We start from the raw sequence: 144179 nt of genomic DNA on the forward strand, positions 1-144179 counted from the left end.
TTGTCATTTGTTTCTAGGTATTTTTTGATTTCCTCTTTGATTTCTTCATTGATCTCTTGGTTAGTAAGCATTGTATTGTTTAGCTTCCATGTGTTTGTATTTTTTTACAGGTTTCTTTCCTGTTATTGATATCTAGTCTCATACCATTGTGGTCAGAAAAGATACTTGATACAATTTCAATTTTCTTAAATTTACCAAGGCTTGATTGGTGACCCAGGATATGATCTATCCTGGAGAATGTTCCATGAGCACTTGAGAAGAAAGTGTATTCTATTGTTTTTGGATGGAATGTCCTATAAATATCTATTAAGTCCATCTTGTTTAATGTGTCATTTAAAGCTTGTGTTTCTTTATTTATTTTCATTTTGGATGATATGTCCTTTTGTGAAAATGAGGTGTTAAAGTCCCCTGCTATGATTGTATTACTGTTGATTTCCCCTTTATGGCTGTTGGCATTTGTCTTATGTATTGAGGTGCTCCTATGTTGGGTGCATAAATATTTACAATTGTTATATCTTCTTCTTGGATTGATTCTTTGATCATTATTTAGTGTCCTTCTTTGTCCTTTGTAACAGTCTTTATTTTAAAGTCTATTTTGTCTGATATGAGAATTACTACTCCAGCTTTTTTTTGATTTCCATTTGCATGGAATATCTTGTTCCATCCCCTCACTTTCAGTCTGTATGTTTCCCTAGGTCTGACCTGGTTCTCTTGTAGACAGCATATATATGGGTCTTGTTTTTGTATCCATTCAGCCAGTCTATGTCTTTTGGTGGGAACATTTAATCCATTTACGTTTAAGGTAATTATCAATATGTATGTTCCTATTACCATTATCTTAATTGTTTTCGGTTTGTTGTTGTAGGTGTTTTCCTTCTCTTATATTTGTAGTATTGAATTTAATATTTAAATCTATGACCCATTTGGAGTTAATTTTTGTGAAAATGACAACTTGTGTATCTATGTTTAGACATTTATTGCATATGGATATCCAATTTTTCCAGCACCGTTTGTTGAAAAGACCATCCTTTCTATATTGTATTGTCTTTGGTCCTTTGTTAAAGATCAGTTGACTATATTTGCATGTGTCTGTTTCTGGCTTTGTTTTGTTTCACTGATCTATTTGTGTTTTCTTTTGCCAGTGTCATGTTGTCTTGATATAGTGAGTCTTGAAGTTAGGTACCATATGTCTTCCAGTTTTAGTCTTCTTAGTATTGTGCTAACTACTTCACCTTTCCATATAAAAACCTTAAGATTAGATTGCTGATAGCCACAAAATAACTTGCTGGGAATTTGTGTGAGGATAGTATTGAATCTATAGATCAAGTTAGGAATAAATGACATCTGAACACTGTTGAGTCTTCCTGTATGAACGTCAAATATCTCTTCATTTACTTAGCTCTTCTTTGATTTCTTTTATCAGAGTTTTGTAGTTTTCCTAAGGTAGAACTTATAATATTTTGTTAGATTTTTACTTGATTTTCCTGATGGTAATATAAATGGTATTATGTTTTTAATTTAAAATTTCAGTTGTTTATTGCTGCTATGTAGGAATCAATTGGCTTTTTTTAAACTTTGTATCCTGAAACCTTGCTATTGTCACTTATATGTTCCAGGAGATTTTGGTATAGATAGTCATACCATCTGTGAGCTAAATCCATTTTTTCCCCTTCCGTTTCAATATGTATACCCTTTCTTATTGCACTAGATAAGACTTTCAGTTGCTGTCTCTTGTTTCCTATTTTAGGGAGAAAACATTCAGTTTCTTTCCATTAAGTATAATGTTAGCTGTACATTTTTGTGAATGTTCTTATCAAGTTGAGGAAGGCCCCCTCTATTCCTAATTTGCTGAGAATTTTTTTATCATGAATGGATTTTATTAAATATGTTTTCTTCTTTAGCCTGTTAATGTGGTGGATTATGTTAGTTGATTTTCAAATGTTGAACCAGGCGTGAATACCTGTATAAATCCTTTTTGGTCATGGTGCATAGGTCTTTTTATACATTATTGGACTCAGTTTATTAATATTTTATTGAGGATTTTTGTCAGTAGGCAAATATCTTTGATTCCCTTTCCTATGTGAATGATGTTTTGGCTGAATATTTGATTTTTGAGTGGTAGTCTTTGCCCCTTTGGAGAGTAGGGGTAAGAGATGGCAGGTTGTCAGGCCCCTTTGAAACCACTCAGTTCCCAGTTCTCCTTAACTACAAAGTCTAGAGTTCTTCTGAAATTTGAGGTAGGAAGGATGGGAAAGAAACAGTCCATTTTTACAGGGGTAAATTTCCCCAGCCAAGCTTTCACCATTAGTGCAGAGCTTTGATATTTTTCTTAAGAGCCTCTACTTTTGGTCCTCAGGCTGTGGTCAAAAACAATGCACAAGAGAGTTGAGTAAGGACTTCTCTCTCTCTCATTCTCTCTCCCTCTCTTAGGAGAGCCTAAAGCCTGAATCCTTATTCATACCCTCTAGTCTCCCTCTGCCTGCTAAATCTAACAGCTGCAAAACACAAAACTAAGGAAAATTAATTGGCAATTAGCTTCCAGTGAAAGGGAAAGAGAGCAAGACTCATGGTTAGAGCAATAACTTCCCAGAATCCCTGTGTCACATTGAAATCTATGTAGCTCGTCTTTTTCCACTTCCCATCGTATAATACATTTCATTTCATGCCTTTTAAATGAAATGGTAAAATGCATCAGATGAGCCGTCAATTTTGGTGTCAGCTATACACAAACTTTACACTTACAAAAGTATTTTACATATGGTAGGGGATTCAATTTAAGCCTGAACTTTACTGACATGGACGCTACAGACAGAACTGAAGCAATTTCACGCAGCTTAGTTAGCAGCAGAGGCCTTGGCAGAAGTGCGTGGAAGTGAGCTGTCATTGAAGTGGACAAGTGGAAAAGGAGGAAAATGACAGAGTCATTGTGATGACAGACAGGACGAGTTCAGTATTACAGGTGAGACCACTCTCAATATCTCCAAAATAATTCAAGGATTTTTACACGGAACTGGAGATCTTATGGGGATGGTGATTCAATAGCAAAGCCAGGGAAATCCAGTCATTACTCTTAATATGACCCCTTTTAAACACCCAAGTGTGGCTTAGGCAACTCAGGTCACACAGTAGAAGAATGTAGAGAGGAATTCACTTAACAATTGTATTTAACCAGAAAGTAGGTCTGCTGTATCTTTTGACATAGGTCTTTTGTCTTTGTTCTAGTATCTTTTCTGTGTGTGATTTAAAGAGGAAAATTAATTAACACATTTTAATAAACATCTCATTATTTTCTTGAAGAAAGGACTTTATAAATTTCGCAGGATCACTTGATCAAGGGAAAAGAATCTTTAGATGGTCAACAACTGCCCATGTTCATTTATAAGGAGGCACAAGCTTTTTCTCTGTTACTGCTACTGTCTTCCTGACATATCCAGCAGACCTTGACAAGTACAGCACATAAGGCTTATCTCTGTAGTGATAGGAGTAGTGCTCTGCTCCTGACTAAGAAACCTTTATAAGCAAGGCTTCAGTTCCACAAAAAAGAGCTGAGACAATCTTACAGCTTGTTCAAAACGTAACTCAGTGTCCTTGCTTTATTTCACTTGGTTTCTGGAAGCAGCCCTGAACCACTTGTTGCTCCAAGACATCTCTTCAATTCATCCATCAGTATGGGGTACCATTCTTTTATGGAACACCAGATTGCTTAGGGACCAAGATAGAAGAATTTGAAATCTGGGTCTTTCGTGCTTGGAAAGGAGTTTTTGTGCTTTTCCTACCCATAAACTCTCAACTTATATTCATTTAGAGTGTTTTAGTTTCTTATATACAAAAAATGGATTTTCCACAGTTGATGAGGAAAGTGAAGAGGAGTGTGAATTTTTGCTGAGCTTAGAGCTAACCTGCTTGAGTGACTAGGAGCATCTTAGAAACACACACTGTCAGTTTAAGAATGTGATGTAATCTTCAGGGGAATAGAGTATTATTTGGTCCAGGAAAGATGGGATTTGTTTCGTTCGATTTGGTAGATGGTATTATATCTGACAGACAGTAGAGTTGGGAAAAATATAGTTTCTTCTCTTCTCTTTTGACTTGCATAAAGAAAGGATTAAAATAACAATAAAATAATAAATTTTAAATAATATCCTTTTCTTCAGTTATGTAGAAATAGAACTGAGAATGTGAGCTTCATTTGACATTTGACAACTGAGTTGGAAAATCATTATAACTTTACTAAGATTGATGCAAAGCAGTGTTTCTCAATGTGTTCCGATCAGCATCACCTGGGAAATTGTTAGAAATGCAAATTCTCAGGCTTCACCCCAGATCTACTCAATCAGAAACTCTGGGGTAGATGCCCAACATTCTGTGTTTTAATAAGTCCTCCAGATGATTATGGTGCATCACTTACTCCCTCAGCCCCTTGAAGTCTTTGTTCAAATGTCATTTCTCAGTGAGGCTTCCACGTCCACTTTATTATATATTGGAACAGCCCAGCCCCTGCCCTTGGCATTCCCTATTTTTCTTACCTTGTTCTGCCCTTGTTTAAATCCATGCACCTAATCACCTTCTAATATAATATCTAATTTATCTATTATGTTTATTGTTTGTGATCTGTCTTCCCTCATCAGAAGGCAAGCCCCCCGAAAGCAGGGGTTTTGTCTGTTTCATTCACTGTTTTGTTCCAAACACTTAGAATAGTGCATGGCATGTAAATAGGTGCTCGATAAACATTTATTGAATGGGTTATTTTGTGAAGTCAGAATTCATAACAAATCCATGTCTCTCCCAAAGCTCTGAAACATTTCACACCAGGAGAGCTGGGATTCCATAGTGACAAGCTCCCCAAGCGTTTCCTCCTGCGCTCTTCTCCTCCCATCTCCCCATACGCCCCCTGACACATCCCCACAGCGTCCTATACCTGAGTCATGCTCAGTTGGGTATGCATGTGTCCACACACACACACACACACACACACACACACACACACACTCCTCCACCATATGCTATAGCACCAGCACCCCGACCCCTAAATGGTCACTGGAGACCATAACCCTTTCAGGAAAAAAGGTAGATGGTTCACCCCATCCCACAACCCCCTTTAAATTAGTTCTAGTCTCCATTTCTGGTTCTTAATGCCTTTGCTGCTGATTTATTGCTAGGAGCCTGGAAGAAGGTGTTATCGTTCTATTTCACACATGATATGCTAATGAAATGTGTATTTTAAGGATCAGTTTTAGAGATAACGCTGTATCTAATTAATTACTGTTTTAGAGGTAGACCCTAAGTGCTAAAATACTCTGCTTTTCTGGAAGGGTAGATTGGAGTCAAATCTTTTGTGTTGAAAGGGGAAATGTATTCATTTTGTTAATGGAGAACATACATAGTGAATCAAGGTGTAATATTGTAACAGTGGAGATTAGGTTAAACATAGGAGATGTTTTATGCCAGTGTCACATTCTCAGTGAAGCCTAATCCGACCACTGTAGGTGAGGTAGCAAGTGCTTTCTTCCCTGTTCTGTCCATTCTTCCTCCCCCTTATCATCTCTGCTTTTTTTCTCTTCCAGAACAAGTAATATAACATTACTTCTGTTATATTATACTTTCCTCATTTATTATTTTTGATATTTATTGTCTCTTCTCCCTCCCCACCAAAGAATGTAAGCTTCTCAAGGGATGGTATATTTTTTACTCTCTTGATCAATGCATTGATATTAGTGATAATGAGATAAGGATAACTAAAACTGTGCCTGACACATAGTAGGTACCCAATAAATACTTGTGAATGAATAGAATATACAGTGTTCATATTCTTGCCACTATAAGAGTGAAGAGTTGTGGGAATATAACCAAATGGAGAAGATAATTCACTTAAGGTTGATGTGGAGAAGCACTTATGCTGTTTGCCCAAGTTATGGGGTTTCCTTATCATACTAATGATTTTTTTTTTTTTTTGGCTGCACCTCACGGCAAGCTCAATCTTAGTTCCCCGACCAGGGATTGAACCCGTGCCCCCTGCAGTGGAAGCGCAGAGTCTTAACCACTGGACCACCAGGGAAGTCCCACTAATGATGTTATAATGAACCACATTACAGGCAAGTAATGTAATTGTAATTAAGAGTGGAGAAACAAGTGTTCCAGCGGGCTCATACACTGGAGGATAGTTAAAGGGGGAGGTTTGGGAGGATCTTTTTTTTTTTTTTTTTTTTTTGCGGTACGCGGGCCTCTCACTGTTGTGGCCTCTCCCATTGCGGAGCACAGGCTCCGGACGCACAGACTCAGAGGCCGTGGCTCACGGACCCAGCCGCTCCGCGGCATGTGGGATCTTCCCGGACTGGGGCACGAACCCGTGTCCCCTGCATTGACAGGCGGACTCTCAACCACTACACCACCAGGGAAGCCCCATTTTCTTCTTCTTAAATTCCCATCACCTCTACGTGTACCTGAAAGTTACACTCCTGTCCCATCAGTAACCCTGATAAGGAACACATTTTTTTCCCAAGTTATCATTTCTTTTGCTAAAGAGAGTGCTAATTGTTGAAAGGACACGTTTAACTTCAGTCATCACATTTGCAGCCTGAGACTAGCTTATGTTCAGGAGAAGTTGCTTCAGTAACTAAAGATAACACTGTTAAAGATAGACAGTGTTTAACACTTAAAATTCACCGTGGTAGATTCTGAAAAAATTAAATGAACAGCGAGCCACCATTTTTTGAAACTGTTTTATGTTTTATCCCTGGGCTTTTCCTGATCATAGCCCAGAAACAAGAAACATAACCATTTTCCCTAAGCTGTGGCTGTTCATCTCAGCTGTCATTGTCCCCCACTCTGGTAAACAAGAATGCACATGAAAGGAGCCATGTTGGCTTCTGTTCTTTGTGAGACTCTAGACACAACTTAGCATCTGGCAGATGGAAAAAAAAATAGTGGGTGTGTGCTTTACTAATTATAGATTTCTAAAACAATAGCTATATCAGGAAAACACGTGTTAAAAAAAAGAACAGCAAAGCATTGCTATCCACAAGTTCCTTCAGAGAACCATTCTCACGTTTTAGCTGTTATACTTGAGAGCTTGCTAAAAAAAATCATTTTTAGCAGAAGAAAAGAAAACTGCATCCATAAACATGTCTGTGTGTGTGCCCATGGGAATGAGTGAGGTGAGGGGGAAGAGGGAGGAGACAGGGAGAAGGAGGCAGGCAGAGAAGTAGAGGAGAGAGACTTTGATGGATGTCCTTTCCAGGAAGTTTGGTTTAAACTTGTTTTCCTGAAAGCAGAAGCCCACCTAGGGGCAGCAAAGGTTTAGGACTCACAGATCTTGAGTGACAATTTCAAAGTCAGAAGGGGACACTCCAGTTTTCTTTGCTGAAAGAGTAGAAGTGGGAAGCTTGCGCATGGGTTCGACTGTTCGCTTTGGATATCTATTTGCTTTGGATATCTATGTCTCCTAGAACTTAGGAAATGCCTGGATGAGGAATATATACGGAGATGAAAGAGATGTCCAGAATTTTATAGCACTTTTGTAAAATATAAGGGGTTTTCTGTTTCCATATAACATTGAACTTGATCCATATCAATAAGTTGTCTGAATCGTCAAGGAATTAGGGTGTATTTGTACTTGAGGATATAAACAGGAAAATCCATTTCACAGTTGCATATTTTTCTGGTCGAAGCTAACTCAGTGTTAAGTAAAGTAAATTAACAGTGTAAAATATAGCTATTTTCCAGAAATTTATATTTTAAAATGCGATGTCATTAATGTTATTTATTATTTTAATTCTTCTGTGGTATAATTTTAGGGCTTGATACGTTTCATTAAACTATAACAGCGACCATCAGTGGGCAGTAGACATTGTATCTAGTGAATGGCTCTGGCAAATTTAACCTTTGGGGGTAAGGGAAAGGAGGTCATTAACAAAATATGTAACAATTACTGTTATAGACAAAGGCCTCTGAGCACAGGATGTGGGAGTGGTCTGCTCTAGGGGGCAAACAACAGTGATGTGACTTATCTGTAGAATTTAAAAACAATTATCAAATTAAGTGAAAGTCAGTCTCCTATTTATTATCACCAAAACACTTGGACAACTCTAAATGTCAGTTAATTTAACAGGCCAATTTTCCTAAATAATAGAATCAGTCAAGTGGTGCATGAGGACTGCACTCATAATCAATATACCCAATTGCTTTCCTAAAACACTTTGAATGTTAAACTGCATCAACCTCCCCTTTGCCCCACCATACTTTTTTTCTACTAAGCCAGGTAGAAGAAAATCTGATCAGTTCATAAATTAATTTCTTTCAGATAACTCTGTTCTAGAAATTTTTCTACCGCTGTAAAGCCTTGTAGCAGCACTTGTGAATGGAAATCAAGGTTCAGATTTTCACTCTCAGAAAGAAAAGTCACTCATACATCTTTGATTTTATTAGATCCTTGTCAGATGTGGTCTTGAATCAAAAGCAGGCATTATAAAGAAAATACAATATTCTGCAATTCTTCTCCAGAATTAGGTTGGGTAGTTAGAGATTGTACTGGTCAACCACCAATGAGAAAAAGGAAGTATGTGTATCTTGCACATAAGGGTAAGTATGACCTTATCAAATGTTAAGGACATTTGGGGATATTTAGCATCCTTAGAATTATGATGGTCAGAGATTTTTCCAGTAGACATTTTTCACAGCCCTGACTGTAAGAATAGTGATAGATATCTAGGAGATATCTAAGTGGAGAGTTTTGAGGACACGCAAGTGTGTGTGTATGTGTGTGAACGCACGCATGTGTATAGAGATACACAATTGATTAAGCATGAAATAATGAGAATATATGAGAAGCAAGTTCCATGGAGTATAATAAACTCTGAGTTAGCTTCAGGTCTGTGCTAATAACCTGGGAGCCCAGGCCCAAGGAATAGGATGTGAAAGAAGGGCCCCAGTATTCAGAACAGGGAATGTAGGGTGAAATCCATTCAGAACGCCAGGACCTGGTGGAGTTCCACCTTGATAAAAGGAAGACAGGATTCCTGCTAGTGTGGAAGGGGGCCAGGACTCAGACCACTGTCACAATGGTCTCTTCCAGCATAAAAAAAACAGTTCAGAGATCAAATACATATGGACATTTTTTTACCGTTTTGTTAACTAAATATCTTTTCGATTTCCCATAAATTTCTTTTCCATGCTTTTGAAACATTGGGTCTTATTGCCTTTCCCCTCAGAATAGAAATGTAATTCCTAATTTCTAATGATCATAAAGGCCACAGGTGGGAACTCCAACTTTCTACCAATAAACACAGATTTGGCTCAGTCTGCACTCATTTTTAGAAATTTGTTTCTTCCTGTTAGAATAAAATATATCTAGGAATCTCCTAAAATAATCTTCCCAGTTTTGCTCTAGATCTCATCTCCTCCCTCCTCAGGGAGATTAATGTACTGATCATTTCCTCTTTCCTGTGTCTTCAATTTCTCCCTACCTCCTTCTTTCCAAAAGAATTTAAACAGCCTGAAGTCTCTTACATCATAGAAACACAACATAGCTAACTCTGCTTTCCTTACCGCCAAATACTCTTAGCCTGCTGTAATATAGCTTTTGTGTCCACTAAGTTACTAAAATTGTTTTCACCAAGATCACCAAATACATCTTCATTGTTATTTCTAGTGGATACTTTTCAACTCTTTCTAAACCGAACCACTGTCGTTCATTCTCTCCTTTAAATACTCCTTGTTCCGTCTTCTAGGTTATACATTGTCCTGGTTTTTCACAGATTTTTCTCATAGCCACTAAACATCTGCTTTGCAGGGTCTTCTATCAGGAATTCCAGCCCCTCCTCCTTTCTTTGCCTTCTTACCTGCACTCCTCCCTTTATCCTCAACACACCTACTCTTCTGAAAATCAGTTTTGTTCTTACATACTCCAAGAAGTTTTTCCTGAATTTTGAAATATGCATTCTGTCCAAGTTTATATGTTTTCATAGCACATTTTCCTGAAGTAGTGCTCACCACTGTAGTGTTGTAATCACCTATATACACACCTGTGTTCCTCATGTTTTTGCTTATCAAATTATGGCTCACAAACCCTCAGCATCAGCATCGCCTGAGAACTCCTTAGAAATGCAGAATCTTAGGTCCCACCGCAGACCTACTAAATCAGAATCTGTGGTTTAATGACATCCCAGGGTGATTCGTATCCACATTAAAATTGGGAATCTTGGTGTGGTCATATTAGGCACTTGATAAATATTTGTTCAATGAAATGGAAAAATCCCTGTCTACCCAAGAAATCTGTACAGAAGAAAGCAAATGGGGGGACTTCCCTGGCCATCCAGTGGTTAAGACTTCGCCTTCCAATGCAGGGAGTGCAGGTTTGATCCCTGGTCGCGCAACTAAGATCCCGCATGCCTCGGGGCCATAAAACCAAAACATAAAACAGAAACAATATTGTAACAAATTCAATAAAGACTTTAAAAATGCTCCACATCAAAAAAAAAATCTTTAAAAAAAAAGAGAAAGTAAATGGGATGGATTGCCTTAAGGCTAGAATGATGTATTTAAGATGCAGCTTAAAGGTACCGCTGAATTGAGAAGGCTCTTTTGCTCAGGTGTAGAAGACAATTGCACACAGCTGCTCTGTTTCTATTTAATGAAAAGATGCGGGGGTGGGGGTGTGTGAGTGAGTGTGTGCGGGAGAGAAAGACAGAAAGAGACAAAAAGAAACAGAAAGAAGAGAGAAAGTAAATACAGTTTAGCTAGAGAGCTTTGGAAATCTCCATCGGTTAAACTTCCATTGATCGCAGAGCCCCATGGTGCAGCTCGTAAGTGATTGGGTAACTCCTGTCTCAAGTGAAGCTCACGGAAGAAGCAGAATTCAGAAGCTCCTCCTAAGGCAACACCAGGTCTGCTGATTTTTTTTATTCCATTTAAAAATCATAAGAACAGAGGTTTTGTATTTGGTAAACGTTTGCTGCTACCTACTCTTTTAACTTGCAACATGTTCCACAGCCTAATGATAATTCAAAGGGGTCAAACTAGGCCCCGAGGGGAAAATTCAGCCTGTAACCCATTATTGAATAGCCAAAAAGCTAAGAATGGTTTTCACATTTTAAAAGGTTTTTAAGAAAACAAAGAATGTGTAACAGAGACCATAAGTGGCTCTCAAATCCTAAAATATTTACTCTCTCCGTCTTTACAGAAAATATGTACTTGTCCTAACTCAAAAATTTACACCAACGTCCATAACAGCGTCAGAAGAACCATTTTAGGGCAAAATCGTGCAATGTGGAAACTGTTCAGTAACAGGAAAAGATTTTAAGTCACCACATGCCATCGCTCTGGTGTGAACGTGTACATACACACACACACACACACACACACTCTCTCTCTCTCTCTCTCTCTCTCTCTCTCTCTAATTTATTATCTACCAGAAACTCCTGGATGTGCTTTTTGGCATGATCATTATCACAGAAAATAAGGAAAATAGAACTTTCCTTAACAATTCCTTGCTTCTGTTTAATGGGTAGTAAAATCTATTTGGTTTGAAAAATAGATTTCACTTAAAGTTTTAGAAAGAAATCATTGTTATGCCAGAATAAAATAACTTTTCAATAAATAAGTGCAGTCATTTCACAATCTTGCCATTTTTTTGGTGTAGGTTAGTTTAAAACAATGTGTTCTGGCTTCACTTCATCTGGAACAAAGTGGTAGCTGTGCTTAGGAAAATACTTTATTCCTACCAAGAGAGTAGATTCCTATTACGATCTGATAATCTGATGTAAACATAGTGGCAGTTTGAGCAAAAGATCCCAAGATTTGACTTTGAGTACATTCAAATTATAGGGTGGAAAGGCCTCTTTATAGCCCTGTTTGGGGTATGTAAAGAACTTTGTTTTAAAAGTTCTCAATAGTTTGATCATGGGGTACGTGCGCATATGTGTGTAATTTTTGACACATGACCTATTTGATTAATGAAGTGAAAAATACTTTTCTCAAAAGGTTAGTTATTTTATGCTATTTTTATCTTTCTGTTTAGTCTGGAAACTGTGGCCTTATATACATGTAAAATTATCTCTCATCGCATTTGGTAGGTAATTTTTTGGAAGCACCTATCGGTATTCATAATTTCTTTGGCCTTCACAAACTAGATAATTCAACATTAAGTAACAGTGATGTTCAGGGGACTTTCTGGAATAAATCCCTTGTATATGATCATATGCAAATTATGGAGGGAGGGAATACTCATGAACAATTGAAATTATCCCCTAATTTAAATTTCCCAGATATTTTGTCTTTATTTCAACTTCAATGCTGTGTGCTTATGCATGAAAAAATAACTGTATAAAGTACATGTATCTGTGAATTATTTGAAAAGAGTTTTAATTGCTGGGGTTTCTATGATTAGACTGCAATTGAGTTTATCCCCCTTCTGGTTTATACAACAACATATAATGTGACACAGAGGTGCTTTTTAAAATTTAAGGAATCATTAATGATATTAAAAGTTTGATCTTGCCTGTAGGATAGAATAGTCTTGTAAAAAAAAAATTTTTTTTAAATTAGCCTGTGTAACATTCCAGGCTAATTTATTCTATATTAGGTAGCATCCCCAAAGTTAAGATTGCTAAGTACTTTTACCATATCCATTTTAGAGAGGAGCATTGACTTCACATCAGGTATTAATGATTTTTACATAACATACAAAATGGTCAACTACATTTCTTATTTTTTGTATGTTATCAACACTTAAGTTGTAATGACTTAAATTATACAGTATCTGTTGTATGACTAAAATATGCACAATACTGTGCAAAACCTGAAAGGTAAAGAAAATGAGCGGGTCATGTCTTCAAGGTAAATTTCATGAGGCCAGGATAATGTCATATTCGTCTTTATTGAGTCAAATCATAATACACAGTCTATACATAGAGAATACTCATTTGATATTGTACATGTTGAATATGAGTGAATTTGTAATGAGTATAATGGGGAGTGGATCTAAGAAAAATGCACAGTTAACCATAATACAATAGAAGCATGAGACTGTAAGTACCTTAGAAAGGTTCAAAATGACGTGAGGGTTTCAAGGAGACAGTAATCATATCAGGTTACAATTGGAGAGAAGAAATCTAGGACGGCTGCATGTCAAAGGAATTTTTGAGATGGCACTGGAGTATAGAATAGTGAGAAATGGGTTAAGGAGCTGTCCAGACAGAGAGAACTCACATGAAAAAGGCACAGATGTGGGAACACATGGCAAGTGTTAGGGGACTGGTAACTGCTTTGGATGGGTTGTAATGTGAGGTACAGATAGGGAGGGCATGGGGAGATTGGGATTTAACATGCTGCTCTAGAATAAGAGAAAAAGGAGAAATTTATATCATCTATCCTTCTGTAGGATTGCCAAAAGTCTCTGCAACCAAGTATTTAAACAAATCTCCTCAAACAAGTTGACAGTGAAAATTATGTAGCAGCTTTAGGTAAATTGTTCCAGTTTTTAAAAGGCAAGGTTATCAGGTGCTTTAAGTTAAGCCCAAATTTGCTTCAGAGGTAGAAGACATAACTTTGATAATCCTTTTAGCAAACACATTGTAAAATTCTCTCTTGTATAAGTTTTACCTTTTGTGAATGGAATAAGCTTAGATATTCTTACATGCTCTTAAAGTTAAAATTATTTTACTAATTGTTTGCTTTCTTCTTAAACCATCAAAATACTGGGCAATAAATTTGGTTCTAAGAAATCACGTATTTAGTATACATTTAAATCTTGGTTCGTCATATTTATTTATTCTTTGTTTTTCATATATCATTTGAAAAATTATTTCCTGACCGTACTTTTATAGGGAGTATTGGAGAATATTTCTTGAACACTTGCATTTCCAATATATGGCAATGCTGTCTTATGGCCATTTGAAATTGTAACACAATCATAATGAAAGGAAGCAGATGTTCATTGCCGAGGAGGAACTCTATGTGATGCTACTTCCAAAATATACATCTTCCATATCAAAAAGATATTTTTCATTTCTGCCTTTCTCTATGTGCATTGGAATTTCCTATGTATATTATTCACTGCAGGAAATATAATGTGAGAGGGAATATCATAATAAGATTTAAGTGTCATACCAACGGAATAGTTTTGGGAAATTAACTCAGGAGATTTGAACAGCTGCTGATTTCCTCTTTTTATTATTTCTAGGAAGTGAAATTTATAAACTAGATTTTCCCAAGATGGTTTACAGGTAGCTATTATACTAGGAAAAAATAATAAGGTGCAGGAATCCAGGGAGAAGAAAATACTTGTGTCTAAAAAATATGTTTAAAAATTACTTCGAGTGAAATATTGCCTTCACATCTTAATGAACTTTATTAAGAGATATTTTGATATAACGTAACTTTATTAAGAGACATTATTTTTCTAAAACTCACTTGAATAGGAATAGTTTCCTAGAAAGTCCATGGCATTTATCTGGAGTCAGTGTCTGGTCTTTTTGATTCTCATTTAATGAGGCAAGGTTGAGGATCTTCTCAGGACCGTCTCCTGGAGGCTTGCATGTGGATTTCTGTGCATCATAATACTTGGGCAAAAAGCTACAATAATGTAGTAATCCTAAAAACATTGATTGTAAGTCAAGATTCAAAATTTTCTCATATTTGATTCTCCAATCAAAGGTCAGTTGGTCTGACCTTAGCCTAGCAGAGATAATAATTAAATAATGATAATACCTTAGATTTAGACTAATATTTACAGGTAACATAATTTACATTAATAGTGTAAGAACAAAAAGTAACAAGTCACAGAAAATAAAAATAATTCCTTGATATTACAGATAACAATATTATAGGTAACAATTCTTTTATTTGAATTTGTGAATTAAGAAGAGAGTGATTAAGTCCCTTAATCTCAGTGAGACTCAGTTTTTTCACCTATAAAACAGACTCTAGTAACCATTCTCTCTTGCTTGAGTTTACACAGCTAATGAGTATGAGAGCTAGGACTCTAACCCAGGACTCTTGAATCCCAAATGATAACAGTTTCTCTTTAGTAAAATGTCAGTTATCCTAGGAAATGACCTTATATGATCTATTCAAAGACTGTTGACTCCAAACCTTCACTTTTCTTTTATTTTCTCATATATTTGAGCTAATTGCATGACAGAAAACATTTGAAAACTAAAACATTCAGTTAGGAATTCAGATGTTTTTGTCTCTGTGATATTCACCACATGGTAGATGTAGAAACGCAGAATCAAGAAAGTTCTGAACTAACAATTTCGAGAATATATGATCCAATATCCTCCTTCTACTGAAGACAACACTGGATTGATGGCTCTCTTTACAAAACACAGCAGGGCTCTCCATGAACCCAATAAAAAATAGAAATGATATTATAGTAATGATATTTTTGGAGGAAATGGTTTTGCTCTTTTGGATTTTTCATTTAAATAGTCCTTTTTATATTTGGAGACCATTTGTGCAAACCAGAAGGCATGTAATTCCAGGGAGTTAACAATCTTGAAGGAAATTACCATTTGAATTCTTTGGCTTATTTTTATTACCAGATCGGTTTAAGAAATTTAATAGACATGACAATGCTGATGTTATGGCCCAACAGGAAACAAGAATATGCTATAGAAACCAGACAGTAAAAAAATAATTGACCTTATTCTTTGTAATGTATGAGTTCTCCACGATCTGCTGGGACTAAAGCACCATTGCCTTAGCTCATGGGCTATGCCACAGCCTGAGTCACTGCTCACAAAGAACTAAGAAATGTTGTGAAATGAGATCAACAGAGCCTGGACTCCAGGCCACTGAAAGGATGTGGGGGGTTTCATTTTGTCATATTAAAGTTTTTCCCTTTAATTTACTATATTTCATTGAATCTAAGATGCTACAATGATGCATATTACAGTTTAATGGTGTTAGCTGAAACCTAGATTGCATTCTCTCAACTTAAATCTGTATTATTCTGAGCTGAGTGAATTCTCTCCGTAATAATAAAATAAAAATAATCTAGGACAGCAAAATTATTTTTCCAGTTTCTGTCAGTTTATCAATCCTCAAAATATAATTGAGCACCTGTTGCTGCTTGGGAAAATGACAACCTGGAGCCTGCCCTCAGAGAGCTTACAGTTATATGTGCATTTGTAATACAAAGTGATAAGAGCAATAAATAGTCAAATAGAGAAGAAATTACAGCACTTGTAAGAGCATAGGTAGGGCATGTGGGCCAATAGCAGGGCTTAGGGGATCAGTAAAGGGATAGTTTCAATAATCAATTTTTTATGACATTTAAACTTGTATAACTAGCAACACTTCTGTTTCTCTCTTCTTTGAATACATTTGTTAAAGTTTATAACATTCTCAATATACAATAATTATTAATAATTGCTAATGATAACGATGCAACATATACTCTTGCTATTATATAATGAATGGTTTCCTGCCTCTTTAGTTGGCATCAGCAGTCAAGAATCCTCTCTTTAAGAATAATATTTACTAGTATTTCAGGTTGAATAATATGAAATTGTTGTTTCTATAGGTTAAAAACAGCTGAATATTGACAATTTTATGTGACTCAACCTATTCATCTTGCTAAATGGAAGAAATTTCCAATGTGACTCTTTCATGCTATCATTTTTTGCCTCCTTTTTTGTTGTTGTTGCCTAGATCTTACGAGAAGTTAAAAATCAATAATTTTCAGTTTTAATGAATCTATCCCTCTTACCAAATATCAGAATTTATATACAAATTTTTTTTTACATGTGATTGGGAACCAGAGGAAAGAGATTTTGAACTGAAGTAGTAGAATTCTTTTCTTAACTTAATCGCCTCAAAGACAATTCCTAAATTCCCAAGATGACATAAGATACTACCAGATTCCATAAATGAACAGTAATCTTGCCCAAGTTAAGTAATTGTTCTTGGACAAGAAAAACAGTTGACTTGTTTGACATACAGTCAAAAGGAAGGTTCATACCCTCTTCCGAAAGTGGCCAGCTCCCATCTTAACACTAAGCTCTTTATTGCCATCTTCTTTTATTGAGTTCCACTTGGTACTGAGACATGCATCAGTAAGAAGCACCTCTACATACTCAGCTAGAATGTTCAGAAACTTTCTTTAAGAGATGGGATAATGGAAGTACTATACATATGGATCATTAGCGATTTGACTCTTAGAATCACTTCTACTCCAGTTTCTACTGTAAATTGCACAATCAATAATCAAGCAGTCTTCTGCTGGAAAGAAATGAAACAAATGATTATTTAAAAATTAAAAAAAAGTTTGAATCTTTGAGAGTTGTTTTGCCTTTTGAGAGTGGTTTAGAAAACCACTAGGTCTTCTGAAGCTAAAGTAGAACGATGAGTATTTTCTAAAAAGTGAAGAAAATAGAAATTTACAAAATATATATATTTTATTTCTATCAATTTAGCAAAAATTAAAAATGTCATTATAGTCTATGAATTTCCGTGTGTGATAAGATTTCTTTCATTTCTCCCTGGTGGGAATGTAAATTGCTACCATATTTTACAAAGGGCCATAAGATAATTAGGTATAACATCATGTAAAAAGTCAAGGTATAAAATTATATAGAAAGCCTCAATTATGAAAAAATAGGAAAATAAAAAATTTCAAGAAGGAAATACATCAAAATATAAATAGTGATTATTCTTGGGAAGTAGCATAATGGGTTATTGACTGGGAAAATAAAAAACCTCACAATGTGAGAGCTGTGAATTTCAGCTTTATTTGGGGACTTACCGAGGACTAGACTATAGTCCAGGAGACAGCCTCTCAGATAGCTTCTGAGGAACTGCTCCAAAGAGGCAGGTGAGGAGCCAGTATGTACATGAATTTCTTTTCTTTTTTGGTCTGGGAAATACATGTAGTCAAACACACATCTTGGTAAAAGGATACTGTTAGTCATGAGGATCAGATATCTCAGTTAATGATTTCAGTGTTTATCTAAGTATGGGAAGATGCAAGAATCTGGGGCCATTGAAATTCTTCCTTAGATAGGCATTTTAACTATGTAGGGGCTCATATATCCAAAACACAGAATGCTTTATCCTGAACTCCTTTCAGGGTGTACTTGTACATCAGCTATTTCAGTGGCTAATGACTTGATTCTTGTAGAACTGAATGGTGGGCAACCTTCTTTTGTTTACAGGGTGTAGATGAGGAAAAATAATTTTCCCTCTATCCCTCTACGTTCTTGTCTGAGACCTCCTGTAATAAAATGATAGATTAACATGGGAAAAACAAACAGAAGTTTAATAACATGTATACCTCCTGTATATAAAGGAGACACCCAGGAAAACTGAGTAACTCCCTGAAGTGGCCCAAACTACCACCTTAAATACCATCTTCAGGCAAAAGTAAAAGAAAGATGTTGGGGGTAGGGAGAGGCCAGTTATGGGAAATTACCAGAAAAAGCAAAGTGAAAAAGAGTATGATTATTATAACAGATTTAAGTGTCTTCTCCACTAATAAGAGTTTCTAGATATTATTCATCCTCCTCCTCCTGGTACAGAGAGGGAGACACCCTTACAAATGGGGATTTCCCTTATAACTATAAATTTCTCTGTAAAAGGGTAAGCTCCTACTACATTTTCAGAGCTTCTCCTATTCTGCTATTTCTTAAAAATAACAAGCTAAAGATAATCCTTATGCCAAAGAGGCATATTTTGGGGTAGTAAATTCTGCTCCCCATTCATGGATAAGCTTATACTGTTTCATATTTTCTTTGAATATATATTTAAAATAGGTTTTTTACATTTTCCAAGTGCTAAGCATGCATAAGTTTTATATTTAAAAAAATGTCCAAACGTTTTATTTTTTAAAAATGAAGTAATGGTGATTCCAATAAATGATACTTTTAGCAATAATGACATGAAGGACAGAGACTACAACATAATACTAAATATTCCCTAGAGCTAAATATTGGCTCAGGTATGCTAAATTTTAAATAATTTTAAATAAATTCATATTTATGGCTAAATTAAAAAAGTTCAATTTAATTTTTAGAATTCTCAAACAGAACAGGTGTAAAGTTCAGGGAATTGCACTATCCAGTTATTATCTCACTGTGGAAAATCTCCCTTTTCCTTTCCTCTCTCTTCCTGCTCTTTCCTTACCTTACATATTTGATGAGCACTGACTATGTGGGTGGCACTGTGTTAGGTGCAGAGGATATAAAAAGATTAAACAGCTCCTGTCTTTAAGGAGTTTTCAATTAAGGGTATAAACATTCTTGAAAATTTAACTTCATTTGAAGAAAGTAAACTCAAAGAGATTTAAAAGGAGAAAAGTCTTTGTGACAGCACACATTCAAGTTTAATTATTAAGAATCCCAGAAGCAAGATATACAACTGTATTCTTTGTCTAATGTGCTTAAGAGTGACTTTACAATCTATTAGCTCAACTACGAGAGCTGTCAAGTTGCTGGAATGAAACAGGTAGCCTTGTTTCTTCCTGAATTATAGAGACAGCAAGTGGGAGTGGAAGACCACAGGGGACAGATCTTTGAAACTGTCTCTGATGTCACATTAACAACCACTTTCCTTTTCCTTCTGAAGTGAAAATAAAGCTAAAGGGGTAAAAAAGGGGGAAATAATAGAAACATTTTTATAGTTGCTCTATATAGCACAAGTCAATAATTTCAGGAAGATATTTGAAGAATTTCTTTGTCTTGTGGTTATTTATCTTTTCCAAGTCAAAAGAGTTTAGCAACATGACAACATAATGAACAGTTCAAAAACACTCATAGGTGACCATTTTGCAATCAAAACATACTTTATAAATCCCTATTATTATTCCCCCTTGCTCTTTTTTTTTTTTTTTTAATTTTCTGTCTTATTCCGTTTAAAGGATTTCCTTACTCAACAACACGTCCTTTCAGTAGCTCATGTCTATAAAATCAACTGCCAATGCTAATTGCAGAGGCATTGTACATAGACATTGAGGGGAGACCTCAGGGATAACATCTCTATCTTAAGTTTTGTAGAACCTAAGACTGCTTTTATCTTTTAATTCTCTCTGCAGCAGCTGCATTTATCTTTCAGGAACAGATTTGAAATGTGAGGAAAATGCTAACAAATTTGCCAGTATGTAACCTTTCCTTTCCAATATCATTAAGGATTAGGATGAGTGACTCATTTCTTTATATTATCCATGTGCAATTGTGGTCATTACTGACCCCTTAATTATAGCTATTAGATGCCATAAAATTTCAAAACACTTTGCAACCTTCCTATTATTTGCAAACCAAGTCTTTTATTTCAGGGGTGCCAATATTACTGCTCCAATGTTCAAGCATATTTCCTTAATAGTTAAATTTTGTATCCTTCTACTCATGGAGGAAGATAATATTAATGAGGAATATCTCAAATGATCTCCCCACTGCCATGATCCCCACAAAATATTCATTTTTAATGAATAATAAATGTAAAGAAATGGACATTTTAAAAATAAATGCCTAGAAGTCAAAGTCTGCTTTAGTTACAGACAAAATCATTGATATGCCTGATTGAAAATTACCATTTTTTAATTCATTTGGATAAGGGTTATGTTGTCAAACTCAAATTCATGTGCCCAATGCACAGTGAGGCCAAACAAACTGAAACATTGGAGTGTGGAGCAGACAAAGGTTTATTGCAAGGGTCAAGCAAGTAGTATGGGTGGCTCATGCTCAAAAGACCCTGATAAATTTCAGGGAAGGGTTTTTAAAGGCTAGGTGAGGGAGAGAGTCACAGGGTGTGTGATCATCTGGTGCACAATGCTCTGGTTGGTTGATGGCGAGGTAACAGGGTGGTGTCACAAGGGTTAACATCAATGCTTAGGCTCCAGCCAGTCTGAAGGCTATGTGTTCATGGTCATCATGCGGTTAATTGCTACCATTTGGTGGGAGTTTTAGTATCTGCAAAACAACTCAGGAATGTGTATCAGACACTGTTATATATGTCCTTCAGGGAGGAACTAAAGATTCTGTGACTCTGCTATATGGCTGATCTATTGTTTAAATTGTTACCAGTTCTCCTGGCTCAACTGCTATTTTTTGTTACTACATTTCTTCTGTCATTAATTCTTGAGCCAGCTTTTTTGACTCAGGTGAGGCCTCGGAGACTAAAGTCTTTCTACAGTCATGAGGCAGGCAGAGGACATGGGGAGGTAGGGTCTGTCATGGGAAGACCCCATAGGGTCCTGCTCAGTTACAGTAATAATAATAATAATAATGGCAGCTAACATTCAATTTGTACTTACTATGTGACAGCCATTGTGCTGCCTTACTTGGAATATTTCATTCATTCACACAATAATTGTAATATCTACATTTTATAGATGAGGTTAAACACAGGTGGAAACTGACATAACTAGGATTCGAACCATTGTCTTCTAGAACCTGCTGCTCCCTCCTCCATACTCACATTAATCACTATAATATAATTTGTTCTTTGTTTACCTTTCTATCCAGTGCCTCTGAAGAAGAATGTAAACTAATTTATTTGGGATGCTTAGAGCTATATTTTGCATGATAATGATTTTCTTTCCATCCTTCAAATTGCCACTTTATTTTCTATCCATAAGGTCTATGCATTTTTATGTAATTGTTTTTTTTTTCTGAGAACATGGTTGCTTATCTCTGTATTCCCTGTTCATAGCACAGTTAGCTCCTGGCAAACAGAAGACACTTAGTAAATATTTACTGAATGAGTAGATCTGCATATAATTTTTATTTAAAAAATTGATCAATCTATGCATGTAATTTTGCTAAAACTTATTATCCAATAATGGTTTCAGAACACCAATAAGGAACATCATCCTAAGTCAATAAGTCCACTTTTGATGCACTAAGTAACTCTGACTAATTTTTTAAGAAATAGCACTACTAGGTCAAAGGGTTTAAACATTTTCAAGTTTTGGTAGATATTGGCAAAATTCCAAAAAGCTACACCAATTTACATTCTCATCAAAGAAGTAGAGGTAGAAAAAAAGCATGATTAGATAAAACATGACTTGATTTACTGCTACAATAGATTACTACAATATTCTGAGCAAGCCACCTGAACTATGTGTAAGAGTTTCTTGATAAGATCCTGGATGGAGATTTCATTGCCTCTTGTAATTACAATTCAAAAGTAGTCACAAGATGTATAAAAAGCACTCAAAATTCAAAAATAAGAAAAGAAACCACCCAATTCAAAAGTAGACAAAATATTTGAATAGACTTTTTACCACAGAAGATATGAGGATGGTAAACAAGCACATGAAAAGATGCTCAACATAATATGTCATTAGGGAAACAAAAATTAAAATTACAGTGAGATACCAGTACACATGTTAGAATAGTTAAAACAAGACAAAACAAAACAACAAAAAGTTGACATTAGCCATTCCTGGTGAGGATGTGAAACAGTTGGAATGATTGTTCATTGTTGATGCAAAATGGTACAACTACTTTGGAAAACAATTGAGCAGTTTATTATAAAGTTAAATGTATTTGTGCCATATGATTCAGCAGTCTCACTACAAGGTATTTACCCAAGAGACACAAAAGTTTATGTGTACATCAAAACCTATAGTGCATGTTTATAGCAGCTTTATTTATAAGTGCCCAAAACAGAGACAATCAGTATCCTTCACCATGTGAGTGGATGAACCAACTATGGTATATCCATACAATGAATCATTAATCAAATGGAATAAACTATTGATACAAACCAATAACATAGATAAATGTCAAATGAATCATGCTAAGTGAAAGAAGTCAGACACAAAAGGCTATTGTATAATTCATTCTCTTTCTTCTCTCTCTCCCTGTATAAAGATATGAGATAAAGTTATTTTTAAGTCAGGATAAGAAAATTTTTGAATATAAAATTCTCTCTGCCCATTTGGGCCACTATCTCTCTTTAGTGTGCATTGAGCATCTCCATTATACATTAACTAGACCTCCTTAGAAGACACAGGAATGCCTGCTCAACTGAAAAGAGCAGTTCTCCTGGTGCCAGCGAGGTAACTCCTTAAGAGATAACATTCCTTTCTAAATCCTGTAAGGGGTCACGATGACCCACTACTCGCCTTGTATGTGCAGACCTGGACTATGTAAACTGTCAATCTGTTACTTTGATGTGTGACCCTTTGTTTTGAAAACGCGTATAACTGTGCTTTGACCTCTAACCAGTGGAACAATCCTCAGGGCTTTCTGAAAGACTGTCTGCCAGGTTATAACCCTCAGGTTGGCTCGAATAAAATTCCCTACTTCTTTCTTAGACTGACTATTAATTAATTTTTCATCGGCAGTATAAACATTCTGGAAAAGGCAAAACTATAAGCACAGAAAAGAAATCAGTAGGTAGCAGGTTCTAGGGATTGGGAGTGTGTGAGATGTTGACCACAAAGGGGCAACATGGGAAAATTTTCTTTGACTGATAGAATTGTTCTGTTTCTCGATTGTGGTGGTTGTTCTAAGACTTTATGCATTCATTAAAACTCATAGACTTCTATACCAAAAAAGAGCAAATTTATTGTACGTAAATTAAAAGACATAAAAATTCAAATGAATAAAAAACAGAGGAATTACAGAAGCTCACTTTGACACCTGCAAGGCATTGAGAAGGCACTGTGTAGCCTGGTGTGTGCAGGTGTCTGTGTGTGTGAGTGTGTGTATTTTTTGTTGTTGTTGTTGTTATTATTATTATCACTACCATTGCCTTGTAGTACCCAGATTTAGTTAGGTAACAAGAGATGATTAGGCTTGTTTTCTTCTCTATCGTTTCCAATTTGGACCCAGAGAGAAAATTATTGCTAGATTTGCATTTTGTTGCTGTGAGAGTTTGTCTTGATTTACCTCTCTCATTTTATAAAGAGATGCTCATTTAGATTGATCAAGGGGGCTGATATAAAATCATCCAACTTACTTTGGAATCAGAATCTGAAACAGATCTAACTTATTTGTTTATATTCCTATTTAATCAATTTCCCCGTTTTAGCAAGGTTATATACTAATATAACTCCTCATGTATTAATGTTGCTCATAGCTTCAGTCGTTGGAAATCTTGGGTATTTTGTATTGCTGTCATATACTTTTGGAGGTTAAAATTGTCCTTCAGTTAAGTAAAGACAAGATTACCTAACTGCAGCATTAATAAAATTGCAACTAGAAATTCATTTAAGTTCCTCTGAAGAAAATACACTTTTAAATTAAGGTCATATAATTACCATTTTACTCGCCTTAAATTAAACTAGATCAATCCATGTACAAAAAACATTAGAAGTAAAACCATGAATCACTCTTTACTTTAGATGTTTCTTACTTAGATTTTGATTTTTGATTTGACTTTATATTTTGAAGTGTTATAATATTACACATTTAGATTGTGGAGTTTTGTCAAAGTTGGCTGAAAGGTATACCAAAATCAGATTTTTTAGAAGGTGAATGTCTGCTCATCATATAAAAGGATTAGAATCCTGTTTTTGTGTTCAAATTGAGAAAACATTCTTGAGATATAGACTCAGTTCAGGTGTTATCACAGCTGGACAATCTACTTCCCTGGGCATTTATTAAAAGTAAAATACTGTGGAGAGGGCAAACCTCCATAAAGGAGTAGAAAAATGGGAAGAAGCTTAGTCAGTGTCATTAATGTTTATGATAATACTAAGGTGACAGTGAAGGAAGAGAGGTGAGAATAGCATCACCCAAAGTGATATTTTTTCCCCTTAGAAAATGTTTTCCCTGTAGAAACTTTTTAGTAATTATTATTCCATTGCAATTTTGCTTTTTGCCTTTATTTCCAATTAAAAAGATAAAATGTAATCATATAGCTTTTTAAAAAAATGAACAATCTGAACAAGTTTTAAGCTATGGCATTGAGTCAGTTACTAAATCTAAAGTATTATTGAAAAATAAAGGGATTTATCCCTCAAATTATACTTATTGCAATTATAGTTATTCCAAGAGCAGAGGTTATTTTACTTAATATTAGTGAGTTTTAACTTTATTAGACAAAGTAGCTTTAGCTATGCTGAGGGGAAAAAAAAAATCAAACTCTTACCCAGTGGCTTTAAATAACAAAGGTGTACCTCCTGCTAAGGCTATAGCAAGTTGCAGTTTGAGCTGCTGTCCTGCACAGCTCCTTTCCAGGTAGGGGCTAAGAGGCCCAGACCCTTCCATCTTGCAACTTTGTTATCTTGAAGTCTATTCCAACAGCATGGAAGGAGAACACAGAGCACAGAAAAGGCGCACCTGATCTTTACTTCCTCAGGCTACAAGTGATGCAACCCAGCTGCTCACATTCTGTCAGAATTGTCCATATTATGGTCTCTAGATGCAGGGTGGCTGGGAAGTGAAGCTTAGCTGTGCTTGTGAGAATATGAAATAATTGGATGAATAAATAGCATTTTCTCTGCCACATATTAAAAAAAATGTTCATGGCATTTTCTAGTTTCTATTAACATAAACAGATCCATTTACTTTGAAAAATGAAGTAAATAAAGTGGCTTGATTTTTTTGGATGCCCAACCACCATTTTCTAAGAATAGTTTCAGAGCTAAAATTTGGTCAAAGAATTTCAGACACCTTTGTTTTAGATCCAGTACCTTTTTACCACGGATAATTTAGGAGCTGAGTCATGCACTTGATTCGGAAGGAAGAAATGAGTTCTGATTAACAGTATCTCTGAGGTAGTTAATTATTAACATATATATCATATATATCTATATATCTATATTATATCTGAAAAGAAAATAAATCCTGAAAAACAATGTGCTTATATGAAAGAGATGTGAATGTTGGATTTCTGTGAAGCCATAGGATATCTTTATTTGTATTAAATCTATTTATTATTTTGTTTATTTATCCTCTAATTCATTCATGAACTCAGTAGAAAGTTATTGAGTCTCTAAACATAGGCCAGACACCCTGCAGAGCATAAGGATAAAGATGAAAATAAACATGTTCCCTCCCTTTAAAGAGGTTCTAATCTAGTTGGGGAGAGTTATTTCTCACTACTTAAAAACAAAAACAAAACATAAACTATAGAGTCAAGCAAGCACTTTGAAATAGAAAGAATTTGTTCTGCAGGGGAGGAAAATTTGCCACCCTAAAATATATCTCTTTAGCATATTAATCGTTTTTAGCTGGTTACATTCTGAGAAGTGGCACTCTGAAAGGCTCTGAACACCAAGTAGGAGTTGCCCCTTTGTAAGAAACATTTACATTTGTAAGGGAAATTCCCATTTGTAACGGTGTCTCCCTCTCTGTCCTGGAAGAGGAAGATGACCAAGTCTGTTAAAAGTCTTATCAATGGAGAAGGCAAGACTTAAATCTGCATCACAGTCACCCAGTTGCCAATACGGGTAACCTCCCAAAGCTGACTCTCCCCACCCTAGCATCCTCTTTAGGTGAGGAAACTATTTAAGGTAAGGACTTTGGCCATTTTTGTGATTTACTCAGTTTTCCTGGATTTCTTAGGTATATATGTTATTAAACTTTGTTTGGTTTTCTCCTGTTAATCTGTCCTATGTCAAGTTAATTCTTAGACCAGCCAGAAGAACCTAGAAGAGTAGAGGAAAACTTTTTCCTCCCTGACAGTTCAAAGTGCCACTGGGGACAGAGATGAGGGTGCTACTAACTCTGCTTGGGAAAGAAATCAGATTATATTCTTACTGAGGGATGGGCCTATGTTTAAGATTGTTGTATATTTTCTATAAAAGTTTTGGAAAGCTGTCACTGAATTTGTTTAGAACTGAGTAGGATGATAAGTGTCCTCACAGTATATTTGAATGAATAGTTCACCAACTTCAAAGACCATTTTGGGAATAAACAGATTTTTCTTTCTGGCTTTGGATATATGCTCCTAAATTGTAATTAGGCATACATGACTAGGTAAATACAGATTTATATAATCTAATTGGGGTATTATTTATTTTCAAAAAATATTTTATTTAAAAAATCTTTGAGATTAAACATGGATATATTTCCATTAAGAATAGAGCAATATGGCAGCAATTATGTAAAATCTCATATTTTTCAAAGTCAGTATTCCTTCAGAGAATATGAATCATGAACATGAACATGCTGTTCTTTTGAATTTAATAGCATCACATAAGTTTTCTACAAAAAGTTTGACATTAAAAATCATGTTAGTAACGGTACTTATGATGCCGAAAACTCAGCCTCTGTGCACTGGTGCTGAATTGAATATTGAAGACAGAGTTTTGGGTGAAGTAGAAAAGAATAGCTTTATTGTTTTGCCAGGCAAAGGGGGACACAGCAGGCTCCTGCCTCAAAAATTGTGTGTTCCAATGAGGGAGGAGTTTTATGGCAATGGTTCAAGGGTGGGGTTGCTGATAAGATTAGGGTGTGTGTAGGACCTGCACTCCTTTAATCCGGCCTCAGGTGGTCTTCTCTGGAATGAAGAATGCTGACATCATCCATTTGTTGGGGGTTTTAGTTCGGCAAAGAGCTCAAAGATATTGTTATGTGTATCCCTTGAGGTGGAACCAGGATGCTGTCCCAAGCCTGCACTATTGTTTTTTTGGCTACTCCTCCCTTGTCTCTGCATCCCCTCCCTTCCTTGTAGCAACTGTTCAAATCTGCCCTTTGGGACTTAGGGAAGGTCATAGAGGCTGGAGCCTTTTCCCTAAAGATGAGGAACGGGGGACACAGAAAGGCTTCCATGCCCAGGAGCCCCAAAGGGTCCTACTCGGTTTCACTTACAAAGGATAAAAAGTTACGTTAAATTATATTGTCATTAGTTGAAAAACACTATTTCTGCATTTTTGCCCTTGCAGTTGTCTTCTCGTATACTCTCTTTCTGCCCCCCTAAATTGTATATGTGTTCTTTCTCAGAATTAAAAGTTTTCTTAATATCATTATATTTTATAGATATTATCAAAATTCTTGCAGTCAGGATAGGCATATTTAGGTCAGGTTATGGGGCAAATGGCATAGGACATATTGAGAAAACAGTGGTTCTGGGAAATGACAGACCTAAAGGGTATGACATGTTGTTGGCTTAAACAATAGTCTAGAGTGACGAATGCCTATTAATATGTGTTCTGAGGGCATATGAAAGTGAGGTGACAGAATATGTTATAGTTTGAATTGGACAGGGCAGGTAAGATACAGAGGTCCAGGAGTAATAGAAGTTAGCATTATAGCATTAAGCTGAATGAGAATAAAAGACATTACATGGTGAGAATAGTTATATTTTGTTCATTTACTTGTGTGTGTGTGTGTGTGTGTGTGTGTATACGTGCACGTATGTGAATGTGTTGAGTGGGTGTGAATTTATTTCCTGACTTTATCAAAAAAGGATTCAAATCAATTATAAAACACACATGCTAAGACCTCTGCTTCTGGTCAAGATGGATTAACAGGGACAGAGTAGGATGCCTGAAACAAATGCAAGACAGGATAAAATGATGTAACCAAAAGCTGGTTCTTTGAGAAGACTAATAATATTGATAAACATCTAACTAGATTAACCAAGAAAAAGGAGAGAAAACACAAATTAGGAATAAAGAGAGATGACATCACTACAGATTCAGTAGATATATTTAGGGAATATTATAAATAACTCTATGCCAATGTATTTGACTACTGAGAGAAAATAGATTCCTTGAATAACATAAACTATTAAAGGCTCACTCAAGAAAAACTAGATAATCTTAAAAGCCTTATATCTATTAAAGAATTGAATTTGCATTTCTTAACACAAAGAAAACACCAGGAAATTTTACCAGACATTGGGAGAAATAATATTAATTCTACATAAACTCCCCTAGAAAACTGAAGAGGACTGAATACTACCCAATTCATTTGATGACACCAACATTTAAAAAAAACAAAAAAGAATAAAACAACTACACAATATCCTTTAAGAATATAGATGAAAAATGAATCCTTAATAAAATGTTAGCAAACCAAATCCAATAATACATAAGTTGAATATATCATAAACAAGTGGATTTTATCTGAGAAGGAAAGGTTGTTTGCACATTTGATAACTAACCAACGTTCAGAAAAAAAATACACGATCATCCCAATAGACACACAGAAATGCAATTGACAAAATCCAAACTCCATTGCTAATAAAACTGCCAGCAAACTGGGAATTGAAAGAAACTTACTTAAACTTGATAAAGACATCTACAAAACTCCTGTTGCTATAGTCATTTTCACAATATTGATTCTTCTAATCCAAGAACATGGTATATCTCTCCATCTGTTTGTGTCATTTTTTATTTCTTTCATCAGTGTCTTATGGTTTTCTGAGTACAGGTCTTTTACCTCCTTAGGTCTTTTACCTCCTTATTCCTAGGTATTTTATTCTTTTTTTGCAATGGTAAATGGCATTGTTACCTTACTTTCTCTTTCTGATCTTCCCTTGTTAGTGTATAGGAATGCAAGAGACTTCTGTGCATTAATTTTGTATCCTGCAACTTTACCAAATTCATAGATTAGCTCTAGTAGTTTTCTGTGGCATCTTTAGGATTTTCTATGTATAGTGTCATGTCATCTGCTAACACTGACAGTTTTACTTCTTCTTTTCCAATTTGGATTCCTTTTATTTCTTTTTCTTCTCTGATTGCTGTGGTTAGGACTTCCAAGACTATGTTGAATAAGAGGGACAAGAGTGGACATCCTTTCTTGTTCCTGATCTTACTGGAAATGCTTTCAGTTTTACACCATTGAGAATGATGTTTGCTGTGGGTTTGTCATATATGGCCTTTATTATGTTGAAGTAGGTTCTCTCTGTGCCTACTTTCTGGAGAATTTTTATCATAAATTGGTGTTGAATTTTGTCAAAAGCTTTTTCTGCATCTATTGTGATGATCATATGGTTTTTATCCTTCAATTTGTTAATATGATGTATCACATTGATTGATTTGCATATAGTGAAGAATCCTTGCATCCCTGGGATGTCCCACTTGATCGTGGTGTATGATCATTTTAATGTGTTGTTGGATTCTGTTTGCTAGTATTTTATTGAGGATTTTTGCATCTATGTTTATCAGTGATATTGGCCTGTAATTTTCTTTTTCTGTGATATCTTTGTCTGGTTTTGATATCAGGGTGATGGTGGCCTTGTAGAATGAACTTGGGAGTGTTCCTTCTGCAATTTTTTGGAAGAGTTTGAGGAGGATGGGTGTTAGTATTTCTCTAACTGTTTGATAGAATTTGCCGGTGAAGCCATCCAATCCTGGACTTTTGCTTGTTGGAAGATTTTTAATTGCAGTTTCAACTTTATTACTTGTGATTGGTCTGTTCATATTTTCTGTTTCTTCCTGGTTCAGTCTGGGAGGCTTGTACCTTTCTAAGAATTTCTCCATTTCTTCTAGGTTGTCCATTTTATTGGCATATAGTTGCCTGTAGTAGTCTCTTATGGTCCTCTGTATTTCTGCGGTGTCAGTTGTAATTTCTCCTTTTTCATTTCTAATTTTATTGATTTGAATCCTCTCCTTTTTTTTTCTTGGTGAGTCTGGCTAAAGGTTTATTAATTTTATTTATCTTCTCAAAGAACCAGCTTTTAGTTTTATTGATTATTGCTATTGTTTTTTTCATTTCTATTTCATTTATTTCTGCTCTGATTTTTATGATTTCTTTCCTTCTAGTAACTTTGGGTTTTGTTTGTTCTTCTTTCTCTAGTTGCTTTAGGTGTAAAGTTAGGTTGTTTATTTGAGATTTTTCTTGTTTCTTGAGGTAGGATTGAATTGGTATAAACTTCCCTCATAGGACTGCTTTTGCTGCATCCCATAGGTTTTGGGTCATTGTGTTTTTGTTGTCATATATTTGTTTGTATTTTTTGTTTTCCTCTTTGATTTCTTCAGTGATCTCTTGCTTATTTAGTAGCATATTGTTTAGCCTCCCTGTGTATGTGTTTTTTATACAGTTTCTTTTCCTGTTATTTATTTCTAATCTCATAGTGTTGTGGTCAGAACAGATGCTTGATACTATTTCAGTTTTTTAAAATTTACCAGGGCTTGATTGGTGACCCAAGATGTGATCTATCCTGGAGAATGTTCCATGTGCACTTGAGAAGAAAGTGTATTCTGCTGTTTTCAGGTGGAATGTCCTATAAATATCAATTAAGTCTGTCTGGTCTAGTGTCATTTAAAACTTGTGTTTCCTTATTTTTCCTTTATTTTCTGTCTGGATGACCTGTCCATTGGTGTAAGTGGGGTGTTAATGTTCCCCACTCTTATTGTGTTACTGTCGATTTCTCCTTTTATGGCTGTTAGCATTTGCCTTATGGATTGAGGTGCTCCTATTTTGGGTGCATAAATATTTACAATTGTTATGTTTTCTTATTGGATTGATCCCTTGATCCTTATGTAATGTCCTTCCTTGTCTCTTGTAACAGTCTTGCCATCCCTATCAAATACCAATGGCGTTTTTCACAGAATTAGGACAAAAAAAATTTACAATTTATATGGAAACACAAAAGACCCTGAATAGCCAAAGAAATCTTGAGAAAGAAAAACAGAGCTGGAGGAATCAGGCTCCCAGACTTCAGACTATACTACAAAGCTACAGTAATCAAGACAATATGGTCCTGGCACAAAACCAGAAATATAGATTAATGGAACAGGATAGAAAGACAATAGATTATCCCACATACCTATGGTTACCTAATCTATGACAAAGGAGGCAAAAATATACAGGGAGAAAAGACAGCCTCTTCAGTAAGTGTTGCTGGGAAAAATGGACAGTTACATGTAAAACAATGAAATTAGAACACTTCCTATCACCATATACTAAAATAAACTCAAAATGGAATAAAGACCTAAATGTAAGCCTAGACACTATAAAAATCTTAGAGGAAAACATAGGCAGAACAATCTTTGACATAAATCACAGTAAGATCTTTTTTTGACCCACCTCCTAGAGTAATGAAAATAAAAACAAAAATAAATGGTACCTAATTAAACTTAAAAGCTTTTTCATAGCAAAGGAAAACATAAACAAGATGAAAAGACAACCCCCAGAATGGGAGAAAATATTTGCAAATGAAGGAACTGACAAGAGATTAATCTCTAAAAATATACAAACAGCTCATGCAGATCAATATCCAAAAAACAAACAGCCCAATCAAAAAATGGGCAGAAGACCTAAATAGACATTTCTCCAAAGAAGATATACAGATTGCCAACAAACACATGAAAGGATGTTCAACATCACTAATCTAATATTAGAGCAAGGCAACTCAAAACTACAATGAGGTATCACCTCACACCAGTCAGAATAGCCATCATCAAAAAATCTACAAACAATAAATGCTGAAGAGAGTGTGGAGAAAAGGGAACCTCTGGCACTGTTGGTGGGAATGTAAATTGATACAGCCACTTTGTTGAAAAGTATGGAGATTCCTTAAAAAATTGAAAATAGAATTACCTTATGACCCAGCAATCCCTGTACTGGGCATATACCCTGAGAAAACCATAATTCAAAAGACACATGCACCCCAATGTTCATTGCAGCACTATTTACAATAGCCAGAACATGGAAGCAACCTAAATGTCCACCAACAGAGGAATGGATAAAGAAGATGTGGTTCATATATACAATGGAATATTACTCAGCCATTAAAAGGAATGAAATTGGGTCATTTGTAGAGATGTGGATGGACCTAGAGTCTGTCATACAGAATGAATTAAGTCAGAAAGAGAAAAACAAATATTGTATATTAATGCATATATGTGGAATCTAGAAAAATTGGTACAGATGAACCTATTTGCAGGGCAGGAATAGATACACTGATGTAGAGGACAGACAAGTGGACACGGCGGGGGGTGTGTGTGTGAAGGGGGATGTGGGATGAACTGAGAGATTAGCATTGACATATATACACTATATGTTTAAAACAGATAGCTAGTGGGTACCTGCTGTATAGGGCAGGGAGCTCAGCTCAGTGCTCTGTGGTGACCTAGATGAGTGGGATAGGGTGTTGGTTGGGAGTTCCAAGATGGAGGGGATATATGTATACATATAGCTGATTCATCTTTTTGTACAGCAGAAACTAACAGAACATTGTAAAGCAACTATACCCCAATTAAAATAAAAAATCCCACTGCTAACATAATACATCATGATGAAAGAAGGAATGCTTTTCCCCTATGATCAGGAGAGAATGCATTCCCCTATGACAAAAATCAAGGATGTCTTTCACTATGTCTATTCAGCTTTATATTAAAGCTAGTAAATAAGTTTATCAGGCATGTAGAAACAAGATCAATACATAAGAATAATTGTATTTTGAAATTACTAGCAATAAATATTCACACATTGAAATGAAAAACTATGCCACTTATAGGATCAAAGTTATTAAATACTTAGAGGTAAATCTGACAATATGTAAGATATATACATTAAAATTATAAAATGTTACAGAAAGAAATTAAAGAAAGCCTAAATAAATGGAGAGATATACCATACTCATGGTCTGAAAGATCAATACTGTGATCAGCAAATTTACAATCAAAATCCTAGCAGGATATTTGTTTTGGTAAAAATTACTAAGTTGACTTTAAAATTCATATAGAAATGCTACGGAATGGTTATCACAAAATTGGGTTTGCCTCTTTGTGGGGTCGAGCCAAAAGACACAGCCAAATGAAAGATCAAGAGAAGGAAGGAATTATTACTTGCAGCAAGTAAGGAGAGCACCAGGGATCTTTCCCAAAGCAACATCTCTCTGAACAGCAAAGTTGGGGAAGTTTTAAGCTAAGGGTACATGTATATTCACGAAGGGACTCATATTCAGTGTCTAAGCTTTAGTTGATTGAAGTCAGGAGGGTCAGAAAAGGTCAACATCCTCCTCCCTTAATTTCCAGTTGATCTGGTGGTTGAGCACTTCATGCTAATCTTTAACATTGAAATAGAACTGGGAGTCTTTACAACTGATATATTATCTTTACTATTGTTACTGTTGTTGCCTGATAACAGTCCTTTGTTCCTACATTCTTTTGTTCCCTTAATGTTATTAATTGCTGGGACCTGTTCAAGGACAAGCATTGTGACCAGGCTTAGATCACAAAATGTCTTAGGCCAAAAATATCTTCTCTTATGTCAAGAAAGCTATGCTTGGTTCTCTTTCTCTGAGGACCCTCTACCCTATCTGTGTACAGAACTACATGTAGCCCCCAAATTTAAAGATGCTTAACAAGGAAAAAAAAATGAATGGCTAATACTACCTGATATTGAGGTTTATTATAAAGCTACAATAATCAAGACAGAGTGGTATTGGCATCAAGCTAAACAAATAAAGCAACGGAATAGGAGGAGTCCAGAAATAGACTCATACATATGAAAAACATATTTGACAAAAACACAAAGGCAATTAACTGGAGAAAGGGTCATTGCTTTCAAGAAATAGACTGGGATAATAGGATACCTATATGTCAAAAACAAAACAAAGCAAAGAACATGAACTCTGATCTTTAGCTTGCATTGTATAAAATATTAGCACAAAATGGATTATAGACCTAAATATAAAACGTAAAACCATAAGACTTCTAAGAAAATAAGTCAGTTTGGCTAGAGGATTTGGATTTTTTTTTTTTTTCATTCTGCAACTCCATGTGTTCTTCTGAAGTGCCTGCATGTAGTGAAAACACACTCCTTTTCGCTAGAGAAGGTAATAACAAAGAACCTAAAAACACTGGAGACAAACTTGTTCTAAATTATAGTCTTGATTAGGACACTCTATATTTACATTCAAATGTAATCTCTAAGGGGGAGCATTCATTTTGATAGTGCCTAAGATAGAACCTTCCAAAAAATTGGCAATTAATGGGTACATTTCTTGGATAAGGTGAAAAATTCTATAAACGGTGTCAAAGAAAAATTGTACTGGACAGAGTTAAGCAGGAAAGAAAGACATTATTCGAGGCTATTGCAACAAGGTAGAGAGATTAAACCGAATTCTGGGGAACAAAAGGCCAGAGGATTTTTAAGCCCTGGGGCAAGCTGATGGAAAAGTACTGGAAGACTTCAGAGGAGGTTGGTCAATGTGTTAGGCCATCTGTGTTTGCTAATTGTGGAAGATAGGCTTCTATCCTCCCACAAAGACTGGGAGATAGTGTCCCTATCTTTCTTGATGATTACATTTCAAAGGAATGGCTCCCAGGTCCCTGAGAAAGACATTCTTGAATTGTAAAATGGACAAAAGGCTAGGAGAAAATTTATATCTCAAAGGGACAGAGAAATAATTTATGATTGAAAGCTTTCTAAAGTACTTGATCTAAGAAAAGGGAGGTCAGACGTTTATAGTCTTAAAAAAAAAACCTGTTTACAATTTAGTCAAACTGAGGGGAACTTTAAAGGCCTCAGGCCATCTTGGTCAACAGATTACTGGGAATATCACTCAGAAGTCTAGCCTACTTAACCTTTGCTGTTTTTGACAATTGTAGATTTAACTACTCAAAAGAGGATGAAACTGATTAACATAAATCCATCATCGTGATGGAAAGCAATAACTTAGAGGACGGGTATATGGTATCTTTTTATATTAAAATACATGCAATTTTACTTATTTTAAGGACCTGAAATACTGCAGCATAATACAATGTAATAGTTCTACTTGAGGCTCATTACTGTGATTTATGATGATTTGGGTTTTGTAATAATGATTCTTTTTTCTGACAGCTAAATGGATTCTAATTTTTTATCCTTTTAATATATCTGACTTTATTCAACACAGTTGGCTTTACTATGAATATATTCAAAAATTATAAAATATTTTATTTTGTGGATTTTTTAATGTATAAAATTAGAAATTATGTGTTAATCTCAAAAATTTATGCCACATTTTGCTAAATTATGTTGAAATAATATATTCTTAAATATATTTAAGAGTAACTTAAAGTTTTGTTCATTCTTCTAACATAGGGTAGAAGAATAAAAAGTACATACTGCATGTTACTTTCTTTTTTTAATTAATTTTTATTGGAGTATAGGTGCTTTACAATGTTGTGTTAGTTTCTACTGTACAGCAAAATGAATCAGCTATGCATAAACATGTATCCCCTCTTTTTTGGGTTTCCTTCCCATTTAGGTCACCACAGTGCATTAAGTAGAGTTCCCTGTGCTATACATTATGTTCTCATTAGTTGTCTAACAGTACTAATAGTGTATATGTGTTAATCCCAATCTCCCAGTTCCTCCCACCCCCCTCCCCTTTCTCCCTTGGTATCCATACATTTGTTCTCTCCATCTGTGTCTCTTTTTCTGCTTTGAAAATAAGATCATCTATACCACTTTTCTAGATTCCACATATATGCGTTAATATACAATATTTGTTTTTCTCTTTCTGACTTATTTCACTCTATATGACACTCTCTAGGTACATCCATGTCTCTAAAAATGACCCAGTTTCGTTCCTTTCAGTGACTGAGTAAAGTGCATGTTACTTTCAAGAAAAACATTCATTTTTTGAAATATTTGCATTAATTAGGTATTGACTGAAAAAAAATGCACAGCCTAAAAGTTGAGAATTATGTTTTATTTGGCAGACATACTGAGGACTTAAGCTGGGGAGATAGGCTCTCAGATAGCCCTGAGGGACTATTCTGAAGAGGTAAGGGAGGAGCAAGAATATACAGAAGTTTTTGCCAAAAAACAAACAAACAAAAAAAAACCAGGTAGTTAGAACATGAAAAGATTACTATTAATTAAAGAAACACCAGAAGTCTTGTGTTCATGAATTTAGTGCTTTTCTATGTATGGGAAGATGCAAGAGAGTCTGAGCTCATTGAAATCCTTCCTTTGATAGGCACCTTAATTATCTAGGTCCAGTATTCTGCTTTCTGCAACCTGAATCCCCTCAGGGTGTCGGCCCTGCTGCAGTGGCCAGTGGCTCGATGGCTGCAAAGTCTATTGTTTTTGATATCACAGGCAACATTCTTTGTCCACAGAGGTGAATTTAAGAATTAAGTGATATCATCAATTATAGGAAATGCTGATTATGTACAACTTTTGTATTATATACAACTTTGTTGTAACTATGGAGGTTACAGTACTTGTGGTAAAAGTGATTTAGAAGGAAACAGAGTGACCCAAGGCAGTCAAACCCAGGCGATCACCTGAATAAGTGAGAATTATTCCCAAACCCTGTAAAAGACTGGAGAAAAATTTACTAAAGAGGTTGGTGATGGGATAAACATTTATCATTTCCTGAGCTGAAATTTCTGCAAGAGTTCATAGGATCAGTTTGGAATCCTCCACAAGGAAAAAGAAGCTACTATAATGAATTTAAGGATCAAGGCGTAACACAATTATTACTTCTTTCATATTCACTTTGCCACAAATTGAAGACAGAAACACAGAGCCTGTGAGCAGCGAGGTCCAGGAACAGTTTCAGCCTCCCCACTGCCATTGCTCAGAGCCAGCAGGACTCCTCTCCATCCACCACCATCCACTTCTGGCACAAGCTTCCAATCACGGATGAAAACATGCTGGTGCAGAGGCCAAACTGAGCAAGCAAGCTGAGTGATATGTTGACATGGCAGCCTGCATGAAGTCTGTAACTGAGCAAGAAGCCAAATTAATCTTCTCTCAGTAGCTTATGAAAATGTTCTGGAGCCCATAGATCATCTTGGAGGTTGTCTCAAGTACTGAGAAAATGATGGAAGGTTCCAATGGCTTGAGAATACAGAGAGAAAATTGAAAGTGATCTCTGAGGTATCTGAAAATGATTTACTCTTTTGGAAAAAATTCTTCATCCCCAGTGTTTCACAAACCCAGAGCAAAGTCTTCTACTTGAAAATGAAAGGAGACTACTACTGTTACTTGGTCAGTTTACTGCTGGTGATGACAAGAAAGGATTATGGGTCAGTCACAGCAAGCCTACCAAGAAGCTTTCCAAGTCAGAAACAGAAAATGCAACCAAAAACATCCTATCGTATTGGGTCTGGGCTGTAAGTTCTCTGTGTTCTATTGTGCGATTCTAAACTTTCTGGAAAAAGCCTGCTGTCTTGGAAAGAGACCTCTTTTCCCCTCCAGTTTTATTTAAATATAATTCACATATAACACTATATGTGTTAAGGTGTACAACATAAAGCTTTAAAAAATGTATATGTTGTAAAATGATTATCATAGTAAGTTGAGCTAACATCCATCACCTCACATAATTATATTTTTTTTTCCTTGTGATGAGAACTTTTAAGATTTACTGTCTTAGCAACTTTTAAATATACAGTACTGTTAACTATAGTCATCGTGTTGTACATTATACCCCAGAACTTATTTATCTTACAACTGGAAGTTTATACCATTTGACCATCTTCACCCAATTATGCCCCCGCCCCCAGCAACCACAATTCTGACTCTGTTTCTATGAGTTTATTTTAGGTTTCACATATAAGTGAGGTCATATGATATTTTTCTTTCTCAGTCTGACTTATTTCAGTTAGCATAATGCTCTCAAGGTCCATGCATGTTTTTGCAAATGGTAGAATATCCTTCTTTTTAATGGCTAAATAGTATTCCATTGTATGTGTATAGCACATTTTCTTTACATATTCATCTGTCAATAGACTTAAGATTATTAAGTCAGCTTTTGATGAAGCCATTGCTGAACTTGATATGTTAAGTAAAGAATCACACAAAGACAGCGTGCTAACAGTGCAGTGACTGAGAGGCAGCTTGACATTGTGAACGTTGGATGCCCAAGTGCACAAGGCTGAAGCAGGAGAAGGAGGGGAAAATTAACCAGCCTCCCAACTTTTGTCTATCTCATTCTGAAATTTACACATTTGTTATCCATACTTTCCCACAAATAGATTTTTTTTATGACAAGTATATGTTAATTTTATTTGAATTTCTATTTTTTCCCATAAGATTTTTATGATTAATGATAGGGGAATAGAATCAGTTAACATTTAGAAATTTACCTGCTTTTTCCCTTTTCTTTCTGTCTTTTTCTTTTTTTAAAATTTTACATTCAGACTTGCTTTGTTTTTTCATTTATTCAGCTCTTGTTTTAACAAGATATTTTATCTTGCTGAAATAAATTTTGTTGTTTCTTCATATAGGTTTTGAACTTTTGTTACCTTTTCCTAGCTATTTTATCATTTGGCTATTGCCAATTAGATTTTTTTTAATTGAGATATAATTGACATATGACACTAGTTTCAAGGTGTAAAACATAGTGATTTGATATGTATATATATTGTAAGATAATTACCACAGTGTCTAGTTGACATTCATCACCACATATAATTTTTTTTTCCTGTGATGAATAAGTTTTAAGGTCTACTCTCTCAGTAACTTTGAAATATACAATACAGGCATATCTCAGAGATATTGTGGGTTCAGTTCCAGACCACAGCAGTAAAGTGAACATTACAATAAAGTGGGCCACATAAATTTTTTGGTTTCCCAAGGCATATAAAAGTTATGTTTATATGATACTGTAGTCTATTAAGTGTGCAATAACATTAGGTCTAAAAAAATAATGTACATACCTTAATTAAAACATACTTTATTGCTGAAAATGCTAACCATTATCTGACAATGCAGGATTGCAACAAACCTGCATTTTTGTAAAAAATGTAATATCTGTGAAGTGCAATAAATTCAAGTGCAATAGAACAAGGTATGCTTATACCATATTATTAACTATAGTTGCCATGCTATATATTATACCCCATGACTTATTTATTTTATAACTGGAAGTTTGTACCTTTTGGTGCCCTTCATCCATTTCACCTGTCCCCCACCCCCTGTTTCCCCTTTGGAAACCACCAACCTGTTCTCTGTATTTATGCATTCATTTTTGTTGTTGTTTTTTGTTTTTTAGATTCTACATATAAGTGAGATTGTATGGTATATCTTTCTCTGACTTATTTCACTTAGCATAATGCCCTCAGGTTCCATTCAGGTTGTTGCAAATGGCAAGATTTCCTTCTTTTTTATAGCTAAATAATATTCCATTGTATATATACATACCATATTTTCTTTGTCCATTCATCCATTGATGGACACTTAGTTTGTTTCCATGTCTTGACTATTGTAAATAATGCTGCAGTGAACGTGGGGGAGCAGATAACTTTTCAAGTTAGTGTTTTGTTTCCTTTGGATAAATATCCAGAAGTGGAATTTCTAGATCATATGGTAGTTCTATTTCTAATTTTTTGAGGGAACGCCATACTGTTTTCCCTAATAGCTGCACCAATTTACATTCCCACTAACAGAGCACAGGGATTCCCTTTTCTTTATATCCTCATGAACACTTGTTATTTCTTACCTTTTTGATAATAACCATTTTTTTGTGTGTATGTGTATGTTGGCTGCTTTATTTAAGGGCCGGTGACTGACAGCTATCCCCAACCCAGCCCCTCCCTCCTCTACAAAAGTGGCCAAACCTGAAAACAGGCTGCTCTGCCAGGGGGCCTGTGGGGCTGTGGCTTGAATCCCAGGCCACAGGCCTTGGAAGGCAGGGAAGGAGGATGGGCAGTCAGTCCAGTTCAAATGGACAAATGCTGGTGAGGTGGGGGAAGATGCTAGAGAGTCCTGAGGCAGCCTCTGCTGGGCTTGCCCTCACCTAGGATGTCAGGACACTGGTCCCTGGAGGAGCCAAGACCCCAAAGCCAGGGGGCCAGGTGCCAGAGGAGGGAGCAAGTCAAAGGCTTTTGGAGCCAAGGGAGGCAGTTCAGGACCCTGGAGCCCAGCAACCCTTCAACACTACCCCATGCTCACGAGGACACTGCCAGAGTCACACCTGCAGCCACACCCACACTCACACCCACACCCACATCCATGCCAATTCCACATACACACAGGGCTGCAAAGGCCCTGGACCCACACCCTGGACCCTGGAATGTCTCTGGATTGGTACCCAGCAGGTGAGGCTGCCAAGGGGGTGGGTCCTCTGTGTTGCTAGTGATTGGCTGCCTCGCAGGCCTCTATCCAATCGCTGTACACGTCCACTGGTGTGTACAGATAAGTGATGGGCGTCTGGAATTATTCTAGGCACATGGTACAAGAGATGACTCCAGTGTTGTGGGCCTGGTCCATTTTCATGTCACAAGACTTCTCGTGGTTGCAGAAGGGGCAGGTGAACTGGGCATCTAGGGAGACTGTCATCTTCTTCTTGGGGGGTGGCTTCTGTTTTGACTTTCTGCGCACCACGTCTGCAGGAGGGCAAACCTGCACTTGCCGACCCTCGTTGCAACAGCCTTGTTCACCCGGGAGACAGTGACTTCCAGCTGCCAGCAGAAGCCGATAACAACCATTTTGACAGGTGTGAGGTGATACCTCATTTTGGTTTTAATTTGCATTTCCCTAATGATTAGTGATGTCGATCACAATTTCATGTATCTGTTGGCCATCTGTATGTCTTCTTTCGAAAATGTCTATTCAGATTCCCTGCCCATTTCTTAATCAGATTATTTGTCTTTTTTGCTATTGAGTTGTATGAATTCTTTATATATTTTGGATATTAACCCTTTATTGGATATGTGATTTGCAAATATTTTTTTCCATTCCATTGTTTGCCTTTTCATTTTGTTGGTGTTTTCCTTTGCTATGCAGATGCCTTTTAGTTTGATGTAGTACCACTTGTTTATTCCTGCTTTTGGTATCAAATCAAAAAAATTGTCACCAAGACCTCTGTCAAGGAGCTTAAAGCCTGTTTTCTTATAGGAGTTTTATGATTCCAGATCTTATATTCAATTCTTTAATCCATTTTGAGTTGATTCTTATGTATGGCCTAAAATAGTGGTCCAGTTTCATTCTTTTGCATGTGGCTGTCCAGTTTTCCAAACACCATTTATTGAAGAGACTGTCCTTTCCGTATTACCTATTTTTGGTTCCCTTGCCATAAATTAATTGACTGTATATGTGTTGGTTTATTTCTGGGCTTTCTACTCTGTTCCATGGATTTATGTGTCTGTTTTTATGCCAGTACCATACTGTTTTGAGTAATATAGCTTTGTCATGTAGTTTGAAATTGCAGCACATAATGCCTTTAGCTTTGTTCTTTCTCAAGGTTGCTTTGGCTATTTGGGGTCTTTTGTGGTTCCATAAAAATTTTCAGATTGTTTCTTCTATTTTTGTGAAAAATGCCATTGGAATTTTCATAAAGATTGCATTGAATCTGTAAATTGCTTTGTGTAGTATGGGCATTTTAACAATATTAATTCCTATAGTCCATGAGCATTGAATAGCTTTCCATTTTTTTGTGTTGTCCTCAATTTCTTTCATCAATGCCTTATAGTTTTTCAAGTATAAGTCTTTTACCTCCTTGGTTAAATTTACTTCTAGGAATTTTATTCTTTTTGATGCAATTGTAAATGGGATTGTTTTCTTAATTTCTCTTTCTGATAACTTGTTATTAGTGTAGAGAAATGCAACTGATCTTGTATATTGATTTTGCATCCTGCAACTTTACTGAATTTATTTATTAGTTCTCAAGAGTTTTTTGGTGGAGTCTTTTGGGTTTTCTATATATAGTATCATGTCATCTGCAAATAGTTACAGTTTTTTTTTTTTTTAAAGAAGATGTTGGGAGTAGGAGTTTATTAATTAATTTATTTTTGCTGTGTTGGGTTTTCGTTTCTGTGTGAGGGCTTTCTCTAGTTGTGGCAAGCGGGGGTCACTCTTCATCGCGGTGCATGGGCCTCTCACTATCGCAGCCTCTCTTGTTGTGGAGCACAGGCGCCAGACGCGCAGGCTCAGTAGTTGTGGCTCATGGGCCTGGTTGCTCCGCGGCATGTGGGATCCTCCCAGACCAGGGCTCAAACCCATGTCCCCTGCATTAGCAGGCAGATTCTCAACCACTGCGCCACCAGGGAAGCCCCAAATAGTTACAGTTTTACTTCTTCCTTTCTAATTTGGATGTCTTATACTTCTTTTTCTTGTTTGAATGTTGTGTCTAGGGCTTCCAATACTGTGTTGAATAAGAATAGTGAGAGTGGGCATCTTTGTCTTGTTCCTAATCTTAGAGGAAAAGCTTTGATGTTAGCTGTGGGCTTGTCATATATGGCTTTTATTATGTTGAAGTATGTTCCTTCTATAACCACTTTGTTGAGAGTTATTTTCATCTTGAGGTGATCAATATGGAGATGTGAAATTTTTATACATAGTACTTTTGCTATGTTGTGGCTTTGCAAGGACTTGTGTTAAAACTGCTTCTATGTCTAAGGAAAGAAAACTGCCTGCCTATTGGTTTGTCCTGGTGCAGGATAGGAGATAAAATCGGTTCCTATCAAAGATTTGGTTGTTGTGGGTATTTTAAGATTTGGAGAAATTATAGGACTATAGTAAAAATAGATTCCCAATGGATATTATTACCAAACATGTTTGTTTTGCCTGATGCACAGCAAGCCAAAAGGCTGAGACACTGAGGTTTGTAGCAAAGAGAGAGTTAATTGGTAAGGCATCCAAGTGAGGAGATGGGAGAGCAAGCCTCAAATCTGCCTCCCCTAAGGTAAGGGGGTTGTTGTATTTGTGTATAAAGAATAAAGCAGGGTGGTCTGAGTCACGGGGAGTGTGGGGAGCTTGGGGAAATGTGATTGGAAAAAAGTGCAATAATCATTGTTCTGCACAGGCGTAACTCAGCTACAGGCCTCTGCACATTCAAAAGGTCACTGAGTGGACACTCCTGCACATCTAGCTGGAGGGTCAGTGGGCCTATTCAGTCTTAACCAGCTCAGCTGGAACTTGACACAGCTGACTCTCAGCTCAGCTTGTGCTAGACATAGGTGACTGCACATTCCTGGAAAATAACTTGGGCAAACATCTTATTGTTTGGGCTATGTGCAGCTTGGAGGACATATAAGTCTTAAAATGACCTTAATTGGTAAGGGCAGATGAAATGGATTTAACCCAAGATATCATTACATTTTGAACCATGTGTATCTGTGGAGTACAAAATCTCGTCATGCATACCTTTGACTACAGCTGCAGAAGTGTTCCTTTAGACAAAGTTGTGATCCAGTTTTGTCTGGAGAAGGGCAGAAATTATTCATATTCCATTGTTTGTAAAGTTACCTGTTGTTTTCTTTCATTAGTTTGGTAACACTCATTTTATTTGCATTTAAATATTTTAAGCAACCTAAGCACAAATGTACAAGTAAAGATGTGTTAAAATGAATTTCTTGATATCCATTATTTCATGGATATCAAGCAGAAAAGTAGAACAAAAGCCCCCAAAAAGCAAAAAATGATTTTTGCTTTTGTGATTTCTTTGAAACTTATCTAACATGCATGTTCTGTAAAAACAGTGAACAGTGGAATAACTTGATATGGTGGCTAGATTTATTTAATATTTTATGAAATCTTTATGAACAATCCAAGTATAATTGTTCAGAACATGTGTATTAAGTTGATGTAAGTGGAATGAAAGTTTTATGAATGAAAAAAAACTAGAAACATGAACTCTCAATTTTTCTTTTATTCCTCAGTTTAATATTAAGGAAGTACATTTTATGTTTTTTTGTGTCAACATTTATCTTAGAAGATGCTTTCATCGTTTTTCTCATGCTTTCACGTTGTTCTTTTGAAACATGACTGATTTTAATATATACTTTCCACCACTCCTTGCATTTGTTGTATTTATCGATTTACAATGCTTTATAAATTTTAGTTATTTGTTCTAACAAAAATAACTTTAGTATTGCTCATATAGGATCCAAAAATTGTCTTATTCGTTGGTGAGGAAATGAACATGTGAATATCCTAGAATATCTTTTTTGTTTGTTTGTTTTTTTGCGATACGCGGGCCTCTCACTGCCGTGGCCTCTCCCGTTGCGGAGCACAGGCTCCGGACGCGCAGGCTCAGCGGCCATGTCTCACGGGCCCAGCCGCTCTGCGGCATGTGGGATCTTCCCGGACCGGGGCACGAACCTGTGTCCCCTGCATCGGTAGGCGGACTCTCAATCCCTGCGTCACCAGGGAAGCCCTAGGCATAAGTTTTTTAATTGCACTTTGCTTAATTGTGCTTCACAGATACTGCATTTTTGACAAATTGAAAGTTTGTGTCAATTCTGCATTGTCAGACAATAGCATTTTTTAGCAATAAAGTATTTTAAAATTAAGGTATGTACACTGCTTTTTAGACAAATTACTATTGCACACTTACTAGACTACAGTATAGTGTAAACATAGGTTTTATATGCACTGGGAAACCAAAAAATTCATGTGACTTGCTTTATTCCAATATTAGCTTTATTGTGGTGGTCTGGAACTGAATTTGCAATGTCTCTGAAGTATGCCTGTATTTACTGACTGATTAACAACCTTAGCTTTTTATTTTATGAGATGTTGGGAGAAAATCTCCGAGTTGTATTTGAAGAATTTGATCTACTTTAAGAGAAAATTCATACCTTACAGTACATTTTAGTTGGTAGGTAAGATATAAATAAATATCAGAGGGTTTTAATAAATTAAAGGACAGCTTTTACTATAGATTAATATTTGACCTTATAGTAGAAATAATTTTATAATGAAATACATATATATCTGTGAGAGGCTGAATATACAAATGGAATATGGCCAGGCCATAACTAAAACATAGAACTCTGATCCACATCCTTACTAGCAACCAGGCAGGGAAGCCAAACCACAACCTCTGTAGCAATCAGCCCCCAAAGGCAAAACTTGATCAATAACTGCCAACTTCCCTAATTTTTGCCCTGCTTCTAACTTCAGACCAACCAGAGGAAATGAAACATGCTTCCCTAGCCAATCACATAGGGTGCCCTTCTTCTAAGTTAGCCTGTCTCCAGATTCCTCATGCTGACAGCTTCCATTCAGGGTATACCTGAAGCCTTTTCTTTTTTCCACTTTAAAGCTTTACACTTCCGTTACTGCCTTTAAATCCCTATGAAATGCAAGTGATGGTAATGGACTCTAGTTCTGAATAAAAAGCCTTTGCTTGTTCACATACAGGTGGTCTTCACTTATTTACACAACTGGAAATGTAAATGTATGGAATACTGAGAATTATAAAATCCAAACTATATCATCTAAGATTTTAAAATAACAATTTCAGGGTATAAATTACTTCGAGTTAAATAATCTCATGATGGTAAAAATTTGCTGATTCTCAGCTAGAAATTGAGAAGCAGTCAATTCTAATTTACACACTAGCTTTCCAACAATTTCTTGATTTTGAAATATGGATTTTCACATCCACACTTATAAAATTAACTGAGATCATCTGAAAGTTATTTTAATACATAATTTATAGTGGTCCTTTGATTCATTAACCCAGAATAATACCTGGTGATTTAAAGTTTTATCCAGAAAAGAATTTTGACTTTCAGTTAGTTGGTAAGGAATATCCAATATTTAGATAAGAAATTCAATTTTCTTTTCATAGAAGCCAAGATGATTAGAGTCAGAGAGCCAGAGGCACTATGCTGTTTCATTTCAACGTATACCTAAACCAATTCTGTTTTTAAGTATATATTTTACTTCAAGAAATTTCATCTGCCTTGAGATCCATAAACTCACACCACTGCATTCATATTTATTGCTTTTAAAGTAATTATTGTGCTAACTAATACATTAAATTTGTTCTGTTAAATATAAGAAGACTTAACTTTATAAAAATCTCCCTGGAGTTTTCTCCTGGACTATTATTTAGTTATGTTCAAACACAAATTATAATAGCCAATAACATAAGAATGTTTCTGGAGGGCTTTTAAAGAAGAAAGAAAAATGAAAAAACACCTGGTAATGTGTATTTCAGTCAGGAAATCCAAGGATTCACTAGTGGTTTTCAACCTTTCCTAGCCTTTGTAATAGTGATAAATACAAACACATATAGTGTTTATTATGTGCCAATTATTGTTCTAAGCACATTATAAGTATGAACTCACTAATCCTTATACCAATTCTAGGAGGTTAGTGTAATAGTTCCTTAACACTTCCTTTAGATTTATAATTTTTGTGACCTAAATCAATGGCACTTATATTTTAGATATGAATGTAATTTAAAATTAAAAAGAATGGGAAAGAGTCACAGAGTGTTTTCACCAAGTAAAGTTATAAGAACTACCCACCACCATCAACACAACTACTATCTACTGTCATCACTTTTTCATTGAAAACAAATATTTAACATCAAAACAGTGAGCCTAGGGTGCTTCCCTGGTGGTGCAGCCTGCACTTCGCTTCCGGAGCCTGTGGTCTGCAACGGGAGAGGCCACAACAGTGAGAGGCCCGCGTACCGCAAAAAACACAAAACAAAACAAAAAACACAGTGAGCCTAAACTCAGAGTAAAGAGCACTCTTACTGAAAAAAAAAATGCTTTATAGAAAGCTCATTTTATTCCTCATTTTTGTCAGATGTTTACATGGATCAATAAAAGCTTTATTGACAACCAAAGACAATCTGTGGTTTTACTTGAAAAATATATTAGAAATTTTAAAGGGTCTGACTAGTTGAAGCCAAAAACAGTCAATCCTTTGTGAATGATACTAAAAACATTCAAATTTCCCAAGTTTTGTGTGAATAAATTATAAATTAATTGGCTGGTTGAATTCTTTTTACTTTATTTATTTATTTTTTTTGGTCTAATGACTGAGCAGTGTGAACAGTAATAGAAAAAAATAAAACCACACAAAGAAATGAATGCTCATCCATGCTCATTTGTCTGTAAAATTGTGAAATAAATGTGTTTTGCATATTGAGCAGTCAGTTTATTTTCCTCATGCCTGCCATTAAGTTATATGGTTTCTTGATCTGTGAGTTAGCACTTGGTTTTCCAGGGTCCTCTACTTTGACTTTAATGTCACTACATCCTTGGGAATAGTAAGCATCACATTTGAAGCTCCAGGGATTTGGTGCCTGTCTGTAGAGCATACAAAGCATAACTCAATGGTTTTTTTTTCAAGGGTTTAGCTTTCAAGCTGTGTTAATTTGTTATTTGGTTGCCACACTGATTTTTTTTCTTTTATTAATTATATCTTCGGCTCTTTGGTTGGTCTATAATAAGGATATATTGATTATTCTTGTGGATGAGTAATTGAAGTATAATAGTTCCAAATTCTATATCCAGAAATCAGGAAATAGCTAATAACTTGAATCAGTGTCAAACTGTACATTATTGGTTGAAGAGAGTTGGATGATAATTCAACTCTGCAAAGGGATAAATGATCACTTGAGAATAACATTAGTACTGGATTAATGTCTTATTGATTTCTGAGAAAGAATGGAAATGTGGTCATGTTTTCTGCTTTTAAAGAGGATATTTCTTTTGGAGAGGTTATTTTTATCACATTAACACCTTAATCAAAATAATCAGAAAGTGACATGATTATGTGGCTATCAACTAGCAAACTGTTACTCAAAAATAACTGAAACAATATTGTGAGTGTGACTATGGAAATACCAATTAGGACAAGTGGATTTGGTTGGTGATTCATATATAGAGTTCATAGAGGAAAACATCCTAGTAAAAATAGTTTTATACCACATAGCAATATGTTTGATCTCAGATATTTCATTTTATTTGAAAAATTAGTTTAAAATAATTTGTAATAAAACATACTGTAATGGGCTGAATTGTGCCCCCCCCAACAAAAAAAAATATGTCCTAACCCTAATGCCCAGTACCTGTGACTGTGAATTAATTTGGAGAAAGGATCTTCACAGATACAATTAAGTTAAGGGTCCCAAGATGAGAGCATCCTGAATAACCCAGGTGGACCCTAAGTCCAATGAAACATGTCTTTCTTAGAGACACAGGGGATAAAGCCATGTGAAAATGGAGGCAGAGATTGGAATGATGTGTCCACAAACCAAGAAATGCCAAGGAATCCTGCAGCAACCAGAAGCTAGGAGAAAATCATGGACAGATTCTCCCCCAGAACTTCAAGAGTCAGCCAATCCTACCAGCACTGATTTTGGGCTTCTGGCCTCTAGAACTGTGAGAGGATATTTTTTGTTTTTTTAAGCCATCAAAATTGCTGTAATTGGTTGCAGCAGCTCTAATAAACCAATACATACACTTATGCAGAGACTAAAATGTCAGAAAATTGAAAAACTAAAATAGGAAAGTAGTTATATCATATTGATTCAACAAGAGCTAAGTAGAGAATTAACTCTGAGTCATCCCAACTTTTATCTCATATCTATATTAACAAGCTTAAATAAAATTAATCGAATTTGCAACAACTCATGATTTCATGTTACATTCCAAAATCATTAAAGATAGAGGAGTAATACAAATGAATACAGTGAAGTCCAAATTTATAAGCAGAAACTGATTAAAAATGAAAATTAATTTGGAATCCAACCATTTAAAATATCTAGGGAAAATACTTCCTGAAACAAATATTTAGGGGGAAAGTCATTTGGGAAACCTTTAAATGCTTAAGCAGAACATGAAAAATATTAACCAAATGTGATATTAATTGCTGTGAGGTTAAATAGCTAACAGCAGAACAGCAATCTTTATGCACAAAGTCTTTCTAGTTTTCAGTCAATTATTGTTTGTATAATTAGTAAGCAATTTCATCATCTATGTTATAGTTATTTAAAATCAAGTCAAAAATAATTCCATTATAGTTTGGGGAGATGTTCTTATGCCTTAAGTTAGGCTGACTCATAAAAAAATGCTCCAAAATTTATCTATTTAGACTTAACCAAATACGTTTTTAAAAGAACAACTAACTGACATAATTTAGATCATAATCCTCTTAAAAATATTTTAGAAAAGGGTTACGTTGTATTTAAAAAAACTCTATCCAAATTATATAGAATCTGGATGGTTACTGTCATTGCCAGGTATTATCAAAATAATTGTATTCATATAAATGCCCAAATTTTAAATCCTTCATAAGCTTCACAAAACATAGAGTTCTCACTAAACAAACAAAATATGGCATCAAGCCAAGGGAATGAAGAGAATTGAAATCTCACTTTGGATAAATGTGTAGTTAATTACTGTTGACTGATTAATTCAACCCTTTTATTTCTATTCTAAGCTTTTCTTATTTGATATTAGAATATATAACAAATGGAGTTTCAAGAATATATTTTGAAAGACACTGTGTCAAAGTAAAGGTTATCTCCCTATGAGATTTTTAATTAATTAAAGTTCAATAGAAGTTTAATATGAAAAAAAGTTACTGTAATATGTTTGGTAATGCTACAATTTGTTCTGATGTGCTACTGAGTAAAATAAGTTTGTAAGGCGATATGAAAATATGTTTTAATAACTGAAGTTTTCTTCATCACCTTGTATTAAGCATATTCTGTAAAAGTTTTTAAGTTTTATAAATTTTTATTGCAGATGAAAGTAGGTATTTAGAAAGGGTATTGGAGAGATATATTTTAATGGTTTATCAGTTTTAGATTTGATTCGTTGTCCTACAACCTACAATACTGAATAAGCTAATCAATGTAATCACATACTAAATGAAGCAGATTAGGTACTCAATAAATGCTATTTATTATTTATTTTTTAAAATTTATTTTATTGAAGTATAGTTGATTTACAACGTATTAGTTTCTGCTATACAGCAAAGTGATTCAGTTTTATGTATGTATGTGTATATATATATATATATATATATATATATATATATTCTCTTCTACATTCGTTTTCATTACAGTTTATTACAGGATATTGAATATAGTTCCCCATGCTATACAGTAGGACCTTGTTGTTTATCCATTCTATATATAATAGCTTGCATCTGCTAATCCCAAAATCCCAATCCATCCCTTCCCCACTCCCCCTCCCCTTTGGCAACTGCAAGTCTGTCTTCTATGTTTGTGTATCTGTTTCTGTTTCATAGATAAGTTCACTTGTGTCATATTTTAGATTTCACATATAAGTGATATCATATGGTATTTGTCTTTCTCTTTTTGATTTACTTCACTTAGTGTGATAATCTCTAGGTCCATCCATGTTGCTGCAAATGACATTATTTCATTCTTTTTCAATGGCTTAGTAGTATTCCATTGTATATATGTAGCACATCTTCTTTACCCGTTAATCTGTCAATGGACATTTAGGTTTTTTCCATGTCTTGGCTATTGAGCATAGTGCTGCCATGAGCATAAGGGTGCATGTATCTTTTTGAATTATAGTTTTGTATGATTATGTGCCCAGGAGTTGGATTGCAGGATCATATGGAACTCCATTTTTAATTTTTGTGAAGAACCTCCATACTGTTCTCCATAGTGGCTGACCAATTTACATTCCCACCAACAGTGTAGGAAGGTTCCCTTTTCTCCACACCCTCTGCAGCGTTTATTATTTATAGACCTTTTAATGATGGTCATTCTGACTGGTGTGAAGTGATACCTTATTGAAGTAGTTTTGATTTGAATAAATGCTATTTCATTTTTTCTTTATTCAGCTTTCCTAGATGTTCTAAGTTTTTTGGAGTTGTACCCATTCTCTCCTTTTAATGTCTGAAAAAAATTGAAGATATTAGTGGATTTTAATAAACCTATTGATTATTAAAAATATATATCATATCTTTTTAACTTTATTTATTAAGTAGAAAATTGGCATGGATTAGAGTTCATGTGTTCCCTTAAGTAGTAGGATAAATAGCTGGGTATTTCTGATATTTTCCTGACTGATGTCAACATCAGGGTGGAGACATTTATAAAAATCTTTGCCTTAACATTCCTGACCTCTTGAACTCCATTAACCTTCACCTTCATGCAGTTTCAACAACTCAGTCCCATGAACACACACTGAATTTTGTTATCTTTTAGAATTGCTATTTTTCAAAATTTTTAGAAACATAGTGTTTTTTTGCCTACCACTTTCACTACTGTTGCCCCACTTAATGGAATCTTTGACCTCATGGAGACTCCTAAGTCCTTAATCACCTGACTACTTATTTATAATTATTTTTACTAATTTTGGGCCTTTCCTGCCTTCACTTTCTTCTCATATTAAAGCATATCATATGCTCAGTATGAGCCAACGCTGTTTTTATTACCATCAGTAGAAAAACAGTTAAGTTTTAAGGCAAAAACATTAATAACTACAGGAAAGGCAAGGTTTAGCTGGTGCTCTTGGAGCACTGGAAATGGATGGTTTATTCAATAAATGGTTCTAAAACAATTGGCTAACCAGGTGGGAAAACAAACTAAAATATTAATTTAAGTTATATTTTATTTTTTACATGGAAAAACAAATTTATAACTCTAAAAGGAATTACAGAAACATTTTAAAAAATAAAATCAGGGTAGAGAAGAATTTCTTAAAGGACAAAAAGGGAAATATTTCACAACCTTAAATTTTTTTATTTATATATATCTGTACCACAAGAAATATTATAAACTCAGTTCAAAGCAAGCTGTAGATTAAACATTTGTAATGCATACAAGTGATAAAAAGTTGATAACTAGAGTATGAAAGTAATTTCTACAAATCAATAAGAGAAAACAAAAAGAATGGAAAATGGGCTAAAGAACATTGTATCAGTCAGGGTTCAATAGGAGTCATATGGTACATTCAAAAGGGGCTTTGACGAGAGTTCAATACAAAGACTGTTTACAAAGGTAAGGGCATGATTTTGTAAACCAACTAGGAATAGACTAATTCTGTAGGGCCAGCAGAAGAAGAAAGAAAAATGAAGCGGGAAAGAGAGAAGTTATCAGAACACAAAAAGAATAAGAGGGTCACCTGACAGGAGCTGTAGCCCTTGGCAAAGGAACACAACCAACCCACGGCAGTCTGCAGGGGAAATGCCAATGGGACAAATATCCAATATCACTCCCTTCCTAATCTCTGAGATTTTTGCTAATGGCTCCGATGGGCAAAGCCACCTGGAAGCCAGAGGGCATGGAAGCCAGCACCTAACTTGCACAATTAAATCTCCAATTAAGGATGTCAAATCTAAGTTTCCAACAGCCTAAATTTTTGCCCAGATGGGTGATAAGAGGGATTCTGTTACAAATAGGTTTTAAATCAAAGGGACTGATTTGGGTGTATGTCGTTAATAGGGTGTCAGGTTGTTTGCCAATTAAAATATCCATGGTTGAGGATATTAGAGTTCCAGAATTTGCCTATAGGCAGGCCCTCCAATTGGACCAGTTACTATGGGCGCTTTGCTCCAGTACTTAGTTTGTTTGGTGATGGGCAAGCCAGCAAGATCTCTGAGTGTTAGAGATTATATTAACCAAACTGAATGAAATGGAGAGAGAGAGAGAAGAGAGAGAATTTACCATAAGCTAGTTAGGTTGAGAAATGAAAGGCTATAGAGTGGTTTAAAAGAAAGACATTTTTTCTCATTGACATAGGACACATTTAAGATGTAATAGAGAATGTGTATCCCATAGGTAAGCCTTATGAATTTGGTTCATGACACAGATATTGGCTATTCTGAAAAGCCTTACATTATACTCTATGTTTATAAGCCACATCCAGTCTTGCTGCAAATAATGGTGTCAAGCAACAGATAAATTAGTGAAACTCTTGGATGCACTGCTGATACCGTGTTGCCATAGTATCACCATGATATGTGATCTAAGTTATTTTTTCCTACTCATCTACCATGGGATCTATCATATGCATTACACACAGTGTTTTGATGTCTGAGAATGTTTCTGAACTTATGGGACTTTGAATGACCTGAACCACTATCAACCCCTGTGATGAAGACTGAGTCTTGTGTGGAAGCACCCAGTTTCAGTAGGGAACAATAATAAAGTAGTACCTCATTGGCCAGGTAGTAGTAACTGCCATTGTTTAAAGAAAGCTGCATTATAGTGGAGGTAACCCTACGGCTTCTTAGTTACCTGATTGATATGCATGCCTGTGAACAGTGCACTTAAAACACTTGGAAGACACTTTAGCATCTTAGTGCAAAATCGTTCCATAAAATATTTTTTAAATTAAATCTTAACATGATACTCTATAGAGATTATTCCTGTGGCTGATTAATTATATAATCTGGGGGACAGAGGAGCACTTTCTTTGAATAGTGGTAAGCATGTAAAAATATTAGCTGTGCCTTAGACTTTTCTTTAATTGCTTAGAGTACTATCAGTTTGTGTGACACAGAGGGAAACAAAGCTAGAGATTTGCTTTAAAACAAACAACAAAAACAAATCTTATTCCTCCATGTAAAAAGCATAATATGAGCCAGAATTAGCATAAAACTTGCCAACTGCCCTAAGAAGAGAACTTCTCCAGACTATAGTAAAATCAGATTAGAGTAAGTCATTCCATCTGCAGGACTTGCTAAAGATATCAGTGGAGATTTCATCTGTTTTGAGAGAGAAAGGGTAGGCTTCTTTCACAGCGTTTCTTATGAGAACCTTATGAGTGTTCTTCAGCCTCTGTTTAAAGTTGGAGGTACAATAAAAGAAGAAAAATGAATAATTATGCTACTTAGTGATATGCTAGTTAGTGTTGACACTAGTTAGTGACGATACTAGGGGGTAATGTTATCTATTAGTAACCCCAATCTCCTCCATGCTATTACAGATATAGAGTACTTCAATTATTGGACTTGTTACAGAATCTTAAGATTGGAAAGGGCCTTAAATGATCATCTAATCACACCAACAAGTTGGTGTTTGAATAATTTCTCTAAAATTCCTGATGGGCACAGCCCAACCTTTGCTAGAATACCTACTATGAAAGGGCGTTTATCTATTACCTTCCAAAATTGCCCACTCTTATCTATGAATAGGTTTGATTTTAGATGCTCTCTCTTGTGCGTATGTCTCCTTATGACTTCTATTTAGTGTTCTTGGTTTGATCTGTATGAACCATAATAAAAAATGTCAACTCTATCTTCCACAGGAAAGCCTGTCTATATTTAAGGTATCATGTTTTTTGAGATTTCTTTTCATCTTGGGCTGAATCTTCTGTACCACATAAGAAGTGAAGCTTATGGGTAGGGCGTGCCTTTAAAAAGTTGTTTATCAGGTAGTATTTGTCTTTAATAACACCTTTCTAGAGCATTTACACTGGTACATCTTCTTCATCCCAATAAGTGCCATGTTCCACTTGAGGTACAGCCTTATTGCCACTTCTCATCAACATCTCCATCCATCCCAGCATTCACTGAGCAGTGAGATGTTAACATCCTTTTGATACTAGTTCTCCTATCATCAATTATTATTATTTATTTTATAGCTGTGCTCGTGTTTCTATTTTATATTGAAAGGTCTTAAGAGTGGGGAAAAGCTGTATTTTTATCTGTATCATCCTCAATAATCATCTTCATCTTTGCAATAGCTAACATTTATTACCTGCTTACTGTGACAGACCATTTTCTAAGTCTTTACATGTATTAACATTTCAAAATAACCTCATGAAGTAGGTACTAGTGTTACCCACATTTTACATATGAGAAAACTGAGGAATAAGAAGGTCAAGCAATTTTCTCAAGATTACATGCATCATAAGTGTTGGAACCATTATTCGAACCTGTGTGGTCTGGCTTCAGTGTTCAGCATCATAACCACTCTGTTACACTGTCTTCTACAATCTAAAACCTTCATTGGCTCTCAACAGACTTTCCTTGGATGAGTTCATCTATGCCCCAGTGTTTAACTATCACTTAGGTACCGGATCTATTATCTTTTGTGCTTCAGATCTTTATTTTGAACTGTAAAGTGTGCGATTCTATACGGAAGCACTATGTCCAATTTGATCTATCCTAAAATGTGTTCATTATTTTGCATTCAAAACCCTGCCTTCTCTTGTGTCCCCTCCTTTCATTAAATGGAATCATCATATATCAGTTTGCCCAAGCTAGAGATCTAGGCTTCCTCATAGATTCCTCCTATTCTCATGCTCTACCACTTCCAATTAATCTCAGAGTCCTGTAAATTCTAGTTCTTCAATATCTGTCTGATCAGCCCTCTCCTCTCAATTTTTACTGTGATTACTTTTGTTCACAATTTTTCACTTGGAGTATTGTAACTTTAGCCTCAGAAAAGTCCTTTACTCAAATGTTGCTCCCTTCTAGTGGATTTACCACAGCACAGCCAGGGAATTTCATAACATAAAACTGATACTGTCATGTATCTGTTTAAGATGCTTAAATGCCTCCACCTCCCCCTTTCAGAATAAAAGACAGATTCTAGCAAGTCAAAGATACCCTTCATAATCTGGCTTTGTTCACCTTTCCAGTCTTACACGTTGTCATATATTCTTAAGCAACCTGCTATACACTGTTTTCTCTGCCTAGGATGACCTGACCCTCATGGCCTGTCCTGGACAAGTTCCTGTCTATTTTCTGAAGATTAGTTCAAATGTCACCCTCCCTTGGAATTGTTCCCTACAGACATCTCCACTCCAATATCTGATTAATTTCCCTCGTCGCTCTGTTAGGTACATCTATGCTTTTTCTATGTGATTTCAGCAGCATAGTAATGGTTGATTTTTACATTTTCATTCCGTTTACCTCATAGCCTGTGAGTTCCTTGAGGGCAAGTATTACATTTGCTGTTGTTGTGGTCCTAGTATTTAGTGCCTGGGAAATAGCAGACCTACAACAAAACTTAGCTGGATGAAGGTCAATAATGCCTCCCAGTCTATTAACAGAAATGAGAGGGCCTACGTCCAGGATGGGAAAAGGTTCATCCGTGTGCTAGTTCTCACTGTTTGAGGAGCTGCCTGGAGCATAGTGCTGACATGGATTCTAAGGCGACGTTTAGGCTCAGTGGAAGTGTATTAGAATTTATTACTGGTATTTATTATGGGGGATAGGGAGAAGTGGCATTTGCCTATCTTGATACCAATCTAACAATATTTTTCATTAGGATTTGCCTTCAGATAGGAAATAACTCAAAGCCTATGAAGACATTAATACTCCCTGGAGTTAATTTTTAAAAATAATGACATCTTTGGGACTTGTTCCAAGGGCTGGAAACTTGCCTTTGTCCTTCAAATTATACCAATTCTTCCAAAACTAGGAAGCAGCATAGTATGGTATTTAATTCCCAGGGTTGGGACTTAACTTGAAGCTTGAAGCTCTATTTTAAGCTCATTAGCTTGAAGCTCTATTTTACTACTTATTACTTGCTTGACCTTGAGCAAGTAGCTTAAACCTTTCTGGCCTCAGTTTCCTCATCTAGAAAATGGGAGTAATAGTGCTAATATCTACTGTTATTATAATTCTACCAAACTCTACCAGAATAGTTCTAAACAAGTGTGTTCTATGTAGAGACTTAAACCAAATACAGAGCATTACAGTTTAAATCTAATTACATGTGCCATTGGTAAGTATACTCAAGTTATATAGTGTAGGACTTCACCAGTGCCTTTATGTAATGCAGAGTGTAATTGATTCACAGTAGAGCTAAGTAATTCTAAGCAAGTCAGTTTATACTCTGAAATAGGCAAATAATGGTAAGTATCACTATTGAGTTCCTTCTGAATGCTGGGCATTATTTAGGTCCTTTATACATCTGCCGAAATATGTGTAAAAGTCTTAGAAGAGTGTTTGACACATTAATAAATGTGCTACTAATAGTATTATTTATAATCTTCACAAAAACTAAACAGAGAAGGTGAATTTATTTGATGTTGAGATATATGTTAAACTATTCACTATAGTTAGCAAAGGTAGAGTCAATCCTTGTATTTACTGAGCAATTCATATGTGACAGATACTGATTCTAACTTTAATAATCTCTAGATAATATCTTACCCCATGTAACCATTATGGGACCATGTGATAGTTCCAAACATTGGTGAATGACCACAGTAATAGTGCTCGGGTTAAGTTGAATATAATGACATGTTACTAAGAAGAGTTAATAATGCAAATGCTTTTCCAAGGAGGAACTTGGGGATACAAACTTATTGTGGAAATCTCATCCTGTGGCCACTATCCTAATACTGGGTTATATAATATTATACTATTACTAATTTCTCACAAAGATCAGGATTTTAAGGGAGTGTGAAATTATTAGAAGGAATGTATTTCTTACCAAAGTAGATAAGATGATAATTTCTTGATTTTACCTGGAGAGGGGAAAAAGACAGCTTTAGGAAATCTGAACCTATCCTTTAAAGCCAAATTTCTACATAACTGAAAGTTACCCTTGAAAGGGTTTGGCCTTAAGAAAAGCTGAACATTTGATCATGCAGACACCAAGCCCGTGATGCCTCACAACGCAAGTGTTTGAACCAGGCTTCTCAAAACAATAATGAAGTGTGTTTAACAGCTCTTTCATTTCATTTTGGAGTTGTTAAAAGAATATTAAAGTCAAATCATGGAAATGAGATTCATCTGTATAAGTACATTTAAGTCGGGATTACATAGAGATGAGTTTTCTAAAAGTATCTCCACTTCTAAGCGTTTGAAGGTGGTTCTTAGTCACTTACCCGGATCAGGCTTTTGTCCTTTATTTTTAATAACAAAAATCACACCCAGCAGTGTGACAGCTAAGGCAGCCCTGGAAATTAAGCATTTTGCTGAGGAGAAGGAAAACCTTGTAAGTACCTTGGTTAAGGTTTTTTTTAAGCTTATTTTTTTTGTAGCTTTTCGTGGTTTTAGGACTACTGGGCCATGCAGCTGAATGCGCTGCAGTGGCTAATTTAAAGTTCTAAGGGAGTTTAAAGCAGCATGCATTTTTCATCACAGATAGGTTAAAAGGTTTTTAAAGTATTCTACTTACTCATAGGCAGCTGGAATCCAGTAGGATTGCATATCTGCTACGACTTCAGCAAATATCATTCTCAATTTGGCCCTTAAAGGACAGCACTAGAAATTCTTTACACTTTTCCTACCTAGAAATAGACGGCAAATTTTGCGGCAACTTTAGCTGTGAACTCTTCATTTCAGGGCTCTGCATCTTTATTTTAATATGTATTGCTGTTCTTTATTTGTGTGCCCAAGAAATACTAAATTCATGGTGGCTGTGAATGATACGGATCATTGTAGCTCCCTCTAAACTGGGACTACTTAAGCATGTAAGAACTCGTGACCACAAATTACGTTAGTGTAGTTTTCACTACTTTCAGTTCTCCATATAGGCCGCAATAGATTGATTTCTACAAAAAAAAAAAAAAAAGTACTTTTGGTGGTCTCGCTGCCATATATGAATATGCATCCTATAAGTATATTGTCTAGGCAGTGCACTGTATTGATATCAATACTGCCTCCTTATTCAAAATGAGAATGGTTTAACAAATGTAGGCATGTGTAAGAGGGAAAAAAAGATGTCACAACAGAGGGGTCCTTCATATAGCAGAGACGTTGTTATCCCCTGATGTCTTATATAAATCCTGCAGCCTCAGACCTCCTGTAGATATATAATGACATGTTATCAAAACCACACCATTGAGTTAAAATGGTCGATGTCAAACTAATTCTGCCTCACCAGGTATTTCTTCCCATTTATAATACCCTTTTTAAAATAAAAAAGGGTCCAACAATTCAGATGTGTATATAATAGGGATGATATACAATTGTACTTCAAGCTGACTGCAAGCAACCTGTCAAAAAAACAAAACTAAATTCTGAGTAATAAAATCCATCATATGATTGATATCTTGCATTAAGTGTAAGTTGAAGAAAGCAATTTTGTTTATGGAGAAAGTCTTGGCTTGGCACGTTTTTCATGTCACATAAAGATGGAAATCTTACCTTATGGTTGTAGATTACAGTTATATTTCAGCTTCTGTCATTGTAAAAGGACACACATCTCTTTTAAAATAAGAACCATTTTCTTCTGATAAAAATGAGCTCATTTTAATATAGTTCTTTCTTCCAGTACATATCATGTTCTCCTTTGCTTTCATTCCCATGTTAACTCTTTTATGATATTGATTTTACTGTGGTTTAGTAAACGAATGCATCGTCTAAGAATTTTCAGAGTTTCCAATTGCTATGTGTTTGTGGGCACTTCATGGCAGAAACAATGAGTTACAGATAAAGAATTTACCTAATATTTAAGAATACTGCGAGTTGAAGAAAACTGGGTCAATGTGTTCTCATTTTTCTGTGTAGAAGAGAAATGAGTGGTAATATTAAAAATTTTGTATAATTTTGGAAATTTATCAATTCTGATTTCTTTGTATTTAATACTTTAAAATAAAGCTTTCTAAAAATGCACGGTATTTTATAGTTTACAAAATGCTAACACATATATCATTGATCTTCATCTGTCCTTTGAAATAAGAATTAATATTGTTATGATTTTTGTTTTCTTGTTTTATATACCAGAAAACTAAGGCTCTATGAGGTTAAATAATCTGCTCAAAGCTGACCCTCTAGAATTTAGCAAACTCTAGTATTTTGATGTAGTAGAATTCTAAATGATTTAAGCTCACTTGACTTCTGACTAAAATATGGGTACACCAACTCTAGCATTGGTGTTAACCTACTTTGGCTAAATTAGAGCTAATCAAAAAAGTTTTAAATCAAAAGTTTTGTTTTTGTCTTTTTGTTTTTAGAGGTATAAGAGAATAGGAATCGCTATTGAAAGGGATGAGGAAGAGAATTCTTACTTCTGAAGTAGTAAATGTTTTCAATATATAGTTAATTAATGCTTAATAAATATTGAGGAAAATAGAAGTATCAATGCTACATCACACCTGTGTAAAATTTGTGAAAGCTGAGCTGTGTATTCTCTCTTTGGACTATCTTTGTATATCATGCAAAAGTTACTTTGTTAGGAGACGGAGATTAGCTAAATCTGGATTCACACCAGTATTATTCAGGTCTGCATTTCTCTTTCTGATAGTATCACAGCTGCATGTTCTTTTCTGCCTTTCTGATTCCCTATGGGGTAGGCTGGTTCTAACATAGTTCCCAATGATCAAATCCAGACTTCTGGTATTCACATTCTTGTGTAATGCCCTCCACTTCTGTGTGGGCTGCTCCTAGGGACTTGCTTCTAATAAATAGAATATGACAAAGTGACAGATGTCATTTCTGAGGTAAGGCTATAAAAGATTGACTTCTGTCTCTCCCTTTCTCTTGGTACTCCTCCCAGTTTGGCTGACTTCGATGAAGCCAGCTGCCATGTGAGCTGCCCAGTGGAGAGAGCCATGTGACAAAGGACTGAGATCCTCAGTCTACTAACCCACAGAGAACTAAATCCTACTCACAACCACCAAGTAAGCCTGGAAGCAGATTCCACACCAGTCGAACTTTGAGATTACTGCTGCTTTGGTGGACACTTGGCTTGCAGCCTAGTGAGAGACCCTAAATTGGAGGACCCAGCTAATCTGGGTCCAGATTCTTGACCCACAGAATATATGTGTATTGTTTTAAGCAGCTACACTTTGTTGTAATTTATTACCCTCCTAGATATTCTATGTCACATCATCTTATATTATTTCCATGAAAACTCATCATTATTTGAAATTATCTTTATTTATTTGTTATTTATTCTCTCTCTTCCTCCAATTAAACTATAAATCTTATAAGACTTGGGACCTTGTCTATCTTGTTCATCTTTAGTTACCCACAGTGTCTAGAAGAGCACCTGGCACATAGTTACTGGTACTCTGTAATTATAGGTTGAATGAATGAATAAACAAATTTTACTTAGAGTTTTATTTCTAGGCCCTCATTTTTGCCTCCCTCTAAAATAGTGAAATAGCGTAAGACAAGAACATTTGATTTTTCTTTTTATCTGTACCTACAGAGGATTATTTCTCAAATATTTTTTAACCTGCTGCTAATCTTCCTTCTAACAGCTGTCTCACTATTCTCCATGTCCAAAGGTCTTCAAGAACAATATTCTCATCATTTTTAATTTGCATAAAATTAGGTAAAAACAAAAAAATTGATTCTTTGATACATAGTACATTTTCAGATTTGCTTTTCTTTGGATTCTGAGCTTGTGTTCACTAGAATTTTGATGGAACAATATATTATCTGCAGTATTAAAATTGTTTCATTTTCCATGTGAAAGGTGTTGGCTTCCTGAGTAAAATTCATAAAAGTGAAAATAAATACCGTCTCTCTCTCTCCGTCTCTCTCTCTGTTTCCTTGTAGCTCTTTCGCTCTTCTTGTTTGTTTTTCCTAGAATATTGTTGGTTTCATAAAATAAATTTCTGGCTTTTGGACCAAATTCGGTCCTTGGCTTCATTTCATCCAGTTCTCAAAGCAATTTTGCTGTTGTCACTGATGTAGAAACTTGTAAAATAAAGGACTTCCTTATTCTTTCATTTATTGTAAAACCTCTTAGGATTTAAAATTACAATAGTAAAATAGTTATAAACAGTAGTTCAAGGTTCAGAAAGTGTTGGTGGTTGTGTTCTAAAGTTGGACCAAAAATAAATATCACATGTATTGTTACCTATCTTTTGCCCATGGTTCCAGGAGCATGATAAGGGGTACATAACTAATCCCATGCTCCTCCCTGTTTAACGGTGATTTCTACTAATGATGATTTTAGCCTAAAAAACCAAAGTATTCAGCTGTCAGTGAGGTAAAAGCAATTAAAGTTTACAGTCATCAGTTGCCTAATATTATATTTAACTACTTTGAAATTTAAAGTAATTAAAAATTCCAGTCAATAAATTTAACACATGTAGTCCTGTGTTAGGTCAATGTGTGTTTGGCCAGTTAAGGGAGAGTGTAAGAGGGGAAGCAAGTTGGGAGAAGAAGACTGATAGAAAGACATAGTCTTAAAAGTCTTTTTAATCATTTTCAATAGGCTAATGTCCTAATAGTCTTCTAGTGAGTTAGGAGTTGAAGAATTCACTTTACAGAGGAAAAAGACAAAGTATGGGAGAAAGTGATAAAACTTACAGGGTATCTATGATATGCTGGATACTAGATTAGCCCCATCATGTACTTTATCTTATTAAACACTTACAAGAGTCTTACAAGGTACTGTCACCATCCCTAAGTGAATCCAACTCTCTGTCTTCCAACACAGTCAGAGCCGAAGTAAACGACACATGATCTTTCTATAACTTCAACCTCAACCAGGCCCTTAGCCAACTCTGAGTTATTTTACTTTCCTACTTACCCAAATAAGATTTCACACATTCTGTACTTTCTTTAAATCTCTCACTCTACCCTTTCCACAGCACTCTCAGTTAGTGATTTTGTATCTTCAGAGAGGAAATAGAAGCCATCAGACATTGCCTACTTCATTTTCCTATCCCTCTCCCCTGCTACTAATTTACTGTCACCTATTCTCTCCTCCTTCTCCCCTGTTAACATGGGGGAATTATGTTTCTTTCCATGATGTGGATTAGATACTCTCTTGTCTTTTCAGAAACTAAGTTATTAAGTACTCCCTTTCTCTCCTTTATCTTTAATATATTCCTCTCATCTGAACCCTTCTTATTAGCAATTAAATATTCTACATGTGAGTATATTTTCAATTTTAAATGTAATATTTAAATATGTGTTATACAAATTTTTATACATTGTATTATATGTTAATTTTATTAAATATGAGTCTATAGAAAAATTAATAACTATTTTCCTCTCTACTGAGGAAAATAATCATTCCCCTCCTCATATGAGCATACTGTTATTTTTTAAATCTAAAACCACCTTCTCTTTGCCCATTTCTACATCCAACTGTTACTCTATTTCTGTCCTCCTTCCAGAGTAAAACATTTGGAAAGAGTATTGTATACACCTGTTTCTAATTTTTTTTCTCTTCTTTTCTCTTATCAAGTTTCTTGTATCAAGATCACCAATAGACATTATTAAATCCAGTAGTCACTTCTCAGTTGTGATATTTCGTAAAATTTTAGCAACATTTTCCATGGCTGATAATTCTTTTCCTTGAGCCACTTTCATCTTTTGGCTTCCAAGATGCTGTCCGGTTTTCCCACCAATTCTCTGGCTTTTCCTTCTCATTGCTCTTTACTGAGTCCTTCTCATCTTCTTGACTACTAACATGGGATTGCTCGAGGCTTACTACTTGGACTTCTGCTCTTCTCTATTTAATCTCGCTTCTTTGGAATTCTCATCAAGGTTCAGAACTTTAAATATAAGCTGCCAACTCCCAAATGAATACCTTCAGCACAGATCACTTCCCTGACTTCCAGCATCACATAGCCACCTGACTACTTGTTCCCTCAACTTAAATATGTAACATGCATCATAAACTGAACATGTCCCAAACTGAGCTCTCACAGTGTTCTCTAATGCAGTAAATGGCAAATTCACTGTTCTGATTTCTCAGGACAAAAATCTTAGAATCATCTTTAATGTCTCTTTTCCTCCTCACACTTGGTATCTTAGGCTCTTATCTAGGACACAAATTCTTATGCCTCCAGTGTCATTCTACCCTGATCAAAATCATAAAGTCTCTTAATTTGTCTCCCAACATCTACCTTCAATCTATGAAGTCAGAGTAAACGTGGTGAAACCCAAGGTGGATCATGCTCAAAATCTTCCAAAAGTTTCCCATTCTAATCTGAATAAAAGTCCAAATCCTCATAGTAATCCACAGGACCCTACATTATTTGTTCTACTTTCAAATTACCTCTATTTCATCATCTCTAACTTCTACTTCAACCATAATAGCTCTTTAGCTCTTCAGCTCATCCTTAAACATGTCAGCATGTTTGGAACTGAGACTTTTCCACCTCGTATTGCTTCAGCCTGCAATGGTCTTTCCCCAGATATGTTTACCTTACTACTTTGATCTTTTCATTACAGAAGATATGCTTTATTTATTTTGTTTTTGTCTGTCTCCCCCAATAAAATATAAGGCCCATGTATTGGCTAGAGTAACACTAGCTGTTGCAACAAATAAACCCCCCAATTTCAGTAGGTGAACATAATACAGTTTATTTTGGGCTCATATAGGTGTTCAAATATTTTTAAAGTGAGTGATTTGAGAGGGTGCTTTGCCCCACTTAGTCATTCAGTGACCCAGGCTTGCAAAAACCCTGTCATTTCTAACGTCATCATCTAAGGCCATTCTCAGGTCACTCCTGTTTCTTAAAGGCCATAGCACAGAAATGACCAACTTTATTTGCATTCCAATTTCAATGATGATACCAAGTAAGATAGCCATATCTGGAGGAAAGCATGCAGGGAATGTAGCCCTTGATTGGGCAGCTACGCTCCTATGGTAACAAAGAGCCTGAATATTTGGTAAATGCCTAGCTGTCTATGCCACATTCCATAAGAGCAGTGATTTTTGATTATTTTATTTACTGCTATATGCCCAACACCTAGAAGAGTTAAATGAATAACTGAAATATAAGCAAATAGATAAAACAAATAAACAAACTATTTATGGATCTATAACCCCTGTCCTTTCCCTTCTCAGGATTATCAAAATGGCAGTCCAGACGTCCTGCTTCACTCTAACTTTCTAGTCACTCATCCTACTCCAATCTGAGTCCCAGCAAACCTGAACTTCCTCCTTGTAGATAGATTCACTAGAAAATGTGGCAAGATGATATTTTTGAGATATATATATATATATTTATTTTTTTACATAGCAGAAAAGCATAACTTGGAAATATGTCTTTTGTATTTTAATCTAAACTATAGAGTAGACACAGTGTGACATGGAAATGGTTTCATTTCACTATGGAAGGAGGTGACAAATTGTCCCTTTGTTGCAGTGGGAGTGTAGTCTGGGGTGGGGGGCATCTCATCTTGGGTTTTCCAAGAACTGAGGCTGTGATAAGGATTTAACATGTAACTTGTTTATTTGGAGAGGTAATCGTCAGGAACAGAAAGAGGAATTGGTGTGAGTGCGATAGAGAAGCTGACAAAGCCAAAGTAAGTGTATTATTGAAGTTCTTATTGTGAGCAATAGAGATTTTATTTTGCTGGAACCTCCTGAGAAATCCAGAGACTGCCTTCTAAGACTATCTTTCCAAGGATGGGAGACAGAAGCATTTTATTCATTAGCTCCCATCCCAAACTGGTTAAGATTTACTTCTGAGAGTGTTAACTTTCTTGTTCTTCTGAGCTATATATAACATTCAGGCTATCACAACACTAGAAAACGTCCTGGGGGAGAAAGCGTAAAATGTGGCAGTGTGTCTTAGTAGTGGGATGCCAAAGGCATGAAGGGACTTAAAGCCATTATGGAACTTTCTACTCCTGTTATGACTGAAGTGAGATGAGGCCTTAGGGATATGCACTGGACACCAGAGCGTCTCATATAGAGAGATTCTGAGGTGATATGACAGACATTTAAAATTAGTAAAGGACCTTACTAATTTTTGCCCTTCCCAGATTTTTGGACTAGAAGAAACTGGAGTTTGAAGTTGGATGGTCATACTGTACAAATATTGTTCAAGTTAGGCATGGAAGGGACTGTGTATATCAGCAAGTGCATGCCATCCCAAGCAACAAAAATCAGGCAGGACAAGCTATACAATAGCTGGAGGACATTGAAGGTCTGAGGGCTATACAATTACTAGACCCTTGACATTAGACTGCCCCAAGCATGGATAAAGGAGAGGAGGGCACAGGGTGAGAACTGTGAATTTGACTGAGTACTTGACTAAAGTAATGTTTGTAAAAGGGAATTCACTTCATACTTCCAAAGTTTATTCACCACCTCTGAAACAAAAATCAGGAGAAATAGGAGCTTATGAATAAGCTAAATTCTATTACGGAGAAATAAAGGTGTATTTACATTTTGATCACCTGAGTTATACTTTCAGAACTAAAATCTAGAACTCACTAGAATTCTTTTATCTCCATCAGCATTAAACTAACTTGGCCACTGTTGCTTGCAACCAAGGAAGCCTAACTAATGCAAAAATTGCTTCCATAGAATGAATTAGCTGTCTATACAATTCTCCTGGAAATGGGACTTGGTATTCTGATACTATGAGATTCCACTTCACATTCTGGGAAGGGAAACTAATAGCCCATGAGACAAAAAGGAACTATGATAGTGAAGCTCTGGGATCCAAGAAGCTGTCACCATAGAATAATTTTAAGAAGAGTGTGAATTCCAGAATCACTGTGTATGGTGACTGCTTCTGACAGCACTGGCTAACTTAAAGCAGATGAGAAGCTCAGATCACTAAATTGTCACCTTGTATCATGGAATGAAACCTATGAGCTTTCTGACTCTGCTGAAAGACATTTTTTCTTTTTATAGCAGAAATGCTGAAGTCACTAAAGGATTATTGATTCTGAAGATTCAGTTGAATTCATAACCTCATCAGGTCTCTTGTATGAAAGTTAGGGAACTAATCAATAACTGATCAAGATTTGACTATGTGAAAAAAATATCTTCTTAAAGGATCCGGATATGGAGCTTGCCAATTTGGAAGTCATCTGAAACTCCCTAATGGCCTGCTATTCACTAGGAAAAAACCCTCCTCCGCTAACTGGAGGAAGTAACAATTCCCTTTATGCCCATGCCGTTACTTATGAGTAGCCCGAATCCAAATTCTTCATTGCCAGGACACTGAAATGCAGAGTCAGAGGAGGGAATCAAAGGTACACAGAGACAATCTTGAAAAATTTGCCAATCTGATGAATCAAAAATCTGAAAAAATTGAGGGAGTTAGTTTAGAGGGTAGATCAACTAAGGCAGGTGTAGCCAAATTGTAATTATGCCTTATTTATTGAGATGGCTATCCTTTTCTGAGATTATAAATTTAATGGATTAGCCAGAGTTACAGCCGTGATTCTAATGATTTCTGGGCTGAACAGTAAAAACCTGAACTCAAAATTGGCCCATGCTAAAAGACATGAATTGGCCAGGAATCCCTGTGCATCCTTCAGAACAGAGGTTGCAATCTGGGAGACTGCAGCCTGGATCTGGCCTGTTGACATGCTTTGTTTGGTCCTCATAGTTTTGGCCCACACAGTGTTTTTAAAACAGTTAATTTAAATGCCAAGAAACCTACATAAAAACTTTGATTTCTACCCTCCTTTTAAAAGATCTGGCAACATTGAGCTCATATTCCTATGTGGCAACGATTTGCTGCCGTCTACTTAAGATGGGGCAGGTATACATTTTTCTATAGGTTCATCACTTTCTACAGCAACTCTCTTCCAGTTGACTGCACTAGTTTAAATTTGATTTTGTGATCCCTATTAATAAGGAAGGAATAAAAAGACTTTGAATAATAGAACTCTGATTAAATTTGCCCTATATCCTACCTACCCACCCAGAGAGGCCTGGAAAAATGGGTTGATGAAGAAGAATCTATTTAAAAAATATGTTTAATGACTCTCTAGGCCTGGAATACTGGTGAAAGTGTTACTGAACCAAACTTGGGTCCACTCACCCATGCACAATAAAGCCAATTTCCTGACACGGGTTGTGGTGAAGGAAAGTGCAGCATTTATTGTAAGGCACCAGGCAAGGAGTCTAGAGCAGCTAGTGCTCAAAAAGCCAGAACTCTCTGGTAGGTTTCAGCAAAGCATTTTTAAAGGCAAAGTAAAGGAGGGGAGTCCCAGGGTATGTGAATAGCTCTTGCACAATTCTCTGATTTGTTGATGGTGAGGTAACAGGGCGGTTACCTTATCAATCCTTAGATGCTAGTACGTCTGGGGTCTACTGTGCTCATGGTCATCAAGTAGTTAATTTCTTCTGTTTGGTAGAGGTTTTAGCATCTGTAAAACAACTCAGGAAATATGCATCAGATACTACTATCTAGGTACTTTGGAATGGAACTAAAGCAGAGGATATGGGGGAAGGTTCTGTCCTGGGAATGCCACATCGGGTCCTGCTCCCTTAAAAAAGGGCCTGCAATTGAAAGGGGCTCAGATTTTAGCAAGAATGGGGAATCTCACAGTGGCAGAGCCCAGGGTGTAGCAGTAAAGTAACAGAAGAAAAAACAGAATATACCTAAGAATATGACCTAATTCAGAAAAAGGGTATTTGCAGATGTATTTAGTTAAGATGAGGTCATACGGGAGTAGGGTAGACCCCTACTCCAGTATCACTAGTGTCCTCATAAAAAGGGGGAATTTGGACACAAACACGTACACAAAGAGACGTCATGTGAAGATGAAGGCAAAAATTGGGGTGTTGCAGCAGAAGCCAAAAAACACCAATGATTGCCAGCAAACCACCAGAAGCTAGAAAGGAGACATGGAACAGATTCTCCTTCATAGCCCTCAGAGGGAACCAACCCTGCCAAAACCTTGATCCCTAACTTCTAGCCCCCAGAACCATGAGACAATACATTTCTGTTGTTTAAGCCACTCAGTTTGTGGTACGTTCATTTCAGTCTTAGAAAACTAGTACAGTTCTAATACTTGGTGAGAACAAGATCTTCAGCTTTTCCTTCCATTTGTTATCCAATATTCTTTGAATTATTTCCTTTTTTAAGGGGAGGAGGCTTAAGATAAAATCTGTTTTGTCTTCTTTTTATATTTTTTTCAAAGACAGTAACACACACACATATATATATCCCATAATGCTATAAATAGGTCACTGTGGACCTATTCAGTATCACTACCCCTTACTCATACTTATAATCCCAGCTAAATCAAAGAAAGGGGGGAAGAGAAATCATCACACACACACTAGCTTAGCACTCTGTGTTTTTCTTCTCTAGAAAGATTTTAATTTTATGAAAAACAATTATATAAATATATCAATGTATATCTCCCCACTTGACTGAGATCTGTTACAGCAAGCAAGAATTGTGTTTTATGTCTACTTACTAGTATCTGGAATACGGTAGGTACTCAAATATTTGGGAATGAATTAAATATTGTTTGTCTTATTCTTAAAGTCAATAATAGTCACTAAGTATAATTAACAATGAAAAATCTCTAATAATTAATTAAACTAAAAAGTTTAGTATTTGTGTTAGAGTTCTTAAAATATCTGCCATTATTGCTTTTGTGCTAGAATGTAATAGTTTGTTCAGAATTAATTTTAAAAAGGTTATTTCTCCTCTGGTCCTCTATTCCTTTCATGTGTGACTGTGGCTATGCAATAATATAGAATATATTTACATATTATCAAGTTGAGTTGTCTGGAATTAAATGGAAGCTCCTTTTAGTGATTTAAAAGTAGAAAATAGCATTAATTATAACTGAGATGAAAAAGCTATAAACCATTTGTTTCCTGATTGGAGATCACTCAAATTTAAATTGATTTATCCATCTGATAACTTACTGTAAAGGAAATTGTCAAGATTACCCTTGCCTTGTCAAAACCATGTCAATGGAGAGTTGAACATAATTGAAGGAATCATTTTCAAATATAATATTAAATGCTAGTAAAAAATGTTCAAATGCTGGTTTCACAACAAAGGAAAAAAAAAAAACCCAGCAACAAACTTATAAAACAGTTCTCTTTTATAATGATATTTCTACATATGTATTTATCCAAGTGTCCACCTGACACCGCCACTTCAATGTGTAATAGGCATTCCAAATTTACATGTCTAAATAGAACTCTTGATTTCCCCTGCCTTTCAAAGGTGTTCTTATCTTTTTTGTTTGTTTGTTTCATAATTTACCCAGTGTCTCAAGACAAAAATCTAGAAGTCAACCTTGTTACCATGCTTTCCTTGATCTTCACATCCAAACCAATAACAAATCCTATTGATTTTAGTTTCAAAATGTGTATTTAATATGAATACTACTCTTGATCTCTTTTGCCACAACCTAAGCCTATACTATTATTTTGTCAGGCCACATCAATAGCCCCCTAAGTGGTCTTCTGCTTGTACTCTTTCCCTCTTAAAATCCATTCTTCACACAAGAAATCATCTCACCATTAATGGCTTCCCATTGTATTTAGATTAAAATATAAACCAATTACTACAGTTTTTGTATCAGTTGGGTCCTTGCTGAAATAGTTAAGAATGCTAAGGTTTTGGGGGAGAAACATTTTTGAAAGAAAAAGGGACAGAGCAGGATTTGGTAGAGATAGCAATGAAAGGCAATGCAGATCTCAAATGTCTCTGCATGCCAAACAGCTTTCTGTGGAGCAACAATTATTCCCTAAATGAGTCCTGCAATGGGTGGACATGGCTATGGCCAGGCCTTGTACTAGATTCTTGCTCAGTCACTACTGAGACCACCCCAAGAAAATAATGCCATTAGCTTAAGAGGTGAAGTGGATCTGAGGGTGCTTGCTGACAGCTTGAAACTGTCAGTTAACCACATTCCTTTGCAACTGGGCAGGGAGTCATCTCTCTATCTCTCTCTCTCTTTTTTTTTTTAATTTTTATTGGAGTATAGCTGATCTACAGTGCTGTGTTAGTTTCAGGTTTACAGCAAGGGGTTAGTTTAGGTTTTAATTTTTGTTGGAGTATAGCTGATCTACAATGCTGTGTTAGTTTCAGGTTTCTACAGTTATACATATATATACATCCACTCTTTTTTAGATTCTTTTCCCAAATAAGCCATTTCAGAGTACTGAGTAAAATTCCCTGTGCTATGCAATAGGTTCTTATTAGTTATCTATTTTATATGTAGTAGTGTGTATATGTCAATCCCAATCTTATCCCAAACTTATCCCTCCCCGCCTTTACCCCCTGGTAACCGTAAGTTTGTTTTCTACATCTGTGACTCTATTTGTGTTTTGTAGATAAGTTCATTTGTACCCTTTTTTTAGATTCCACATATCAGCTATATCATAAGATATTTGTCTCCTATAGATGAATTTAGCTAGTGAGTTTCTGTTCCTGCTTTGTCTTAAGGCCCTAGGTGCTTTGGGTCCTCATTCAAATCTTGAAACTCATCTTATGGCACCCTACTTTGCAGTCACTGCCTTCTAATTTTCTTGTACACACGAAACCCTTTCCTGCCTCAGAATCTTTGAACATTCCATTTCCTCTGGAGTATTTCTGATATGTATTAAGTTACTTAATTCTAACAACAAGCCTATCAGGTGGGTATGATGATTATTACCATTTTACAGACTAGGAAACTGGCACAAAGAGGTTAAGTAACTTCCCCAGGGTTCCTCACCTAGGATATTATAGAGCAAGGCTTCTAACCCAAGAGTCTGTCTCCAGAAGCCTTGCTGTTAATGATTATACTTCACTGTCTTTACAAATATTACAAATATTCTTATGGCTCAGGTTTCAGCTCAATGATTACTTTCTCAAGGAAGCATCCACTGACAACCCTAACTTTAGTAATACCCACCCCGGTTCCTATCTGTAATTCCTACTATATTTTCCTAGACTTAACACAATATAAAATTATCTTTTTGTTGTTGTCTTTCATATTTAGTTTGTCTCACCATATGAGTATGTACACTCCTTGAGGTCTGGAACCATGTCTGTCTTCAATTCATTGTATTCTCCCTAGTACCCATAAAAGAGCCCTGACCATCAGAGAAGCTCTTTAATTTTTTTTTTTTTATGAATGAATTACCAAAGCTTTCATTCTCTAGAAAAAGGAATATTAGGCTGTATTCATCTTGGAAATGAATTTAGCCATTATATTGAATAAGTAGATATTGAAATCTATTATATTTCCTTTTTCCTCTTCCCTAAGAAGGGTTTCATGTTAACTTATCTCTGAAAAACATCATATTAAAAGGGAAACCTAGAAAATATTTGGGCTGTTGAAGGTAATATACGTATCTCTCTGTTTCTTTTTCTAATTATCTATCATCTATCATTTCTCTCTCTCTCTCTCTTCTCTCTCACTTACCTATTTACAGACACATGCACACACACACACACACACACACACACACACACACACAGCCTACAAAGGAGCTGCTTCACTAAAATAGAAAAATCTTGGTCAGTGAGCATTAACATAACTTGAGGTGCTTTACTGGAGATTCGTAACTTCTTATCCATTTCTCAATAAGCCAGTTTGCATTGTAGGAGTCTCTGATTGAGAGTGGTGCCAGGTCCATGAGAAAGGACCATGTACCATGGTCCAGAGGTATACACACCATTGATATTCCCTCAAGCTTATCCCAAAGGGGCCTGTGGCTTTTAGCCACATTGGAAAAAAGAAAAAACAGACATTTCAGGGATTATTAGATTAGATTAAATTAGATCTGAACTAACACTAATCTTTATTGGAAATAAATTCTGTGTGGTTCACCAGCCAGAATGGTGACCTATAGATCAGATGGTGACCTATAGATCAGACCAAATCCAGCCCACATTGGGTTTAATGCTGTCACAGAACCATCCTCAGAATGTATAATAATAATTGATATACTAAGTAATTGGAAGAACTCCAAAATTAGTTACATGATTCATGGAGTGAAGGCCATTAAGTTAGGAAATGTCAAATAAGCCCTAGGATTTCCCTTCTGTTTTTCTCTCACCCCTCAAACCCCAAGATAGTGAATTAATACTGAATCCTTGGGGAAACTGAGAGTTTAAATGCACCAACAAAGACTTGAAAAATGCAGGTTTAACTTTTTTGTTGGGTGAAAAACTAGGTAGGTCTTAGAGAATGATTGTGGATTATTACAGATGGAGATACCAGATACAGCTGTAGTTCCAAATTTGAATTCTTTATTGGAGGAAATAAAAATATTCCCTGCACCTAATATACAGTTATTACAAATCTTTTCCCCCAACCTTATCAGTAAAATAATCAGAAACATGGTAGAGACAGCAGATTATCTTTACTGATTTCCCATAAAGCTATGCCAATTCTCCTGCTCCCTATCATATCTTTTTCCTTTAAACTTTCTAGAGTATTCATACCCATGTTAGTGTCTTAAATAAAATGTGTGTGTTCTTTCCTTACTATAGTTATCTTCAGTAGAACATTGATATTCATCTGAACATCTTTAAATGACGCATGTCTTCTAAAATTTTATATATCTTAAATAATTAGGAATAGTTATATCTAGTTGAGGTGTTACTAATTAAAATATTAATTGTAATTTAAAAACACATAATTCAGATTATTAGGAGTCTTGACAATTTTTTACCATCCCATTAATTGAAGGGCTCAAAAAATTTAGAGAAGATAAATTTTATGGTACAAACTGTAATTATAATATCCTTAGTATTTCTCCCTGTGCAGTTCATGCCCTTTAACCCTAGGACCCTAAGGTAGATCAGTTCTTAGGCTGTATGTATACTCTGTTGTCTCTGGAGATGTAACTCGTCAATTCTGGTTTCTCCACCTTTTTCTAGATATCATGGTACAGTTTTCTTTAATTTTTAACTAAATGGGATACTGCACAATGGGGTTGCAAGCGAGGAAGATATTCCATGTTTCTGTTTTTAAAAAACAAAAATTAAAAAAATATTATACCGAAGAGAATTTTGGGAAAATGTAGTAGCAGTGGCAGCGTATGTTTTGGATCTTCCCAAATCCTGTTGCATAAAAACAGAGCAACCAGAAAGCAAAACCAAAAATCCATGGATAATATTTTCAACCAAACTACATATCTCTTCAGTTCCCAAAATGAATTGGAAGAAAGTACCAATAGCTACCAGACTTGCCTGTTATCAACATGTGTGCAAGGAAAAGCAGAGGGAGTTACCCTTTTGATGGGAGAAAGTTGTTTTGTTTTGTCTCTTGTCTTTTTGTGTCTCATTTCATCTTTTCCTAGGCTGGGCTTTCATATGTGTGTGCAATTAGGGAGCAGAGAGCTGAGAGCTGTGATGGAGTAGGAGGTAGTTCAACATCTGCTTGGCCAGTGGCGTGCTTTCAAGTCTGATGGTGGCTGAGGCCCACCCCTTGGGTTTAGGTGGATAGAGCCCAGGGCACCAATACTAGATTAAATTGGGGGCTTTAATTCCTACAACACAAGCCCTGTTGGCCCAGGAGCATCCAAGCCTTAGGGAGCTGCAGGGAAAAATGAAAACAGAAGTGTCCTGGGTCTGGTCTGAGGCTGGCTGCCCCCAGGCATGCATCTGTGTGGTGTGCAGTTCTGGGAGTCTGGTACCTCTGCCCAGAGCAGGAAAACTCCAACATAGTCAACTTGAAAGTGAAGTGGGAAAACATTAGGACAGCAGCTGCAACTGGGGGTGGGTGTTAACACTCTTTAAAGTGAGTGTAAGGGATTTGTGTTCAGATCCATAGGGTATGGAGCAGTATAGCCCCAGGAACTTTTTAAACTGATGTTCTAGGGCTCTTTTTCAAGGTAGGTCTCTACCATGAGGGGAAAATACTGACATCGGGATGTAAATTGACAGAGACAGGAGTAAAAAAGGAAATATAATTAGAGGACAGGGCAAAGGCATCAGAGAATCTCAGAAAACAAGGTGCCATGTTTTTAACACTATACAAAAGCAAGAGAAGAGAGGGCTTTTTTTTTTTTTTTTTTTTTTTTTTTTTTTGCAGTACGCGGGCCTCTCACTGTTGTGGCCTCTCCCATTGTGGAGCACAGGATCCGGACGCGTAGGCTCAGCGGCCATGGCTCACGGGCCTAGACGCTCCGCGGCATGTGGAATCTTCCCGGACCGGGGCATGAACCCGTGTCCCCTGCCTCGGCGGGCGGACTATCAACCACTGCACCACCAGGGAAGCCTGAGAGGGCTTTTTGACATTAGAAAATACCTGAATAAAAGTCTACTAAGAGTGAAGAAAAATGAAATTTACACAAAAATGAAATACATAAAAATGATCAAATCTCAGATACAGTTGCCATAGGAAAAATGAGTATAAGGAGAAAAGAATATTCCTACAGAGATTAAAGTCTGTCAGTAAGGTTTGTTCAAAATGCAGATCAAAACTGTAATATATTATCTTAAAATAAGCCAAAAGACATTAAGAAAATGATTAAAAACTTTAAAGAACAACATAAATCTGAATTAGAAAGCCTCAGAAAGGGAAAAAGAATTCAAGTAAAATTAGAAACAAAAGAAAAAACATTTTAGAAATGAAGACTAAACTAGAAGAAATATAAAAAGAAACAAATATTGAAGACAGGCATGGTAGGTGAATAGTGTCCTTGCTTCTCTCCCCTCATTGCCCCCCTCCCCCAAAGGTATCTTAATCCCTGGAACCTATAAATGTTACCTTATATGGAAACAGGGTCTTTGCAAATGTGATTAAGTTAAGGGTCTTGAGAAATCAGGAGATTATCCAGGATTATCAGGGTAAATCCTAAATTCAACCACATGTCTCCTAAGAGGGATAGAAGGGAAGATTTGATGATACATAAAAAAGAAGGCAATGTGGTGAAGATGAAGGTAGAGATTAGAGTGATGTGGACACAAGCCAAGGAATGCTGGCAGCCATTAGAAGTTGAAAGGGTCAAGGAAAGGATTCTCCCACAGAGCTTCTAGAGGGATGGTGGGTGGCCCTGCTAATACCTTGATTTTGATCCAGTGATACAGATTTTGGACTTCTGGTCTTCAAAATTGTGAGAGAATAAGTTTCTGCTGTTTTAAGGTACTAAGTTTGTGGTAATATGTTACAGCAGCCATATGAAACTAATATAACATACAACTAACACCACATGTGGAAAATAGGAGTCTAAAAAAGAAACTCAAAGCAAGGAGAATATAGCAAATACTAAAAACTATAATTCAAGAGAACCTTACTGAAATAAAAAAAAATGAAAGTACATATTGAAAGTATCAAAAGAACACACCATATATCTGATAGTATTAAACTAAAATGACTAACACAAAGATAGATTTCAGTAAATTTACTGGACTTTTAAGAAAAGGAAAAGAAATCATTTGGGCATCCACCCACAAAAGGTACATGTAACTTAGAAGAAAAATAAACTGGAATCATCATCAGTCTTTCTGATAAAAATTTTTTGTGCCAAAGAAAATATAGTAATATATTTGAGATATTTAGGGAAAGCATATGTGAGCCAAGGATTTTTAGCCAGAAAAGCTGCCCTTCAGATAAAAAGGAAACACACACATTGTTATCATTATTCAAGAAATCATGGAGTATTATTTCCATAAGTTATTTCTAAGGAATCTACTACAAAATTAATTTCAGAGTATCAAAATTAATTGAGATATTGATATAAGACTGGAGATAATCATGTATGGTTTTTGGTAAAACTAAGATTAAATGAGAATATGAAGAGAAGGATATTATAATATGCAATATATAGTGGATATATGATTCAACAATATAAACATAATATAATCATAAAAATGGAGAAAGCATGGAAGTGATATATGCAAGAAAAGTAACTGCCTCTATTATTTTATAATCAGTGTTTGTCCTGTTAATATTCTTATTTCTGAAACATTTGTATTTTTAATATGGGATAAAAAAATAATTATGAGATAACCTAATTTCATCATCTGTGTTCTTGAGAACCATAATCCTCAGTATGGAAGAAAGGAGATAGAGTAATGTAGATGAATTTAGGCAAGAACCCTGTAGTACTGTTTTTGAATTGGAAATATTATTAGCTCATAAGATATTTTATCTATCAATATCTATCTGTATTTATCTATATCCCATTCTGTCCACTGAAAAGGAAACAATGACCAAATCAGCAGGAATGAGCATGCTTTGTACAGATTGCCAAACTGAAATATTACTTCTCATTAAAAGGAGCCAGGGCTTCTTGGATAGATGGCTGATTTTAGAGTAACAATTGTAACAGATGAACCTGGAACATGTTGACATATAACTATCAAACATACTATGGTCATATCAAAAAGACTTAGGAGCTGTTTTAAAGAATCTTTCACTAGGTGTAGATTTCGCAATTTGAGGTTAAAAAAAGATAAGCCTAAGACTGGATTTAAACTCATAAACTTTTTCATCCATGAGTTTATAATATTTTTAAAAAACCCTAATTTTTTTACATTTTGAAAACTAGAGAGAACCAATTCTTTATCTTGAAAACAGGTTAAATAAAAGTAAGAACTGAGCATTTACATAAGAACCATTCCACTATATAACCACATAGAAGTGTCTTATTATAAAATTATTGCAGATAATACATGAAAAAAATGATAGAATTAGAATATCACCTTTTTACAACCTCACTGAATTGATGGATGCAGTCCTGAGCATCAACCTATGCTAGCATCAGAAAGGAAGCCACCTGATATAATATGCATCCTGATGACAGAAACCCCTTTTCCTTGTCAAAGGGATAGAATCTGAGTTTGGTCAAGCATCTTAATTCAGATGCCAATTTGCAGGAAATTCAGAGAATAGGTCGAACTGCACTGGGGGTATACAATTAGCAAAACAAATACTGTGGAAAATCTACCTGTCAAATGGCCCAGGTTCTTCAACATACAAACTAACAAAATAATGAAATAGAGGAGAGACAATTGTTGCCTTAGGCTTTCCTTTCACATCATCATCCCATCTCTTTACTGTCATATTTGATTAAATGTTTAACTGGATATAAAATCCTAGGTTGACAATAATTTTCCTTCAGTATTTTGAAGATATTGATCCATTGTCTTTTATCTTGCCATGTGACTATTGAAAAGTCAGAAGCCATTCTGATTCCTGTTCATTTGCTTTTGAGTCTTTTAACTTCCCTCGCTGAAAGTCTTTTGGATATTTACTTTGTTTTCAATATTCTTAAATTTCACAGTGATGAATTTCAGTGTGACTTACTTATTCCTTATGTTGGAAATTCTGTGGAATTTTTAACTTGAAAAATCATATCCTTCAGTTCCATAAAACATTTAAATATAATATTTGATGTTTTCTTCTGAGAAAATCCTATTACTTTAATGTGGAAGTTCCTGGATCGATCAAGACATTAGCAAGTTAAGTCCAGTGATATATAAAACAAATGTATCATGACTAGATGGGATTTATTCTAGGAAGGCATGTTGGTGTAAATTTGATTAATTTGCCACATTAACAATGCAAGAAGAAAGCCATGGGATGGTCTAAATAGATACAGGAAAGGCATTTAATAATTTCAATATCCATGCATGATAAACATCTTTCAGCAAGCTAGAAAAACAAGGCAATTCCACAAACCAATATATCCCCAAACTTGCTGATGACCTCAGACTCCTAGTTCCTCTGCATCCACAGATTCAACCAACCAAAGACTGTGTAGTACAGTAGTATTTAATATTGAAAAATGTTTGCATATAAGTTGACTGGTGCAGTTCAAACCCACACTTTTCTGAGTCAAATGTATAAAACATTGAATACTTTAGAGTTTTGGAAAAAGACAAGTTATGTAGACCCACTCCATTCCTAATTCTTGTTCCTTTCTCATATTCTAGACACAGATTAGCTTTCTCCTAAGATTTATCCAATTTGGGAGAAATTTCTCCAATTCTCTTAGGAAGCCTAAGAGTCTGCTTCCTCACATGGGTTCAAACTGCCAAAAGTTTCTGTTTCTTGTCAATTATTTTCTTTTTTCCTGTGTTGGTTTTATTTATCCTTATAGTTTTTTTCCCTCCCTGTACTTAAAAATAATCTTTTTTCTGTTGTTGTAATGGGGTTTCAGGTGAGGCTCCAATGTGCCATGATTAGTGGAAAATCCAATAAGCAGTCTTTTAACTTTGTTTATGGTATCTTTTGTAGTAGATAAGTTTAAAATTTTTGAGGTTTAAAATGTTAGTCTTTTCATACAGATCATTGAAGTTTTTGTGTTTGCTTAGAAAGTTCATTTCCAACTCAATATAATTAAAATATTTGGAGTCTAATGCTTTACTACTTCAATGTTTAACCCTTTAATCAATTTGGGGTGTGTGTGTGTGTGTGTGTGTGTGTGTGTGTGTGTGTGTGTGTGTGTGTAGGGATAAATAGAATGGGTCAGGGGTCTGATATGATTTTTGCATGGATAGCAGATTGCCCAGTGTAATTTCTTAAATGATCTATTCTTTCCTCACTAGTGTCAATGCCACTTTTATTTAGACTAAAGTTCTATACATGTGATTTTATATGACACCAATATTGTGCTCCCTTTATATCTTCATCAATTCCAGTGCCAGTTCATACTGTTTCATTTACGATTTTTTTAAACATTTTTATTGGAGTATAATTACTTTACAATGGTGTGTTAGTTTCTGCTTTATAACAAAGTGAATCAGCTATACATATACGTATATCCCCATATTTCCTCCCTCTTGTATCTCCCTCCCGTCCTCCCTATCCCACCCCTCTAGGTGGTCACAAAGCACTGAGCTGATCTCCCTGTGCTATGTGCCTGCTTCCCACTAGCTATCTATTTTACATTTGGTAGTGTATATATGTCCATGCCACTCTCTCACTTAGTCCCAGTTTACCCTTTCCCCTCCCCGTGTTCTCAAGTCCATTCTCTACCTCTGCGTCTTTATTCCTGTCCTGCCCCTAGGTTCTTCAGAAACATTATTTTTTTTAGATTCCATATATATTTGTTAGCATATGGTGTTTGTTTTTCTCTTTCTGACTTACTTCACTCAGCATGACAGACTCTAGGTCCATTCACCTCATTACAAATAACTCAATTTCGTTTCTTTTTATGGCTGAGTAATATTCCATTGTATATACATGCCACATCTTCTTTATCCATTCATCTGTCGATGTGCACTTAGGTTGCTTCCATGTCCTGGCTATTGTAGATGGAGCTGCAATGAACACTGTGGTACATGAATTTTTTTGAATTATGGTTTTCTCAAGGTATATGCCCAGTAGTGGGATTGCTGGGTTGTATGGTACTTCTATTTTTAGTTTTTTAAGGAACCTTCATGCTGTTCTCCATAGTGGCTGTACCAATTTACATTCCCACCAACAGTGGAAGAAGGTTTCCTTTTCTCCACCCCCTCTCCAGCATTTATTGTTTGTAGATTTTTTGATGATGGCCATTCTGACTAGTGTGAGGTGATATCTCATTGTAGTTTTGATTTGCATTTGTCTAATGATTAGTGATGTTGAGCATCCTTTCATGTGTTTGTTGGCGATCTGTATATCTTCTTTGGAGAAATATCTATTTAGGTCTTCTGCCCTTTCTTGGATTGGGTTGTTTCTGTTTTTGATATTGAGCTGCATGTGTTGCTTGTAAATTTTGGAGATTAATCCTTTGTCAATTTCTTCATTTGCAAATATTTTCTCCCATTCTGAGGGTTGTCTTTTCGTCTTGTTTCTGTTTTCCTTTGCTGTACAAAAGCTTTTAAGTTTAATTAGGTCCTATTTGTTTATTTTTGTTTTTATCTTCATTCCTCTAGGAGGTAGGTGAAAAAGGATCTTGCTGTGATTAATATCATAGAGTGTTCTGCCTATGTTTTCCTCTAAGAGTTTTATAGAGGTCTGATCTTACATTAAGGTCGTTAATCCATTTTAAGTTTATTTTTGTGTATGGTGTTGGGGAGTGTTCTAATTTCATTCTTTTACATTTAGCTGTCTGGTTTTCACAGCACCATTTATTGAAGAGGCTATCTTTTCTCCATTGTATATTGTTTCCTCCTTTATCAAAAATAAGGTGACCATATGTGTGTGGGTTTATCTCTGGGCTTTGTATCCTGTTTCATTGATCTATATTTCCGTTTTTGTGCCAGTACCATACTGTCTTGATTACTGTAGCTTTGTAGTATAGTCTGAAGCCTGGGAGCCTGATTCCTCCAACTCCATTCTTCTTTCTCGAGATTGTTTTGGCTATTCGGGGTCTTTTGTGTTTCCATATGAATTGTGAAATTTTTTGTTCTAGTTCTGTGAAAAATGCCATTGGTAGTTTGATAGGGATTGCACTGAATTTGTAGATTGCTTTGGGTAGTATAGTCATTTTCACAGTATTGATTCTTCCAATCCAAGAACATGGTGTATCTCTCCATCTGTTTGTATCATCTTTAATTTCTTTCATCAGTGTCTTATACTTTTCTGCATACAGGTCTTTTGTCTCTTTGGTAGGTTTATTCCCAGGTATTTTATTCTTTTTGTTGCAGTGGTAAATGGGAGTGTTTCCTTAATTTCTCTTTCAGGTTTTTCATCATTAGTGTATACGAATGCAGGAGATTTCTGTGCATTAATTTTGTATCCTGCAACTTTACCAAATTCATTGATTAGCTCTAGTAGTTTTCTGGTAGCATCATTAGGATTCTCTATGTATAGTATCCTGTCATCTGCAAACAGTGACAGCTTTACTACTTCTTTTCCAATTTGGATTCCTTTTATTTCTTTTTCTTTTCTGATTGCTGTGGCTAAAACTTCCAAAACTATGTTGACTAATAGTGATGAGAGTGGACAGCCTTTTCTTGTTCCTGATCTTAGAGAAGATGGTTTCAGTTTTTCACCATTGAGAACGATGTTGGCTGTGGGTTTGTCATATAGAGCCTTTATTATGTTGAGGTAAGTTCCCTCTATGTCTACTTTCTGGAGGGTTTTTATCATAAATCGGTTTTGAATTTTGTCGAAAGCTGTTTCTGCATCTATTGAGATGATCATATGATTTTTCTCCTTCAATTTGTTAATATGGTTTATCACATTGTTTGATTTGCGTATATTGAAGAATCCTTGCATTCCTGGGATAAACCCTACTTGATCTGGGTGTATGATCCTTTTAATGTGTTGTTGGATTCTGTTTGCTAGTATTTTGTTGAGAATATTTGCATCTATGCTCACCAGTGATATTGGCCTGTAGTTTTCTTTCTTTGTGACATCTTTGTCTGGTTTTGGTATCACGGTGATGGTGGCCTCGTAGAATGAGTATGGGAGTATTCCTCCCTCTGCTATATTTTGGAAGAGTTTGAGAAGGATTGATGTTAGCTCTTCTCTAAATGTTTGATAAAATTCACCTCTGAAGCCATCTGGCCCGGGGCTTTTGTTTGTTGGAAGATTTTTAATCACAGTGTCAATTTCAGTGCTTGTGATTGGTCTGTTTGTATATTCTATTTCTTCCTGGTTCAGTCTCAGAAGGTTGTGCTTTTCTAAGACTTTTTCCATTTCTTCCAGGTTGTCCATTTTATTGGCATAGAGTTGCTTTTAGTAATCTCTCATGATCCTTTGAATTTCTGCAGTGTCAGTTGTTACTTCTCTTTTTCATTTCTAATTCTATTGATTTGAGTCTTCTCCCTTTTTTTCTTAATGAATCTGGCTAATGGTTTATCAATTTTGTTTTTCTTCTCAGAGAACAAGCTTTTAGTTTTATTGATCTTTGCTATTGTTTCCTTCATTCGTGTTTCATTTATTACTGCTCTGATCTTTATGATTTCTTTCCTTCTGCTAACTTCGGGGTTTTTTTGTTCTTCTTTCTCTACTTGCTTTAGGTGTAAGTTTTGGTTGTTTATTTGAGATGTTTGTTGTTTCTTGAGGTAGGATTGTATTGCTATAAACTTCCCTCTTAGAACTCCTTTTGCTGCATCCCATAGGTTTTGGGTCATCGTGTTTTCATCATCTTTTGTTTCTATGTATTTTTGGATTTCCTCTGTGATTTCTTCAGTGATCTCTTGATTATTTAGTGGCGTATAGTTTAGCTTCCATGTGTTTGTATTTTTTACAGTTTTTTTTCCTGTAATTTATATCTAGTCTCATAGCGTTGTGGTCAGAAAGGATACTTGATATGATTTCAATTTTCCTAAATTTACCAAGACTTGATTTGTCACCCAGGATATGATCTATACTGGAAAGTATTCCATGCACTTTTGAGGTGAAAGTGTATTCTGTTGTTTTTGGATAGAATGTCTTATAAATATCAGTTAAATCCATCTTGTTTAATGTCTCATTTAAAGGGTGTGTTTACCTGTTTATTTTCATTTTGGATGATCTGCCCATTAGCGAAAGTGAGGTGTTAAAGTTCTGTACTATTATTGTGTTACTGTCGATTTCTCCTTTTATGACTGTTAGCATTTGCCTTATGTTTTGTGGTGCTCCTATGTTGGTTGCATAAATATTTACAATTGTTATATCTTCTTGGATTGATCCCTTGATCATTATCTAGTGTCCTTCTTGGTCTCTTGTAATAGTCTTTAAAGTCTGTTTTTTCTGATATGAAAATTACTACTACAGCTTTCTTTTGATTTCTATTTGCTTGGAATATCTTTTTCCATTCCCTCACTTGCAGTCTGTATATGTCACTAATTCTGAACTGGGTCTCTTGTAGACAGCATATATACGGGTCTTGTTTATGTATCCATTGAGCCAGTCTATGTCTTTTTGTTGGAGCATTTAATCCATGTAGTTATTGATATGTATTTTCCTATTACCATTTTCTAAATTGTTTTGGGTTTGTTATTGTAGGTCTTTTCCTTCTCTTGTGTTTCCTGCCTAGAGAAGCTCCTTTAGCATGTGTTGTAAAGCTGGTTTGGTGGTGCTGAATTCTCTTAGTTTTTGCTTGTCTGTAAAGGTTTTGATTTCTGCATCGAATCTGAATGAGACCCTTGGTGGGTAAAGTAATCTTCGTTGTAGGTTTTCCCCTTTCATCACTTTGAATTTGTCCTGCCACTCCCTTCTGGCTTGCAGAGTTTCTGCTGAAAGATCAGCTGTTAACATTATGGGGATTCCCTTGAATGTTATTTGTTGCTTTTCCCTTGCTGCTTTTAATATTTTTTCTCTGTATTTAATTTTTGATAGCTTAATTAATGTGGGTCTTGGCATGTTTCCCTATGGATTTATCCTGTATGGGACTCTCTGTGCTTCCTGGACTTTATTGACTATTTCCTTTCCCATATTAGGGAAGTTTTCAACTATAATCACTTCAAATGTTTTCTCAGTTCCTTTTTCTCTTCTTCTTCTGAGACCTCTATAATTCAAATGTTGGTGAATTTATTGTGGACCCAGAGGTCTCTGAAACTGTCCTCAATTCTTTTCATTCTTTTTTCTTTATTCTGCTCTGCTGGAGTTATTTCCACTATTTTATCTTCCAGGTCACTTATCCGTTCTTCTGCCTCAGTTATTCTGCTATTGATCCCATCTAGAGTATTTTTAATTTCATTTATTGTGTTGTTCATTATTGCTTGTTTCATCTTTAGTTCTTCTAGGTCCTTGTTAAATGTTTCTTGCATTTTCTCCATTCTATTTCCAAGATTTTGGATCATCTTTACTATCATTACACTGAATTCTTTTTCAGGTACACTGCCTATTTCTTCTTCATTTGTTTGTTCTGTTGGGTTTTTACCTTGCTCCTTTATCTGCTGTGTACTTCTTTGTCTTCTCATTTTGCTTAACTTACTGTGTTTGGGGGTCTCCTTTCTGCAGGCTGCAGATTCTTGGTTCCCATTGTTTTTGGTGTCTTCCCACAGTGAAGGTTGGTTCAGTGTGTTGTGTAGGCTTCCTGTGGAGGGGACTGGTGCCTGTGTTCTGGTAAATGAGACTGAATCTTGTCTTTCTGGTGGCAGGACCGTGTCTGGTGGTGTGTTTTGGGGTGTCTGTGACCTTATTATGATTTTAGGCAGCCTCTCTGCTAATGGGTGGGGTTGTGTTCCTGTCTTGCTAGTTGTTTGGCATAGGGTGTCCTGCACTGTAGTTTCCTGGTCATTGAATGGAACTGGGTCTTAGCGTTGAGATGGAGATCTTTGGGAGAGCTTTCACCATTTGATACTATGTGGAGCCAGGAGGTCTCTGGTGGACCAATGTCCTGAACTTGGCTCTCCCACCTCAGAAGCACAGGCTTGACACAGAGTACCAAGACCCTGTCAGCCACACAGCCCAGAAGAAAAGGTAAAAAAAAAGAAAGAAAGAAAGAAAATAAAATAAAGTTATTAAAGTGAAAAATTTTAAGATTATTAAAAATTAAAAAAAAATTGAAAAGTAATTTAAAAAAAAGAAAGAAGGAAAGAAAGAAGAGAGTAACCAAACCAAAAAAAAAAATCCACCAAGATAACAAGCGCTTAAAAACTATACTAAGAAAAAAAAGAACAAAAAAATAACCAGACAGACAGAACCCTAGGACAAATGGTAAAACAAAGCTGTACAGAGAAAAATCACACAAAGTCCATCACCTCAATTTTGTGATGATTTGTTGTCTATTCAGGTATTCCAGAGATGCAGGGTACATCAAGTTGATTGTGGAGTTTTAATCCACTGCTCCTGTGGCTGCTGGGAGAAACTTCCCTTTCTCTTTGTTCGCACAGCTCCTGGGGTTTAGCTTTGGATTTGGCCCCGCCTCTGCATGTAGGTCACCTGAGGACATCTGTTCTTTGCTCAGACAGGATGGGGTTAAAGTAGCAACTAATTAGGGGCTCTGGCTCACTCAGGCGGGGGGAGGGTGGGGTACGGAATGCAGGGCGAGCCTGTGGTGGCAGAGGCCGGCTTGACATTGCAACAGTCTGAGGGCGCCGTGTGTTCTCCCGATGAAGTTGTCCCTGGGTCGCAGGACCCTGGCAGTAGTGGGCTGCACAGCCACCCAGGAGGGGAGGTGTGGACAGTGACCTGTGTTTGCACACAGGCTTCTTGGTGGCTGCAGAAGCAGCCTTAGCGTTTCATGCCTGTTTTGGGGTCCGTGCTGATAGCCGCGGCTCATGCCCTTCTCTGGAGTTTGTTTAGGCAGTGCTCTGAATCCCCTCTCCTCGCGCACCCTGAAACAGTGGTCTCTCGCCTCTTAGGTACTTCCAGACTGCTTTCCCAGACTCCCTCCCGGCTTGCTGTGGTGCACTAGTCCCCTTCAGGCTGTGTTCATGCAGCCAACCCCGGTCCTCTCCCTGGGATCTGAACTCTGAAGCTGGAGCCTCAGCTCCCAGCCCCCACCCGCCCCAGCAGGTGAGCAGACAAGCCTCTCAGGCTGATGAGTGCTGGTCAGCACTGACCCTCTGTGCGGGAATCTCTCCTCTTTGCCCTCTGCACCACTATTGCTGTGCTCTCCTCCGTGGCTCCAAAGCTTCCCGCCCCCCCAGCCCCCTCCCCCCACCCCCTGTCTCTGCCAGTGAAGGGGGTCCTAGTGTGTGGAAACTTTTCCTCCTTCACAGCTCCCTCCCAGAGGTACAGGTCCTGTCCCTATTCTTTTGTCTCCCCTTTTTCGTTTTTCTTTTGCCCTACCCAGGTACGTGGGCAGTTTCTTGCCTTTACGGAAGTCTGAGGTCTTCTGCCAGCGTCCAGTAGGTGTTCTTTAGGAGTTGTTCCACATGTAGATGTATTTCTGATGTCTTTGTGGGGAGGAAGGTGATCTCCACGTCTTACACCTCCACCATCTTGAAGGTCTCTTTCATTTACAATTACTACATATTTTATTTTAATAGCTGATGAGGTAATGTTTTCTTGACTGTATTTGCTAATTTTTTTTCCATATGCACTTTACAATTAGATTTTAATGTTCCATAAGTATTCTGTTGAGATCTTATTTGAGAATACTTTGAATTTCTAGATGTATTGTAAGATAGTTAATTTTCATTCTCAGTCCGGTCAGTTTAAGACTATCAGCTCTCTGAAGGTTGTGATCATGTGTGTTTGGTTCATGACTTAATCCTCATTGCCTAACCTGGTGTAGGGACCCAATAATATATTTATATGTAATACACTCTGTGTAATAAATAAATAAATAAATAAATTTTAAAAATGTGTAACCTTTCTTTACAACTGATATACTATTCACTGCAATAAAAATGAGATATCGTTAGCTAGCACCAGGCCCACTGAGGTAAAAATATCTCCCATCATTAAAGCATTATCTCACTGAATTCAGAAAATCTCAGGTAAGCAAGAAAAAATAACTTGCTTTGTGTATGTTTATGAACATACATTTATGGTGATTTGTACACAACATAATAAAAAAGCATGTTTGGTTTTATTTAAGAATTACTGCTAATTACATGGTTTGGACTAATGCCAGTAATAGTAATAAAAGTATTTAAAATGTTAGCTGTATGCTGCTTTGTGACTTTAACATTTAAGTAATTAGGCTTTAAAAAGAATCTGTTATAAATTTGACTTTGTTAACTTTGTTAAGGCAAATATCTGTCATATATTTCATATTATTACGTAGGTAGGGTTGTGTGTTTGTTTAAAAATTTTAGCCTTGGCTCTTAAAATGAATATTCCTTTATTTCACCCAAAACACTAGAGGATACTTTTTCTTTCTCCTCGTTTCACTTTGTTGACAGATTGCTGTATGTACTCCAATCTTACTATAGATTTTTCTGTATTCTCTGTACATCTATCTCTCTAAGAGTTGGGAACACAGAACTACCTGGCTTTGGCATTGTGCCTCTGGCTGCTGACTATAAAAACAAAAGTACCTCATGTGGTACTTTTGACAGGGCCCTGATTTAACAAATGGAGGATTCCAAGTTTACAATTCATTCAGACTCTCATTATGTAAGACAGGGACCCTAAAGCTGCAAAGATAATAAAATAAAAAAATTAGAAACCTTTAGGGACAGATGAATTGCCTTCCTTATGTTATCTGAATTGCTGTCTGTTAATCTTTGGGAGACGTTTATTAACTTCATATATTTTCAAAGTGAAAGGGATGTTGGTACATTTCCCTTTTCTGATCTAGATGTTGCACATGAAGTAAATGCTTTGATAAAAAGCCATGAGGAAGAGTATGTTTTACTATAGTGTCAATTCTCTGATGTAAATATTATTTGAATTTATTGATATGTTAAGCTCCTAGCTCTTGGGTTCATATCAGATCAATGCAGGGAGGTATTGAGGGGCTGACCTATGTAAATTTCTTTCTGTTGTATTGTTTGACAGCATGCCAACTTAAATCTTTTCCACTATTTATTTTAAATTTTGAAAATATTTTTGTTCATGTATTTTAGGCTGCAAAAGAACTTAAACAGTACTTTGCTCTTTAGCAGCTATTTGCACACACATTAAGGACAATGAAATAAAAGTAAAGCAAAATCCTTTCCAACTGATTAAGAAACAATTTAATAGAGCTGTTTCAAATATATGTTACATTAGGTTTTTAAAAATATTATGAGTTTCTTTAAACTAACTTGAGATTATTATGTTTTTTAAATGATTTTTTTTCACTAGTCATAATTGTTAAAATTTACTAGGTTACTAAGTCTTCTTAGAAAATGTAAGCCCTTGTTTAGAGCTGCATAATATTTCATATTGTGATTGTATAGTGGTTTATTTAGTCATTCTCTTATGGACTGAATTGTATCCTCCCATAATTCTTATGTTAAAGCCCTAACGCCCAATATGACTGTGTTTTGAGATAGAGCCTTTAAGGAGGGATTTAAGGTTAAATGAGGTTATAAGGGTGGAGGTCCTAATTCAGTAGGACTGGCGAGCTTATAAGACAAGCAAGAGTTGCCAGAGCTCATTCTCTCTCCCTCTCCACAGAGGAAAGACCATGTGAGGACCCAAAAATGGAGGCACCATGAAGGGTAAGGAGAGAAGCCTCACCGAAAATCAACCCTGGTAGTGCCTTGATCTCAGACTTCCAGCCTCCAGAACCATGAGTATAAAATTTCTGTTGTTTCAGTCACCCAGTCTGTGATATTTTGTTATGGCAGCACAAGCAGAATAATATATCCTGTTAGTGAACATTTACTATTACATTTTGTTTTGTTTGTTTTATATGTTTTACTGTTACTATTTTGCTATTATATATTACTATTATATTTTATTTTACTAATATATTTACTATTATATTTTATAATATAGTGACTAAATAGTAATTTTATATTTTTTACTGCAATGTTTTACTATTATATTGATGCAATGGGAATTCTTGTCATAAATATTTATGTATATCTAGTAAAATTTTTTCTAGTAAAATTCAATGTGTGGCAATGCTGAGCCAAAAGCTCTACATTTTGGGTCAAAGCTAGGGGAAATTTTTATCAAAAATTTTTGTCCAAATGTGTTTTATACAAGTTTATATGGCCATCAGTTGCATATGAGAGCTCCTTTCATCACAGGCTTGCCCAAACTGCATTTTAACAAAAAAAATGTTTCCTGAAGTAAAATGTAAAGAGCTTTTTTTCTCCTTTGAATGTATATTTCTTTGATTATTTTTGAATTTGATATTCTTTACATATTTATGCATTAATTTTTATATCTTCTATACTGGATTGCCATTCATGTTCTTTGCCCATTTTTCTGGGTGAGTATCCTTTGGATACTAATGATAAAACTGATGAAGCTATGCTCAAAAAAGAGGTCTCCCATTTTCATTTCTTAGTACAGGATTGATGTACGGCATAAGGAAAAATATAACTACCTATGTTGCATCTCCAATAGACATTTAAAATATTCATTTATTCACCTATCATGTGATGAATATTGAATGTCTTCTATGTGCCTGGCAATTCTCTATGCCCTAGTATTAGAGAACTGAGAAAAATACTGTCTTTACTTTCTGAAATTTATGTTCTCATGAAGAAGTGACAGGAAGAAAACAATGTGTTGGATGGTGTTAAGAGCATAGAACAGAGTAAAGGGCATAAGAAGGGCTGGGAGTGGGGAGAGTAGTTGCTATTTTACAAAGGTGTGTCAGGGATGGTCTCTAACAAAGTGACTTTTAAGATCTGAAGAAAGTTCGAGAGTGAGCCAAGTAGCTGTCTGGAGGAAAAGCTTTCCCTGAAGTGGGAATTACAAATGCAGAGGTCTTGAAGCCAATGTGTCCTTGTATGATATCAGTTTTTAAAAATTGTATATTGTTGTTAATGTTGGAGAGGGAAAATTTCCTGCTCTTGAGTTCTTGTGGCTGGACTGATAATAACATTGACATAAGGCAGATTAATAGGAGAAAAAGAAAAAAAAATTTGTGCACATGGAAGTCTCATAGGAATGGGGCCTAAGAAGTCGCCAAAGCTGGCACCTTTTATACTTTTCCACAAAGACAATGAATTTGTGAGGAATTGACAGGACAAAGAAACTTAGGTTTGGGTGCTTAATTGGTACAGAATCTAAACAGAATTTGGACTTGGAGTACTAAATTAAAGAAGTAACAAAATTTGTTTATATAGTCTTCTCAGTCCAAATTCCCTAACTCTGGTGATAAGGGTGTCCTTCCACTCCAAATACAGAGAGTGCACCTTTCACATGAGAGATTCATTTCCTGCTTTCAGGGAGACAGAGAGGAGGATCAAAGTGTCCCTCTTGCATTAGCTGGCTCTTAAGTAAGTTTAATTCAAAATAATCAATATGCCACTGAGGGAGAAAAGACAGTCTTTTCGGCAAGTGGTGTCGGGAAAGCTGGACAGTGCATGTAAGTCAATGAAGTTAGAACACACATTCATACCAAACACAAAAATAAACTCAAAATGGTTTAAAGACTTAAGTATAAGACATGACACCATAAAACTCCTAGAAGAGAACATAGGCAAAACATTCTCTGACATAAATTGTACCAATGTTTTCTTACATCTCTTAAGGCAATAGAAATAAAACAAAAAATAAACAAATGAGACCTAATCAAGCTTATAAGCTTTTGCACAACAAAGGAAACTATAAATAAAATGAAAAGACAACCTACAGACTGGGAGAAAATATTTGCAAATGATGAGACTGACAGGGCTTAACTTCCAAAATATACAAACAGCTCATACAACTCAATAACAAAAAAACAACAACCCAATCAAAAAATGGGCAAAAGACCTAAATAGACATTTCTTCAAAGAAGACATACATATGGCCAGCAGGCACATGTAAAGATGCTCAAAATCGCTAGTTATTAGAGAAATGCAAATCAAAACTACAGTGTGGTACCACCTCTCACTAGTTCAAATGGCCATCATTTAAAAAGTCTACAGATAACAAATGCTGGAGAGGGTGTGGAGAAAAGGGAACCCTTCTACACTGTTTGTGGGAATGTAAATTGGTGCAGCCACTATGGAGAACATTATGGGAGTTCCTTAAAAAACTAAAAATAGAGTTACCATATGATCCAGTGATCTCACTCCTAGGCATATATCTGGAGAAAATGATAATTCAAAAAGATACATGCACCCCAATGTTCATAAGAGTGCTATTTACAATAGCCAAGACATGGAAGCAACCTAAGTGTCCACTGACAGATGAATGGATAAAGAAGATATGGTGTATATATATATATATATATATATATATATATATATATATATACACAGTGGAATATTACTCAGTCATAAAAAAGAATGAAATAATGCCATTTGAAGCAACATGGATGGACCTAGAGATTATCATACTAAATGAAGTAAGTCAGAGAAAGACAAATACCATACAATATCACTTACATGTGGAATCTAAAATATGACACAAATAGATTTATTTACAATACAGAAACAGAGTATTTTCATAGGCATAGAAAATAAACTTATGGTTACCAAAGGGGAAAGTGGGTGTGAGAGGGATAAATTAGGAGTTTGGGATTAGCAGACACAAACTACTATATATAAAATAAACAACAAGGTCCTATTATGTAGCACAGGAAACTATATTCAGTATGCTGTGATAAACCATAATGGAAAAGAATATGAAAAAGAATATATAACTGAATCATTTTGCTGTACACCAGAAACTAACACAACATTGTAAATCAACTATACTTCAATTTAAAAAAATGCCATTGAGGCATATTTTAGGGTGGCCTACCCTTGGCCCCAACACTCTTATTGTATTTTTAAGAGCCTTCATTCTCTATGAATTTAGTATTAAATAGATGATTCCTCATTTAAATATTAAAGATAGCTAGGATTACACTTACTAGTATGTATTCTCTCTGGTTAATTGTTCAACCATTATTTTTGAACTGGGCCATTGCTCAGGTACTTGGGCACATCACTGAACTAACAGGTACAACATTCAATACTTTTTGATTAGGGCTGTATGTTATGGCTGTGTTGAAATGATGGTGGAAACTATTGCTTGAGTTCGTATAATACTTGAGATATATATGGCAGCATTTCTAAGCATGGGTTCCATGGAATGCTATTTGAGAAATTTTAATATCTTTCCAAGAAAATATTCTTTGTCAAATAGATTTTGGAAATGCTACATATCCTTCCCTTTTCTGAAGAGCTTTCCACTAATGAATTGCAAATGCAAGGGCCTTGAAGACTCTGTGCTTGTATTAGCTTACTAACAGCTGTGTAAAATCCAAAAGAACCACATGTTTCTGATGAATATTTATTGACATGATATGGGAAAACATCTTGTGAAACACTAGCTTTAATTATTAGATAAGTACATTGAACTTCATTTTTTTCCTCCTGGAAACCAGATGAGTATTATATCAGAAGATAAACTACCTTCCCAAACCATAGTTTATTATTATAAAATTATCTTTCTTTTAGTAGTTCTGAATTAAACCCAGTTATAAAATAATTTGGAGTAATATAACATCAAGACCCTGTATTTAAGAAGATACTTTATTAGACTGTCTTTTGTGACCCAAAATCTCTGACTTCCATCTGAAGATAAGCCACCAATGGAAAATCCTTACTTTGTGTAGGCAGATACACCCTCTTGAGTGGCTTCACTTCTTGGTAAATGTCCTTTTTCTTCCAGTGCCTTGTAAAGCTTTTCAATTTACTCTAAAACAAGGAATCACATACTTCACCTTTCAGTGAGATAATTGATATTTGTTTCACATTGAATTTTCACTCAGTGGATTACAAAACTAGAGATATTTCAGTCTTAGATTTCTAACAGCCCAGCTCATTGGAAAGGGGAGGAGAAAAAGGTGATACCTCTTTCCTGGACCAGGAGGTTAGATGTCCTTTCTGATGGAAAATATTCAAAAGGCCCAATCTGGTCTGTCTTATTACAGAAGTTAATAACTTGAAACTAAAGCATTCACATACTAAAGCCTTGACCACCTATCGTCTTGTGCATATGATTGTTATTTCACTAGATACCTAGTAATAACCTCATATTTTAAAAGGCAACTCTAAATATGAAGGTGTCATTATTCAATGCAACAATATATTTATCAAATATTTTTACTATTCATAAAATATTTTGATTAGCTTTGGTTTAGTTAGATACATCTATGATTTTTTTTTTCAGAAAGTACATGTAAGGAGTATACTTTCTATACTTCCACAAGTACTTATGTGCCTGAGAGTTTCATTCATTTACTTTCAAATGAGAATAGTAGCTTGGATGCGTTGATTTTTGAATTGAAAGGTTTTCTCTTTGAAGCTCAAATTTAGGATTTTTCCTTATTTTTGAAATTAGAATAAAAAAGGGATATATTTAGTGTGCTTCCTTTTCATTAATAATGCTTGGTACCAGGAAATGTCTTTTCTTTTTCTTTTTTTTTTTTTTTTCCGATACGCGGGCCTCTCACTGTTGTGGCCTCTCCCGTTGTGGAGCACAGGCTCCGGACGCGCAGGCTCAGTGACCATGGCTCACGGGCCCAGCCGCTCCACGGCATGTGGGGTCTTCCCGGATCGGGGCATGAACCTGTGTCCCCTGCATCGGCAGGCGGACTCTCAACCACTGCGCCACCAGGGAAGCCCAGGAAATGTCTTTTCATCTGAAAAACTGAAGTTCTTCAGGTCATTAAAAATTTATTGTATTATTTCTTTATTTTTTGCATATTTTCACCTCATTTTAAAAAATCCCTTTTTAGTATTGGTATAACTATATCTTTTGGATACAGTTTTCTGTATCAGTTATCTATTAAATTATAGCAAACCACTTCAAAACATATTTTTATGAATTTAGTGTTATTAAGATACCACAAAAAGGTTTTAATTTTGTTAGTATGTTCATTCAGTTTAGCTAAACACAGCTGAATTCATTGTTAAAAAAGAAAACATGTGATTTGCCATTATAAATACTTTTTTGTTATGCCATACAGTTTAATTTGTTGTCTTTTTTTATCTATCTTTAGAATCAACCCTAACTTGGCTAGCGTTTTCACCTTTTGTTGTTGTACATAAGCTAAGTTAGTTCTCAGGAATCACCCTAGGATTGTCATCAATATTCCCTGGTCACGTCTTGATTCTTGGTGCATTGGTGACCAGTTGTGTGAACACTGACATTGCCTTCCAGTGGGCTTGTGTTTATCAACACTGTGATTATATGGTTTGTCCTGCTACCTATGAAACTATTTTCAAGCTAGGGCGAAGTATAAAGAACTTGAATAGAAAAAGCTACCAGTAGCTTACTTACATAGTGAGCTTCAATGAAACCTGTTGCTTTCCTTTCAGAGTTACTTAAATAAAAGTAACCATTATAAGACATTGTATATGGTAGGAGCTCAATAGATATTTCCTTCCCTCTCCACTTCCTCCTTGTGTTTTTCCTAATCCACTCTTTTGCTAGACTGTGCAGATCATCTCATTATTAAGGGGTACGTTTACTAAGTGAGTATGAGAATGGTCCTCATATGAAGAAAAGAGTGTCTTTTTCACATATATGTAGGAGAGTTGAAGGAAATAGGACTAGACTGAATACCCAAAGCCATTTCTTTTAGATATATACGTATATTTACTGTGTGTGGATATTTACAAACCTTTTACACTAGCATGTATTTATAGTTTGTAGAGCAGGGCTGATATTACAAATAGATGAATAGTTGATTACTCCTCAGTGTGATTTGGGGGCAGTGATTTCTTTCAAGTATCTTTACTGGCTTGTACTATAAGGAGTATAGCCTTGAACTGTCTTCTCTTGTACTTTTCATGCTGAACTTGGCTGACTCTTCATTGAGTTTAGTCTTGGGGGGTCTTCATATTTCCCCCCAAATGATCTTTTTAAAATTTTGTTGATAATCTTAAAAATTATATAAACATATTCTGAATCACCTGAGGCAGAGTCAGAGCAAATATGTGACTTAAAGTTGTTTATCATTCTGTTCTGAAAAATAAGTTTTTGATATAAAATGCTATTTTATCAGTAGGTAAAAAATTTTGACTTAAACCAGACATTATGATATATAATAATTCAATCAATCATGTATTTATTCAGTCATTCAACACTAACCAGTGAGTGCTCAGGAGTAATAAAGGCAAGCATTTCTCTTATAGTCTAGTAGGCAGACATTAAACAAATGATTATTACATATTTAATTATATCTGCCCTAGTGTATTTATAGAAATTCAAGCTCATTGAAATTCACTAACAGATATTAATATTTCAGAAGACAGTTACATGATAAATGCTCATTATACAATTGTAATTAAGAACTGAATTAATACATTTATCTGTATTTCCTTCTGGGGTATTCATACTTTGTCTTAAAATGATAAAACAAGTTGCACGTTTACTTTTGTTTGGTTGAGTATAAGTTTTGCTTATATTCAGCTGCAATTGTACTAAACTTTTGAGGCTGTAAGCTTCTGAATAGGTGTGCGTGCTGCTTCATAGCTGTATATAGTGATTGGTAATGTAAGGCAAGACCTTAGATGAAAGTGATAATGGTAATGTTTTATTTCTCTAAATAAATGTGAATGCTAAGGAACGTAATCAATTTAGAAGATGATGTTTTAGTTGGAAATTGATGACTACACTATAATAAATTGTTAAAAGGAGATATGAATAATCTTGCCATAATGGAAGCATAGATAAAAATATTCCTTTTTTATGGATAAAAATAATTTTACTCCATAATATATATTTTTAAATATCCACAGGAAATGAACCATTTAAATAGAAGATAGGAGAAAGTTAGATAATGGTGTTTTCCAGTTGTAAGCATGTATGTCAGTGGGCAAAATGGGTGGCTTCAATAAAAATATTTATATCACGTCATCACCATTCATAGTCAATGTGTATGTGACTTCAAAAATTACAAAAAAACCCTTAATATATATATATATTTTTTGCCAGAATGATGTCAAATTATCAGCTTGACATTTTAAATAACTAAATCAATAGGGTTTTTGAATGGATCCAGTAAACTGCTCTTACAGATTCAGATATATACAAACCAGGTTTAAGATGATATTTCTAAGAGGGGTGGGATGCGGAGGGTGGAAGGAAGATGCAAGAGGGAGGGGATATGGAGATATAAGTATACGTATAGCTGATTCACTTTGTTACACAGCAGAAACTAACACAACAATGTAAAGCAATTATACTCCAATAAAGATGTTAAAAAATATTTAACCGCCACCCCCAAAAATGATATCTTTAGGGATTAGTGAATGTCTCTCTTCCACCCTAGCAGTTTTAATATAGAAAATTATCCCAAAGAGTGGGTCTAATTCTACCTCCTGCATGTGTCTGGAGGCTAGCAGTACATCCTTCAGGAACTGCAGGAAACCTACTTGCTTTCTTCTGAAATGATTCCCTTGACACACATTCAAATAGGACTTGAGAAAATAATCTCCAACATTAGTGGAGGTCAATTATTTAACCACTGCTAAGACAACTACATCATATTCTTCAAGAAAGTTGCAAGAAGCTGCAGTTGAAAGAAGTGTGTGTGTTTGTGTGTGTGAGAGAGAAAGAGAGACAGAGACAGAGAGACAGAGAGAGAGATGCTGCTGCTGCTGCTATTTTGCTGTTTATCTTTGGTAATAAAAGAGTAAATCTTATTGCTGAGCTGCTTGCCACGCGGTGTCTACTTTAGGTGCTCCCTTCCGTACTCCTTGCCATGACCCTTCTCCAATTATGGGTCAGGAAAAAGAACTGCTTCCTGTCATTGTTTAAAATGGATTCAGCCACAGAAATTCTGTCTGAAAGTTTACTCTATTCCCTCATTGGGAAAGCAGTTTTTAAAGCACAAGATTTTTTTAAACGGAGTTTTTAATGTTAAAACAAAGGGAAACACAACTTTGGAAATGTTGTGGTCCTAATGAACTATTATTCCTTAAGGGGGAAAGGTTTTCAAAATGAGTTTTATATTTTTAAGAGGAAATTATGTTTTTTCCTCTAGTGTATTTATAAAATAAATGAATAAACCCAAAGGGCTTCATTTTGATTGTTGTTCTTCTATTAACGTTGCAGTTTTTGTTGTACATTTTTAGCAAGTTTCATAAAAAAAATTTTTGGAAAATTTGGTTATTTATGTAAGGCTTAACATATCACGCTTTTCTAACAGAATATTTAACTTTTTGCCAAATGCACACTTCACAAATTACTAATTTGTCTTGGGTTAAGTACAAGTAATAAATTTGGGGTAGCATATCTGTTACATAGCTTCTAGAGCTGGAGACAAGTTTAACTGTTAATGTATGTCTCTCTTTCCTTCATTTCACAGTATAATTGCCTTCCATGGTGGATTATTTTCTATAGAAACCTGTCAAAAGAATTGTTTCCCTTTTCTCCCATGCCACAATGTTTTTTCTTGGCAATGAATTTTTAACTTATTTTCGTTTTTTATTGTGAGGTATTTATTACATATGAAAGTAATACTATATACTAAAACAAATAATAAAGTGATTACTACTGTAAACTATTCAGGTTATGAAACCAAACATCACCAATATCATTAAAGCTACTCCTCCTCATTCTGTAATCTCATTACTCCCCACCAGAGGTAAGTGTTTCATGAAACACTCTGTCACTTGGCTTAGGGCCTTTTCACTTGATTTTGTCTTACCCTTTCTTTTTCTAAATCTTTGCTGGTTTCTTCTCCATTTCCAGCTGTTGTATCTTTACTGGCATAAACAAGCATAGCCACTAGTACCTTATATGAAACTGTTTCTCTAGCAAATACTTATTCATCCATCTATATCGTTAAAGAAAATCAAAATCATTTTACTCTCATATGACAGTGACAAAAGTATATATTTCTTGACTCAGGGCCCCATCAACTCTGTTGCTTTCTATCATAATATAATCTGGGAATAACTTGATAGTGATGACATCCCAGAGAATATCTGATGATGTTATGCTAATTAGACCTTTCTTTGGTTATCCTCTTACTGCATAACAAATTACCCATTACGTAGCAGCTTAAAACAATCATTTTAATTTTTTTCACAGCTTTGGAGAGAAGGAATTTGGGAAGGGCTAGAACACATGATGGTTGCATTCATATTTTGGTTGGGGATTTAGTCATTTGAAAGCCTGTCTAGGCTGGACATCCAAGATGGTTCATTCACATGGCTGGCCTTGATATTGGCTATCAGCTGGGAACTCAGCTGGAGCTATAGACCAAACACCTCACATGACTTTTTCATGTGACCTGGACTTCTTACAGCATGGCTACTGGGTTTTGAGAGGGAGTGTCCAAGAGGCAGTGACAAAGAATGAACATTTCAAAGGTTCAAGGCGGTGAGTCTCCAAGACTTTTGACTTAGCCCTGCAAGTCCTGTGGCATTACGTCTATTGCCAGTCAGTCACTAAGGCCAGCCAGATTCAAGGGGAAGGGAATTCAATTTTACATATCGAGGAATGTCAAAGCATTTGTAGTTGTCTTTATCCCACCACAGACCTGGTGAGTTTAAAGAACTAAGGACCCTATTTGCCTTAATAAGAAACATGAATTCTAGAGGGTAGATTTTATATCTTTTTTTAAAAAATTTTTTAAAAATTTATTTATTTTTGGCTGTGTTGGGTCTTCGTTTCTGTGCGAGGGCTTTCTCTATTTGCGGCAAGCGGGGGCCACTCTTCATCGCGGTGCGCGGGCCTCTCACTATCGCGGCCTCTGTTGTTGCTGAGCATGGGCTCCAGACGCGCAGGCTCAGTAGTTGTGCCTCACGGGCCTAGTTGCTCCGCGGCATGTGGGATCTTCCCAGACCAGGGCTCAAACCCGTGTCCCCTGCATTGGCAGGCAGATTCTCAACCACTGCGCCACCAGGGAAGCCCCTAGATTTTATATCTTATTAAAGCTCAGGGGCCTGTCACATGGGTGAAATTTCTAATGTTCATTTATTTGGGTCATGTTAAGACATCCCTTCTAAAGTGAGAAAAAATTATTGCACTTTACCTTGCCTGCTATAAAGCCAGAGACACAGTAGTGGTCTCATAAGATCTGGGACAACATATAACAACTCGTGGTGAGCTGCACTGACCCGAGTTCTAGATCTACCATACAGCTCCTAGCCTAAAGTGAGAATAGAGCAAGATCACCTGTAGCACAAGTCCCCTGCTATTTGGGTCTAGGACCTAGTATTGGGAGGATCTATGGCAGACAGAGATGTATCTGTCAAGTGACTTAGAGAAAGCACAATACAACCTCTAAGGTTTTTAGAGAAAGGCCATGCCCTTCTTCACTGACAAGTATTCTCCATGGGCCATGGAAGACAACTCAACAGCTGACCGTGGTACTCTAAGCCTGGACTGCCTGAACTGGTTATTATGTGATTTAATGAAATATGTAATTGGAGGGGCACAATAGAATTAGATTGTGAAATGGAAATAATATGTATAAGGCTGAGGCTAAGTAGATATTAATAAACACAAGGCATTAGTAAACAATATAAGCTGCTGGCTCAGAATCCAATCATAACTGCTTCTGAAACCTCTCCCTCGACTCCTGTTTCTTTTCTACCTACCTGCCTGTTGTTACTATATATAAAAAAATAACTTTTACTTTGTAACAAACTAACTTTTTAAAAATAATATTAAAATAAATTCAATCTTATTAATTCTAATCATTTCTCTCAACAGTTATGCAGACATATACATAATAATGACAGTTTCTTAAAGTACTTTTCAAAACCATATTATTTGTTTCTTTTACTTTCTTATGGTACTAATATTTAAGTTAGATTTAACCAAAGTGGTATTAGTAAGTATGTAATATAATCTATTTCTTCTGATATCAATAGAGCTATGCAAGTTTCCATGTTTTCCTTTTGTGTCTAATTTGTATTGTACATCTTTAAAAATCCTTTTTTTCTTATAATACAATTTTTGGATGCAAAGTTCTATGTGTGTTCATTAAGTCAAAGTTATTAATGATAATGTTTTAGTATTCTATATCTTTACTCATTTTTGTCTGCTTGATATTGCTGATAAAATATTTATTTGAAAATTTATAAAATTTTATACTATAAAATTTGAATGTACATGCCCTGTTTTATCAAATTCTCTTGAACATGGACAGGACCAGTGAATATGATGGGCTAATACTCCTGTGATTAAGTTACTAATCAGTTAACTTTGAATTAATCAAAGAGGAGATTGTTCTGTGTGGGCCTGATTTAATCAGATGAGCCCTTTAAAAGAAGTCGAAGCATCAGAGAGATGCTATTCTGATGGTCTTGAAGGTACAGTTTATGACTTCTACAACTGCAGGGAAATGACTCCTGCCAATAACCACATTAGTTTGGAAGAGGGTTCTGAGCCTCAGATGAGACCCTTGCTCCAGCTGTCACTTAGGTTTCAGTCTTATGAGACCTGGAGCAGATAATCCACTTGAGCCCTGTCTGTACTTCTGACATACAGGAACTGTGAAGTAATGAATTTGAATTATTTTAAATTGCTAAGTTTGTGGTAATATTTTATGTAGCAATAGAAATGTAAAACAGCCCCCCAGTTTTTTAAACATATTTATGAAGTCTCATATCTTTATCTCTTATCATGTTGTCTACTCTACCACTAGCCTAAAAAGGTAATCATTCTAATATATTTATTTTCTATCCTTTTATTATATGTGTATTCTTGAAAAATACATGCTATTTTTATAGGTATGTATTTTTATTTTATAAGCTGTTATGTTATAGGTCTCATTTTTATCTTATAATTTTTACACAGCCATGCTTCTTGGAACTATTTAAATTCCATTTACATTTAGCCTATTGCTTCTTATAGCCTTCCAGTATTCCATGGTTTGCATCCACCATGTTTTTATGTCCATTCCCCAGGAATTGTCCTCCAAATTGGCTCCAGTTTCCCACCATGATAAGCAATGCTGTAGTAGTCTTCCCTTTTGGACCTGGGGGCAATTTCTCTAGGATATATGCTCAGGAAAAGGAATGCTACTTCTTAGAGTATTTATATATGTAATCTGACTGAGTACTGTCAGATTGCTCTCCATAATATTTGCACATTCTAAATTACCATCTGTACAACATGAACATTCCCATATTCCCATGATCTATCCAACAATTTATGCTACCTAGCATTTTAATACTTGTTAATATTATGGGTATGAAGTTATATCACATTGTTTTAATTTGGTTTTCTTTTTTAAAAATGAGTTTAAGCATTTCTTCATATCTTTATTAGTTATTCATGTTATTTCTTCTGTGATTGTAATTTTAATTTTTGAAGTTAATCAATATTTATGTTTTCTCCTTCACAGAAGAGTTATTTATCATGCATTCACATCATGTTGGTGTTTATCTTACTCTTCCAGCATGCTGATATTATCTGTAACTTTGGGACTGGGTGGTTGTGAATGCTTTTACTTTTTCCATTATTATTTTTTTTAAGTATGCCTATGAGAATTAATCATGAATATGTTGACATTTACAAGAAAAGCATACGTCTCTTTTTAGTGCTGGACTTATTTATTATTCTCATAGAACCTCCAATTTCCACACAGATTTTTGCTCACCCAGGTATCCAAAGTTTATTTTATTTTTTAAATTCACTGTGAATAGTTAGTGCAATGAATTAATGGCCTTATGAAATACCAGGAAGAATACTCTCATGTCAGAACAGAGTTTACCAAACATGGGGGCACAGTTTTTTGTGTGTGTGTAGGAATATAGGATTTTACATGAAGAGATACCAAAAGGGGAAATGTAATAGACTGAAAATATCACTGATTCCTGTATGTCATTGACCTTAGAATAATACTAATGAGAAAATGTTAAATGTTCTTACAAATATAAAAATTTCACTTGCTTTTATGTATCATTATACACTGTTTACCACCCAGTGCCAATTTAACAAAAAAGCAAAAAGAAATAATAATATTCATAGCTAACCTTTATGTATTTTTGCTCCTTTACTTTATTCAGTGCTTTACTTGCAATATCTCATATAATCCTCAGAAAACTCCTGAGATTTATACTCCTTTTATCACTGTTTTACGTATGAGAATCTGGAGGCTTATTGTAATCAAGGGGTCAAAAGCTTAAGTGTTTTACTGTGTAAGTTCTATTATGCTAAGCTGCCTCATCTTAAATTAATGTTCTTGTCATAATGTAAAATATGTAGGGCTGGTTCGAATCTGGCTTATTAGAGAGTATGTGTGTGAATGATGCTGATATCTTAGCACTGTTGCTGACACTAGTTCTTTGCTAAGCAGGCTCAAAGTTGGAGTGGCAGTACATGTAGAACTCAATAATATCCAATCAAAATGCATTTTTAAGATTTAGTGGTTCTTTGTCTTTTCAGTATTGGTAGCTCTTATTTCCTTCAACCCTTTGACTTTTGGGCAGAGCTATACTTAATATTATAAGGAAAATAGCACTAAAAAAGCAAGTATGCTGTACTATTTTTAGTTCCTGGAGAAACAAAATGCTGACATGGTAAAAAAAAAAGAGGCTATATACACACTATTGCTGTTATAACATAGTTTCAAGATTACTAGAAGAGAGTGGTCATTAAGGCATTGCTTAGAGATTTCTGCTTATGTGACATTAAACATTTGTGTTTTAAGTAATGTGGTGGTTCTGAGTACAAAGAAACCTGAAAACGTATGGTTATTGATATATATATATATATATATATATATATATATATATATATATATATATATATATATCAGACATATATTGAAGTTATATTTATAAGTACTTAAACTTGGGATCCTCTATTTGACTCTTCTTTTGGATATGGTTTTCTACCCTAAGGAAAAAAAAAGAAGCTTAAGTCGTATAATGTTATAGGTCAGACAGTCAATATGATAGACAAAGAAGTTGAGTCAGTAATATCCAAATCCTTCTCCTTCTGACCGAGTTTTGAGAGCAAAAACAAATGAGAAATATGCCCCCACATTCAAAAGGGGGAGCATTAGGAAGAGAGGAGAGACACTATAAAAGTCCAAAGCCCAGAGCATGGACTAGTGCTGCTAGAGATAAAATTACATTCATCTTGCCTGGTATTCACACTTTAGTTTTAATTGAGACAGCAAAAGAGGGATGCATGAAGCTATAGTATGTCCAGAGGAGCCATGGAAAACGTGTAAGTGCATTGATTCTGAGTGGGAGACCTGTGTAAATCTTCCAGTCAGGGGGAGGCATGAAATATTGGGAAGTTTTTGATACTTAACATTACTTCTACTTTCCCCTTTTGTTCATGTGCTCTCTAAATAGGCTTATTTTCCTTTCAAGTGCCTGCTGTTAAGAAGTGCTTATTTGGTTTGAACTATGTGGGTGGGCTAGGACAAAGTGGACCAGATTGAAAGAAAATTATTGAAGTTAACCCAGAGAAACCATTCTGAGGCGGTTGGAAAAATTTCAATTGCTCGCCATATGATATACTCCTTTTTGCTTTTAATCCAGATGTTTTGGATACTTGTTGACCTAGAATGCATTTATAAACATTCTGCTTTTACTCAGTGGACCTCTTACCACAAATAATTATGTATACTTAGTATTTGAAATTAGCCTTAGGCAGTTTTGTCACAATGTAGCAGCAGTCATCTACTTTCTCTGCCAAAAATTTATACACAGCTGGCCTTCCCTATCAGACTGCCAACTTTCAATGCTTAGATAATAGTATAAATAAATGGCCACGGCAAACAAAATATGGATGCCTTCTAGATGAATGTTAAAATAATCATTGTGGTTGGATGATTCTTTTGTTTAAGAAAGCGGCCACCATCACACTGATACCAAAACCAGACAAAGATATGACAAAAAAGGAAAATTACAGACCAATATCACTGATGAACATAGATGCAAAAATCCTCAACACAATACTAGCAGACTGACTCCAGCAATACATTAAAAGGATCTTACACCATGATCAAGTGGGATTTATTCCAGGAATGCAAGTATTTTTCAATATCTGTAAATCAATCAATGTGATACACCACATTAACAAACTGAAGAATAAAACCCATATGATCACCTCAATAGATGCAGAAAAATCTTTTGATAAAATTCAACAACGATCTACGATAAAAACTCTCCAGAAAGTGGGCATAGGGGGAACATACCTCAACATACAAAAGGCTATATATGACAAATCCACAGCCAACTCAATGGTGAAAAGCTGAAGACATTTCTTCTAAGATCAGGAACAAAACACGGATGCCCACTCTTGTCAATTTTATTCAACATAGTTTTGGAAGTCCTAGTCACAGCAATCAGAGAAGAAAAAGAAATAAAAGGAAAAATATTTTATTTTTCAATAAAATAATTGAAAAAGAGACATGCACCCCAATGTTCATAACAGCATTATTTACAATAGCCAAGACATGGAAGCAACTTAATTGTCCATCAACAGATGAATGGATACAGAAGATGTGGTATATATATATACAATTGAATATTACTCAGCCAAAAAAAAAAATGAAATAATACCATTTGCAGCAACATGGATGGACCTAGAGATTATCACCTTAAGTGAAGTAAGTCAGATAGAGAAAGACAAATATCATGTGACATCAATTACATGTGAAATCTAAAAAAAAAAAATGATTCAAATGAACTTATTTATAATACAGACCCACAGACATAGCAAAACTTATGGATACCAAAGAGGATAGTGAGGAGGTGGGGGATGGAGAGATAAATTAGGAGTTTGGGATTAACATATACACACTACTATATATAAACTAGTTAAAAAGCAAGGACCTACTCTACAGCACAGAGAACAATATTCACTATCTTGTAATAACCTGTAATGGAAAAGAATCTGAATGTGTATATATTTATATATATACACATATATATGTGTATATTATATATATATATATATACATACATATATATATACATGTATATATATGTGTATGTGTAACTGAATCACTTTGCTGTACACCTGATACTTACACAACATTGTAAATTAACTATACTTCAATAAGAAAAAGTTTTAAAAAAAAGAAGCACTTTGATGGATTTTTTCCCCACGTCAACCACAGCTCCTAGTCCAGATAAAAGAGGGTAAATCAAAGGTTGACCACAATTGTTTTGCATAATCAAGAAAGAAGAATTTGAGTTTCTCCCTAGAGGGATATGATGATGACGAGAAATGTAGGGATGGAAGAAAGAGGAAAATATAAGACCTAGCAAGGAGGTAATATTAGCCTGGTAGGATATGTCAGTTGATAAATTTCTTGGTAGTGAAAGTCTCATATGGAAAACATTCTTTGCTTAGTGGGTTTTTTTTGGAAACAAAAGAAGAAAATAGTGTTTATTATGTGACAAAGAGTTGTAGAAACAGGATGTCATCAAAGGAATCAAGACCAACAATAGAGCGAGGTGAAAACAAAGAAACATAGAACACATACATAAGTCTAAGATGAGAGGTGTTTGAGAGTTGAAGAGGGCTTTAAAATTCCAAAATCTACCTACATTTTTATGTACGTATGTACGTATCTTTTAGTGAGGATGTGACTCCAGGGATCAGGAGATTATGTAAACCTTCAGACTGATGACATCCTGAAACTATTAGATAAAAGATTAATTTCCTTATTTTTATAGAAAGAATCATTTTATGGACCTCGAAAACTTGCTTTGCCTACTCATCACTGCCTTAAGATGAGAAACCAAAATGAGAAAGATGGGTCCTATTTCCAAGTGGTTTTAACAAAAGAGCTAATGGTAGACAAGGTTATAGCTGAAATGAGCTCATTAGATGAATTCTTTTTAGTAATACACTTTGCATACCAATTAATAAAAAATAGTTAACCTTTCAATATATCAGGATATTTTCCAGATTTTAAAATATGGACTCCATTTGTTTTTATCCTTGTGTATTTTAAGACCCATGGTAATAGAAAAGAGTCATGCCGAGACCTCCAAGACTAAAGATGGATATTAGGACTGGGTTTAAATAGATTTCTGTGGTTCCTTAGGTCTTTTTTTAACCTCTTCCCCTTGCCCTTTCAAAAGAGCTTCACCACAGATTGAACAATTTTAGACTGAAATTGGGGAAACATTATGTTCATGGAGGTGGAAAACTCATATTATTTCAAAAGAATGGAAGATGATAGAAGGTTACTTTGAACCTCAAAATTTCTCTTCTTGGCAAATGGGCTATAAAATGACTTTCTCAAAATGAGCCCAATATAGCACAGTCCTAAGTTTCAATGACTTCTTCTAGATTTTTGAGGTTAAGAAGAATGGAAAAGTGGGTTCTCTGTGATTATCACCTATAGAGATTCCATGCCTGTGATCCAAAAATAATATGAGGATGTCAGCATGTTTGCTTTTAATCTTGGCAGTGTGCCAAGAAAAATATGTGTGATAAAATCAGTTACAGCAAACATACTAAGTTGCTTTTTATTTTGTTTCTGGTCTGTTATTCACTTTTTCATCACAGTTAGAATTGAAACAAGCTAATCTATTTCTCATCAGGAAAACTTATACTGTGTTTGGAAGAAATGAAAATCAATAGTAATAGTTTTAAAAGCACTCTAGTTGGTTTGGAATTCTTTTTTAGTAAGTTTTTAAAATTGACATGAGCTTAGTTGATTTTACACAATAGCTGAGTAAGGAGCTGCCTGGAGTGACATAGAGGGGGAGCTTCTGAATGGATCTCATATACTACCCTACATAAAAGTTGGAAATCTCAGTAGGAACTCAGTTCTTTAAATTAAGCTATTTTTGTCTATTTAAATGTCCTATAGCCACAATTTCTTATAACCCACTTTTGTTTAATTACTTCAACTACATTCTTCACTGAACTCAGAGGATGCCCATTCCTTGTTATATTTTCTTTTTATCTATTATTAACATCTTTATTCCTCACTTTCTCCCTCAGTTTTAAATACCATTTTCATCACTTTAATAGTTTTCTCACTGATATCCTCTGAGATCTTGTATCATGATTCCATTGCACTAGCTTAGAAAACACCAACCCTAGATGGATTTTAGTTTTTCTGGGTAGTTCTTAGACATCTAAACACTCCTCAGAAGTGTGGCAGATTTTTAAATCATTGTCTCCAAATTCATTTGGTCTCTCAATGTGTCCCGAAAGTTTTCTATGTATTATCTAAGCACATCTCTATTTTTTTTTTTTTTTTACTATCTTAGTACTTCTCAACTTTCCTCAAACTGGGATCTCTTCCCATCTTGCCTTTTCACAGCCTCAGCTATCCTCATCTCTTCACTGAAAAAAAATCCCTCAACTCCTGTTTCCCTGCTGTGAAATGATAGAAAAAATATGTGTTAATCTCTGCTTCCAAGTTCCTGGCACAGAGCTCCTAAAATCCTTGTAATTTCCTAAGTGATGAGAGCACTAAGAATATCTTTTGTTCTAATATTTGGTCTTTGACCCTGGTTGCTGACACAAAGCTCCTAAATCCCTTGAAATTTCCTGGGGGTATAGGAATATCTTTTGTTCTAAAGACGTGACTCTTTATGGGCTCCTAGGTAGCTTCAGGATGGGGGCTAATCACCAGAAAGAACAAACCATGATTAGAACTTTTAGCCCCACTCTGCATCCTCTGGGAAGGGAAGAGGGGCTGAAGATCGTGTTCATGATTGATCATGCCTGTGATGAAACCTCCATAAACATCCCAGAAGTGTGGGGTTTGGAGAGTTTCCAGGTTGGTGAGCACATCTATGTGTTGGGAGGGTGGCACACCCTAACTCCACAGAAGCTTCTTTACCTAGGACCTTTCCAGACCTCATCCCATGTATGTCTTCATCTGGATGTTCATTTGTATCCTTTATCATGTAATCAATTAGCACGTGTTTTCTTGAGTTCTGTGACATGTTCTAGCAAATGATTGAATTCAAGGAGAGGGTCTTAGCAACCTCTGATTTGTAGCCAAGTTGGATAGAAGTTTTGGGTAACCTGGGACCTACTAATTGTGGTGGATGTCTAGAGATGGGGGCAGGCTTGTGGGACTGAACCTTTAACCTGTATGGTCTGCACTAACTCTAGGCAGATAGTGTCAGAATTTCTTAGTATGGAAAACCTGTAGGTCTGGTGTTGTGAGTGTGGTAGTGTTGTGAGTGTGGTAGTAGTGTGATAGTTAAGGTAAACAGTGAGTTTTAATTTTTAACCCACTTATTTACTTACCTGCACCTGTACCCAATGTTTCCTCTTGACCATCAATTATAAAGAAAAATGTGTTCCTTTACACTGAAAGAGAACTCTTCCATCTCTACTCTGAACTCCATCTCATCTCAATTTTTTAGGGACCTCATTCTCTGGATTATTCCTTCTGTGTGTTCAATATGCTCTCCTTAACAGGACTTTCACATTAGATTAGTATTTTAACATACTCAGTTCTCTACTCTCTCAAAACAATAATTTTCTTCTCTCCCAAATTTCCTTAAAGTTGACAGTTTCTTTTCACCCTCAGGATTCTTTAAAGGGTACTCACTGTCTTTATTTCTTTCTCTGTCATTCCCTCTTTGCCTTCATTCCTTTCTAATTTTATTAGTCAGCTTTGCTGCAGTAAAAAATTACCCCCAAATCTCAGTAGATTATAAAAATAAACACTTATTTTTACAAGTCAGCTACTGGTGGTTTGCTGTTTTGGCTCTTCTCCCTGTGTCTTATTCTGGGACCCATTCTGAAGGAGAAGCCCTTTGGCAGTTGCTGTTTTCATGGCAGAAAGCAAAAAGTAAGAGCTGGTGAAAACATTTGCTGCCCCTTTAGCTGTTATTTGGAGCTGGTTAAGCTCTAATCCACAAACTTGTATGATATTTGGACACATTCACCTTTTGTATAATTGGTATAAACTAAGAGATGCAGAAAACCATTTCCCTGGAGCATAAGTCAAGTTAGTAACGAGAACAAAAATTTAGGGGTACAGTTTGTGTTGTCAGTGCTGAGCAACAGATCCCAAGAGATGGAAGTGTGCTTTAACACATTTATTTTTTGTGTGTTCCTGATATGTGAAGCCCAGAGTGGGACTCTTTCGTCTGAGCCTAAAGGTGGTTTTCACTTGGATGTTCCATATTAACATTTAATGAATGAATTTTTGGTTTCAGATCAGATCCTTCTCTTGCGCTATGAGGGCAGAGATCATGTTCTTTTTATTCAGCATTAATCCTAATGCTCCAATTTGCCTCATACTGTTACTGATCCTTTTTCTAAACCAGAAATGAGGAGATAAGCCTCAGTTCAAAGCTCCGAATCTTCCCACTCTCACAATATAAAAATCCCAAAATCTTGTTTAGCCACAGCTTGTGCTCCTTTCTCCTTCCATCCCCTATGCTATCCATTTTGGCAGTTTGAACTAGTAAAATGTGGACTCTTGCCTCTGCTGTTTTTTCCAACATGTGTCTATCACTAACTTATTTACACATCAGCCTCCTATTCATCAACTAGGTCTCCACTTAGACATTACCTTCTCTATTGAACCTATGTGATTGTCACACACAGATTTTTGTATGCCTTTCTTTGTGTTTCTACTGCAATCCTATTACATAATTATGACAATGAATACATTTAATTATGCTGTCATATAATTTGTGGCACATGGCCTGAGTAATATATATATACATAAGGGTAATATATGTATATTACATATATTGCATATTATACATTGTATACAATTATTATCCATTTATTATACAATTGTATACATTGTATACAATTATATATATTACATATATGGATCTATATCCATATATATGTGTATGTATATAACATATGTTTCATATGTTAAGTATCTATATATGGAAAATAGGGGAGCAATACACATTTACTAAATAAATAAAGTGTTCTTGTCAAACACATTTTTCCTAAACATTAAGAGATAATCTTTGTTAACTTTGAAATTTTTCTGAAGTAGCCAATCATGGTCCAAAATAAGGAATTCTGCTTTTTTAATGTATCTTTCCTGGCAAAGTAATTAGTTTCAAGTGGGAAAACTGATATATAAAGCATACACATGCCTGAAAATTTCAGATTCTTCTCCAACTATTCAAAGTTACTAGAGATATATTCCTAGGCTATGTCTGACTCTGCCATTTATTTCTATGTGAATTACCTGATCTGCTGAACAATTTAGGAGGATTGGTGAGTCTTAGCAAAATATTTATAATATGTTGCTTTTATTCATTTATAGTACTTTGGTTTCCCAACAAGTTTTATCTGAAACATTGCATTTATTTCTTAAACTGTTTCCTTACCTCCAATCTCCCCACTTTCCCAAATACAGTCTTCAGGATGATATTTTAAAAATACAAATCTAGTCCTTTTACTCTTTAGTTAAAAACAATCAATAATTTTCTATTTCTTATATTCATTATAGACACCTCCATATCCTTCACTCTTTACCCCCATTCAATCATCAAGTTTTATAGATTCAGCTTCTGTATCATCTATCATACCTAGCCTTTCTTTTATATCCCTAGAGCTACTGATAATTAAAGCATCTATCATATTGTACGTGAATTACTAGAATAGTTTCAAAAGTAGTCTCTCTTCTTTGGGTTTTGTATTTCTCTTAACAAATTCTCTGCTGCCAGATTGAGTTTTTTGGAAATTAAAATCAGATCATATTAGACACAGGCTAAACTCCATCATAATATTAGCACACAAAAGCTCTGCTTTCATCTTCTGATTTTTCTTTTTTTATGCTAATAACGCTGGTCTTTCCATATGGAAAACCCTTTTGTACTATCCTTCTGTAAAACAATTTCAACACTGAGTTCGATCAACCTTGTCTGTAAAGTCTTTGCTGTACACCTCCCTAGCAGAGAACCCACCATTCCATTCCATTCTTGGTGCCCCTTTTTTATTTTGTTAATAAATATCTTTCATTTCTTTCTTTCTTTTTTTTTTTTTTTTTTTTTTTGCCAATCTGATGGTTGTGATATGCCATCAAATTGGTAAAAATATAATTTGCATTTTTAGGATGATTAATGTGGTTGAACAATTATCTTTATATTTATGTAATTTGTATTGTCATTTCTACCAATATTTTTCATGTTATGTCTTCATTTTTCTTTTAGGTTGTTTGCTTTTCTCTTATTTATTAAAAAAAATTTCATATATTCTAGTTACAAATATTTACTTCGATAGTATATATGGCAAGTATTTTCTCCAAGTTGCTGTTTTGTCCTTTCACTGTCTTTCTATAATTTTTAATTGACAACAGTAATTTTTAACCCAGTAAAAATCTTCTCTGCTCTCATTATACTTTAAATTTGTTCAAGTATTATGATTTTAAGATCATAAAGATATTGTTATATATTGTCTTCTAAAAGTTTTGTATTTTTGTTTTCCACATTTAATTCTTTAATTCACTTGGGCCTGGTTTTTGAACTTGGTGTGATATAAGGAAATCCTTTTTTTCTCTTAAGGATAGTAAATATCCTCACTCTTTTAATGAAAAGTCAATCTTTTCTCCATTAATCTACAATGGAATAAATCAGGTGTCCAGCTATGTATGGATCTATTTCTGCACTCTCTATTTGATTCCATAATAAATCTTGATATCTAGTAGTACAGTTTCTTATTATTTTCTCCTTTAAAAATATGTTTTGGCTATTATTGCAATTTTACAGTTAATTGTGAATTTTAAAGTCAGCTTCACAATTGCACAATAAAATGCTTTTGTGTGAAATTGGTTAAATTATAGATCAACTTGACATCTTTACAAAATTGAGTCCTCTATTCTACAGGAATAGAAATTTCCATTTATTCATGCCAGCTGTAATGTATTTCAGCATACTTTTATGGTTTTTCCACAGAATATTTATATTTACACTTTTTAGATTTAAGTACTTTTTTTTTTTTTATGGTATGCGGGCCTCTCACTGTTGTGGCCTCTCCCGTTGCGGAGCACAGGCTCCGAACGCGCAGACTCAGCGGCCACGGCTCACGGGCCCAGCCGCTCCGCGGCATGTGGGATCCTCCCAGACCGGGGCACAAACCCGTGTCCCCTGCGTCGGCAGGCGGACTCTCAACCACTGCGCCACCAGGGAAGCCCAGATTTAAGTACTTTTAAATTTGATTATATATGTTGATATGTGTAGAGAGAAATACTTTGATTATATTAAAAATCTTTTATTTTTATTGTGAAAAATGCCATACAACCGAAATTATGAAAGTATAAGTCTCTTAAAGAATAATTTGAAATGAAGTATTCCTACTGTAACCACCACAATAAGAAAGAGAATGAGGCCTGTCCCTTAAAAAACTCCCTTTGTTTCCCTTCCTGATTATAGGCTTTCTCTCCCTCCAGAGGTAATCACTATTCTGAACTATGTGATAATTATTCTCTTGCTTTTCCTTATAGTTCATTATCTATGTAAGTATCTCTAAACTACGTAAAATAATTTGGAAATTACATAAAGGGCCATACTACATGTATAATTCTTTGACTTTCTTCTTTCACTATAAGTTACGCTATTGAGATTTATCCATGTCAAACCAGATTATTCTATTGCAGGAAAATACCATAATTTATAAGACAGTTCTACTGTTAAGAGACATTTGGACTGTTTCCAGTTTTTGACTATTGTTAACAATTGTGTTATATACATTCCTGTGAATGCTTCATGATTTAGCCATGTACTGAGTATCTCTGGATCCAAGGACTAGAATACTGTGTTGCAAGATACGTAAAGAATTACTGTACCAGATAATACCAAACCATTTTTTTAAAATAGATCATTACTGGAATATAATTGCTTCACAATACTGTGTTAGTTTCTGTTGTACACCAAAGTGAATCAGCCATATGTATACATATGTCCTCATATCCCCTCCCTCTTGAGCCTCCCTCCCACCCTCCCTAGCCCACCCCTCTAGGTCATCACAAAGCACTGAGCCGATCTCCCTGTGCTATGCTGCTGCTTCCCACTAGCTAACTATTTTACATTCGGTAGTGTATATATGTCTATGCTACACTCATTTCACTCCACTTCTCCCTCCCATCCCGTGTCCTCAAGTCCATTCTCTATGTCTACATCTTTATTCCTACCCTGCAACTAGGTTCATCAGTACCATTTTTTTTTTTTTTTAGATTCCATATATATGCATTAGCGTATGGTATTTGTTTTTCTCTTTCTGACTTACTTCACTCTGTATGACAGACTCTAGGTCCATCCACCTCACTACAAATAACTCAATTTCATTTCTTTTTATGGCTGAGTAATATTCCATTGTACATATGTGCCACATCTTCTTTATCCATTCATCTGTCAGTGGACATTTAGGTTGCTTCCATGTCCTGGCTATTGTAAATAGTGCTGCAATGAACATTGTGGTATATGTCTCTTCTTGAATTATGTTTTTTTCAGAGTATATGCCCAGTAGTGGGATTGCTGGGTCATATGGTAGTTCTATTTTTAGTTTTTTAAGGAGCCTCCATACTGTTTTCCATAGTGACTGTATCAATTTACATTCCCACCAACAGTGCAGGAGGGTTCCCTTTTCACTACATCCTTTCCAGCATTTATTGTTTCTAGATTTTTTTTTTTGCGCTATGTGGGCCTCTCACTGTTGTGGGCTCTCCCGTTGCGGAGCACAGGCTCTGGACGTGCAGGCTCAGCGGCCATGGCCCACGGACCCAGCTGCTCCGTGGCATGTGGGATCTTCCTGGACCGGGGCACGAACCCGTGTCCCCTGCATTGGCAGGCGGACTCTCAACCACTGCGCCACCAGGGAAGCCCTGTTTCTAGATTTTTTTGATAATGGCCATTCTGACCGGCGTGAGGTGATACCTCATTGTAGTTTTGATTTACATTTCTCTAATAGTTAGTGATTTTGAGCATCTTTTATGTGCCTCTTGGCCATCTGTTTGTCTTCTCTGGAGAAATGCCTATTTAGATCTTCACCCCAATTTTTAATTGGATTGTTTGTTTTTTTGATATTGAACTCCATGAGCTGTTTGTATATTTTGGAGATTAATCCTTTGTCTGTTGTTTCATTTGCAAATATTTTCTCCCATTCTGAGGGTTGTCTTTTCAACAAGGAAAATTTTTTTTTTGTCTTAATCAAAGTGAGGAAATAAATTAGGGACATAGTTAATTGGCTTCTTCCATTTTGAATCTTGGGGAATCTTTCTCTTCTTTCATAAGCTGCAGACATTCTGCTCTCTTTCTATATCTCTCTGTCTCTGTTTTTGTCTCTATCCCTCTCTCCTAAGTCCCATTTTCCAGCTTATTTTGTTTCTTACTTTTTCTCCTTCTATTCCTTCTCCTCTCTCTTCTTTCTCCTTTTGCCTTCCTTGATTTCTTTCCTTTCCTCCTCATCTTTTCCCCTCTTGCATTATTCACACATTCAACCCTTCTTTGTGGTATTCAGATTTATGTTTTTAATATCATTTCATGAGCGTGCCATTATTCCTTAATTTTTGCCTCAGGATTTTTTTTCATTATTTCCAGTTTGCTGTCCTGCTTTTTGTCTCTCATCCTTTAGTCAGTGCTGGCATTTGCTTAATGGGCAAAGGACTTGAGTAGACATTTCTTCAAAGAAGACATACAAATGGCCACCAGATATACAAAAAATGCTCAATATCACTAAGCATCAGGGAAATACAAATGAAAATCACAATGAGATATCACCTCACACCTGTTAGGATGGCTTTTATCAAAAACCAAAATAATGGAAGATAACAAGTGTTTGTGAGGATATGGAGAAATTGGAATCCTTGTATATTATTGGTATGAATGCCAAATGGTGTAGACACTATTGAAAGCAGTATGAAAATTCCTCAAAAATTTAAAACTAGAACTATCATATGATCCACTTCTCGGTATATATCCAAAATAATTAAAATCAGATTTTGAAGACATATCTGCACTTCCATGTTCATTGCAGCATTATTCACAATAGTGAAGAGGTGGAAACAACCTAAATGTCTATTGATAGATGAATAAAGAAAATGTAGTAAGTACATACAATGGAATATTATACAACTTTAAAATAGAAGGAAATCCTGCCATGTGCAACAACATGGATGAACCTGTAGCGTATTATGCTAAGAGTAATAAGTCAGTCACAGAAGGACAAAAACTATGTGATTCCACTTATATGAAGTATCTAAAATAGTCACACTCATAGAAACAGAGAGTAGAATAATGGTTGCCAGAGGCTGGGGCAAATTGCTGTTTAATGGGAGTGCAGTTTCATGTATGCAAGATGAATAAGTTTTAGAAATCTTCTGTACTACATTACGTCTCTAGTTAACAAAACTGTATTGTATACTTAATTATGTATTAATAGGATAGATCTCATGTTAGGTATTCTTACCACAACAAAAAAAAAACAAAACAACACAAAGGAACAGGAGGAAATTTTGGGAAGTGAAAGATATATTTACTACCTTGATTGACATGGATATATACATGTCAATACTCATCAAATTATACTTATATGTACATTTTTTGTGTACATACACATGTATGTATATTTATACAATGCCTTGTATATCACTTATACTTCAATAAAGCTGTTAAAAAACTAGCATGGGTAGTTTTATCTTGGGTCCTATTCCATTTATCCAAATTATTTCCTTAGTATTAGGAGGGATCTGGATAGTAAATATTTATATTAAACTAATGTCCATCAAGAGGTCTGAGGGAAGAAACTGAGATTCTGGGCAGTCCCAGATTTGGAACTTGATCCCTGCTCAGTTTTTCTTTGTATTCCCTGATACCCTGGTAACCCGTATTCTTTAGCCACAGTTCTTCTCATTCATATCTCTACTCCAGGTACATAGTGTGCTTCTATTCAATGCTATTTACAGCTCTGTCCTCTCCAGTTCTGGAGGTGTATGCTCTGTCACACCTCTTGAAAGTTCTCTCTTACTTCTGAGTGAAATGAAATGAAGAGCACTGCCTTCTTTGGGTTTTTGTTTGGAAAGGTTACTTGAATTTTCTTATTAGGAGAGCCTTCTCTGCCTTTTTTAGTTCTTAGTAAGAAAAATAGCTATAGGTACGCTGGGCCCATCTTTCTCAGGGCCTATTAAAGTTCCAGAATTCAACTCTACTTTATCATCCACAATAGAGTAATTCCCTACCCCACTTATTTGTGGATCCCCATTCTTTTAAAGAAACAGTGCTAGAGCAAACCACTCAGAGGGGTTTCAAGTTTCCATCTCTTTATCTGGTTTGTGAAAAAGTGTATTAAATGTGAATGACTGTCATTCTTTCCTTGGCTTGCTGTAGTTTCTAGATTTCACTTCCCTAAATAAGGGAGTATATAATAGAGATGGCCAGAATTCCTTCTACCTAGATTTCCAGTGAATCTTTGGATTGTCTTTGATTTATAACTGTGTATTTTATACCTGGACGACGTCTCTCAATATTTGTGATATGAGGTAATAACATTACCTAGGGTTCAGCTTTGGGTTTCCATATTCTTTTTCCACCTGTTCATTCTCTTCTCTGTTCACTCAGGGTTGATTTTAGAGGCCTAAAACATGTTTAGAGGCCTAAAACATGTTTAGAGGTCTAAAACATGATTTTAGACTTATTAGAGGCATGCATTTAAAACTACTGCCTTTACCAGAATTCCTGTCAATATACTTTAAAAAAATCACTATTATTTTTTGGAACAACTAAACGTTATTTATAAATAATTAAAAATTCCAGAAACAAGGAAAACATTGAGGCCATTCATAAATTTATCCTATTATTTATCCTTTATTTCTAACATTTCTAGCTAAGTCACTCTTTATGCGTTGACTACAATCACTATGAATATGTTCACTGAAATTGGTTCCCTGATGTGAAATTCAGTATAATTCTACTGATGGTTCTACCTGTGGTAAGAACAGAAGATAATGTATTCATTTTCCAATTGTTAGTGCCTGTTTCAGATTTTCCTATGGTAAACATTATTCGTTTTCAGCGTGTCCTTTTCCCCACAACCAGAAAAGGGCCAGCTCAACTCTGATGGCTACATTCCACATTTTTCTGTGTACTTCCTTAGCATATTCAGAGAAAAATCAAAGTCACTATCTCAAATATCCTTTTATTCAGCAGTAAAGTTACTCTCTAAAACTCAGGTATATGCTCAGAGAACAATCTATAACTTCTGTAAGCCATCTGGGATCCATCTAAAACATTCTATAGCAGAAAGTAAGGTATAAATATTACTGTTGTTCTGTAGTGTCGATTGTGGATTTGTAAACGTAAGAGAAAATTCAGATCTGTATGAGGGTATTGACTATAACTGTGGATCCTTATGTAAGGAAGGGAAAATTCCATTGATTTACTTGTATAATAAAAGTTGGGAAGTATAAGAATTATATTTTCAAATCTCCAACATGATTCAATTTTATATGTCCTTTCATGACATTATGATGCTACTGTAAGCTTAATGTATGTGTTTCTAGTCTCCACAGGATAGTTTCATACACATATTTTATTTCTTTAAAATCATTCAATTGCACTGAAAGTAGTGCACAGTATTTTCTGAAATGACTATTATATGTGTGTACATAAGGCTTAGCTATATGGTAATAAACTAAATTTTAAAATCTTTATACATAATTTTTTTAATTGTAGAAGAGGTAGGAAAGATGTAAAAAGATGCTATTTAGCTAAAAAAATTTTGAAACCCAATCATTCAGCAATTTGATGTATTTACTTTCACATACTTTTGCATTTATACATTTAAGCTGTATTACATTATTTGCAATATTTTTTTTGACCTATTTACTTAGCTTTATAATATATTATAAAAATTCTATATATATATTATATGTATATATGTATACTATAATTGCTGCAAGTTCAAATATTTGATTATAGTATTATTTACCTAATAATCAGCCATTGTTAAACACATTTTTTTCCCTTTTTTCTTGTCACAATCTACACAGTGGTTAAATTCAGCATTATAGTTATTTTACATCTGTTGAGTGCCTACTACTTCTAGGGCATTAGATGAGGTATCACAGGTAATGATCAGATATTATTTTGGCCCTCAAATCACTTATAATCTAGTGGGGAAGCAGCCTTCAATCAAATGATCACCCGAACAAATGTTAATTGGTGAATATCTCAAGTGTTTATAAAGAAAAAAGTACCCAGGGCTTTAGGATCTCATAATTAGGGCATTTAACTAGGGAGGTTAGGGGAAGGTTGTCAAGGATGAACTAAAATATGGAGGGGTCCGTTAGGTGAGTAAGGAATGGTAAATGCCCAGACTCTGTGGGAAGTAAGTGTGTGGGAGATAGAAAGACCTGAGAAGGTCAGTGTGGAAGTAGTAGTGAGAGCAAAGAGGGTTTTATGTGACCAGGTTGGAGGGAGATTGGAAGGGCAATAACTGCAGGGCCTTGTTGCCCACATTAATAGTTTTAATTTTTTCTAAGGCTAATGTGGTAGAAGGATATGAAATGGTCAGACTCCTATTATGAAAAAGATTGTGCTCCTTCAACATGGATGCATGTTTCACCAGTTGTGTGGTTAATGCTGAGGTACAAGAGAACACTGAAGTAACTAGGCATTGGTGGTAAAAATGGGAGAAAAATGAGAGATATAAGTATACTTGGGGGATAAAGTCTTTACTGTTTAGCTCGGGGGATATCAAGGATGATTATAAAATATTTACACAACTGAATGGATGATGGCACCCTAATAGTTCAACATGAGTAAACAGTAATTATATAAGAGAGGAGGGAGAAGTCAAACAGTATCATACATTTGTCTCTGGGTATCATTCATTCAAAAGAATAGTGGTGGGAGACAATTACCCATAGGTCTCTCACATTTCTTCATGTTTGTCAAATGAGACACTGGCTACGCTTTGTTTCAGTCTATCTTTTCAAGGATATTTGTACAGTAAAGAGCTTTGAAAAACATGGGTAGCTCTGAAGCAAAGTACAGGTTTTTTTACAGCTTTGTAAAATAGTGATAGTGTCCCCTTCCAGGGAAAGGGCAAGCCTACATACTGACCACTATAAAATATTCAAGTTCCTGAAGCTCAGCGATCCTTTCCTGTAATGCAATCCATAATGTGTGCAGGTGTCATTTGGCCTCTTTATGTCACATTGTGGGAGCTGGGATACAGGGAAATAGCATAAGAATGTTGACATTCTGTCTACTATTATTGCTGTGATAATAAATCATTCTTCATCTCTGATTCCAGAGTGTTCCCTCAGCATCAGTAAACCTGTGACAGGCTAACTTGTATGGTAAAATATCAGACCCTTCACAGTCCATGACATTAGGTTCCATTTGACACATAAAAGCAAAGAGCTATATATTAATTTCAACTATAGTACAATTGCTTACCATTAAAAACAAATCAACTCTTCTTTTAGATTTGAGAATTTTAAACTATACATTTTGGTTCTTTCCTTCAGGCATTGATATGCTTATTAATGTAAATGTTCTTCAAATCTGTCTTCACATCATCCTATTCTAAGTTGTTCATAGCACAGACTCTTCTTTTTTTTTTTTTTTTTTTTTTTGTGGTACTCGGGCCTCTCACTGTTGTGGCCTCTCCCGTTGCGGAGCACAGGCTCCGGACGCGCAGGCTCAGCGGCCATGGCTCACGGGCCCAGCCGCTCCGCGGCATGTGGTATCTTCCCGGACCGGGGCACGAACCCGTGTCCCCTGCATCGGCAGGCGAACTCTCAACCACTGTGCCACCAGGGAAGCCCCACAGACTATTCTTAATATTTATAATCTTAACATTTTTTGATAAATTTAAAACACTCATGTATGTGTACATATATATAATTATAATAATTATTATTTAGAAACATTTTCCAGTTGATTATTCTCTTTGGGAAATGTACATCATAAACTTTTTATATTTCCCTTTTGTTAATTGTTATACCATTATAATATTCATATCCACATCTGCATATTTTGGAGGCATATATATTATGAAACAAAATCTTACTTTCTTGTTTTTCTTTGTTAGTCTCAACCAGTGAGAAGATGCACCAAGCAGTCAGATTTAGAGGCATAAGTGCTGGTTCCTAATTTTTATTCTAATATGACTGATTATCAATAAAATATGTATGGTATCTTTGATTAGATTTTAAAATTATAAAATTCAATATTCTGAACTTTAAAACTAGTCTTCCTTTTGATATCGACCAGGTGTTTTAAATATTGTATGCTATATTTTAAAAGTTCAGAAATGTTATTTTGGAAGTTGCTTCCTGGTTGATCTGTGCCAGGCCCTTGTTAATAGGATTTTCATTTTACTGCTTTAAAAAGCTAGTCTTAAGCTTAGCAAATATACTTATTTTTCCATCACAAGGTATAGTGGCATCTTATGTTGCCAACCAGAAAGGTGATCTGGTTCATGTTATTTGCTAGAATTATCAGTATTCTTTTTAGTTCATTGCTTTGAATATTTTTCAGTCTTATATTTACAATGTTTAACAGTATTCCAATGTAATCAATCAAAACATGCAATTTTATTAATGGTGTTTTGTTTAGGAAAACCATTAATATATTGAAAAATATATTTTTCAGAATATATTATTTTCAGAATATATATATTTTCAGGATCTGTCAGTACAAAGATTTTTCTAATCATTTTAATCAAACCAGAATTTTTAAGTAAAGATAGATTTTTTTCATCTTAATTTACAGAGAGGTTTATTCTAGTTACCTTTCAGGTACTCCAAATGCTGCATGGAGAAATGTTTAAAAGTCTTTTTTTTAGTACAGAAGGAACTCAATTCTGGTTTTCTCTTATCTTTGTGAGAGGAAAGAATAACATTTAATCTTTCTGTTTTTATTTCTTGGTTGTTACTGAACTTTAGTGAATGACTAGAGTTTTCATGAATTTGTAGTAGGAATAAGAAAGGTTTACATATAAAATTTATTGCAATGTATTGTTTTTTCTTGCATGAGAAGTGATGTGAGAATACCAAGTGATATAACTATAATTCAAAATTTATTCTCTCAAAAGTGTAAAAGAGATATTTGGAAATACAACTTATGATGAGTGAAAATGCATTACTTATGTCCTTAGAAACATATATGAATGAACACCGGTCTTAAACCTGCAAACTTACTTTTAAGCATCAACTTATATATTAGGTTACTTGATGACTCCATCAAAAACAATAAAGGATTCAGACTGCGTCTACACTGATGACTTTCTTCAGACATATTGTTAACTCTCTATCCCATCTGTTGGCACATTGGAAAATTAATTTTCATCTCCTCTAATCATTTGAATAGAGATAGAAAAAAAAAAGGTCTAAGTATTTTTTTCAGTGGAGCAAAGACACTGAGGAGAAAAATAGAACACAACATTAATTTGGGCCAGGACAAGTGGTAAAAGAGAATGGCATTTCAGGCACCTGCGTTCACAAGTTTTTCTGGTTTTAAAATACGTTCATATACTTCAATGTGGGAGGCAGATGGGAACATTCTGGTAGTGTTTTAGGTGTGGTGTGAAAGAGACTGCGCCTTAACCCCAGCATCTATCTTTTGTAAGAGAAAACTGGGCAATATGACCAGCTAGAAGAAAGTATTTCTAGTTTTCTTTGCTGGTAGGTATGTGCATATCTCTGACTTCTCACCTACATGATGAAAGGTTTAACGTTAGGTGTGACTTCAGGGAAGCCTCCATAAATGGAAGGGGCTCAAACCCATTTTTCCTCTTACTTCCTCCTATTGCCTGCCAGAAGCAAGGGTGTAATCACTAGAGATTTAGTAGATATCTTTTACAACGAGGTGACTTTGAAGATAGAAGCTAGGCTCTTAAGGATAGAACTGTGGAAAAGTAGGAGGCTGCATCCCCGATGACCCTGTAAAACTGTATTTAAGCTCTAAATGGCTTTTTTACTGGTGGGAGAATTACCTTTCATCTTTTTTAAGCCACTGACTCTTAACTTGGCTGCAAATTGGAAATACTTGGAGAGTTTTAAATACTTGAGATGTCTGGATTCTATTCCAAGAGATACTGATTTAATTTATGTAGGATGCAGCCTGGGTACTGGGAATTTTCAAAGCTCCCCAAATGATTCTAACATGCAGCAAAGATTGATAACTATGAGTTTAAAATAGTTCTTTTTTTTCTTTGTGTGATAGACTAGGCATTCTGTTTCAGCTGAAGACAATTACTAACTGATGCATCTGTGGTACACAGTTGGATTTAGGTATTATTCTTTTGGTTTACCATAATCTATTTGGTAAGTTTGAATGAACCCACAGGGTGCAAAATACTATGTCAAATTTGCTAAAGCTACGTTAGTTTCTGTCTACTACTACAGTTAGGAATCTTTGCATAGTTTAGCCTAAGTTACTTATAAAAACAAAAATAACTATAAATGTATTTAAAGATTTATGAATATTGTATTAATATATCTGGCAAAATATTTCTATGGTAAAAGTGGGTAGCAAATAAAATCAAAGTATTTTTGGTGTTTGTTATAAGAAACATTATTGGTAATAAATAATAGGGAGTTTAAATTTAATAATTTGATTATTTTAATTGAATTTAAATAATGGGGAATTTAAATAAGAATTATGATCTTTTGAAAATATTAGCATTTTGAAAAATCATTAGGACAGAAACTCTCATAATAAAACCAAGTGCTTGTATTTTATCTTAATACTAGAACACTGCTTCATCATTGCCCCAATTTCCTTTTTCTGTAAAATTTTCATTTTGTTTTTGAAATTGTTAAGAATATGAGAGGATAGACTAGGTTCTCTGGATGAGACAGAGTCAAACAACTTTATAAAAGCTGAGTATGGACTAGTGGGCCATTTCAGAATCCTGAAAACTCCAGACAGGAGAGAGCCTAAATCTATTTCCTTGTTAGCTTTTTCCTACTGATCTCTGCCAGACACTCAAAAGAGACTGACAACAAAACAAGGAGACATGGAAAGGCACAAGTGAGCAAGACCTGCCAATGTTCAAGGTTTGAGCAGCAGTAGTCAGAGAAGCTCATCCACCTATTCCCCTCTGGACCCTGCATGAACACAAAGAGGTGATTGACCACCTTTGGGGGACATGCCCCAAACCCACCTGTACCCCAGATGCTTCTCTGAAGTGAAACAAATGTAATCTGTCATTGGCAGGAGGGTGATGGTGGTGGCAAACAACTTGCTGGTGGCCTAGACCAGACTCTGACACAAGGCAAAAGCCTTGCACCAAAGAATAAGCAAGAGAAATCTACTGGCTGGGGAGGAGCAGTAATGTTGCATAGGCAGGCCAGGCCTACTTAAAGCTTATGGTGAGCAGGTGTACTGAGAAAAATTTTTTGGAGCTACAGGCCTCCCACAAAACAAAAGGTAGTAGCAGTCCACTGAGGAGGAATGAAACCTCTGACGCACCTAAATTAATTCTTGCAACAATGAAACACAAACTCCATTCAATTCCTGACTAAAATGACTCACCTGCCATCCTTGCCACCTGTCTCCCAGGATTCATCTCACAAATGTAGTGTTTCTATACATAATATTATTTACATCAGACTCTACTGTTATTTTATGACCAATGTTTGGTGCCTAATGAAAAATGATGAGAAACAACAAATTATTATCCAGAGAAAAATGCAGACCTGGAGCTGGCCTAGAATGAGATCCAGAAATGGCCCAGAATTTTTTTAAAAAATTAATAAATTTAGTTATTTACTTGACTTTCTAATAAGAAAGTCTCAAGTTTTTTATTTATAATGATTATATTTACAGGATTGTGATAGGTACTGAGATGTAAACGCAGAGTCCCATTGGCCCCAGGGAAGTTGGGAAATTACTTGGTGTGAAACTTTTGTGCATTAAACAGTGATTAAGTGAAAGTTAGCACAGAGAATGCAGAGACCTACCTTCTCCACTTACCTCCTCAAGTTCCTTTCCTAATTTGGCTCAACAACTACATCCTCCAGGCAGAAAATCAGAAGATGCCACTCTTTTGTTTTCTGTATACTTCTTCCTTTAAGAGTATCCTATTATTTCATGCATGCTTGATCTCTTTTTTCCTCTATGATTATATCAGTTTTAAATATATATATATATATATAATCATATATAATATTATATAACATATGTATATAACATATGTACATATAAAGTTTTCATTGATTCCTTTTATTGTCTTTGTTTTTCTATTTTCCTTTTTCCCCTTTGCTCTGATTTCTAATTTCCATGATAACATCATGTGGAATAATTTGATTTTCTATTTATATTTAACGATTAAGCAATACTGGCTGTTTAAAAAGAAATCTGAGACTTTTCAGCTGATGGGCTATTTTCATTGGGGGACATGATGCCAGTTATTTCTCCACTTTGGGGGGGGTATTATTTTATTTTAAGTGAGTTTTATGCAAGTACCTTGAAGGTGTGTGTGAGTGGGTGTATATCAAGGTGGAGAATCCCCAATCTTAGAGAACCTGCCTTAAAATAGGAGGTTTAACTCATTCTCATTTTTAATGATTATTATGCTTTTGGATTTATTTCTGCAATCTCATTTTATGTTTTTCAATTGATTATTTTTTCTTTTTCTTTTGTTAGTATTTCCTTCCTACTATTGGACTGTTTGAGATATTTTATTTCCCTCTAGCTGTATGCAGTTGCACATTCTATTACTGTGTTTATGTAGGTTACACTTAAAATTTTAAAAGACATATTTTAGCTTTTATATTTCTATCATTGTTCAGAGTTATTTTATATTTATATCCTGCTGTTAAATAATACAAAATCCTTCTTGCATTCTGCATCTTCCCTTTAAAATTATCTCTGATATTTCTTCCAGAGTTTTGTATATTTTTATGTTATAAATCAATAATTATGTTGAACCTAACTTCAATTGATGTATTTCTCAATGTTGTTTCTTATATTCTATATTTCTATTTTGATTTATCTTTTTAAAATTTTCTAATTTATTTGACTATGTATACTATACTGAAGATGGTAACATGTCTGAGGATATCACTTTCTAAATTTCTAATTTTTTCCTTATATTTGAATGCTAATGGGGGCAGAAACTATAAGTAAATAAGTATAGTAACTTGTTCATCAACCCAAGGTCCCATTCTGCATATCTCCCTTTTCAGATATCCTTTCTCAGAGAAATCAGACCTTTAGCTTGTCAGCAAATCATGAATCATGGTATCAGCAACTCCTAATTTTTTTCCCTTCCTTCCTCTCCCTCTACCTTTCCTTCTTCCTTTCTTCCTTCTTCCCAATTATTTTCTTTATGATGGTTTGTGGAGAAGCAGTTACTTTAGGCTCTAGTCTGATTCTCTAGCCTCAAACTGATTCTTAAAATCTTTTCCAGAGAAATCTTTCAATTTTTCAGAACAGTAGTTCTCAATTGTCAGATCATAATACTTACCTGGAACAATAATTAAAATACATATTACAAGGAAGAAACTCCAGAAAAGGAACTTGAAAATGTGAAGTTGTAACAAATACCTGAATATTTTTATGTACTAGAAAGTAGTTTTTAGGATTTTAGCCTGAGAGTAAAAGCCACTGTTTCCAGTTACCTAATATATAGGTGGGGGTAGTGAGAGCTTCATTGGACCAGTTACTCTTAAGCAATTGTAATTACTTACACTGAAAATTACTCCAGGAGCCCTTTATAGTTAAGATAGTTGTTGATTGCTAGTTTCAAGTTTATCTGGGCTTTGAAAGGAAGGACTGCTTCTGGTTTTGGAGAAGGGCTGTTCTTTCCTCTGCTTTGAATGCTCCAACTGAGGTCAGTGCAACATTTTATGGAAAGAGTGCTGAGAACTGATGAGAAACAAAACCAGTGGTGTCCATGGCAGAGCTAAGAGCAGTGGAAAGTACACTTGAAGTGAAGATGAAGCTGTCAATTAGGAGAGCTCAGGGATGATCAAATGTCTCTATTCTCAAATAGTAGAGAGGAATTTGTCTTAGAAAAGACTAGAGGCTTTGAAAAATTGGATTACTGGTGCAAAATTTATTACCAATTTATTTCCTAAATAACTAGACACCATATTAGAAAATTTACTCTAGGAATAAAGAAAAAAATAGCAGAGGGAGCATTATTGAATGAGACAACTATCATGCCCCCTCCTCATCTACATCTATAATATCTAGATTAGTAGTCTAAGATTGATTAGTAAAGATAGGTTTCATTACTACTGAGTGAAGAGTAGTAGTACTTTCATTGCCTCTGAGTAGAGAAACAGCTAAAACTAATAACATAATATTATAAAATTAAGCAATAACAGTCTCTTTATTGATTTCCTGATTTAAGATTGAACACATCATCTTAACCTTGGATATTTCTTTACAATATGCTTGCACTTAAGTATTTGTTAGAAAGTAAGATGAAGCGAATATGTTACACTTCAGAGAGGCTGTATTTCTCTTATGAAACATGTAGGATAAACTAGGACCTAGTCTTTATAAAAATAAACTCTTTATTAAAACAATATCAATGTTACTCAACCTATGTAGGGACCAAAAACAATTAGTAGCTATTTTAAAATAATTTAAAAATATTTGTTTTAAACACCGTAGGGTAGTTTATTCTGGCTTTAGTTATCTCTCAGTACAGGTAGTTGTTTTCCTTTAATGTCAAATTTGCTTTGAAACTCAGCTTGTAACTTTCAAACAGTCAACAGTTCCAGCTCTAGGCCTGAGCTTAGCTAACCTTGCACATGGCTGGCCACTTCATGTTGGTCAGCTCTTAGCTGATTTGAAACATCCATGTGTCTCTGTGTCTTCATCAAGGGTTCTTTTTTTGGTGCCTCTATTCTGTACCAGAGATAAAATAAACTCATGTTCTCAAGTTTTTCTCTTTCTCTATTCTTACTCTCCAGACCTTTCAGATTTTCTTGCTTAAATTAAGATTCTGACTTCCAGCTGAAGTGTATAGAAAAATATTCTTTTCACCATGGAGCACCATTCTTGATAAATGAACATCATAGTATATTTCTCATTCTGTTTTCATATATCTTCTTAGCAAGGAAGACCTAGCACATATATGCTGCATAATGGAAGCATAAGTCCCTCTCTTCCCACATGACTATCATCTAGCTTGCTCTAATAATTTTCTTCCCTAAAAAGACCTTTCCTATATAAGAACTATTTATTCTTATTAACATAATCCCCTAATTTAGGGGCAATGATTTTATCTGACCAATTAAAAAAGATTAGAATTTTAAAGACATCCTTAAAACTTATTGAACATATAGACCTATGTTTTTCTACAAACATGCTTCTCCCACAGTAATAATAACAATCTTTGAAATTTCTTTATGATTAAGTAAAAAGATACAGTCATCATTAAGAATTTTTAAGACATAAAATAGTCTTAATGACTCTACCAAGTCCTTTTGGTTTAGTATAGAGGCATGAGAGGTAGGACCCTCAAATGAAGCAAATTGATTTTGAAACATAAATACCAGATTGTAAGGTCCAACTTAGAATCTTATTAACAGTCTCTCTGGGTGAGACAGTTGGAACACAGGATATTTAGCCACCAGAGCGGTTGTAATTAAAATGAATATAAATATAGTGATACAACATTGTAATTAGCTGGTATATAGCATTTGAATTTTCAAATTGCAAGTGCAAATAAAAACCAAATCAACACTGCAAATTCTAATTAGTTATCAGACAGAGACATAAGATGAAAGAGTTCAAACCAAAGAATTTTAAATCTCAGCGAATTTAATTATCTTCTTATTTTGATCCTGTACTGGAGGTTACTTTGTGCCATTGTATCTCCTTCCTCCCTTAGTGTTTTTCAATTATTCAATGTTCAGTTCTATCCGCTTTCATAAACCTATGCTTATTTCTTAAGTGACTTATAATGTTTCCTCAGAAAATTACATAAATGCTCATATATACTTAGTTAATACTCCAGTTGTGAAAAACCTCAACATTGGAACCCATTTCCATTTATGATTGTGTAGGGAGGTTATAACTAAGTGTAACGATAAAAATACTGTTCAAATAATATGATTTTATAATGATAGTGTCTGCCATAAACATTATGGCACATATGTGTCACAACACTGGCTGTGGAAGAGTCTTCTGGAAATTACTCATCTATTGTTCTCATCTCTTTCTGGGAACATAGGAGACCTTTGCTTACTTGAATTCTTATAGTTAGTTCGATCCATAACCTGTGATTGCAAGTGACATTGTCATACTCTGATTGGGGCATTTAATTTCTAGTATGAGACCCTTTAGTGCTCTCTTCCCTGACCAGAGTGAAAAGAAAGTCACAAATACAGGATAGTGCGGCTACACAATGGTGGCGTCTTGCATCCCCTGTGTGACTGTGGATTAGCCCCCCACCTCTACAACTCACCAACCACAAACTGCACATGTATAGAGAAATAAACATGTGCAATTTGCCTTAACTGATGCCTTAACTGTATTGCCTTAAACTGATGAGAATTGGAGGTTGTTTGTTAACAGAGCGTAACCTAGCCTATTCTGATCAATACATTATCTCATTTTTAATTGCCTTAATTTAAGCAGCCCAACAAATCTGTGAGATGTTATTCTCCTTTTGCAGATGAAGACACAAACTCCAAAAGCTGACCACTTTCTCAGGGATTTTGAGCCTGTAAGAATAATAAATGAGAGCTAATTCTAAGCCTGGTACTCTTCCTACTATTCCAACTGTATTGTAAAGTCAATTGTAAAACAACTGCAGTGTGTTTTCTATCAGAACTGTATTGGTTTGCTGGATTATACAGGGTTACACAAAGAGCAATTGAGGAAAGGCAGGGAACAGAGCTGCAGTGATTTTTAGTATTCAATTTTAGTCTAGCCAAAGAGAACACATCTGCCGTCTTCATTGCTGCTATAGCTGTTAGAAGTGCTCTCCTTAGGTTGATGCTTAGCCTGAGGGGAGAAAACCAGCTGAACGTGCTTGGAAATATTTGTTTTTCTTTTACGTTTAGAAGGTTACATTGGTATATCCTCCATCACAGGGATGGAAACAGAAAGGTAAATGAATATAACATTGCTTGTTGCTTCATGTTACTCAGATTGGGAGACAGTGTTATTTTTAAGATTCTCTTTTATCACAGAATTTGTGGTCAGACAATGTTCTGATATTTGATCTAGAGAGAGGATCACTGTAAGCATATTTCAAAATGATATGTTAATTTCACTGCTATTGACAGAGTCTAAGAATTAGAGAGTTTTGAAGGCGAAGTTTATCCTGAGTATTTGAGAATAGTGGCTAGCTATGCAGGATCAGGAATCAGCACACTTACAATGCAGGCAACCTTGGAAAAGTTATTTAACTTCTATTCAGATATCTGTTGAAAAAGGAACAATAGAGCTTGGTGAGTTTTAATGAGATAATATATGTGAAACACTTAGCAGAATGTCTGGGATAAAGAAAGCAATTAAATAATGTTGGAATTAGAAGTTTTTCCAAGTTTTCAGCCAATTGAGATATAGACTTTTGTGTTAGATTGGAAATAAATTTATTATCTTTTTTAATACTGGCATTTGAATTGAAGAACTCAACTTAGACAACAGGCCACCATTGGTATTTTATTTTGTTTTTTGTTTGTTTGTTTTGTTTTTTTGCGGTACGCAGGCCTCTCACTGTTGTGGCCTCTCCCATTGTGGAGCACAGGCTCTGGATGTGCAGGCTCAGTGGCCATGGCTCACGGGCCCAGCCGCTCCACGGCATGTGGGATCTTCCCGGACCAGGGCACAAACCCGTGTCCCCTGCATCGGCAGGCGGACTCTCAACCACTGCACCACCAGGGAAGCCCCACCATTGGTATTTTAGTTTAATTGAACCAACTCATTGTATTAGTAAGCTTTTGTTAGGTAATATTGTGGTAACAAATTATTCCAAATATCTGTGGCTTACAAAAGCAAAGATTTATTTCCTGTTTCTGTTATTTGTTGGCTGTAGGTAATCTTAGGCTCTGCTGTATGTCTTCTTTATTCCAGAATCTACAATGAAGATACAGACACAATTTAGGACATATTAGACTGGTAGCACAAAGAAATAAAGAAATGGCTGAGCCATGCAATACCATTGCTTGGAGTTAGCACATGTCACTTCCACAGATATTTCACTGGCCAAAACAAATCATATGACAAGCCTGGTATCAGTGTGGCAGAGATGTATAATCTATCTCTTAGGAAGAAGCCATCAACATTTTTTTTTAACATCTTTATTGGAGTATAATTGCTTTACAATGGTGTGTTAGTTTCTGCTTTATAACAAAGTGAATCAGTTATACATATACATATGTCCCCATATCTCTTCCCTCTTGCGTCTCCCTCCCTCCCACACTCCCTATCCCACCCCTCTAGGCGGTCACGAAGCACCGAGCTGATCTCCCTGTGCTATGCGGCTGCTTCCCCCTAGCTAGCTATTTTACGTTTGGTAGTGTATATATGTCCATGACACTCTCTCACTTTGTCCCAGCTTACCCTTCCCCCTCCCCATATCCTCAGGTCCATTCTTTAGTAGGCCTGTGTCTTTATTCCTGTCTTGCCCCTAGGCATTCTAACCATTTTTTTCTTTATTTTTTTTAGATTCCATATATATGTGTTAGCATACGGTATTTGTTTTTATCTTTCTGACTTACTGCACTCTGTATGACAGTCTCTAGGTCCATCCACCTCACTACAAATAACTCGGTTTCATTCCTTTTTATGGCTGAGTAATATTCCGTTGTATATATGTGCCACATCTTCTTTGTCCACTCTTCTGTCAATGGACACTTAGGTTGCTTCCATGTCCTGGCGATTGTAAATAGAGCTGCAATGAACATTTTGGTACATGACTCTTTTGAATTATGGTTTTCTCAGGGTAAATGCCCAGTAGTGGCATTGCTGGGTCGTATGGTAGTTGTATTTTTAGTTTTTTAAGGAACCTCCCTACTGTTCTCCATAGTGGATGTATCAATTTACATTCCCACCAACAGTGCAAGAGTGTTCCCTTTTCTTCACACCCTCTCCAGCATTTATTGTTTGTAGATTTTGTGATGATGGCCATTCTGACTGGTGTGAGATGATATCTCATTGTAGTTTTGATTTGCATTTCTCTAATGATGAATGATGTCGAACATTCTTTCATGTGTTTGTTGGCAATCTGTATATCTTCTTTGGAGAAAGGTCTATTGAGGTCTTCTGCCCATTTTTGGATTGGGTTGTTTGTTTTTCTGATATTGAGCTGCATGAGTTGCTTGTATATTTTGGAGGTTAATCCTTTGTCAGTTGCTTCATTTGCAAATATTTTCTCCCATTCTGAGGTTTGTCTTTTCGTCTTGTCTATGGTTTCCTTTGCTGTGCAAAAGCTTTGAAGTTTCATTAGGTCTCATTTGTTTATTTTTGTTTTTATTTCCATTTCTCTAGGAGGTGGGTCAAAAAGGATCTTGCTGTGATTTATGTCAGTGTTCTGTCTATGTTTTCCTCTAAGAGTTTTATGGTGTCTGGCCTTACATTTAGGTCTTTAATCTATTTTCAGTTTATTTTTGTGTGTGGTGTTAGGGAGTGTTCTAATTTCATTCTTTTACATGTACCTGTCCAGTTTTCCCAGAACCACATATTGAAGAGGCTGTCTTTTCTCCACTGTATATTCTTGCCTCATTTTTCAAAGATAAGGTGACCATATGTGCACAGGTTTATCTCTGGGCTTTCTATCCTGTTCCATTGATCTATATTTCTGTTTTTGTGCCAGTACCCTACTGTCTTGATTACTGTAGCTTTGTAGTATAGTCTGAAGTCCAGGAGCCTGATTCCTCCAGCTCTGTTTTTCTTTCACAAGATTGCTTTGGCTATTCGGGGTGTTTTGTGTTTCCATACAAATTGTGAAATTTTTTGTTCTAGTTCTGTGAAAAATGCCAGCAGTAGTTTTATAGGGATTACATTGAATCTGTAGATTGCTTTGGATAGTATAGTCATTTTTACAATGTTAATGTTGATTCTTCCAATCCAAGAACATGGTATATCTCTCCATCTGTTTGTATCATCTTTAATTTCTTTCATCAATGTCTTATAGTTTTCTGCATACAGGTCTTTTGTCTCCTTAGGTAGGTTTATTCCTAGATATTTTATTCTTTTTGTTGCAACGGTAAATGGGAGTGTTTTCTTAATTTCACTTTCAGATTTTTCATCATTAGTGTATAGGGATAGAAGGGATTTCTGTGCATTAATTTTGTATCCTGCAACTTTACCAAATTCATTGGTTAGCTCTAGTAGTTTTCTGGTAGCAACTTTAGGATACCCTATGTATAGTATCATGTCATCTGCAAACAGTGACAGCTTTACTTCTTCTTTTCTGATTTGGATTCCTTTTATTTGTTTTTCTTCTCTGATTGCTGTGGCTAAAACTTCCAAAACTATGTTGAATAATAATGGTGAAAGTGAGCAACCTTGTCTTGTTGCTGATCTTAGTGGAAATGGTTTCAGTTTTTCACCATTGAGGACGATGTTGGCTGTGGGTTTGTCATGTATGGCCTCTATTATGTTGAGGAAAGTTACCTCTATGCCTACTTTCTGGAGGGTTTTTATCATAAACGGGTGTTGAATTTTGTTGAAAGCTTTCTCTGCATCTATTGAGATGATCATATGATTTTTCTCCTTCAATTTGTTAATATGGTGTATCACGTTGATTGATTTGCAAATATTGAATAATCTTTGCATTCATGGGATAAACCCCACTTGATCATGGTGTATGATCCTTTTAATGTGCTGTTGGATTCTGTTTGCTAGTATTTTGTTGAGGATTTTTGCATCTATGTTCATCAGTGATATTGGCCTGTAGTTTTCTTTCTTTGTGACATCTTTGTCTGGTTTTGGTATTAGGCTGATGGTGGCCTCATAGAATAAGTTTGGGAGTTTCCCTCCCTCTGCTATATTTTGGAAGTTTTTGAGAAGGATAGGTGTTATCTCTTCTCTAAATGTCCATCAATATTTTCAGAATAATATAGTCTCTTTGGGTGTAAATATTTATTACCTTTCCTTCCACAAAGGAAGTATACTCACCTTTTTCCCAAGTGCAACAAAAATCATGGATGGAATCATGTTCAGGGTCTCTGAATGATCATCTTTGTATCAGCTCTAGCTGTGGCTTTGCTGATCTGGAGTACTGTGGACTATAAAGGGAATGTATCTGCCTCCCATAAAATCTGTTTATACAGTGGAATGGGGAAGGGTCACCCCAATAAACACTGCAATTCAGAAAAAGAAGAGTGTGAAGTGTTCAGCTATCACTGCTCCATAATAATTTTGAAGTTCTTCTGTGTAGGTGTCATAAGGGCACCCCGTACCCAGGACATGTGGAACACACTTGATTAGGCCCCTACTCCCTAAAAGTCTCTTTGTTTTTCAACCTGACTCATAGCTCTTTTGGAGGTACAACTCTCTCAAAAACATTATCAGCTTCTTGTATATTTGATACCATTTAGCTTTTGCCATAGCTACGCACATAGTCCTTTATAACAAACACCTGTTTCTTTAGATTTAATTAAGGGCTACTTGAATCTCCTGTGGGAGAGCCAAACCTTTGGTCTCTTTTCTCAATCATTTTTTCCAACTAAAATTATTTAATAGGCACTACATTAACCAGTTCTGAGCATTTAAAATGAATTTCATAACTTCTCTTTGACTTGGTCTTGCCACTAAGCTGAGGTTTTGTAGACCTTGTATTTTTCAGTTTTACCTGTTTTATGATTGGATGAGAAAACCAGTTGCACTTTCCAACTGTGAAGGTCATAGAATTTCTAGATTTTCTAATCTCCTTTTTAATCTGTTGCAAAATAGCCAGTTCTTTCCTGAACTCATCTCTTTCTTACAGAGTTTTAAAATACATATCAAATTATCACAGAAACTAATCACACCACCAAATTCTGTTTTCCTACTTTACCTAAAGCCACAGGATCTTTAGGTACAATTATTAATAGAAAGCAGTTTGCCACTGCAGAGCATGAGTTTTCACCTTTCTTGACTCTAATAATAGTTGGTCAGATGTCCACTGTCTAGTTCCAGATTCAATGCCACACATTTTAGAATTTTTACATCAGTGCCCTAATTATAGTTACCACTTGCTGTGTTAGTCACCTTTCTCTAGGGGTAAAGTCCAAAATCTCTTATTAAATCCAACACAATTTAAGTATAAAGTCCTGCCTTTTACAAATTCATATTCTATTCATTTGCTGTCAAATGTATTTCATACAGATGCCTGGGTGGAGATGAAAGTCTATCAGCAGCAGCAGCTTGGGTTGTATTCCTTCATTTGAAATGGATGAAGTTTGTTTGTATTTATAAAGTTAAATCAACCCAACCTCAAGTCTCTCCTCGGACTCAGTTTTCCAAAGAGTTAGTCAAGGAGACACAACAGAGTATCAGTACACTAGCTCTATTTCCATATGAAAATTTGAAAATAAAAAAGACAGTCCATCGACTCATAATACCACCCACATTATGCCAGTACACTTTAGAGCCATATTACTCTGGCCAGTCAAAAATTATAGCAGAGGCTTAGTTATCCAGAGGAAAGAAGTAGGGGAAGGGAGAGGACATAGGGAAAAAGAGAGGCAAGGAAAGGAAGCGATTGTGATTTTATTCTTGCCAAAATGGCTCTCAATCTATGTCATTTTTCTTGAATCTACTACTGAAATCCTATATTAATAGTAATTGGAAGAAATATCCCAATCAAAGGGTACTTATGATTTTATAGTTATGATAAATCATACTTTGGGGAAAACTCCAAGATAGTCTTATGGCCTCCTTTTTTAAAGTGTGGTATTTGAATACACCTGTTTTCTTGCCAAATTTTGAAATATGCAGCAGTGACACCTGCAGTACCAGGATTTACTTTAGATTCCCATTTTGCCCTTAGGTTTGATCCTTCATACTTCATATCCCTCTTGATTTTTATTTCTCCTTTGAACCTTGAAGTCCTGATACCCAAACTTAGGATGGGCTTCCTGTTCCCTTTGTGAACAAAGTACCCATATTTTTAATAGCCCACCAGGCTTACAAACCTGGGTTCATAGCCTTGCATTGTTCTTTGTCCCATTCTCTTGAACTCCAACAATATATTCTTTTGGCAGAGTCTCTGAGTTTCTCCATCCTGGAGATGACCATGCTGTACTGAAAAGCCCTCCTTTGCCTCAGAGTTTCTAACTTTACAAATATTGAAGCTCTCATCTGCCCCCGTATCATGAGTGTCAGCATTTCTTCACAAAAAATACAGGAGAAGAGGAAACAGGTGATATGTTATGGGCCACTGAGAAATGTAGAGCTAAGAACAAGCATAGCTGCAGATTTTTCCAGACCTTAAGTCAGTCAATACCTTCTGGGATAACTAGAATGACTAGTTTACTGGAGGTCCAACCCCAGAGTTTGGGGGAGTTATTTTTTATCAGCTCCAAAATAATTTTTAGTCATTTGCAACAGTGACTGTGCTGTTGCATCAGATGTAGGAATTCTTAGAGTTATTAATTTTACTTCCTGGGGACAATCTCTCCTTTGTCTATTGTTTGTCTCAGTTGAGAATCATGGTCACTATCTTTTTTACTAAGACACTATCTTTAAGATCCCAGTGAGTAGAAACATTTAAAATGTAGATAACTATCTTATTTTTCTTCATAATTTTGAATTTCCAAGTAGTGGGTACATAACTGATATTATTTCATGCAGTGGTTGAATCACTTCTACTTACCACCTCTTTCTATCTAGCAATGGAATATGCCTTTAGTGTTCTGTTTCTTCTGTATACTCTTAGTCATTTACAATAGTCAATTTGAGTTTTAAATCTTTTGCGTGTTTCTTAGATTGTTTATTGTCTTCTCTCTCTACCATGTATAAGGCTAGGATATAATGTCTGCATTCCTTTTTTACCCCATTGCTCTTAGGTCCACACATTTGTTTTCCTATTACATTTCTCTATACTTTCCCCTGAGGTATGTTCCATGATGAACTTGGACCCCTGTCTCTAACATAAGAACAGTTCCACTTGAGGAATCGTTCTCACGTCAGAGGAATTGTTCTCGCGTTAGAGGAATTGTTCTCATGTTAGATATGAAGACACTAAGGCATTATCAACCCTGTGACCATCATATTGGATAATTCTACACAGAATATAACCTAGACCAAGGTATTATATATTTTTGTCTATTATGGGTCATTGTAAGATAGTTTATCTTCAGCGTCATTTAGAGATCTAACTTTATACCTTTTCTGACCATATTCCCTCAAGAAATATATAGATATGCTTTCTGAGATAAAAGCAAAACCAAAGAAAACTATCACAAACACCAAAAATAACAATAACAAAAAGTGTTACCTTGAAGCTATCAAATGTTTCTTGAAGTATTTTAGACTGATCTTACTTCTCCCATCTGAAATCTTTCTGAATTTTCTTCAACCACCTGGTTGTCTCTGTTTTCAAGCTAAGGGTTCCCAGTTGCACTTATTACAGACTCTCTCTCTGCCGTTTTGAGTGCTTTTCAATAGTTTTTTGGATCTGGATTGTCCCTATGAGCATTATTTTATTTTATTTTTTTCTGTGATCTTGTTTCCCTTTCTTCTTTAAGTCTCTTTGGGGCCCCCACCCTCCATTACTTATTAATAACATAATATACACAAGTCTGACTTTATATCCTTTTATTGGATTTCACCATCCCACTGTTTTTATTCTGAAAGCAAGATTCAATCTGATTTTAAAACTACTGTGGTTTCTTATTGATATTCTGAGCAAACCTGACTTCTATAGTCAGATAATTAAAATGTATAATCATTAATAATGATTTTATTTTTTTTTTCTTTCTTAACCTAAGAAGAAGAATATCTCAATCAAAAAAGAGTCTGTGCTTTTCAGCTGAGTGACAAAAACAATAACTCCACTATGATGACTGCAATGCCCAGGTCTCTAAAATCAAAAGCCTTTGTCAGGGCTTAATTTATTAACCATGATGAACCAACTTGAGATTATTGTCTAGGAGTCAGTAGCAAACCACCTGAGTCTCTGAAGTTAGAATCTTTAGTTTCTTCTTTGTTCTTATGTGAAATTCACTACATTTACAAAGTGACAACAATTGAGGCAGTGTTCCAGTGCATGAAAGTTTAAAAGTAGTGGTAGATTGCAAAATCACCAAATTTCTTTACCCCTCACTATATCCACATACTGTTTGATTTTGTAGTTTTCCTCACTATAGTGTAGATTTTATTTGCCCTCTCTTTGAACTTGGGCTTGCCTTTTAAATTATTTTGGCTAATAGAATGCTGTGGAATTAATTATGTATGAGTTTTGAGTCTTGGCCTTAAGAAAGCAACTTCTTGCTCACTTGGACCCCTGCCTCTAACGTGCGAAGAATTCCACTTGAGGGGTAAGAAACACATCTAAGTGAGATGATGCTATTATGGACCAGACAATAGCGAGCCTATCCCTAAACATGTGAGAGAACCCAGTCAAAATTACCACACTTTGCCTTATCTATACCTGATACAGGCATATAAGTAAGACCAGGGTGGACTCCCAGCTGACCTCCCAAGATTCTGTAGATTCCTCTTAAACCTAATAGTTACTGTTTAAACTTTTGACTTTGGGATAGTTTGTTATATAGCAATATGGTTATGGTTGATAATTAATAATTAATACAGAGGGTCATGTACCAGAGTTCTATGGTCTGCCAAAGAATGTGCAATATGCCCATTGTAATTTAAGCTTTGGGACTATAGCCCTCATTAAAAGTAGAATATGGTAATTTCATGCAGTAATACCTCAAAAACCTGTATACAGAAGCTCTGCCAATTTTGATGTAAGTCTTAATTGAAATAAATGACTACCTGTCTCAGCCTCATCTTCAATGTGAGAAAAGGCCAGGTTGTTTCAGGGGTATAGTCAGATGCATGCCTGATTTTCCAGCAGCTAATGGTTCCTCTTTCTAAAGCGTGCATCTATTGAAACCAGATTCAGGCCTGCAGAAACCTACCATTACATCACAAAAGATGTTTTATTCTTTTCTATGTGTGATTTAGTCCCTTAGTTTCCTGCTTTATCCCTATTTGGAAGGTTTTCTTCCCCATGTTTTGGTCATTCTGACTCAGGCTAAATAATCATATCTCCTCTAAGTGCTGAGTCAATAGAACATATGCACAGGAGACAGGTAGGAATTAAGGTATGTCTAGATTGGATACTGTACCTTGAAATAGGGGCCAAAGTCCAAAACTGTACACTTTTTTACCATAAATTGGAGTTATGTACTCATTCTGTCACTGGCAGAACAGTTGGCTTCCTCTACCACTTGGGAAAACATACAAACGGAAAAGTTAATATTCAGGAAGTGCCAGAGGGAGCAGACTTGCAAGTAGGCACTTCAGAGAGAGAGAGAACAAATAGCTTAGTAGTTGAGCAACAGCCTTCAACATATGAATCTAGGTAATTAGACAATGGATTCAGGAACTTGTAAGTTGGAGTCACATTTCCTCCCGTGAAGAGGAGATAGTGAACAGATAGAAAGGGACCAAAATTTTTCCTTTGGGCATGCAGTACAAACCCTCTACCCTCCATGAAATGCATGTGGTAGTTTTTTCCCCTTATAAAATATAACTTTTATTAAAGAAAATAATGATTCTTATTATTTTTGTTCTAAAACTATGTATCTCAAATTGTTCAGAACATAATTTACCAAGCGAACCATTAGATTTTCATCGAGTTACACAAAACATGGTAATGACATTGAACATAAAATAATATTTTATCATAAAATATAGTTTAATAACTTGTAATTGGGACATGAAGAAAGCCAATATGTGGATGTGGAATTCATTAGTGCTGTTTTCTGGGTGTTGAATTGCACCCCCTTTAAGTTGGGCATAGTTATATGACTTGTTTTGACCAATGAAATGTGAGAGAAAGTGATATGGGCTCCTTCCCAGCTGAAACCTTTTAGAGCAAAGTGTGATTCACTAAATCCCTTCCCATTCTTTGGGGCTCCTTGAAGCATGTGAGAATACAGAATTTCTATCTGCTAAGTTCCTGATGGAGTAAATCCTTCTAATAAATCACATTGAACATGTAACCTGGGTAATATATAAATGTTTGTCTAAACCATGGAGACTTCAGGCTTGTTTGACTTCAGGCTGCATTGTTCTGTTTTGTCATTCCATAAAAATATCTGAAGGCATTATAAATGACTGATACCATATGTTTTTGTTATGTTAGTACTCAGTTATAGTGGTTTTAGTTTCTTGTCATTGGAGCCTGGGAAGATGGCATTCTATGATTTTCAGTGGAGAAGTAGTTGGAAAACTGCAGCTTTGCTGTAACTTGGAAGAAAGAGAATGAACTTAATGAGAATTTAACTAAGAAAATAAGTTTGAATAAAGTAGTAGTGTGAATATATTAGTGCATATTAGTTGTTGACTGCATTTGATAAAGAATTACAAAGAAGAAATGAGCCCAGAATTTGCTGTTATTGTCTCAAAGGTTGGTCAGAGAGGATAGAGAGAGAGCAGAAATATTGGGATTTGTAGGGGTGGAAAGGTAACTAACTGCTTCTTAACCTCAAATAATAAAAGATGAAATGGAGAAATTCTTTGACCAATAAAGACGAATTAAATCTCAGCCACAAGGCAATACTTTGATCAAGAGAATGGCTGATACATCCATTTTGTTAAAATCTTTCTCTCAACTAAAATGTCTTAGTGTAAAGGCTCAACTAGGAGGGTAGTTTCAATAAAACTTTTTAATTAGAAAAAAAGTACTCAAGGAAAAGAGACTAAATGTGTGGTGCTTCCACTAAACTCTGATGGGTTGCAGAGGAATGCAATAAAATTGAGAAAAAGAGTCAAGGGTATGAGAAAGTAAAGAGATATTAAAAATATCTGAGAAGTCTCAAAAAGATTGTGTGTGCAGTAATTGGTACATGAGATAGTTTTGATTCAACTAAATAAGAAGCCCATGAAGGTTTCACGAGGATTGTACTGCCGAAGAAACCACGAGGGAGAGTAAGGTATTCTAAAATTCTCTCTCCAAGACTTAAAATGAATATTGGATCCCCAGCATTTTCCAGGTAGTAAATAGGATGAGAAGGCTGTTCAGCCTACAAATGTGCCTTTTTTCCCCCTAATGCCCAATATATGTAACTAATTAGAATAATGGAATGGAGTAATCACCCAGAGGGCAGAATCACAGACCAATGACCAATCTCAGTAGAACAATGTATGGAACCCTCTTCCTAAGGAGCAGAATTGTGAACTAATTAAGAAATGTTTTCCAGCCTACAGGAGGGAGTCCATGAATGTCTACCTTAAAGGATTTCAGGATGTTACAGCAAATGACTATAGGGCATATTTCCCATTCTTCCATTTTCCAAGTTGATTCTTTATTGTAGTTATACTGTCTCTTCCTCCATTGTATAACAGGTGCATGGGGAGCACTTATTTGGTTTTAGGTCTCCAGAATGTGAATGATCCCATCCTCATACCATATATGAAAGTAAATTCCATGTGAAATAAGTATCCAAACTTTAAAAATAATTCTATTTATATTGAGATCTCTATTTTTTTTTGTCCAAAATTCCCAAATTAATAAGAACTTGACTTCGGATGTTTTAAATGGAACATTTTGAGGATAGGGATAGAAAGGATGAATAATTGACTGTTGGGATTAATGATGCTTGCCCACAGCAGTGGCTTGAATGATGTGGTACAGGAAAATAATTAGTCCCTAGAGTTAATCCTAACTCTTTCAGGTGCCAAAATTCATCAATCATTGTTTAAATTCACCAACTAATTTCCAGCTGGGTCAAAAAAGAAGCTGCCCTAGATATTGCATCATTAAGTATGTGTGGAATAGAGTAAAGGGGGTTGTGATATACTTTGAAGCATTTAATATTAAACATCAGGAAGATCTGACTGGTAGATTGAATTTATGCTTCATATACTCCCAGAGGATGAACTGGCATAGAAGTATGTTTAGAAATAAAATATCAACCAAGATATAGTTTTACAGAAACCATATGGAAAAAAAAGCAAACTTGTAAACACCCTACTAATGACTTGCACACAAATGCAGCTTTAGACTACAAACAGCTGCTTTTGGAAAAATCAACCTTAAAGAGGTTTATGCTTTGACTGCCTGAAGCTAAATTATCTTGCTGCAAAGCTCAGGGAAAGAAAATAAAGTTACATTTTGTAGGTATCAGCGTAATTTCTGGCACGTTAATCTGGCACTGAGGCTTGAATAAATGTCGTTTGATTCTCTGTTGGGGGTTATGATAGCCTTTAACAGAAACATGTTTAGATTAGACAAACCAGAGGACAAGATCATACAGTATGTTGAAAGAGTCTGTTTATGCTGAAAATAGTTTCATAAATGGAGTAAAGGTAAGGTATTTTGAGAGCTTAAACCATTCTGTTTTAAGTTTCCTCCTAAGGTTCCTATTACTTTTTTCTTTTAGGAGTCAGAAGAGTTTAAACCAAAAACTTTTTTTTTTCTTTAAGAATAAAAGCATAACTGGGACTTCCCTGGTGGCACAGTGGTTAAGAATCTGCCTGCCAATGCAGGGGACACAGGTTCAATCCCTGGTCTGGGAAGATCCCACATGCCGTGGAGCAGCTAAGCCTGTGCGCCGCAACTACTGAGCCTGCGCTCTAGAGCCTGTGAACCACAACTACTGAGCCCACCTGCCGCAACTACTGAAGCCCACACACCTAGAGCCTGTGCTCTGCAACAAGGGAAGCCACCACAATGAGAAGCCCGTGCACCACAAAGAAGAGTAGCCCCCACTCGCTGCAACTAGAGAAAGCCCGTGTGCAGCAATGAAGACCCAACACAGCCAAAAATAGATTAAATAAAATAAAATTAAAAAAAGAAATAATTAAAATAAGAATAAAAGCATAACCAACATTTAGATATACACTACGTAGTTCACATGACAACTCAAGCCCTGCTCCTTTATTTCCATTTGACCCCACTGTTGTTCTCTCTTTCTTCTCCATCATCAATAATCCTCCTTCTGGAAAATTCCCAATGTTGTACAGGTATGTTATAATATCCCTTAACTACATTTAACATACCGCTTCAGCCACCTCCCCATTTCTTTGCTCACCTTTATGACAAAATTCCTCAAACTGTCTATACTTACTATCACCACTTTCACTTTCCTCAATCCATTTAGGTTTTTATGTCTATCCATGCACAAAAACTTCTGTTCCAAGATCATCAATAGCTTCCATGTTGTTAAATCTAATGATAAATTCTTAAACTACATCTAACTGGACCTCTCAGTAGCATTTGACACAAATGACTATTATAACTCTTCCTAAAACACTTTCTTCACCGGACCTCCAGAAAATCTCTTGTTTTTCCTCCTCTGTCACTGAGTGGTCTCTTAAAAGAGATACTAAAATATCCTTTTAGGTTTCTTCTTGTGACCTGACCTCTAAATATTAGAGTGTCACAATGCTAAATCCTTGAGCATCTTTTCTTTATCAACAGGAATTTTCTAATTGATTTCATTCAGTGATACACATGTACATCTCATCTGTATTCTGATAGCTCCCAAATTTATGTCCTCAGTAATAACTCTTCTCTGAACTTCAAACACATAAATTCCCCTTGCAGTCTTATAGGCATCTCAAACTTAACATAATTAAAACAATTCTTTTTTTTTTGAATTTTATTTTATTTATTATTTTATACAACAGGCTCTTATTAGTTATCCATTTTATACATATTAGTGTATATATGTCAATCCCAATCTCCCAGTTCATAACACCAACACCCCGCCCCCCACTTCCCCCGCCTTGGTGTCCATACGTTTGTTCTCTGCATCTGTGTCTCAATTTCTGCCCTGCAAACTGATTCATCTGTACCACTTTTCTAGGTTCCACATATATGCGTTAATATACGATATTTGTTTTCCTCTTTCTGACTTACTTCACTCTGCATGACAGTCTCTGGATCTATCCATGTCTCTACAAATGACCCAATTTTGTTGCGTTTTATGGCTGAGTAATATTCCATTGTATATATGTACCACATCTTCTTTATCCATTCGTCTGTTGATGGGCATTTAGGTTGCTTCCATGACCTGGCTATTGTAAATAGTGCTGCAATGAACATTGGGGTGCATATGTCTTTTTGAATTATGGTTTTCTCTGGGTATATGCCCAGTAGTGGGATTGCTGGGTCATATGGTAATTCTATTTTTAGTTTTTTAAGGAAACTCCATACTGTTCTCCATAGTGGCTGTATCAATTTACATTCCCACCAACAGTGCAAGAGGGTTCCATTTTCTCGACACCCTCTCCAGTATTTGTTGTTTGTAGATTTTCTGATGGTGCCTATTCTAACTGGTGTGAGGTGATACCTCATTGTAGTTTTGATTTGCATTTCTCTAATAATTAGTGATGTTGAGGAGCATTTTATGTGCTTCTTGGCCATCTGTATGTCTTCTTTGGAGAAATGTCTATTTAGGTCTTCTGCCCATTTTTGGATTGGGTTGTTTGTTTTTTTTAATATTGAGCTGCATGAGTTGTTTATATATTTTGTAGATTAATCCTTTGTCTGTTGATTCGTTTGCAAATATTTTCTCCCATTCTGAGGGTTGTCTTTTCCTGTTGGTTGTAGTTTGCTTTGCTTTGCAAAAGGTTTTGAGTTTCATTAGGTCCCATTTGTTTATTTTTGTTTTTATTTCCATTACTCTAGGAAGTGGATCAAAAAAATCTTGCTGTGATTTATGTCAAAGAGTGTTCTTCCTATGTTTTCCTCTAAGAGTTTTATAGTGTTCAGTCTTACATTTAGGTCTCTAATCCATTTTGAGTTTATTTTTGTGTATGGTGTTAGGGAGTGTCTTAATTTATTATTTTACATGTAGCTGTCCAGTTCTCCCAGCACCACTTATTGAAGAGACTGTCTTTTCTCCATTGTATATCCTTGCCTCCTTTGTCACAGATTAGTTGACCATAG

The 144179-nt window shown here is 35.5% G+C and overlaps 1 pseudogene across 1 annotated transcript; it reads right to left on the reverse strand.

The window, feature by feature from the left end:
• Window positions 1–40865: 40865 nt before the first annotated feature.
• LOC307182325 (transcription elongation factor 1 homolog) lies at window positions 40866–98040 on the reverse strand (annotated as a pseudogene). The gene is made up of 2 exons: window positions 97966–98040; window positions 40866–41243 (listed from the first exon to the last, which is right to left on the reverse strand). The product of its transcript is annotated as a transcription elongation factor 1 homolog (transcript).
• Window positions 98041–144179: the final 46139 nt, after the last annotated feature.

Source organism: Stenella coeruleoalba (assembly GCF_951394435.1).
Source record: "Stenella coeruleoalba genome assembly, chromosome: 2".
NCBI lineage: Eukaryota > Metazoa > Chordata > Mammalia > Artiodactyla > Delphinidae > Stenella > Stenella coeruleoalba.